The 144,179-nt window shown below is 39.7% G+C and overlaps 7 protein-coding genes and 2 long non-coding RNA genes across 14 annotated transcripts in view; 4 read left to right on the top strand and 5 right to left on the bottom strand.

Annotated features, from left to right (window-relative positions):
- caprin1a (cell cycle associated protein 1a) overlaps positions 1-9,651 on the bottom strand; it is a 13,893-nt gene extending 4,242 nt beyond the window's left edge. The window contains exons 1-14 of one of the 2 annotated variants that reach the window (XM_028573104.1): positions 9,324-9,651; positions 7,372-7,506; positions 6,675-6,737; positions 6,329-6,415; positions 5,673-5,914; positions 5,401-5,483; positions 5,116-5,277; positions 4,973-5,025; positions 4,755-4,838; positions 4,478-4,639; positions 2,237-2,345; positions 2,034-2,095; positions 1,622-1,747; positions 1,150-1,309 (exon numbers count right to left, since the gene is read on the bottom strand). In XM_028573104.1, the coding sequence (XP_028428905.1) occupies positions 1,150-1,309; positions 1,622-1,747; positions 2,034-2,095; positions 2,237-2,345; positions 4,478-4,639; positions 4,755-4,838; positions 4,973-5,025; positions 5,116-5,277; positions 5,401-5,483; positions 5,673-5,914; positions 6,329-6,415; positions 6,675-6,737; positions 7,372-7,506 (1,528 nt within the window). In that variant the 5' untranslated portion in view covers positions 9,324-9,651. Of the gene's footprint in view, positions 1-1,149; positions 1,310-1,621; positions 1,748-2,033; positions 2,096-2,236; positions 2,346-4,477; positions 4,640-4,754; positions 4,839-4,972; positions 5,026-5,115; positions 5,278-5,400; positions 5,484-5,672; positions 5,915-6,328; positions 6,416-6,674; positions 6,738-7,371; positions 7,507-9,174; positions 9,256-9,323 lie in introns of those variants that run through there. The other variant, XM_028573114.1, reaches the window with a different exon arrangement.
- Positions 9,652-25,686: 16,035 nt separating this feature from the next.
- On the bottom strand, positions 25,687-26,396 carry LOC114559714 (uncharacterized). The gene is made up of 3 exons (XR_003693137.1): positions 26,323-26,396; positions 25,819-25,885; positions 25,687-25,727 (listed from the first exon to the last, which is right to left on the bottom strand). It is a non-coding gene; the product is annotated as an uncharacterized LOC114559714 (long non-coding RNA).
- A 15,499-nt stretch (positions 26,397-41,895) lies between these two features.
- On the top strand, positions 41,896-60,241 carry alx4a (ALX homeobox 4a). Its single transcript, XM_028584611.1, has 4 exons — positions 41,896-42,247; positions 54,006-54,325; positions 58,329-58,457; positions 59,504-60,241. Exons 1-4 carry the CDS (start codon positions 41,896-41,898, stop codon positions 59,822-59,824), a joined length of 1,122 nt encoding a protein of 373 aa, XP_028440412.1. The 3' UTR covers positions 59,825-60,241.
- Positions 60,242-65,293: 5,052 nt separating this feature from the next.
- ext2 (exostosin glycosyltransferase 2) lies at positions 65,294-86,533 on the bottom strand. Its single transcript, XM_028574261.1, has 15 exons — positions 86,325-86,533; positions 85,756-86,094; positions 85,409-85,632; positions 84,896-84,985; positions 82,607-82,723; positions 81,543-81,738; positions 80,851-80,990; positions 80,669-80,762; positions 74,523-74,654; positions 70,700-70,889; positions 68,371-68,537; positions 67,615-67,758; positions 67,015-67,143; positions 66,269-66,351; positions 65,294-65,859 (listed from the first exon to the last, which is right to left on the bottom strand). Exons 2-15 carry the CDS (start codon positions 86,068-86,070, stop codon positions 65,721-65,723), a joined length of 2,160 nt encoding a protein of 719 aa, XP_028430062.1. The 5' UTR covers positions 86,071-86,094; positions 86,325-86,533; the 3' UTR covers positions 65,294-65,720.
- A 1,457-nt stretch (positions 86,534-87,990) lies between these two features.
- Positions 87,991-119,549, bottom strand: dagla (diacylglycerol lipase, alpha). 3 transcript variants are annotated; one of them, XM_028590847.1, is made up of 21 exons: positions 118,701-119,549; positions 107,566-107,667; positions 107,251-107,462; positions 107,053-107,154; positions 106,834-106,972; positions 106,573-106,660; positions 105,301-105,435; positions 105,121-105,198; positions 104,488-104,612; positions 104,016-104,166; positions 102,647-102,730; positions 101,737-101,814; positions 101,354-101,434; positions 100,970-101,112; positions 99,164-99,232; positions 98,999-99,071; positions 98,304-98,512; positions 96,459-96,585; positions 92,404-92,570; positions 92,122-92,139; positions 87,991-91,647 (listed from the first exon to the last, which is right to left on the bottom strand). In XM_028590847.1, exons 2-21 carry the CDS (start codon positions 107,658-107,660, stop codon positions 90,543-90,545), a joined length of 3,279 nt encoding a protein of 1,092 aa, XP_028446648.1. In that variant the 5' UTR covers positions 107,661-107,667; positions 118,701-119,549; the 3' UTR covers positions 87,991-90,542. The 3 variants fall into 3 exon arrangements, with proteins under 3 accessions (XP_028446648.1, XP_028446731.1, XP_028446824.1); XM_028590930.1 differs by lacking the exon at positions 118,701-119,549 and adding an exon at positions 107,797-107,867; XM_028591023.1 differs by lacking the exon at positions 92,122-92,139.
- On the top strand, positions 118,461-124,507 carry LOC114564008 (uncharacterized). 2 transcript variants are annotated; one of them, XR_003693717.1, is made up of 3 exons: positions 118,461-118,656; positions 121,386-121,505; positions 122,212-124,507. It is a non-coding gene; the product is annotated as an uncharacterized LOC114564008 (long non-coding RNA). The 2 variants fall into 2 exon arrangements; XR_003693718.1 differs by having other exon boundaries at positions 118,463-118,656; positions 121,428-121,505.
- Positions 124,508-125,312: 805 nt separating this feature from the next.
- Positions 125,313-126,780, top strand: polr2l (RNA polymerase II, I and III subunit L). Its single transcript, XM_028577254.1, has 3 exons — positions 125,313-125,464; positions 125,975-126,079; positions 126,491-126,780. The coding sequence occupies exons 2-3, from the start codon at positions 125,985-125,987 to the stop codon at positions 126,597-126,599; spliced, it is 204 nt and encodes a 67-aa protein (XP_028433055.1). The 5' UTR covers positions 125,313-125,464; positions 125,975-125,984; the 3' UTR covers positions 126,600-126,780.
- A 260-nt stretch (positions 126,781-127,040) lies between these two features.
- Positions 127,041-132,106, bottom strand: LOC114555104 (cleavage and polyadenylation specificity factor subunit 7). The gene is made up of 9 exons (XM_028577225.1): positions 131,493-132,106; positions 130,814-131,002; positions 130,588-130,691; positions 130,276-130,421; positions 129,833-130,175; positions 129,221-129,324; positions 128,333-128,477; positions 127,993-128,222; positions 127,041-127,355 (listed from the first exon to the last, which is right to left on the bottom strand). The coding sequence occupies exons 1-8, from the start codon at positions 131,574-131,576 to the stop codon at positions 127,997-127,999; spliced, it is 1,341 nt and encodes a 446-aa protein (XP_028433026.1). The 5' UTR covers positions 131,577-132,106; the 3' UTR covers positions 127,041-127,355; positions 127,993-127,996.
- Positions 132,107-132,200: 94 nt separating this feature from the next.
- Positions 132,201-136,519, top strand: sdhaf2 (succinate dehydrogenase complex assembly factor 2). Of its 2 annotated transcripts, XR_003692534.1 has the most exons (5): positions 132,201-132,361; positions 133,595-133,818; positions 134,491-134,600; positions 135,758-135,944; positions 136,080-136,519. XR_003692534.1 is itself a non-coding variant. In XM_028577238.1 (4 exons), exons 1-4 carry the CDS (start codon positions 132,335-132,337, stop codon positions 135,886-135,888), a joined length of 492 nt encoding a protein of 163 aa, XP_028433039.1. In that variant the 5' UTR covers positions 132,201-132,334; the 3' UTR covers positions 135,889-136,519. The 2 variants fall into 2 exon arrangements, 1 of the variants encoding a protein (XP_028433039.1); XM_028577238.1 differs by having other exon boundaries at positions 135,758-136,519.
- Positions 136,520-144,179: the final 7,660 nt, after the last annotated feature.

Below are 144,179 nucleotides of genomic sequence, written 5' to 3'. Positions count from 1 at the left end.
CAGAAACAAAACAGGAGATTTTTACAAGTCTATGATGCACTGTAGGGTGGTTAGTTATGCAGTTTAAAATAACTTTATCCAACTATAAAAAGATGAAGCTGTATGCCCCACGGCATGCTGATCAACTCCTATTTCAACTTTGTCACCGAAGGGATATCACCTGAAAATCCCAACAATATTTTTTACCTTGTGCACACAAAATATTTCATTGTACACACAAGATATTGTCTATTAACATAACATCTTGATCGTACAAGATAAATTATCTTTATTGGTTAACGGGGCTCTATACAAATCCATAAAAGAAACAACTTTGAAATGTGTGCAAATTGTTCCTCTTAACGGAGCTTGAAGACCTAAAAAAAAAAAAACTTAGGTTTCCTGATAACTGTACGGGATTCTCACCCTCAGACAAGTCTGATCGCCGATTAGTGGTCTCGCTTTGCCAGACCTTCCCTCCACAGCATTCCGGGCTGGGAAAAAAAAACGTGCTCTGGTTTATTGGCATTTCTTTAAACCAATCACAATCGTCATGGGCGGTGCTAAGCACCGGGAAGAGCTCCGGTGGCGCTGCAAAATAGCCTCGGAAAGGAACTTGTTTTGGTGGTAGTGTATGTTCAAAAGTTGTTTTAGTCTTGCAAAATAAAAACTGGACAGATAGTCTAGCTAGCTCTCTGGATTTACCCTGCAGAGATCTGAGGAGTAGTTAACCTAACCATAACAAAGCGACCAGTTTAAATTTCCAACACAAAGAAAGCAGAAGGTACCAGACATCCGGCCAAAAAGAGTGGAATCTAGCAGAATTTCCGTTGGCACCGGAGCAATCCCGGAAGTGGAACGTAGTGGATATAGACTACATGATTGGCCAACGCAGCGTATCATGGGGTTGCGTTTCTCCAGAAGTTGAGTCGGTCTTAACTTTTCGTCGCAGGCCCGCTGCGTTTTTTGGAGTGTCCCCCCTGCGGCAACCCCCGCCGCAGCCTTAACGCACTAACCCCATTCAAAATAAATTGAAAGACCTGCGTTTTTTGCCTGACCGGCGGGTGGCCGACACAGACTGTCTGAACGCGGCCTAATACTTACATATACTGGCAGGTGATGCCAAAGAAGGTCAGAGAGATATGCAACCAGCCAAAGTTATACCCTCACCTGGCTGTAATGTCTCCTGTGGAATGTCAGGCTGCTCTACAGTACACTCCGACTGGCTGCTAAAGCCCTGTCCGTAGCCACCAGGGAACTGGCTGAGCTGCTTCAGAGGATCTGCTTGGCCATCAGTGGCTGGAGGTACAGGCGCATTCAGATTAAATACCTGAAGGGGGAGAAACCATTTCGGTGTCACAATTACAATTTCCATAGAAAATCTGGGGAGCACGATTAGCTGTAGGTGTGGAACATGAGGGGACATGTGAAATTGTTGTTTAGAGGGTGGACAAATAATCAACCAGTTTTTTTTACTGCTACTAATATGCCATGTTAAATAAATATTTGATTTACTTTGCTAACCCTTAACTTGTACAAACAAGTACGGAACCGTACTGGACAGTGTCCAACAGAACGTATTAAATAAGTCCAAACATTTTCACCGTTATATGGTTTACTTAGACCCAGATAGAAAGCGTACCGCTTGCACTGACTGGAAGGGCGCAGCGTTGACATTGATGCCTCCAGTATGGGTGGGTTTGGAGACAGGTGGGAAAGCAGAGGACAAGGAACACGGGGCTGGGGACTGCTCAGACGACATCAAGGCCTGGGGGAATTCAGAAGGCAAGGAAACAATGATTGCGGAGAGGTCAGAGGGAGTGATAGGGATCTTAGATTTTTCACCTTAAATCTACCTTATTATGATATTCAAAATATCTTTATACGTAATTCATAGTAATTAAAATCATGACATGTCAGAGAGAATAAAATTTAATCCACATTGCAGCGCTTTTAAAAATATGGCCAAGATAATACAAGAAATAACCTGTACTACCACTCTTTCAGGCAAAATCAAAACAACCACTTCCTGTTGGTGCTTCCACTCTACTTACTTGTGAGGATTCCTGTGGTCCAGGCACTGCACTTGTTTGAGAATGTCTGGACTCTGTGTGGGCTGTTTGGAAGAAAATAAAACATGGGGTATTACGCTTTTAGAATTATACGTATATCCACATCCCAAAACCGCAACGAGACCCTACTACTAGAATATGCGAGATAATCTCGTCAGAGTAAGGGTACCTTTACTGGTACTCACTTGAAGGGCCGCCCAGCTGCTGTAGGTCAACAGTCTGCACGGGCTTCATCGGCTGGGCGGACACGATAGCTGGGTCCAGAGCCTGGCCATCAAACTCCAACATGGAGTCCTAGGCAAACCAAACCAGAGTAAATGTATATTGGGCCATCGATCAGATGTAGGGGCAGTGCAGGAACAAAGTGAATTTGGACACTACCCTTAAACTCATGTGACATATTAAAGGCAGTGAAATGATTCAAGAGTCAATGCTAAGGATACTTCCTAAAATATACTTTTATTTTGTTGGAATTTGCTTTACCTTATTTTATTCTTATCTGGTCCCATTTAATATCTTTTACCAAAAATTTTCCATTTCATTTTATTACTGTTGGTTTTTAAGTTTGTTGCTGTGTGTGAGACATAATTTAGTTTTTGAATAGTGCCCTACACTTTACTCAAGTGTGTTACAACAAGACACTGGGTCCACACTTGTTCTACAGAGTCCTTTCTTTACCGGACTGCTTGACGGTAACCTCCATGTGAAAGGAGACAAAGCTTTCACTAGGGTTGGGTACCGTTCACATTTTTACCACTGGTACCTGAAATGTATTTGTATTGAACCAAAATGGTACAGGCATCACAGTTCCGTGCATGAATTTACACGGAGAATACACAGTATAAAAATAAATGAAACTTGCGTGCAAATTAATTAATGTAATGCAGAACTACTGTTAGGTACGCGGGTTCTTTAAGGACACCTAATCTGTAGCCCCGCCTTAGCTCTGAAGCTCTGATTGGCGCGCCGCCTATGTAGCCGAGCTCCGCCTATGTATACAGTTTTAGTGAGTCAGAGATAGCAGCACTAAGGACGAGTATGGAGAGTGGTGGTGACCCACAAGAGTTACAAAAGGACCCGCCGGCCTCTTTAAGATCTCACGTTTGGGAAAACTTTGGTTTTTTGGTCAGTTCCAGTAGTACAGGCGAGAGAGTGGTGGATAAGACTGCTGTTGTAGATTAGTGTTACGTTTCCAGCGTTGCGGCTCCAAACCGTAACGTTAGTTGGGAAAGACGCCTTGTTTCTTCAGGCTAACTACATTAGCGTTAGCCGGGCAGGGAGCAGCTTTCTGCGTTGAAAAATGGCCGGGAGACGTCGTGATAACATTAATCAGGTCTATGCAGAGAAACAGAGATGCTGTGTATTTTCAGTTTTATAGCCGATTGTCTTATTGTTTACAAGTTACAGATGGAGTCTGGAGATGATGTGGGGTACTTATTGTTTACATCTTACTTCACACACTTCAGGCTGTTGCAGCTAGCTCAGGGGGAGAGACTGTATGACACTAGGTGGTACAGCCTGAGACATGCACAAAAAATACCGAATTCGTATGGAACCATGATGTCTGAACCGAACCGTGACTTCTGTGTACCGTTCCACCCTATCAGTTACCTTTTTTCAGTACTTTCGCTCTGTAATAACAAAGAAAATAATTTCAGTTGTAAAAATAACCACAGCCACTTTCGGCTAGCCATTATATTATATTACAGCAAACGCTGTCCGCATGGAGTTTTGAAAAGCGTAACGACACATGCAACCGCTTTATCGGCATTGCTGTGACCCACTGTAACTTAAACAAACTGCAGAGGCGACGTAGCTTTGCTCCGTCCGCAGCTCCGCGTGTGTGTTGGAGCCCTGTTCTCTGTCAACATGCAGGAAGGACCGATATGCTCGCGCTTACAGGTACCAAAATTTGGCACCGTTGGATTTAACGTGAATCGGTCCTCGGCAGTACTGACGTAATTCGGTCGGTACCCAAAAAAGTACAGATTCTGTACCCAACCCTAGCTTTCTTTACATTAAGCAATAAGGTAGGTCTCAATTTATGCATAACACACTGAAAGGCCTTGACACACCAAGGCGACCGTCGGCCGTTGGTCCAAGAGGGGCCATTGCCCTAGTTTGTGCAGCGTGTCCTGCACTGCTGCCACGCGTCGGCCATTTTTGGCTGATTAAATCTGTGTCGGCCGCAGTCGGCTTGGAAACGGTAGTGAGGAATGCAAACAAACGACTGAGAGCACACACATAAGGCTTCTTCCATTTTTCATCTCATCTGATCAATCCAAAACACATAAGAGCTGTCAAAACTGGCCAAAAATGACATTTTAAACGTTCCTTCTATTTAACACACACACAAACTATTTTTGCACATTATGTTAGTGTCCATCTCTGAGCTGGACACTACAGTATATGCTGGACCTTTTTACCTGCATGAAGTTGTACGTCCCTTGCATTTGGGCCATGAGGTCTTGCACCACCTGCTTCCTGACCACTGGGTCGGCGGGCGGAGGGGGAGTGCCATTGTTCACAGTTACGGTTGGTTCTGTAGCCAGCTGGACAGGGGGCTGGTGCTGGAGGGAATTCACCATCTGTTCACCACACAGACACATGTGACAGGCACATTGGAGTACACGCAAACACAAGCTCTTGAGAAATCTGCATAGTAGCATTAAGAACTGTGGTGATGCAGTGGTGTAGTATTACCTGAGCCTCCACTGTCCACTCCTCCACTTGGTCTTTGTCTGTACTGCTGTACGTAGTTTCTGGAATGAACTGTCTGTTTACAAACTATAAAACAAGAAATAAAAAAATTTAAAGTAAGAAAATGTAATACACCAAAAAAGAAAAAACCACTATCAAATGCAAAGTTGTGATATGTGGGATCTGTTATGCATTATTTATGCAAAGGTTAGAAATCTCACCTCTGTGGTTTCCACTGGAATTGGCTCTGTGTATTTTTCAGTAGCTGTTCCTTCTGGAGAAAAAAGCAAATGTGAAGACCGTGTTCTTACTGAGTAAAAGAGACAGATGTACATCACCTATCTGCTAAAGTGTTGTTAGTTACCAGGTTCTGATGGCTGCTTCCCAGCCTTAGACTCAGCCACCACAGTCTGCTCCTCCTGTTCCTGTTCCTCTTCCTCTTCGCACATCCCATTCTGATGAGTTTGTGCTCTGTCAAAGTAACCACTCAGCAGCACTTTGTCCAGAGAGTCCTTCAGTGACTTGTCTGGAACAAAGACAAGAGTGACAAGTTAAAACAAAAAGCATGGCTTAATGGTAAATGTATATATGAATACCCAAATTAATTGTGTTTATGTGGTGAGGGATCGAGCGCCATGAAAATACTTACATGTTGTCCCTGCCACGGCCTTGTCTCGGCCATCAAGCAGTTCCCACAAGTGTACCGAGGCCTCTTCATATTGGTCAGTCAACCTGCAAGATAAACAGGGTAAATATACAATTTGGGAGTATGCTATTGGCCCGCTGTTTCAATATACTTAATAGCTGAGCAAGTTAAACAAATGCACCCATTCACACGTAACCATAATTTAGACAACATATTTAAGCAGTGATAATTATACTGTGACCACTGCACACTTAAATATTAGTGGCACCTCATACCTGACATCATAGTTCCTATCAGGTCCCACCAGTTTGTATAACTCATCAAGGGATGTGAGGTCAGCGTCAGTGAGCAAAGTGGAACCAGTTGCATCAGGCCGTTTAAGGTCCTGCCTGACACTCTCATCGCCCAACTGGTCCAGTAAAAACTGGAGCTCCAAAACTGTCTTCAGCCGCCGTTGTTCCATCTCCTCCCGCTGCAGCTGTTCCCGTCTAGCAGTCTTCTTCACTGCCTTTTGAATCTGAAGACACACAGACATGTTTTGGTGCATTTGGTTTCAAAAACAAATCATGACCTCATCAAGTTTCACCCTGTACATTATTGCACTTGGCAACCACTCTCCTGTTCTCTCAACGACCTCCAATAGTTCAAGCTTTTTCTAATCTGTATTCAGTAAATGGTGGGTTGTTATGATATGCAGCCTCAAGTCTTATCCCTGGAGTATTACAACAGGTCATGGTAACCGTGAGGTTTGTAAGCAAGATCTTGATATAGAATTTGCTTTTAAAAAGAATGGTGACTGAGAAAGAATACAGGGTTCCCTGATTTTGCAAGCACAAAATGTTACTCAAGAGCCATATCACAGCGAGCCAACCTTTAAAATAAATGATAACCGATAAGCAAGTTATGAGAACAATCTTAACTCAGGACTCACCTCTTGACCCAATGCCATGAAGCTTTTTTGTAGTTCTCGAGCAAAGTCAAGGTTGTTGGTGATCTCCTGGTACTTTGTCAAGGCATCCTTCAGGTACATCATGGAAAGAAAATTGAGATTTGTGTATCAATTTAAAAATGGATTTCCCTTTAATAGAACAGGATACAGTAACAGATATAAAGTTTTCCAGAATGTTGATAACACTGATGGGATTTTAATTTTTTAAAGTATCTGTTATTATGTGTCATTTTATTATTATGTAGATGTAAAAGATTTCATTGGGATTACATTGGAGCAGACTGCAATAAAACAAAGCTGTATACAAACTAATATGGTCTTATCTTACCAGCTGATCCTGATTCAGTTGTTCTCCCTTACTCTTCCTTGCCTGACAGTCATCAAGTTTGGACTGTAAGAATTTTGAGAAACATGAAACAGAGATGACAACAGCAATTGCTCTCACACAGTTGGGCGAGAGAGCCTTAATTATCAATGTTTTTTTAAGTAATGGTGTATCTAATAGTCTGTGTATCTAGTAGTCTGAATAGATTTTACACAAGTTATAGCAGTATGGACAAACTAGGCCCAAGACCTAAGATTGTAACCAAGACATACAGATAATTGGCTGCTGCTGGAGGCAAACTCTCAGAATCTCAAAAAAATAAATATTTAGTAGAATGTTTAGGTGAAATGAAAGAAGTTTTCTGACCAAGCTGCTATGTTTTTCCAGCATAAAAAACAGGGACAGACTCAGTTGCTGTTCACTGACAGGTAGTTAACAATTGTTAGCGTTCACAAACCCTTACTTAGTACTTAGTAAACCCACTGACATACAGTGCCTACTCTAACCTTTCTCAACTTACAGTAGTCATCTTCATCGGTGTTCTCCCAAATGAGTAAAATGTATAAGTATGTCATAAAAAAGCCTGTGGACATTGACTACAACCCATTTACAAAACCTAAACACAAATATCGCACACTGCTTTGAATTAAACAAGAGAAAATAATTCAACACATTTTCTATTCTACTGAACTAGAAATACCTTTTTCTTCTCCATATTGCGAACCTTCTTGTCAATCACAGCAAGAACCTGTTTCATGGCCTCAGAATTACTTCCATTTCCCAGGTCTGGAATAGCAGACTGGACAGCATTGTTGCCAACCATTGCTGAAGGCATCTATGGAGAGAGCATTTATTAAAACACATTCAAATATTTTACATTTTCTGTCCTGAGCGTAGGCAGAGACTATATCGATTTAGAGGTCCATCTTTTGTAAGAAGTGCACATGGCATGGACTGCTCTATTCTAAACCCCTAATGACAAGGCAGACAAATTAGGGTTTTTGTCAAGCTGTATAGACACCTGATACTTTTTAACAACCGGCATCTTTAATTTGGATATGTATTACTAATACATGTACAGACATGTCTAAGTTATTACGTTAACATGTATTACTTTATAAGCCATTTGCTGTGCCAATACAATGTAGCAATAAGATCATCTGATTTTTAGATGTACAGATTTCTACTGGAGCTATGTCTGTCTGTCTGTCTGTCAGTCTCTGTTAAGAGTATGATTAATGTGTTGATTTTAGTTCTTCTTTTAAGCATATTTATTAAAAGTTGGAACAAAACTAAGCCAATACATTTCAAATGTTTCAAAAATGTGATATATTGATTCAGACATCTTACCTTTGCAATAAACCTCCAAATATCCTATGAATTTTTCTACCCTATATGTGCCCTTATGTACTGTAGTACTGCATGAAAAATGCAAAGAGAGGCACTAAGACAAATCTGTGTGTGTGGGGGGGGATGCTTGGCATACAATTCAATTATGTGTATTACATTGAGACAGAAATAAAAAGCATGCGAGTGCTACAAGGTGTGTGTGTGTGTGTGTGTGTGTGTGTGTGTGTGTGTATCCGTGTGTGTGTGTGTATCCGTGTGTGAGAGGCTCAGGAAACATTTACTAATAAAGCCTTCTATACTGCAGAAACATTCTATTTCCAGTTTTTGTAAACATTGTCATTAAATCGCATTTACTCTATTGTCCCAAACGACAGCCACCAGACAATGCGCAGACTCATATGAAGGAATCTGATACCGAGGTTTCCCAGGAGGACCCAGGATGATGTTGCTCATTTTAAGTACCGTTAATGTTAGTCTGTTTCGAACAGTGCTGGCATTGCTTAGATTAACTCATTGCATTTCATTTCGTCTAGGGTTTACATCAGGATACTGTAGCCAGATTCAAACTCATAACACTGGGCAAGGGAGTGTGATACCGATGTGATCGAGCAAGTCAAACCTCTTTGATTTGGGCAAAGGAACGAATAAAACAGATTATGGTTAACGTTAACTTACCCTGCTAAGGAATAACATCTCGTCAGTTGCTAAGTAACTTAGTTAATGGTTAACGTTAGTTGGGATCAGATACTTGTAAAGACCCTGAACTAAATTAGAAATTTGACAGAGGAAGTTAGTACAAGTTAAAATGTCGGCCTATTTAAAGTTAAAATCCATAGCTAACGTTAGCTTTCTTTCAGACACCGGCTAACCTTATTTACAGATGCTAACAATAACGTTACGTAGCTAACTAACGCAATGTTGTTAACGTTGTTAAATCCTAGCCTTTCACTTAGCTTACGTTTACGTTACATCAAATCAAATCAATTTAATAAGCATTCACTGGTCATAATCTCTCCCTGTCCCATTGTTAGCTGAGAAGCTATAGCGTGGCCGTTTATAAAACCCGAGGAAACCAGGTGTCAGTTAAAACTAAATCAATAAAAACAGTTGACGTTATTCTAGGTTCATTCAAAAGAAATGTCGTCGAAATAACATTTTTAACTGTGCAGAATAAAGACCTTCTCGGGACGCTGCGACTAACGTTAACGTTACTCGTTTTGTACAGGCGTCTCGACTAAAGACGATTTATTAAACAAATAAAGGTTTAACAGCCATTTCCTGGTGATGACATGAATCCCATACCTTTATACTCTTTGTCTTCAAAGAGATTTCCTTTGTCGGATTTAACGTTGGTTGTAAAAGAGTAGTATCTTTTAATTTCAGTCGTATTTTTCTAGTAGGATGCTCGGGCTCACACTAGCCGCTGCTGAGCTAGCTAACGAGGCGAGTATTTCTTTCCCAGGATGACGAAGGCATATCCCGCCCTACTCTGGCTTACTCTGACTCTGATTGGCATACCCAGGCATTAATACCCTAACCCTAACAAATCCCACTCCTGTTGCCTAAACCTACCCAACCAGAGCAGGTAACGAGTATTAGCCAATCAGAGAAAAAGTAGGGCGGGTCATGCCTTACCCATGCCTTCGCCATCCTTGGAAAAATGATTGGATTCGCATTCGCTCAGGATTCGCTAACGTTAGCGGCTACAAGGACCCCTCTGCTAACCTTAAGATTGCCTGACAGTAAAATATATATATATAAATGGATAGAGTAGTCAATCATCCTACTGTTAGACCCTTATATAATGTCTACGGTTAGACCTGATGGTGCGGCACTTGGTGTGGCTGCATTCCTCCACCTCCATAACCCTCTTTACATTTTCTTTATATTACTACCTTCTCTGTCAAAAGTGATTCCACTTTATTAATGAAAAAGTGTGTCCATTATGTCATGCACTTTTTGTTTTGAATGCTTGCTTTCATCTCAAAACAGACAAATATGTATGAGACCAAAATGTATGTGGAAAAACAGAATTTTAGAAAAACGTTAGAAATACGTTCATGATGAAGTGCCACCTCCCCAACAAAAAGCCAATTCATATTTATAAAGAATGATTTATTTAAAATTGTATTTAGTCAGTTAACTGTTCAGTTAGGCTATATTTTCTGCAAACCTTTTTCCGTTGTAAAGCAGTCACCACACTGGTTCACACATTCTGGTGGGGAAGTAATCAATAGGCTACTTTATTATTTTCTTTTCTTTTTGCAGTGAATTATATTCACTCTAAATAACCCTACTGGAATCAGCCTATACAATACCCATTATGTGTTAGTTTTTAAAAATGAATGAATGTAAATTTTCAGAAAAAATATTTCAGCCCTGATTGTGAGTGGGTTCACACACAGTTTCCCTTTGCAATGTGTTGGAAGGCTGTCATTGTTGAACTTTTAATTTCCCAAACATCACTGAATTATTTGAATATCAATGGCATCATGGAAATACCTTGGGTTAAAAGAAAAGAAGGTCCTCTAGTCCATCACATGATCTCTCCTTCAGCAGAACTTGATGAGATAACTTAATGAAGGTGATGGAGGACACTGATGTTCAGACTGAATAAAAAGCCTAGTGATAGCAAAGCATGAACAGAAGATGGCGCAGGTGTCCAATATATTTGAAGAGCATCAGCATCAGGCTGAAAAACCATCTCTTAACCAAGTCTTGTTGCTGCTTTCTTAGATGGTCCTTGTGTGTTCACTATTGGTGTTGTTGCAATTTTAAATTGGTTTCTTTTGTTTTTTTCTGTAATTTTGGGTACAGAGGGTACAATGAATCAGCAATGCAGTGATTTGCATATCAACACATGGTTGCTTATTCACTAGTAATATTACTGACACACTAGTAATAACTGCTGAAATGAAAGAACTTTAAGCAGCAAGGTTGTACCACATAAAAAATACTACCAAGCCAAAACACAATCCGGTACACATGTGTACTAACAGTGGTGATGATTTATTACTCATGTCTTAAAATCAACAGATAGCATAAACAACTTTTTTTTAATTTTACAAATTAAAAATGTTGTGCAATTACACACGTTGCATTTAGACATTTTTAGGCAGAATTGAGTTGATATATTTTAATTTGTTTTTCTCATTATGGCTGTATAATAAAGGATTCAGAAACATAATTTATATTTTGAAAGTTCGGATCTCTCACACTTTGCATCATATGGTAAAATAACAGCATATGAGAGCATCAGTATATATCAAACCTTCAGAGTTTCAGACACCTCCTTTACGATCCCTGTGTCTCTCTCTCTGTTCAATGATGGGTATGTCTATAACAAGTGAGATGGGGGCGTTTGGATATCTAGCTCCTTTCTCTGATGTGGGCAGCTGAGTAATGGCCGTACATCCTTCAGTGCTCCTCTCCTGCAGCACATCTGACTGGATTAAATATGTGCAGAGGATTTATTGGCTGAAAAACCACAAGAGCCCCACAAACACTTTGGCCCCAGACCACTTGTAGTGCAAGGCAAGCACAGGAATTCATCTGCAACCCTTCTGGCTTCCCCTTTCTCTATTTCTACCCTCCATTCCAAACTACGTATCTTTACCATGACCTTTTCTCACACTCTCATCTATCTTAACCATACCATTATTCCAAAACAATTTTTTATTTTATGACAAGTCACAAAAAACACAGAGGTGAAATCAGGATCTTGGGTGTTTACAGACTTTTCGAGGGGGATGAGGAGCTTTTTCCATTCACTGCCTCTCTTAAATTAGTTGGGCAGCATTAATAATTCATGGCCCACATGTGTTACAGACAGATTACAAGCATCTCCACTTAAGTACCATCATTATCATTATTACAGCTGGAGAATTTTATTCACCATCTTGCAATTTGCGATTCATGGGATTGAGGTTTGATTTTTGATTGTGGTTCAAGAGTAGATTGTTTACAATGCAGTCTTGATGATGATTAGCATCTCTAGTCCTTCACATTTTAAAACCAAATGCACAGTTTTCTCCCTGCAGCGCATTCACAAGACCATACCAGTGATGCCTTTGGTGATGTGGATATTTTTCAAAGACGCTGAATTACTTATGACTTTTTATGCCACAGAGAGTTATTGTGAAAATGCTATCCATTCATGACCACATATTTTTCTAAGGTAAGGGCACAGTGGCTACAAGTGGCCTCAAGCTCCGTAAGGCTGGGGACACATGTTTTGTTTGTTTTGTGCATAGATTTAAAAGCTGTATCTCAAAAGGTGTCATAGCAGCAGAGGAGCAGGGTGATCCTGCTGTTAATGACCACAAACATCCGTCAAGATACACCTCCATCCATGTCTGGCACTTGGCCTGCCTCCGGATGGCTTCTCAGTTTTGTAGATGTACTCTTTGTCATTTATCTTTTTCATTGTCAGAGTATCTTCCATAAGTCCATGAGCCCCAAGGAACACACAGCTGTCAATCAACCAAATCTAATTCAATTATGTATAAAACAAATGTATTTACTGAAGACCCACTCACACATTATACATTTATGTGTGTACACAGTGAGTAGATGGTCATTGTTTATTGTCCATAGCTGGTTTCATTTGCCACCTAATCAAAGCCACACATGTACACATTCTCCAACAATGTTATAAGTAACTGAGGATGCATGTTCAAATATCTCCTCAACCACATTCAACACTCTTTGTGGGAGCAAGAGCACGCCGCTTTTCAACATATTTCTGATGCAAATCAGTCTTTGTCAAGTGTCAAAGACTGTGGTAACAAAGTATGTGTGCACAACATCAATTACAGACTGAGTTGTCATTCTTTTTCTGTTACTGTTTTTTTTGTCCTGAATTTGTGTTCCCACATAACATATCCGCTGAACAAACTCTCATTCAATCTAAATCTCCACTCAAAAGACATTTGAGGCCTCAAAGTATGACCATTATAATATTGAAATATCACTAATGTACAAAAAGAAGTTCAGATTTGTTTTGTTGTTATTAGATGGTCAGATTCCTCACTGTGAGGAATGATGTAAATAAAAAGGTGGAGAAAACTCTGACCTTTGACTTCCTGATCTGCGTTGCGTGACAAGTGTTGGCTCCTGAAGCACAAACATTAGTAAGGCAAGGCAGGCAAGGTACTGTTTCAGCACTAACCTGGTCTGCTAAGTGCCAGAAATCCAACACACAAACTGATCTTATCTGACAGCGTGAAACCAGAGCAGACCTGGCACTTCTGTCCTACAGAGCCTGGCCCAGAGGGCATCATGGGATGAAACACCAACAGAGGTTCGTAGACCTTGGACCACCTCTGAAACTAGGTTTGGAATAACATCTGTCAGCCATAGACATAGTTAGGGCAGCTCTCTGGTCCTAGCTACCTTTCTGGGAGTAAACTATTACTACAAATGTAATTCTGCATGCCATACTTTGTCTATACAATTACAAGGAATATTTTCAAGCGCAAGCATGTTAATGTTTGCAGAAGAGGAGGGAACAACAATAAATTGATAGTTCAACACAAATTGATAAATAAAAATATAAATTGAATTAAATAAAATTGCAAGTAGGTCCATTTCAATCAGATCAGATTAAAGGGGTGTATTAGAACTACATATGTATATTAAGAATAACACAGGGGCTGTAACACAAAGTCAAAATAGGCAGATGCTAGATTTGAGGAGATCCTCACCAGTGATGACAGGAGATGAGTTGAGCTTAAATACATAGTGGTGCACTACTTTGAAATGTTCTGTGGTTTTTGTTAAAACTCAATCTGTTTTGCTATAAAGTGGATGGAATGCGTCATGTTTACTCTGCGTTTAGATTCAAATCAATTTGAATGAAAATCTAAACCTAAACTTGGTGCCAAATAACATCTACTATTGCTCTTTGTATTTCAAAGTTATGGAAGAGTTTTGGACTTCCACTGTTACCTCGGGTGAAATATATCCCTGCTGAAAAACCAAAACAAAAGCGATGTGGAGATAATTTTACAGCATGGTTCATCCAAGCAAGTCAAACTAGAAACATACTTGGATGTAGCCTGACCGTGAAGATGTTATCAACCACCAACTGTGAATGGCCACAAAAATGTCTGACCTACTTGAATATTAGCTAAAATTAAACAGTTTATGTTGTAGAGACAGTAGAAAGTCTTAAGTTATTCCTTTCAAGAATACAACAATAACTTTAAGGGCAGGAAAAGTGGCAGAAGCTTAAACCTACTGTCTATATAAATGAAAGAGCAGTCAGACAAGAAGGACCTGTACAGAAATAGCCCACGTAACTTGACATGAGAAATGTAATACACATTCATCATATGCCATGTTTAAACAAACAAGGGTAGACCTGGACAATGACAAATGCATTACTTTTTTAAATGAGTGTGCATCGAGCACTGATATATGCATGATTGTTTCCTATAAGCTCTCATGCAACATCAGGACACACAGGCCGTTGACATCTGGTTTACATCCTCGACAAAAGTCTCTGTCGTGACTCCCCCCCGTATCCCAGAATTCCCTGTGCTTTTGGTGAGACGTTTGCACAGAAAGAGAGAGTATCTGGACCCTGTCAGCATTTCCCTAAAGACCTCAATTGTACAGACTGACTTAATTAGATCAGCTTTGATTGCTATTTCAAATGAAGGGAATAACATGAAGCTGTGTGTTTGTCATTCCCACCTCTCACTGTCGTAGTACTTTTGGAGTGCTGTGTGCAATTCTGTCATGTCTGGAGCTGGTGAGTTAGTGGGCGCTGTGACGGCGATGAAGGACCAACGTGGCAGGTGCTCTGCAGATTATCTGGGGTCAGACTCTGGATTGAGCCTGAAGAGCTTTTAAGGAAAGGCAGGCTTTTGACATTATGCACCAGGCATCTGTCAGATTTATACAGAGCAACCAGCACCTTTATACTCCACCACAGACACAAACACACCCAGACACTGGCACGCAAAGAGTGAAGTCCATTTAAGAAGAGTACCAGAAGCACAACAAGTACACCACATCCTTTAGTCCATTCAGTCATCCAGAGTTCCACAACAGGTCTCCATTTGCGTTATATGTGCGTGCGAAGAGGAGGTCATGTGTTTTTGCCACGTTGGTATGACAGTATATAGGCATATACTTTACGTTATGCTATGTTTTGCTGTCTGTGTTTACATGTGTTTAATCTGTCTCATTTGCCTTGGTAAAATTGCATGTCAAGAAAAAAGGCAGACTTTCAGTGATCTCATTGAAACATTTGAAACCACAGAACTACCATTATTTAATCACTGAATGTCATTTTAATGTTCAAGTGTTTACAGCATGGGTTTGAGTTAAGATCAGGGTGGACAACGGCCTTATTGTGAAAATATATTAGTACTTATTGTGTGATGTGATGCAACAGTCTTTTTTTCTAATTAGGAATTATGTTTAGTTGCGGATGGTATTTCATGTAAAAAAAAGTATTAGTGCTGATACAGTTTAACTGTGTACTTTAAATTACCGTGGCATTCTTACTCACTCATTTCACCAATTTAAACTAAATAGCGTATCATTGATTCATTGTTTTTTTAAGAAATAAACATGGATCATCATGACCTGCAGATCTTTGCTCATTTTGCCCTAAATATTGTACCTCCTCTTTGTAAAGAAATATATGATTGTTAATTTATATGTATAAAACGAACATCATTTTAGAAAATCATTTCTTATAGTTAGAATAATTTTTGAAGAAAAAATAAAACACCGCATATTTCTTTCTTTGTAATAGGTAGATAGAAAATTTAGAACATCATTTTAAAATGTCAAAATTGTGCTGCCTGATGGTAGGTCAAGTAGAGATTGTAAAGATATACACTTCAGGGAAACAGTAAAAGAGAGAGAGAAAGAGAGAGAGAGAGAGAGAGAGAGAGAGAGAGAAAGAGAGAGAAAGAGAGAGAGAGTGTGTATGTATGTATGTATGTGTGTGTGTGTGTGTGTGTGTGTGTGTGTGTGTGTGTGTGTGTGTGTGTCTGTGTGTGTGTGAGACTGACATCTGAGGCGCAACAGTTCTTTATGTAGTTAAAGCTGCAGATCAAGTGGTATTGGTGGTGGTGTGACTATGCATTCATTGTGAAGCAGCTTTTGTTACATCAGGTAAAGAATAAACAGGCCATAGAAAATTGAGCTTGGCTACTTTCCCACTGTCAACCATTAAATTAAGTCGGTTTATTAAATCTGAGGCAAAAAAAAAAAAAAAGATAACAGGGCAGAACTTACAAAGGGCAGCTCAATCCCTTTGACACAAATACTCTTGCAGTTATGTACCAACATGTGTAAGCAGTGACTGTGTTGAATTTGGATTGAGTTGAACTGTGGTATGAAATTAATTGAAGCTAACAAGACTTTCCAAGCTTGTTTTAATTAAGCAAATTACCAAAAACTCTAAAATTATACTCAGTCTGGTGAGTGATACAAAATAAAATCTTATTTTTCTAAAACTTTAATTTTTGCAGTCCACCTGCTGTCCCTTAATACTGTGATGTTCTGTCAGGAAAGCTGCTACTTTCTGGCTTGCTGTTGGTTGCGTCACTAACAAGTCTAATCAGCACATAGTGCTGCAGTAGCCTCCATATGTGCTAACCGTGTGTATCTTGGTCAAACATGACATCTGTTTGGCTTGTCTTGCTTTGACTTATGTCAAGCTGTGGCTAATCCCTCCTGTCGCTCTGTGTCTGCATGGTGAAGAGGAGACTGCAGGGATGCTTTGTGCTCAAGCTGAGGTCTTTGATGTCCTGTGCCCCCTGTCCTTAAAACAATTATTTGTTTTTGTTTTTTGTTGCTTGATTTTAGTCTTCTTATTTTAAGTAGAATTCCGGCCGATTTTTACCTGAATCTTGATTGCTAGATGTCTCAGAGTACTGTCGATAGGAAAAAAATGAGCAAAATCGGTCCCAACAAACTGGAGATGCTGCAGCCCAGAGCTCCCAGTTAGCTAAAATGCCAGTTGTGGGGGCATGTTCTAAAGAGTGCCTTTGTGCCTCTTAACAGACACAAAATGCAATTAAAATTTCTGTGCAACATGAACAGGGCCCTTATGTGACAACAAGATGCGCCACAGGTATCATTTGGACCATTTCCATGTAATTACATAGTCACTGATATGGTCATAACTACAGTGCTCAATTATCTATTTTTGAGGGGGAAATAAAATACAAGTTTTCATCACGAAGGCATGACCTCCGTGATCGACTCTTCTGGGCTTTCGGTGAAGCGTCCGATGGAAAAAGAGGTAGGTGACAGTACAAACTTTGAATTTAAACGGTTTCTTCACAATGTCTGAGTTGAAAACGGATCTTGTTGTCACATAAGGACCCTGTTTATGTTGCACAGAAATTTTAATTGCATTTTGTGTCTGTTAAGAGGCACAAAGGCACTCTTTAGAACATGGCCCCACAACTGGCATTTTAGCTAACTGGGAGCTCTGGCCATTAGCTGCAGCAACTCCAGTTTTCTAGCACCAATTTTGGTCGTTTTTTTCCCTATCGACAGTACTCGGAGACGTTAACGATCAAGATTCAGGTAAAAAATCGGCTGGAATTCTCCTTTAAACTGTCACTCTGCTAGTGTTCTTGGCTTGCCTCAATCAAAAAGAACCAATTTGCATAACATAACACAACCTCCATCATGCCCATTTAGTTCATATCATTAAACATTTTTGGGGGTCGGGGGGTACATGTCTGCGTTCCTTGGGATAGGAACAGAGCTGTGGTTCTGGTTTTAAACACAATGTAACTGCCACAGGAAGAACAGAGAGGGCTTCAGAGAATGCAGACTCTCCTGTCAGTGAAATAAGGCCAAGCAGTGCAGATCGCCAGCAGGGCTTGTTCCCTCCTGTCAGTGAAGAGAGAAGACCATGAACAGTATAAATACAGCACTTCCTCCTCCTCCTCCTCATGGTTTTCATTCTGAGCAGCATTCTCTTTCCACTCTGTGCATCTCCTCCCAGATTTTACACAGACAAAAACACACACAGAAATATACCCATACTCCCAATTAGGCAGGACAGTGTGTCCACTTATAGACAACCTCTTTAAAATGACAAGAAACACAGTCCAATCACTCATTGACATGGTTAAACAAGCAATAATATGTCATGACATAATTTTGCTACAGTGTACTTCAGCACAAAAGCATGCAGGACAAAATAATTACAGTGACCTTACAGATGCAATCAAGAGTTCAGTGTCCTCCAGCACTTCTCTTCTCTTTGTTCCGCAGGACCATCTTAAGCGCTTGTGTTTTCTGCTTGTACTACTAAACAAACAAAGACAAGCAGAGCTGGAACAATGATTAGAGAAATCAACAAATCCTCGACAGGACATGAGCACATGGGCCTCTAGGCCAGATCAGGTTCTTTGGAAAGGGAGAGTCAATGAGGTCAAAGGACGAAGGGTGAATGTGAGCGGGAGTGGGGGGACCAGAGGTGTGAACTCTGAGCCGACAGAGAACCCTCTCTCAATTTAGTTTGCCATATCCGTCATGGGAACATCACTTCTATTTTCTTTTCATTACAGGACCAATCTCTTCACAATCCTTCCAAACAACAGTGGAATAACAGCTTATTTGTTCTGTGTGGCCTTGGTGGAGGGTGGAGTGATTGTAGTCTGCATGGTGATCCGCAGTGCTCGTTGAAGGTGGAAACAATCTTTTCAGTCATTGTAAAATAAAATGTTCAGATTTAACTTGTTTATTTGCAACATGCACATTATGCTGTAAATAACCAAGTAAAAACTATATAAGAGTTAAATAACTATAGACAAAAATGCAATGGAGAAGAAAAATTTAAAATAAACAAGCAGCAATGCCGACATTATTTTCCGCACAGCTTCAAAACTCCCAAAGAACAAAATAGGTCATTTGTGTCCAGTTTGAAAACATGAGCAGATGTTTCCCTGTCTCGGTTTATTTGGCCAGACAGGTGAGTGATGCATAATGCCATAGCTTGGCACGCCCGTGCATGGCTCAGCTCCGTCTCTGCCTAATTGTCCTTCCCACACGTAGCCTGGTTCCGATCAGATCTGACACAGGGTGCGCAGCAGAAACACAGAATCGCTCTGTGTATGTTTGAAACACTTTAGGGTCTGTTTAGAGTTTCCCCAAGGACTAGTTTAAGATGTGTTTAACTGTACAGATGGTGGGGTGGGTACTAGCATATCAAAAGAAGATAAAGACGGCAGGATATCGGTTACAAGACAATTGGCGCCACTAGAGGAGTCTGTGAAGTTGTCAAGGTAACATTAATTTGGCAAATGTGATGACAGGCTTTATTACTGTATCTAAATTGCATCGGACCGAATAAGTTGTCAAATTCTTTTGTCGATGAAAATCCTCTGGAAATTTGTCCAACCTCCAAAACTCTCCAAGGATAAAGATCCACTGAAGTAAAGTAAAGGGGACAGCTAGTCAAATCTGTATAGATATATCTCCTTGTAATCAAAAGCTAGATTCCTCCAGCTGGTGTGGTCTGAGAAAGACAATAAACAGTGTTAGAGGGAAAAAGAACAATGGTTAAGTATGGCTATGCGCTAAAATCTTCTTCAAGAGCTCCGTTTGCTGAAATGTGTATGTTACATCTCTGCTAGGAGTCCTTGAAATACTTTGCTGCCACAATAGAATGTGTGAAAAAGGAGAACATGAAGCGCTCATTTTGAAAATCACGTTAACACCAGAGTGGAACTGGAAAATGTCTGTTTTGAAAAATAAATCCAGGATTTATCTTATGAGCGAATCAAAGGGATGTTTTGAACATTATGTTGGCAATTATTTTCTGCAGACTGTGGTGCTATCCAGCTATTCAGCATGTTTTTTTTTCAAACATCCAGACACTCTGTAGCCCCTTTTTTGTCTGGGCTTAGCTTTTAATGTAACTGCAATCAACCACAACAAGATTTTTGAGGCCCAGCGTTCATCCCTCAGAAATCCCACCAAACGTGAGTAGTATTGGAATTCCGGAGCACCATGCCAACCGTGAAGCCTCCCTGCCTCTCACGAGCACTGCATGGAGGGGCAATTTTCCTCCGGCTGAACTTCCCAAAGCTGCCTCACCTGGAACCAATCTGTAACACAATCGAAGGGTCCTGACTTGAAAGCCCATTTCTTCCCTTTGATAGTCTCTTCTTGGTAGCCTGCACGGCGCTGGAAACAGGCTTTTTGTAATCTGCAAATACAAAAGAGCCAGGGATTGAGATGAGTATCCACCCATCAAAGTGTATTATGCAAATAATCGAAAAACAAAGCTCAGATACTCTTAGTTTTTTTCTGTATTTTTTTCTGGGATGAGGGGGAAGTTGGGCTGGCATTTGGAAATTGTAAGTGTTGTTTTCATCCACCCTTTTCCTCTGGATCATGCTTTGTCATATTTTCCTTTTCCTTTTCATATAACAACTTTTGAGATAATAAGACACAGTGTGGACGTTGGGATTTGTAATGTGGGGGTGGTTCTGTGCTTTTAGGGTTGCCATGGGTGCATAGACTACAACTATAACATCTGATTGATTTCATTTTGTAAAAAAAATAAATTGTTTATCCCTACCTTCATCCACCCATCACTCTGCCATCTGTGCAGTCTGACTGGCAAGTGCGCTTAGGGCACTTCTTTTTTCTGTTTTGTGGCGGTTGGCAACCAGCGTTAAAGGAACACGCCGACTTATTGGGACTTTAGCTTATTCACTATATCCCCCAGAGATAGATAAGTCCATACACACCATTTTCATCTCTGTGCATGTCGTAACTGTCTGGCGCACCCACCGCTAGCCTAGTTTAGCACAGATCCTGGAGGTAACCGGTTCCAACTAGCCTACTGCGCCCAATAAGTGACACGCCAACATTTTCCTATTTACATGTTGTAATTTGTATAGTCACAGCGTGTACAAATAACAAGGTCACATGAGACACAGCCATCTTCTAACCGTATACAAACTGGGAACTATATTCTCAGAAGGCGAAGCACTGCAACTTGGGCGGAGTGATTAGCGCAACAATTGAAAAGCACCGTTGTTACTCTCTGCTCCTCACCACGGGGCTTCTCGTGTGTTGTGAGCAAATCACTCCGCCCAAGTAGCAGAAGTAGCAGTGCTTGTCATTGCTAACCTTTAAGCGTCAGGAGCTGAAATCTATCAACAGCTTTTCCACCAATGGTAGCTCTAAAATTGACTCCACCGGTGCCCTCACAGCTCTTCCAATAGGCAAGGAGAGCAATTAAATTTTAATAGCTGTTCATTTAGGGCTCCTGGGAAATTCTGTCTTGAGTCAACATGCCAAACCTTATTCCCTTCCTTCACTTCTTCTTCTGTAAGCTAAAGCTCCCACAAGCAAAGCTGTATCATAGGCCTCGCTTATGTAGTACTGTAGGTAGTGTAGTGTCCTGAAATCGAAGAAAACACTTAAGAAAACAGAAAAGATCTTCATCAAATGCAAACTACTCTTTTATACAATATGCAAAGTAGATGCACCAGAATCCACTTATTTCCAAAAGAACATAAAAAAGAACAAAAAGTTATTTTTGTGCACAATCCTTTGAATAGGTTATTTACTTGCTCATACATGTGATTTCAATTGACGTGATTAGCTGCAATTGAATCAGCAGCAGAAGAGCAGAGTGTGTGGATGTAAAGCATGAAATGAAAAGGACATTTGTTCAGTGAGCCCTCCATCTTAACAGTCACTGTCCCTCACACAGTCAGTAAGTCACAAGCTGATTTCGACACTCGGCCAACAGTCTGCCCTTTGCTGCTTTGCCCAGAGTCCAACCAAACACTCCTTTGTTCATTCTACATAATCAACTTATCATGTCTTCCCTTCATGTTCTTCATTCTCACATACAAAGCTTTTTTCATTCAGTTCGTCAGTCATTTTGTTTCATGTCCAAAGGATAGACTTACAAAATATTTAGGACATTAGCTTGAACCTTGAACTATCTCTCTGTGTGTCAATTTAGGTTTAATTTGACATGTTAAGGAGACAATTCTGTCAAAAAATAGAGGAATAACAAAGTCAGCATTCAGCACTGTTTCCTATTCCAACAGCTGGCACATTAAGAGTAACGCAGGACTTTGAACACCATATGCTGCTTCCACACATTCTTCTTTACAGTCATTGTTGTAAAAGCACAAACTTCTTATCCCCTACTTTGTTATTTTTTATGTTGTTCGTAATCCCTCACAGTGATAACAAGTTTTGACTTCAGTGTCTTGGCTACATAAAGTGACACAACTTCATGAGTGTCATAAAGTCAAGCTTGATGATAAAACTGTTTCATTTTAAGATTCTGCTAGAGCATATAATCTCCATTACTCACTACTGTGTGTGTTTGATTTTTCCCTCGTTTATCTTCTCCTTCCTCTGCCCTCTCAGACTGGTCCCCTCTGTCTTTCAGGCAGCGGATGTCATATTATACTAAAACAAATTGATTTGTCTTGCTTTTTCCTACGACTCCAATTTCATCAGATCAATTCAGATCAGTTGTTCAGTCTTATTTTCTGTATTTCCAAATGCATGACTGTTTATATGTATTGGGTGATGCATATGAAGGTTGATTTTTTGGGGGGGGAAATCAGTAAGAAAACAATCCACATAAACATACTGTAAAAACTGAAAGGTCTCAGGTGGTAGACAGACCGCTTTAATGAACCTGGTGAAAAAGTAAGACAGTGGATCTCAGTGTTTGTGTGAACAGACTCCGGTCAGAATGATCCAAGGTTCTGCTCTCTACTTGTAAGATCAGACTCCTTGATGTTTGACTTGCACGACCCCAGCCTCAGAAAACAACACATGCAGCTTTAATTGGAATCACTTGGTCACCCTGAAGCAGGATGAACAGGGTTTTGTTGCCAGCATGGCAGCTCCCAGAACCTGACATATGTATCTCCGCTGAGGTGGCTGCACAACAGAAACCATACAAATGTAACACGCTTACAAAAGTCCTAACCTGTGCTGCTACTAGTACTTCTACTGCAAATAATAATAGAAGTACTAATAAAGGTTACAGCAAAATTTACAGTATAAATGTTGATTCTGTTTGTATTGATGTACTACTAATACTAATTTGTATCACATTAATATAATACTTTCCGTTTCATCTACAGCGTCAAAGTAATATTTAAAGTAGTTGCCCTAATTTGGCCTCTGATCTGAAATGTGTTACTGATTTATAAGAGACCTTTTTAGAGTAACAGGAGGAAGACAAAAACAATGAAGAAAACAGTATGACTTATATTGTTGTAGATTAATTAGAATACCAATTAAGCAATGTTTTTCATGAGTCATAGTATCACGAAGGCCAGGACAAGCAATGTAAGACTTCTACAAAAGAACACAATGACACGATTTCCATGACATAACTCCACAGAGGCATGTTTTTAATTTACAAACACTTGTTGCTAATTACCAAGTGGACTTTCATTTTGAAATGTTTCTCTACTGAACTGTTGCATAGTCACAGAAGTAGCACATGCAACAGTATTTTTTAAACACAATTTTAAATTTTTTATCAATATTGGATGTTGCACATATTTAATTACACATTACTAACTTATTACAAAAATAATAAATGTCAGTTGTGTGATTAATTAGGTAGGCTACAGAGACAGAGCACTGCATTAGTCTGTTTGTTGAGACTGCAGAGCATTTACACACGGTGAACACAATAAAATGTTCAAATCCCCTTTTAGAAAGATGCTGTGGAAGATAATAAGCTACACAATGCTCCTGTAATCTCACCTTCTGTGTGAATATTTCATTTCGTTTAACACACAACGATGATACGAAAATGTGTTATTGACAAATACAATCAACTTTATTAATTACTTATTTGTTGTTGCTGCTTATAAGTAGTCCGTACTGATCAACACCTATTGCTCAAGCAAGACTGTTGGGGTCATTAAGAGGCATGTGTAAAATACAACTGCACAGAGCCACCTGTGCAATCTAATGCAACCCAATTCAACAGCACTGGAATAAATCATGCCTTTATGAAGATTATAATCCTCAATTTTGTTGACACTGAGGTGTTGATTTAACTTATTCTCTCCCACTAATGCATGCACATGTAGGATGTAGATAATAAACTGGTAGTGTACCACTGTGTTCACAATGAACAAACAAAGCCAAACTTGGAACTCTCTTTCAAATCACTAGGCATTTCCTTTCTTTATCTTTAATTTCTTTTCCTGATAGTTTCATGTGCCATATAACACAATCACAAATACAGTAATATGGTGCAGAAGAAAGCCAATGAAGATGCACAGGCTGTGATGTATAAAAAGTCTGTTTTTGACATCTTTCTTATGGGAATAAATTAACATCAGCAAAGGCCTTAGGACTGAATTTTATGAACACAGAAGCCATTCATTCTTGTGTGATTCCTTAAATTTCCTTAAGTGAATAAATGACCATCTGAAGAAAGGGGCATCTGCGTCTGTGCGAATAACAAATTAAATAAAGAACATGACTCTGATTAAGATCCTGTTTGAAAGGTCTTTTTTTTTCTCGCAGCGTCCAGGACATTCCAGGATATTAGACCAGTGAGTGAGCTCTCTGTTTTCTCTTGGTGCTGACCTTTGCTTAAAGGGTCACTAGTGTTTCAGTGCTGGTCATCGATGCTGTTTCACGGCTCAATGTCTCAGTAGCTCAGCAATGCATGATCACCAATCCTTGTTATAGTCTCTTGTTATAGACAGTTATGGATCAGCCAATAGGGCCCAAGATTAACGTCAAAACCTGGAAACATGAACACAAGCATTTAATAAATATTAGCTTCTTAAGTTTAGTTTGATATTTGCCCTGTTTCTAAGTAATTAGGTTACTGGAAATTATTGCTACATTATGATGTAGCCTATGTATTCATTGTTTGGTTGTTCATTCTTGTGACAGAGCAGATACTCTCTTATTTGTGTTGGACAATGACAAAAAGTTTGTACAACTTAAAAACTTGAGTGTCCACACACACACACACACACACACACACACACACACACACACAATAGATGAAATATCTTTGAACACATGCATGCTAAAACATACCAAACCTATCACACACTTGAATATTTTTTTTTGTTAATTAGTGATCAACAACAAAGGTCGAGCACACAAAAAACATAAATCTAAAGAATGTAGTGCTGCAGTGCCTTCTATCCAAGGGCGTAAATCTGATCTAACAGTAGGGGGGGACAATAAACATAAAATTTCTGAAGAGCAATTTTTGAAGGGGACACAAATAATACAGCCACAATTATACTCGTAGAAGACATGCGAACACAGAGGAAAGCCTTAATACTATCATTAATGTAGCATGGAGACTGTACCATTAAACTTCTTTTCAGTGTTTCTCGTGATTCAATAAAAAAGCTGACTAAATTGACCGAAATATTCTTCTTTAAAATCATGTATTTATTTTTAAGTTGTTTATAATAAAGCCACAAAAATACCTTAAAACATAATGACTTATTTTGAAAAAGTGTCCCCTTATAAAAGAAATACAATACTTTTGTACACTTGTTAAATTAGCTGATCATAATGTAAATTAGTGAGCCACTGGTAAAGCTCATCTGCTAACCCTGACAGCCACACACCTCCAAAAATATGAACTAAGCTCAACACACTTACCTGAGACTCTCCACCTGACTGTGCCTGGTCTCCCTGTTCCTCAGTTCTTTCTGTCTCCTTTGCCTGTGACATAGTGACGTTAGTATTTCCATAAGCACCCATTCTTATAAAGATGTTACCAAATTGTCTTGATATGAGGACTTATTGTACTTACTCAGCGTTTTGGTGTAGGCTACTGAAAAAGGATCTTATGTCTGTTATTCTTTTCTCTGTCATTTTATCTAGACAACAACAGCACAAATCTTAAGCTAACGTCAGATGTGTGAATATGAGTTAGGTTCATAGATTCACCACGCGGTCATATAATTCTAAAATGATCTTGCGTCCTCCACATAAATATTAGGTTATGTCTGGGACAGAGGATATATACTTAACTGATCAGCCACTTAATTTCATATTGAGCAAAAAAAAACTGTAGATCTCCAAAATTAACCCTAATATAAGTTCACACACATAGGCTTATCGCCGTGGTAACGTTAGTTGTAGTGGGTACATTTCTATCCAACAAACTAGGTAACTTTACACTATATTACACTAACATAGCGAACTTTTTTGTCATGACTAATTCATTAATTACTCAGCATCATTTCTATATGAGAAAAGAAAAACTTAATCTGATGTTTAATGTGAATAAGACAGCTTTGAACCGTCTACTTACTACATTCCTGTCACTACCGATGTGACTGTCACCGTGAATGTAGTGCAGATCCTAAAGCATGCAGTGGACCAAACCACTCTGAGCCAAGGGAGGGGGGACTCAAAATGTTTCTAAACTTAAAAAGCACTTTTTGGGGTTTGTATTGTTTTACTGCTTACACAGATATTTAAGTGTACATCATTATGTTATTTACAATACTCAGCATTGTTTTAATGATATTTCTAGGGGGGGACAACCCTTAGATATGGGGGGGGGGGGTCGTGACCTTGCTTCTATCAAATGATTGCTTTCTCTTTAACATCATAGAAGGTGAAGATAAAACATTTTTATGAGACAGCATTAGCTCCTTGACTCAAACTATTGAATACTGAGATATAAGCCTCAACCACTTGCTGCCATAGAGTAATATATCTTTGGGTATATGTTCTTCTATGGTTTATCAGACTAATTATTCCCACAATGAACAATGGCATTTCAATCAGGAGAGACTTCATTTAAGAGTGAAATAAGTTTACTGCTGTGAACATGGTGCATGATAGGTTGACATGTTAGAGTCTTTGGTGATAAGACTCCATCGCATGTTAAATTATAATGGGTAGAGAGGCCATGGAAATATAGGATACACCCTTACAGCCTTTTGTGAGAGTCTGAGGAACAACAGCAAATGTATCATGTGAAGGACATTTCAGGAAATAGACTAACTGTAGTGTTATATGAAGTTTTAAGAGTGTATTCATCCACTCATATAGAGATTATTTCATAGATAAGGAGGGTTGATGACAATGGCGGACTGGCCACTACTTAAATTTAAAAAAATATTTTTGTCTGGCCCATTAACTGGCCCATAAAAGTGGTAGGCCTAGATCAGTGGCCCATTGTTTTTTCAATTGACACTGGGCTGGCTGGCCTAAAACACTCTAGTCAAAAATATCACATAGACACACACGGCCCATGAAATACGTAGCTCAGCAGCCCATTGGTTGTTTTCTTAATTGACACTGGACTGGCCCAATCATATCTTTAAACAGCACCCTCTTTGGGATTTCTGCCTGCATGCAGTTTCAGTGTGCATCTGCCAGGCTAGAATAGTGATAGAGATCATGGAGAAGAAACGCAAAGGAGGTGCAGAGAAGCTGCGTGAGAAAATGAAACAGGCCCTTCAGGCAGAAGCTGCCAGATGTGTCAAATTGACAGACACAGAGGCAGTAGCAGGACCTTCATCAGCTCCTGTGGCTGATAATAGTGGTGGTGTTGTCGGCGGAAGTGGCATGCACAGTGAGGAGGACTCTCAGGAGGAGAGGGACAGAGATTGTTGCAAGCAGCTCATAACGACCCATATTTACGTTTGCTGTTAGACGGCGACCGCTCATGGCCGTAGTAATTATCACTGATGCAAACGAGGAAGTGAGGTGACAAAGTATGAGAGTCCCAAACAAACACAGACCAGGATTAATGTGCCATGTAAAACCAGAAATCAACTGTCACTTTTTGAAATTAACCGATTTTGATGGACCTGTCAAGTGACGTACATGAGGTAGTTACCTCCTCATTTTAGTAGTTTCACATGACTTGTTTTAAGCCAATTCCTGATGATTTTATAACCCTTACTAAGTATGTTTGTTGCCTAAACCTAACTAGTTCCGTTTCACAATGTTAACTAACGGTCACAGGATTAAAACAGCCACCGCGGTCATGTGTTACAGTCACATGTTTAAAACGGCCACTGTGTGGCAGTAAATAGAACAGCTATATATATCGTTTTGGCAAGCATTGAAAATCAAACTATTTTGTCATAAAATCTGATATAATTGATATAGGTGTATTTTTTGTATGATTTGGAATAATGTTCTCTTATGGCAGACTACTTTTTTCAATAAGTTAGCTCCTCAAATCTTTTTGAAAAGAAAAATTCAAGAAGAAAACTCAGTGAGGCTATTTCTTGACATCTGTGCACATGTTCAGCAGCAGCCCTGCCCTCTGACCTCTTCACTAAGCATCCCACATGCAGCCGTGGCCCTCTTCTCTGGAGTCTTGGTGATGTCCGGCGGCCCGAGTTCATAGGTCATAGCGATGACAGCAAGCACCTTGCTGCGAGACTCCTATCTGCCCACCAAAATAAACACAGGAGGTTTCTGCTCCAGCCCTCCCACAACACCCCCTGTCCAGCTCTGACTGAGTCTCAGAGATTAAACGCTAAGGATGCAGAGGATCCTGCCTTCTCAAATAAAAATACTGTCAGGGTCAAAGGTTGAGCTTGGAGATCACAGTCAACTTTTATCCCAGCGACATTGTTCCAGAGAATGTGGCTTTACTCTGGTGGAGGGAGAGTCTGGCCTGTTTTTCTTTGCCTTTTTGAGGAGCTTTTCTCCACCGTCTGTTTGTCTTTCTCTTTTCTCTGCTCTCACATAAACAGCCAGTGAAAGAGTTAAATATGCACATCAAGGCAAATAAAAACACAACAGTCATCTGTCTTAGAAAACACATCAAAAACAACATGTCAGATGTCCCCTTTTGAAAATGTTTTCATTCAACAAAATGTCATTTCACTGTATTTTACAATTAAAGCCATTAGATAACCATCTATGCCAGAAAGCTAGAAACACAGTTGTGCCATGAAATAAACAACAAATACCCTCTATTAAACTGGCATGAAGTCAACAATCAATCACAATTGATCTAGCAAAAGATACAGTAATAGAAGTAAAAAAAAAATAGTGAGAGCAGCCCAGGCTGCTCAGCCCTATTTTTTAATTGTGGCTAATTTATTTTACGAGTATTTCCATTTGGCAGTCATGTACAAGAGAGAAATAGGAAGATTGCAGGAACACTGCAAAAACACTTTGCTCCCATCCCTGCATTCCATACTCCTTACATACTACTGCATATTGTGAATCGCAAAAAGGTAGCAATCCTGTCTCATACAAAATATGTATGATTTTAAAATATGATTTTCTTTGCAAAATACATTTTGGAGAAAACATTAGTGCTACTCAGATTACATTCACTGGCAATATTCAATCCATGATGTTTGACATATGTATGCTGAAACAAAGTCATAGGGGTGAGGTTGGGATGGATGGTTGGACATACTGTATAAAGCCCAGCCCACTTGGACACTAAGACCAATGTTTGAGCCCCGCATTGTTGTGTTTGTAGTGTATAAACATTTGGTTAGGTAAAGATTGTGGTGTTCAATAGATACTGGAAAAGGTCAACATGTCAGACTAACACGTATGAGTTGCATAAAGAACCATAAAAATGGTAATCAAGCTTTAGTGACCAGACAGTGTTATTGTAGGAAAACAAATAAAATACGACCAAAACCAGTGCTAAAAGTGTCATTTTTGCAATAGAGGACTATGATATCATACTATTATTGAGGATAAGTATAATTATTTGCTAATGCATTAGTCATAAATATGCCATATACAGTAAGCTGATCTAGTATAACACACAGCCCACAATTGTGAGTTTGTCTACTTTGTGCTGTTGAGTGCCAAGAAATCACTCAGTACAACTTTAAATGGGATATTGAGGGTTTTGTTGCATAACAAGATAACAGAAAAATATGGAAATCGTGGTTAATCTTAATCCAAATATGCTGTTTCAAATGACTAGACTTTTATAAACCAGTAAGGGTTTATGATATAATAATAATAATAATTTGCCATTGAAACGAATCAGTTGGAAAACCTCACAAAACTAGGCCAGAATATATTTTTTATATATCTACATACAGTACAGGCCAAAAGTTTGAACACACCTTCTCATTCAATGTGTTTCTTTATTTTCATGACTATTTACATTGTAGATTCTCACTGAAAGCATCGAAACTATGAATGAACACATATGGAATTATGTACTTAACAAAAAAGTGTGAAATAACTGAAAACATGTCTTATATTTTAGATTCTTCAAAGTAGCCACCCTTTGCTTTTTTTGATAACTCTGTAAACCCTTGGTGTTCTCTCAATGAGCTTCATGACGTAGTCACTTCACTTCACAGGTGTGCTTTGTCAGGGTTAATTAGTGAAATTTTTTCCCTTATTAATAAAAAAGCAAAGGGTGCCTACTTTGAAGAATCTAAAATATAAGACTAAAATGTTTTCAGTTATTTCACACGTTTTTGTTAAGTACATAATTCCATATGTGTTCATTCATAGTTTTGATGCCTTTAGTGAGAATCTACAATGTAAATAGTCATGAAAATAAAAAGGAAACGCATTGAATGAGAAAGTGTGTCCAAACTTTTGGCCTGTACTGTATATCTATATCTATATATATGTTTTCATTTTTTGAGCTTCATGGTGAGGTACGGAAATTTTAGAAACAAGGTTGAGGTTAATATGAGGCAGGAGATCTTCACTTTGCGACCTTGGAAATATTGGCTGTCAATGAAAGTCAATCACATCTTTAAAGAATGAATATGTTTAACTCCCTTCAGCGGCTTTCCAAACCTTAACATGGTGTACTGCAAGAGACTCTGGGTTTAACATTGCTTGTAGACTTTGAAAAGTTTTTGTAAGTACGCATTTGAAAAAATGAAAAAAGACTCACAGTATGTGAAACAATAAACTGCATAATGAAAGGAGGCCAATGGAACTTAAAAAAGCTGACAGCATCAACCAACACTTCAGCATCTGGACAGGGAGGTAGGGAGGGAGGGAGATAACAAATTGCTGGACATTTGTGTAATTTATTCAGAATACAGTGCCCTTTAGATTGCAGCCTGCAACCTATTTGCACAGCATTATCTCTCAGAAGTGGTTGGAGTCGGGTGAGGTGCCAGTGAAGCGTTTCTAAAGTATCTTCATACTGGTACACATTAGTTTCACATGTCTGTACTGCTTGTTTTTTACTTACCATACAGTGGAACTTAAAAATGTCTATTAATATTGTTGTATTGGCAGCACTTTGGCTTATTTGACACTGGAAAGTATTAAGAGTATATTTTTTATTTATGTATCCCGCAAACAGAGAAAAGATTTGCCTGAAAACAAATAATATATAATATGCTTCTAAATTATTCCACAAATTCAAGTTGTCCTGGACTTGAAAATACACACAGTAGCACATTTTGAAACTCTGCCATTACATTTGTGGCTGTCAACTGCGCAATCACCATGTTCAAGAGTCATCATCCTCTGAGGAGCCCTGCGGACACATTTGTGGCCGTGGTTTCTGGATATCGTAAAGCCAAGTGAAGACCTCCCTAAAAGCTTTCTGCCCAGTAGAGCCAGTACGGTTGCTCTTGGGAACCAAATTATAGGTAGGGGCACACACTAGGAGACATGAGAGGTTACCAAACATGCCAAGCATTACCGATTTAAATACCAGTGGGTTGTTGATAAATAGCCAAGAATTTAAATAATTGGCAACAGCCTTTTTTTGCCTCAAACATTCTTGGTAACTTTTAGTTATGCATATTTTCAGAGACAGCAGCACACAAACAACTGTGTGTGCTGCAGTGTGAAGGCTGGTCCCCTTGTTGTTACCTAAACTGGGAAGGCAGCTATAGCTCAGGTGGAAGTTTCAATCACAGCTCCTTCTGACCTAATGTCTGTGACAGTGTACTTAAACAAGATACCGAACCCCGAAATTGCTCCTATTGAGGAGGGGTAAAGTTCATGTTGCCTTAGACAAAAGCATCTGCTGAATGTAATGTGAGCCCGATGTGAAAGATGGGTACGTATTTCATTTAGTTTTAGTCAAGTGAGAATCCATGCTTCTTTTCTAGAAAATATATACCTTAATTAATTCACTTAGATTTTCTTCATCATGTGCTCATTTTCTCAAGCTGCAATTCAGATTAAAATGCCTGCCCTCTCAAATTGATGATCAAATTGACAAGATACAAATTTACGGTTTGATTATCAACATGAAACACTTTAAAATCAATCAGCACAGTAAGGTCATGGTTAAATCTGAACAATTAGCAGCTCATATGCAGCTAAACACTTCATAGCAGGCGTCTATGTGTTTCTCACACTCAGAGCTTAAATGCATGGGGATCAGTAATTACATTTTTCCTATTATCTACTCCTCACATCCACAAATGAATCCATTGCCCATACTATATACTAAATACTATATATTCTTTGCAAATTCTGCACTCAACCCATTCAGGCTCTTTTTTTCTTAGGCAACAGTTATTTTGTATGTCTATATTTGTTTTTCTGTATTTATTGTTTATTTCATATTGTTGTTTAATATGTTTGCTTGTTTGTTTATGTATGCACCTTTAACCAAGGCAAATTTCACATATGTGTACTTATTGTGGCAATAAAACCTTTTCTGATTCTGATTCTGATTGCAAAGAACACAGCAACAGTGCGGGATGGCATACAGTGGACACACACACTCTCCCTGTGGGAACACCATGCCTGTTGAATGAAACTCAGTTTGATCAGTAATATCTACCAGAGGTTATTTGATCTGGATTCTCTTCAGAAATACATGAACACACACGCACGCACGCACGCACGCACACACACACATACGCATGCACACACGCACGCACACACACACACACACACACACACACACACACACACACACACACACACACACACACACACACACACACAGACACACGCACACACACACACACCTCCCTATGCTGCGTTGCTGTGTGTGCTGCCACATGGGTGTGCTCTGAATTTGATGAAACAGGATAATTCTCTCAACTGATCATATCAGTAAAGGAGGAATCCCAAGATCAACACCAGATTCTGGAGGCAGTCACATATGGAAAACATTTTTCCAGATCCTAATAAACTTTCATCTGTGAGTTTTGTGTATGCAGAGGGTCTGGATGGGCTGGCAACATCTCCAGGCCTCCTGCAAGTTCTGCAGAGCTAAGTTGTCTTAAAAGAGGTAGATGGAAAAAAATTACCCTGAACCGAATCCACAATGTACTGCGTATATTGTACATATAAATACTTACATGCATAGTACAATATGTACTGTGCACCCAAAGGCATGCCAAACACAGATGACAGAGAAAAGAGACTGCATAAAAAAATACAACTAAAATGATGATTTTATAACTGGAATAGCAACATCACATTTGTTTTATATTACATGTATATTTATTGAACCATGAAAGCACATTTGGAAATCAAATTCTGTGCTTATGAACCAGAAACACTGAGGTTCACTTGCAGTTTACCTGTTCTATCTTTGAACCTGCCAGACATGAGGTGCCAGATGTTTAAAGCTCCTTCACAGGAAGTCAAGCAGATGTTTCACTGGCACTGTGTGAAGTGGAGGTGCAGACTGACTCTGACTGTGTACACCAAGATTACACTCCAACCTAAAATCGAAGTCAAACTGAGAACAGAGGATTTTTCTATCTTAACCTCCTCTGGCCTTTTTATTAAATTCAAGATAAGTGTAACCACTGGGTGCTTTTGGTTTACCCTTATTCTTCTAATGATCGGAAAATTTGCTGACGCAGTTTGGTCCCCCACTCCTGTGAAACCAATTTTTCACATAAAAGTCTGCTGCAGAGCTTCAAACAGACAGAGACTCACCTCATCCTCGGTCAGATTGGCCATAGATGTGTAAACGTGCAGGTGTGTTCTTACCACTGTTCACTGCATGTACAAAAAGAGAGAGGGGAAGCTGTTTCACACATTTAGCAAACTCAGCAGAAGGCTGACCCTATCACACAAACTGACTTGCACATGAACAAAGCAACTGTAAAGTCAGTATGTTTTGTGTCATGCAGTCAGGACTACAGAAAGACGATACAATTGCAAAACAAATCAGTGTACCACTGTGAAGGAAGGACAAACCAGACCACCAACACACACACACAAACACACACACACACACACACACACACACACACACACACACACACACACACACACACACACATACACACACACACACAAGCATTTACCACACAGCACTATTGATCTCAAAATTAAAAATGTTTATGATCAATTTACTGTTACTAATAACAGTGTCCAGGAAAATGAAAAGACACGACTTGGTCTTTGTGCTTACTTCAATGTGATTTCAATATAACATATTAGTTAGTGCAAATGTATTTTGGCTTGTTGAGTTTTTATGTAAAACCGTACAATGTGTAAGACCATAAAGTACACAAGACATACAGGATAGGTGACCTTTAATCCTAACCACTACCAGAAAATTACGGTTCAGTTCTTCAACTTTTTTACTGCAGAACTTTTTATTTCTCTTACAGCAGCTTGTTACCAATGAAAGAGCAAATACACAAAGAAGGTGACTGAAATGTGACATTTCGGTTTGTAAGCAGTTATTTGAATCTTTATTTTATCATTTCTTAAATGGTAATTTAGATTTGGCTACATCAACCACCAAATGATGACGTTGTGGCTGTTGCAAATACACAAAAAAACCATTTCATTGCTAAAGCCTCTGAAAAAAAGATTTGAATATAATCTTAAATCTGAGGTCTCTTCTCCTTTACATTGTTGCACCAGGATTATTTCGATGTTTTACCATAAATCATACAGAAAAAAAATCACATTCATATATTGGTGTTTCATGGTGTGAATCAGACAACATTTATTGTGATCTATTGTTTACTGATGTTCGAATAAGAGCATTAACAGCATTCATACATCTGTGTAGAATTTTGTTTCACTCATTCATCAATACACAGTGTGTTATCATCACTGTTTTGTGCCAAAATCCACAGCAAGCACTCATACAGAAGCCCAGTTCAGATTTAAACTGAATGATACAATACCGCCATGTACTATTGCAGAAATATGCTGACAAAACTTTAGTTTCCCGTAAAGTGTAACTTGGCAATAAAAAAATAACTGCAAGCATTGCCAGTCTCAGCTTCCATACCCAGCGGTACATTCATTGAACTCATCATTTCAAATCAAAAGATTTCCTATCAGATGTTTTGATTTGCTCTGAAAATGTAATCTAGACATTTTACATTTCTTTTTACAATTGCTAACACACTAAAATGACATGTATAGCACAATTATTTAAACTGACACACAGAGAGCAAAATCTCTTCTCAAGTCACCGAAAGTCTAAACACATTTTCTGCTTTACACACATTTTGCAATTCAAAATGGCACTTTTTAAATGCACTGAACAAGGTTCTCTGCATAAGATACAACAATCCGACATAAAGTCACATGTTTGCCATTTCAAAACACCACATTCAAAATGATACTACATGAGCTAATTGGCCAACATACTGTACGTGCCACCTGGACAAACACCTCAGTTGTTACCACTTCAATCAGGAAGTAAGCACTATGAAAAGACCACAGGTGAGAACCTTTTTTTTTTTTTTTTTTTTTGTGTGTCTTAGGTAGAGAATTGTGTTTAATGTTTTGAAAAAAGTGTTTAATGCAATTGAAAACTGAGTGAAAGGCTGAGAAATAGCTTATGGTTTTGGAGATTTTGTGTGTAGTTTTGCACTTTGAGTGAGAGGTTTAAAAAATCGTGTGACATGAAAAGATTTTGTGTGTAAGCAGTTGGAAAAAACTAAGTATTTTTGATAAAACAAGCCTAGTTTGCAAAATTGTGTTGGAAAAAACTGTAAGTCAACTTGAAATGAACAAAACTTCTGTATGTACACTAAAATATTATATATTTATTATTAGATTCCACTAAATTCCTGCATGATGTTTTACAGTGTAGATGTCTTTGAACCCTATTTACATATATCTGAGAGTAAAAATACATTCACCATGCATCGGCACTATTGATAAACTGACCACAATATGCTTGTGAATGTTTCTTTTTGTTCAAATTTACAACATAAGGAAGTCTTAGGAAGCATATTGAGCTCAGAAGCTCGAGTGAAGATAATTACCTCTTCTGAAGAGTCCATCATGTTTTTTTAATCCTCCGTGTCCTCCTTGGCTACTAGCAACTGCGTGGGGGAGGGGTGAGGGCTGTGCGCAATCACGTAAGACTTGTATCATGTGGACGAGCCAACAGTTTTGTTGTTATTACTTAGAATTCCTCATGGGGGTGGCAGAAACTACGCACTATAGCTTTACGTTTAGCCACCAAAACAACTAGTTAAGATAAGAAAAATAAGTTTGTGGTTTGGGGTAAAACACCAGTCCTCTTAAGTAGTGCTCTCGGAACAGGAACACCCGTCACCTGGGTAAAAGTCTTGCGTTTCCTCCTTAACTTCTTCACGGTCTTACAGTAAACAGCGGCACTCAATGTGGGGTATACAGTAATAAATCCGTGGATACGAATTACACTGCATTACTTTGAGAGATGAGAACAGCTTGAACAATGACACTGCAGGCCAAAGTATAGTAAGACATAAAAGTTTTTTTTAAGTGTAAGTCTTCTTCTTAGTTTGCCATGTGTAATCACGTGATTCACTGCAAAACAACATATAAAATCTTTCCAAATATTTGGACCATTGAAAATACATGAACTGGGTTAAGTCAAGTAATCATCAAAAAGTCCACACTGAACACATTGTAGTAGGGTATGACAGGAGGGTAATCTATGATTCAGTCAGATACACTGCAGATATTTGCATGTCACGAAGATGAAACACTTGAGCAGAGCTTAACTCATTCTTTACACTGTAAAAGACAGAGAATGTGAGCAAGACTAATAGCAGATGTTTTGCCTGCGGGCAGGGCCACCCGTCATTATGCCAGGTACTCGGCTCAAAACATCTCTTGATGCTAATTTGGCCAGTGCCACTGAAATGATATACCAATCATGTGTTCTCCAAAGGTCTGCTGCCACATGTGATGTGTTCGAAATGGCCCAGACTGTTTTGTTTTCAGAAATGCTCAACAAATCTCTGCTGTGCGCACACACACACACACACACACACACACACACACACACACACACACACACACACACACACACAGCATGTGATCCCCAGTATGTTGAGAAAGTCTATGTTTTTCGTACACTGAGATGCCCAAACAGGCTCTGCAAAGATGGAATGTCTCTTTTATGTGAAATTAAATAAGATCAGCTAGTGGGCCTCTCTCCTTCCTGTTCCGCTTTCCGTTTTATGTTCATTTCCATTCCCGAACAAAGCCGCCTCTCCACGGTGTATTAATGCCCATCAAAGGCCTCAATCAAGTTGCTTTGCCACAGGCTAAAGCCAAACTGGAGGGGCTAAAGTTTAATGTTGTCAGTTGCAGCGAGGATGTGGGCTCATGTCTCTTCCGCGTCCTTGTGTTTTCTTTTAACCCCCACATTCGCAAATATCTTAAAAGTCCGATGAGTGGAACAAGGCATCTGAAAACAGCACACACTGAAGGGCCATTTCAAGGTCACGGACGGGGACAACAGTCTTACTCATTGTGCCACTAGAACAATGTCTTTATGTGGGCCAATTTCACTGAGAGGGGAATATTTAAAACATAATTACACAGGGCTTCCTAAAAAATTTGTCATGGCTGTGAGTCAATAGACTCTTAGTTTAGAAGTATCCGGCAATGAGAAATATTTAGGAAGAAGCTGTCGACTGTCTGCTGACATATTGTGAATATTGTGCCTTGTATCAGTCTTGATTAAACGTCACTTAACTTATTAACCCTATCTATTGTGTGTTCTAATAGTAGTACATGCACAGTGTATGTAAATAACAACATGGATGGATTTTACAGTAGATTGTCATTTTATTTTCTCATACCTTTCCCTTATTAACTGTTAAACTTCAGCTCTGAATTGTTAGCAATAGTAAGAAATAAATAAAAAATACTAAAGATGCATAAGTAAAGAATAAGTCAGTCCTCATCCCAAGCAGTTAGTTTTTCTTCTGCCAATAATATATATTTGTATTTTATAGTACAATGCAATAAGATAAAATAATAGATTTTATGTGATCCTTATAAACTAAACAATTCAGACCATTTGACTGAAATTCTACAGTCAAATCAAATGTATGATTTTATTTGACTCGTGATCACTATAATAAGTGAATTAAAAAAAAGTAACTTCTGTCATCAATAGCCACATCTTTCTAAAGGAATTTTGTTTCTTGAAGTAAAATATGATTCCAGTGGGGGTTTTTTCCCTTTGAATGCACTTGTTGTGAGAATGTGTGTGTGTATGTGTGTGTGTGTGTGTGTGTGTGTGTTTTAATCCTCCCTTATTCACTGCAGGTGGGCCTACTGTTAAGGGAAAGGTTTCACTCTCTGTGCCAGAAAAGAGACACGTACTGTCAATCATTTTTCAATAGTACAATCCCTTACGCTCTCACTCTGACCATCCCAAGCTGTGAGACTGTGCACAGTTCTTATAATAAAGTAATTACAGTTAGTAAAACTTGGGACACTTCCCCCTGTGAAATAAAATAAGATCAGATCATGCTTGTGACCAAAGCATGAACCACACTCTAAACATGCCAACCGAAATAAACACTTTATTCCATTTTTATTTACAGTGGTCGCAGACTTCCTGGAGCTAGAGAGGAAAACAGATTAAAAAATATTCAGGCCCATATAGCATTTCAGAGTCCTGCTGGTTTCCATTGTGCTTCACGTTGAATACAAGCTTTTTATCAAATGATTAATAAATGACCTTTCAGTTCTGGTGCCTGGTGGTAAACAAAAAGTCCTTAAATGTGTAGAACCACACCAGAAAAATGCTGAGTAGAGTAACTCTCTCACTGACTATGCAAATCTGTGTAAAAGCTGTAACATTCTAACGTTACAAAGTCCTTACCTAACATCAGCTTGCTGCTAAGAATAGCACAGACAGAAGTACACTGTTCCAGCAGGTTGAACATTCGGCTAAGTAATCATCAAGTCTGGTTTGCTGCCATGAATCATGCTGCTGACATATGAGAGAGAGTTAAAAGTAATTAGATATTTATTTGACTGTATTAGATGAAACATAAAATGTTGTAGTCATTTTATCTTTCCCCCCTTGAGACAGTCAGTCTACAGCTGAGTGTGCGCCAGCTTTTCAGAGCCTGAATGTGCTCATACGTGTGGACACCTTTCGGCCTGATGGGCTTCATTTGAAATCCAATCATATAAATGGAGCAGATTTCTAGTCCTCTTTCTCTCGCTTGCTTTCTTTATTTCCCTCACACATGTGCTCCTACAGTATGTGTGTGTGTGTGCATGTGTCCACCATGTGTGGTGTGACTGTATGAATATGTTTGTTGCAGTATGTGCAAACTTCTATAGCTGTGAGTCGCTTTCTCTGCTGGTTGTTTCTAAGCTTGTGTCAGTGTGCACACAGAAGAGTAACAAACATTTAGGTCGCACCTGCACACCTTCAGCAGAAGATGGACCAAACTGTGTGCTGTTTAGCTCTTTTTTTGTCAATTCAATTATTCTTTTTGTCTTTTAAAGTAAAATGTCCATGTTTACTGAAAATGCATTCAGTTATCTTAGGTTCCCTGTATTAGATCTCAATGAACATTTGATAGATTACTGTGTGAGCATGACATTTTCTCTTTCAAATACATTTATTAAACAGAGGATTATAAATATTGGCAGCCTAAATCATGGAGAATTTATTCCAAAGCAAATAAAGTGTGGTACAATTTTGATCCCACTATTTCAGCTTGTGCATGGGTTTACATTTCATGATACCGCAGATTACAGGGAAACCCCTTTAGTAATTGTCAAATGTATGGTCTAACACAAGCATATCTTATAGAAATATCAAAAATATAATTGGACTTAAGGGAAACGCATTATTAGGAAATTATTCACCTGAAACTAATATAGCTTTGAGGGACAGATAAACACAAATAAACAGGAGTGTGTTTCATTGTGTGAATAATGGTATGGCATCCTTAATAGGCCTTGTCTTGTGCTGAATGTCTTCCTTAATTTTACTGACATGACACTGCTTTCAGAAACAAACAAAAAACACAATACAATACAATACAATACAATACAATTGCACTGTATTGAACTCTATTGAACATAAATTATGTTAATTTCTTTTTTTTTTAGCACCATTTATCATAGGGCCATACATAGGGCCTACAGAACAAATTCCACAATGCGTGCCAGGTAATGTGAAGTGGTGCATAGAACAGATGAACACAAATTGAACAAGAACAACCCCCCCAACCCCCACTCTCTGCCGTCTCGAGGAAAACAAAAGAAACAAACAGAAATCACAAAATAAATTGTTTTTTAAGAGTATTTATTATTTTAAGGACTTATTTAAAAGGAATGACAAATAATTCATTGTGATGGATCAGGTAGAAAAACTCCTACAGGATATTTTTACAGAGTGCAATATGGTGGTGGGGGATTCAGCGAAGGATTAAATACAGAAAGTGGGATTTTCGTACACGTGGAAATTGTAAAAACAAAAGCAGGCAGGCAATACATTTGACGTCAAATTTAAAGTAGCCTAATTTGCAGTGACTGCAACATAAACAATACAAAGATACTATCCAAAGGGCCTACAGCTACTAGCCAGTTATTAACCAGGCTACGCGGAGTGACCTGCTGTCAGGACATTACGTTGATTTTTCGTTACAGGGAGCTTAACTTTTCCAGTCTGACACGACTTACTGGCCTTTCTTCAGTGGCTGCACACATGAAAACAGGATTTCCAAATCACTGCCTAAAGACAATGGACGCAGTAAAATAATATCTATCATTTCATCTCACAAAGATTGTATAAGCAAATGTAACTTTAATATTTATCGAAGTCTCAAAGAATTTAAATTAGGTGATCTGTGGAATATAATAAGCCTGGACGCCAATAAACATACTCTTGTTGTAACATTATTACTAATAGCCTATCATGTGAGTCCACCTTTATTTGGGTTTATCATACATGATAATATGTTACCCTTAAAGTCATTGGTTCTTCAATTTTAAATCTGTTTAGCTCTAAATGTTTTCATACAAATATGGCTGAAATAAATTATGAGGATGCAAGTGACAAGTGATAAATAGGACATTAAAAAGCTCTTCTACACTAAATCGCAGTCGCATTCAGAAGCCACAGAGTTGGCTGAAGGAACACAATCGGCTGAGTATGGATGATTTGCCCTTGATGAACCATTGCGAATGAAGCGTGAAATTGTGCCCTCTCCGCCCCAGTGCCATCACTCATAGGCTATATTCATATCCAAATTACATTAATGTCATGTGTTAAGCCCCCCGCCCCTATTTTGCAATTTTTTTTTCTTTTTTTCAGCTAATAAACGACCTAACTCGCTCATGTCATCAGTATAATCACTTGGGAGAGGTCTTGAAGCCAGGAGATCTGGGTCCCATCCTCTGAGGAAAGACGGGTTTGTGTAACTCTGCTCAGACCTGAGGGGGAGTTTGGGGTGTTTGGTCAACGACAGTGGTTCCTGGAAAAGATCTGAATCGTTTTATAACCAAACCCAGCTGCGGTCTGGTGTGCGCTGCAGTATCTGCGTGCGTGTGTGTGTGTGTGTGTGTGTGTGTGTGTGTGTGTGTTTGTGTTTGTGTGTGTTCATCTGTATGAGGTAGAGTAAGAGGAGGGGGTGTCTGCGCTTCCCTTTCCAAAGAGAGAGAGAGAGAGAGAGAGAGAGAGAGAGAGAGAGAGAGAGAGAGAGAAGTTTGGTCTTTTTCTGCCCTTCATTGTTTTTTAGGCATGAACGCCGAGACCTGCATTTCACACAGCGATATGACATCCATGGATTCATATTATAGCCCCTCTGCAGCGCAAGTTAGGGATCACCAGACGGACCACTTTAGGACATTCCCAGCCGCTGACACCAAATACAGCCCCACTGCCTTCCTGCCCAACAAAGGTCAGGCTTACGGAGAAAAGTCCCGGAGCCCCTTCCAGCAGGAGTGCCAGTCATTGGATGCCGCCGCAGCTGGGCAAGGCACTTTCAGCAAATACCACCTCTTCATGCAGAGGTCTTTTTGCAAAACACCCACCGAGGAGGGCAAACTGCACCAGGAGAGCGGACACAACGGAGCGCTCATCCCATGTTATGGTGAGTGGGAAAAAAACCAAACATATTTTAGGATGACTAAGTTACAGGCGTCCACTTGGCAAGGTGATGCGTCCCAAGACAAAACACGAGCCCAGCATTACATTTGTAAAGCGGTTTTCATCATGAAGGCGAGGATTTGTCACGAAAATATGCAGCAGGCATGTTTTACAACAGCTAAAGTCACTTAAATCATGTAATGTCTTCAGTGTTTTTTTCCCTGCAGTTGTGTGTCTGATAGTTACCTATAGGCTACCTGTGCAGATCATTTTAATGTCACCAGCAGCGTCATCGCTCGTTAATCTACATTTGTTCCCACAAAACTCACAGATACTGCGTGAAGTTGTTTGGAAGTTTTGATCGCAATTAATGGCACATGATGCGTAAACTGGCCATCATGGCTGTGACTGAGCGAGAGAGTCGTGCCGTGTTTGATCCTAAATTGTCTCTTTACTGTTTAACTGATACAGTCACACATACATTGGCTGCTACTTTGACGGGTTTGGGGCTTTTAAAAAATCCTCTGTTTGGTTTTCTTCTTCGTGTCTATAAGATGGGAGACCTAGGCTATTTCGTGCGTAAACTGCATCTTTCCAGCAGCAGCTCACAGCACAGCTCTCGACTCGTAACGACAAGGCCCAGCAGTTATGTGCGTAACACAGTTAAGAAGAGGCATAATCTTCCCGACTATCAAATTGTCCCTTTGACCATCAAAATTAAATTAGGGCGCATTTAATGCGATAATCTGCATTACAATCCTTAATAGTGGAGCTGAGTCGGACAATTGAATTAACAGATTTTCAGATGGCACAAATAGTGAGCTCCAAACTGGTAATATTTTCATTGCATTGCTCTGCCTGATTGGCTCCAATTAGATGTAATTGCGTGGGGACGCTACTGTAATTGGTGAATGATGAGGGTGTAAATAAAACTTTGACCCTCGTTAGGCTGGCGGCCACTATGAAACCGAATAAATTCGTGTTTTTTGCATCACAAAAAAACCTTTTCCCCCTAATCAGACACACACACACACACACACACACACACACACATACACACACATGATAAACTATAATTAAAAAAAGTGCAACATCGAGATGTGTTATCTAAAAAGAGGCGTCAAATGCTTTTGGTAAATTAAAACGTAGACAAACTGAATTAAACTGGTTTGTCCTCAACTACATCCCTGCCTGCTCACAAGGAATAAACACACACACACACACACAAATGAAGACTAATATTTGATATCACGACAGTAAAAGTGGACGGTATTTGAACTTGAACAGAATAAAGCGACAGAAATCAGGAGACAAACAAACAAAAAGCTCAAGCCGCTGTGTGTAAATGCTAAAGAGGAACAAGCATCATCATGTCTATGGTTTATTTTGGAGAAAAAGATCAAACACTGACCTTTTTTATTGAATTCTGCAAAAAAAAGCATGTATGCAGCTATAGGTCAAATTTAGTTTTACGCTGTGTTGAAAACAGACGGTCTTTAGTTTTAGTTTTGAGGTTATGTCATTAGAAACATGATGGTCTTGAATAGCCTGAGGACTCTCTCTCTCTCTCTCTCTCTCTCTCTCTCTCTCTCTCTCTCTCTCTCTCTCTCTCTCTCTCTCTCTCTCTCTCTCTCTCTCTCTCTTTCTCTCTTTGGATATAAGGTGTATAAAATGTGTTCTGGATCATCTGAAAATAATCCATTGAACAGTATTGTTGTAAACGAGTAAAGCAAATATCGTCAAAACAATTATTTTGCTAAAGTGGCCTGTGTATGGAAGTTCAAAACCCCATTTTATAACTAGATAAAAACGGTAGATGTAAAAACAGCGAGCGGTGATTACAATAATAATAATAATAATAATAATAATAATAATAATAATAATAATAATAATAATAATAATAATAATAATAATAATAATAATAATAATAATAATAATAATAATAATAATGGACGGCCGACATCTTTTACTTGTCGCTTTTACGCATGAAGCCATCACTGCTTTTTCTTTGATTTACTCGAGCTGCCTGTCCATCTGTATTACACTGAAATGGTTAGTGGAAGTAGTTTAAGGATGTTTTGACAGTTTCTGGAAATCAGCCTGCAGAAAAAAGCCTTTATAGCTCCAAAATGTCAAGAACGGAGATCAGTCTTTTCAAAAGCTCAGCCTTTTTTTTATAATGGCTGTTAAGTTTGTGTTACCTATTAACCTTGACATAGATCCGGTAAATCGAGACGAAATAAAAATGTTATAAGACGTTGTAAATAAACCGCAGTTATTGCGAGTAAACGGCTATTTTAGTCCAAACCATGAAGAAAGACAGCAAGCAAAGGAATTATATTTTTTTAAATATAAAAAACAAACAATCTACTTTTGATTTCTAGTATTTTTAGGTTTTATTTTTAATTATTATTTTACACTCAACCTGGAGATGGCCTATTAGATCGTGTTTGCAGCAGATGCGAATGATGCGATGAGTTCATTTCATTTCCTTTATCGACTTTTTAAAAAAAATTTAATTTTGTGTTAGTTTTTTCCCATGACGGGTTGGACTTTGAGAGTGAAATATATATATATATATATATATATATATATCAGCACAGATTGTCAGGTTCTCTCGCAAACCAGACACCCTTTTCTTTTAACAATACGGAGACTTAAATAAATATAATGACCGGATTTACAGCAAAGGAAGCAGGAAAAAACATCCGGGCGCTTATAGAAAAGAAGAGCTCTGGCATTATTGCGAGTCAGATGTCTAACTTCTCTGTTTGCCTTTATTTCCCATGCTCACGGTGACTCGGCCCTCAGAGATTAACCTAATTTAATTCCTCAGACTTGAAACAGGACAGTTTTTATATTTGTAGAATATATGTTTTTACCACATTATCATATGCATACCTTTTAACATGTGAATTATCTATTATGAGAGAGTCTTTATGATCGAAATTTGTTCCCATTGGTGTCTGTTTTCCTTGTGAATATCAGACAGAAAATTATAGTTAACACATCTTTTTACTGACTTCTATAACACTAACTGGACATAAATTGAAAGCAGCAGTAAAATATGCTGAACTTACCAGCAGAGGATGAGAAAAATGATAAATGATTCCTGATGTGTTTATTGGAAAAATGCTGGTCTATTTTACTCCCTGAGTCATTGCTTTAATCAAACCTGTATTTTACACAAAGGCATGCAGAGGTAATTTCAAGTTGTCAGAGAATGACTTTGTTGTTATTATTTGTGGCTTGATAAATTCAGTCAAAGGTGATGTGACCTGTCTAATAAACATTTACATACATTAGGGTCACTACCAACACAGTTACGTTGTTTCTACTCAACACATTGCCTATCATGTTGTTACATGAAATCAACAAAGCTGCTCTTGACAGCATCATGAAACTAAAAGAAAATGTGTGAGAAGTGGCAGACACTAGTGTGATTTAAAAAAGACTGTTTGTAAGCTTCCTTACAACAACAGTAGAGGTACACGATATCAAAATTACAAAATAAAAAATTTGTGTTTTGACCCTATCATTTTAAAAGTAAAAGTAGGCATTATGCAGAGTATTAGGCCTACTGCATACATATATATACATACATATATATTGGCATTAGCAGCATTTTAATGTTAATATAATAATGGGTAGTTCATAGCACCTCAACATATTTTCTGAGATAATCATATCTTTTGCATGTAAAATCTTAATCTGCAAAGTCATTAGTAAATACAGCAGTCAAATAAATGCCGAAAAGTAAAAAATACAATATTTCTCTCTTTAACAGGGGGTCCGGGACCCCTAGGGGGTCCTCAGAGTCAATGCAGGGGGCCTCCAAATTATTGTTAAAAAATTAAAAAGTCTTAACATGAATCCAAAATATTATTAGCAAATACAGTATAAATCCCAACTGCTAACTGGCCTATAGGTAAGGTAGTCACTAAGGTAGCCATCCACAGATAGTGTTCATCCTAAGGATTCACTGTGACTCATGTATGTATTAAAACATGATTTAAAAAACCATGCTAACAATTATTAAGCTATTTGAATAGGTTAGTATTCTATGCAATAAAAAGGTATGTGTAAAGGCTTTAGGCCTCCCTACACGTTATTGTTGGCCCAGTTTATTTTATACAATATATGTAGTAGGGGGTCCCTGCTCTGTCTTCTCTCTCCGTTTAGGGGTCATTGGCTTAAAACACGTTGAAGACCCCTGCTCTAAAATGTAGATTCAAGTGCAATGGAAATACTTAAGTTAAAGACATAACTTAAGTATACTGGCCACCAAGCAATGTACATTTTACTATAGCAATATATAAATTGTCAAACTGGACTTGTTGATTGAAAAAATAGGGCCCTGAGGACAGGTCAGTTCATAGTCTTAAAGCAGTCACCTACACGTCTTTGTGATCCTCCAGAGGCAACACACTTCCTCTTTTGATGTGTCCGTGTCTTCCCTCAGTGTCTGAGGGCGCTGACCTTTAGCTCGGCTTTCCTGCCCTCGTCTGTTTGGAGAGCAGGACGATTTCCCCTGAATGCACACAGCAGAGAAAATCCATTCAAAACCCCCTATTTAAAACTCTCTGGTGTCAAAGTTGTGCACATCACAACATTTGGAGTCCAGTTTAACATAGTAAACATTTAACCACACCAATGAGACAAAGGATGTTGCTTTGTTGTTGCATGGGTGTTGAATTGTAGGCCTAATTATGGTAGAATCGTGCCATTTATCACTATTTTGTCTTTTACAGCCAATGATTATGCAGGGTAACGACATCTTTGCACCAATAACACACTGCTGGTGTAATTTGAAGACATTAAAGGCTGCAGTTTATTCCGGCTTAAACCATAATTATTTTTTTTTTTTGAGGCAAACTGCTGCCCTGCAAGTGTAAACATTTCACGACAGTTATCTCCAGTAGGACCAACATTCAGGTGTGATTGCAACAGCTTGTGAGATTTTGTCACTATGGTCTCGTGCCTTTTTGTTCCCTCACCATCTTTAACCCAGCACGAACCATTCCAGCCTCTCGTAATGGCCGTCTGCGTAGATTGGTTTGAGCAGGGAGTAATGGGAACCAGCCACGCAACCCAGACAACTGAGGCACACTTCAGCAAGTCAATGACATGAGTGGAGGTGACAAGGACTCAGGATCATTTTACCATTTAGCTTAAAGTTTGGCAGGGCAATTTACATTAGGCTCAGTTTGCATGGCCGAGCAAGAGCAGCAGGGCAAAAAGGCTCATGCAGTCCAGGACTTCCTTTGGTCTCTTTGTCACCGCTTCATGTAAAATGAACAGTGATACACAACCAACTGTGGAGGACTGCATCACATCAGAGATTCTGTTCTTTTTTTTAACCTGTTGTGTGTGTTCGTTATAGTAAGGTGACTTTTTTTTTTTTTTTCTTTACTGTGCTCACTTGCCTTTAAAATTCTATATTATATAGGCTGAATAATTTTTTGTATGTTCTCAACAGTAATTGCCGACCTTTTTGAGGTCATATCTTATAGGTTTTTCAAGGTAAAAACTTGTATAGTCTTACTGCCTAATGTCGTTTTTTTGAGGGGGGAAAAAGGCTTTAATATTAAAGGTAACTCTTAGGTTTTTTTTTTTAAAGTTAAATATTAACTGGCTTGACCACATAAATCAGGATTTCAACTATAACATTTGGATTTAAGGTTTTTCATCAGCAGCAGCTATTTTTGCTTTCTTACTTTTATTATTTTGTAGAATATTTATGTGATACTGACAGCACCTGCTGTTTTTAATATGCAGTTTAATTGCACTGGTAGGCCTATGAAATATACTTTTTTTTTTTTACTTTTTTTGTCTGTCTCAATATAACTTTACAAATCTACTGTATTTCCATGGTTGACAGATAGTCCTTAAACAAATGATCATTCAATATGATTTTGTTGGTGACTGAACAGTTGTACTTCTGCCATTACATACGGTAACTATAATTTCTTATCCATACCTATGAACCTAACACAGTGAGTTGTGATTCCAGTATTGTTGCAGGGCACATTGTTAGGATTGATGTCTTTTGGGGTTTTTGGAAGTTGAATCCTTGGTATAGGAAAAAGTGAGCGTGCAAGTTGTTAAGTGAGTTTCCCAGCAAAGTATTTTTTCATTTTATGTGCGTGCACACAAAAATGTACTCTAGTGAGTTTTTGCCACTCAGATGGAATGTTCTCTTTCGATCAGACAACAAAAACATAGGATGAAGGAAATTCTGCTTTGCTCCAAAGTCTGAGAGAAATATTTGAAAGGGTGGGAGACACAGAGGGGGAGAGAGCGAGGAAGACAAAGAGTGCATAAGAGGTGATTTATCAGTCTTAGACTTTATGGATGTTTTTTTTCACAGTTTGTAAATTTTGCACAGCCTGCTGAGATGGAACACCACTCTACTCAGTCAGCAGAGTTGAATTTCAAAATGATAGCTACCTATGACAGAAGAAAACCTTTTGTGAAAAAAAAAAAAGTTATTTGCTGATGCTTGAGGTTCTGTCTGTGAGTCACATCGACTGTTTCCAAATCACAGCAGTAGGGTCTGAGGCCGTGTGTGTGTGTGTGTGTGTGTGTGTGTGTGTGTGTGTGTGTGTGTGTGTGTTTGTGTGTGTGTGTGTGTGTGTATTGACAAAAAATGTTTTGATGAATGCACCTGACACCACACCAAGCAAGTATAGTGCTAAGCTATTCATAGTCGTGTTATTTGTACTTCCAAAAGAGACAAGGTTGGATTTCAACAACAGAGTCACAGAAATTTTGACTGCATCTTCAGCAATTTTAAGATCCTTTACCTAAAGAGGCTATAGTAGCTATTTTATACTAACAATGTCCATTCATCCATCCATCGTTATCCGCTTATGCGGGGTCGGGTCGCGTGGGCAGCAGCTCCAGCAGGGGACCCCAAACTTCCCTTTCCCAAGCCACATTAGTTGTGCAGCCCACAACATTACTGATTTGGTTTACTCTCCCCAGGGGAGTAGCACAACTTTTTGGACCCTGTATTCTCTATGGGCCCCTCCCCGCATCATGGCTATTCTTTCTAAGTATATTTGTGGGCCCTGTACACTCAGTCCCTGCCCATGCTTTCACTGCTCTCATAATGTTGCTTTCTACCTGCTCATCACCAAACCGCAGACAGACACAAAAGTATTCTCAGCAAATGTACTTAAAGTATCAAAACTAAGAGCACTATTTACCATAGGCAACAGAATGGGCCCTGTCAGTGTTATAACATTATACATTATTCTATTGGATTATTTCTAAAGATACATTGTGTAAGCAGCATTTTAATGTTGTAGCAGATTATAATGAAACTACAGTTAACTAATTTGTATAGGCTAATTTAATCTAAACAAAAGAATCTGTCTTAATTAACTAATCATATGTTTACAATTTTTTTTTTTTTAATTAATTTTACATACAGTCTAGCATCTACAGCTGTCAGATAAACGTAGAGAAGTAAAAAAAGTACAATATTTCTATCTGGAATGTTGTGGAGTAAAGAAATAAAGTAGCTTAAAATTCAAACAATCAAGAACAAGTAGAAGTACCTTAAAATTGTGCAGTACAGTACTTGAGTTAATGTACTTAGTTAAATTCCACCACTGATCTTCAGTTGGCTTGTCATTTGTGATGAGTCTCTTCATGTAGTCATAAAATAACTTGATAGATTTGATGTATTTTTGCCTTGGCTTGATTGTCCAGCATAAGGCGTCAGTGTCTCAGCCAGCCTCTGTCTTTGCAGCCAAGCAAGACTTAAGAGTTATCCACTGTTCAAATCTTCATGTTAAATCCCAATAAATATGTTAAGTCAGTAAAACAAACCCCAGAAACACGTACAAATAAATACTTTGCTCACACATTTCCTTTCCTCTGTTCTCTGCACTTAGTTAGATAAACTGCACTTTCTCTTCCCTTGTCCATCTCTTTTCTCTCTGCCGTTTACATTTCCCTCTGTTTCAAGCATTTCTTTCTTCAGTTTAAACAACATGTTGTTAATCTCTCCCAGTCGCCGTGTGGTGTGTAATTTATAGGGTTTCCTCTTAACACCGCGAGCTGACCTCAGTCATCCCAGTCAATAAAGAGGCAGTGAAGGTGCCCTGTCGCTTTACAGCCAGTTAAATTACACTTTGATGTTGCCCCCTCGTTTTCAACTGTGAATAATAGCTTTCTGACCCACAAGAACATCATTTTGGCACTGATGTCCACACCGGAAGTGCCACACAATGTTAAAAAGTTTTGAATCAATACTTAGTTTTAATGTGATATCAATTCCAACAGTGACATACTATGTTGTGTTACAAGCCAACCGTGGTGTGTGTGCATGTGGAAATTTAGACTTGTATACAAACTCCTGTGTTGTTCTGTAGCCAGGTGGAAAAATTCACATGAGCTAAATTACCGCTCAGCTTGTTCTGAAGCACTTTCTATGTATTTCATTTCTGCACAACTTTCTGTGCCCACCACACAGAGCTGCAGACTCTGCTATCTTCACTGCGACACAGTAATTGGAACAGATGCTGCCCGTTGGATCCACTGGAGTGAAAATAGAACATTCTGTGGTTGCAGCTCCAAACATTTTACATGGCATATTCATCTAAAAAGAAAAAGAAAAAGCCATTTTGGTTGGTCTGCTGTATTATTGTTAAGACATAATATGTGTTAAAGACATGCAGAAGTGCAGGTGTAAGCTGTCTTTTGTGTAATGGAAGAAAAAGCCAGTTGTACTCATGAACATTGAGATAGAGGTTTTGATGCATTGTATGTTTTTCATAGTCACTCCTTTCACAGAAATTATATCCTGACAGGCATTGTTTGCAATAAGACTTTCCTATGTTCTTCATACATATGGTGTTCCCTGCAGGAGGGCCCACTGCCGTTCACCTTGGGCACTGTTGGAGAACCTCAAAGCTACAGCAGATCGTATGGATAACAAGCAGGAGATTGTCACAATATCCCGCTCCTGCCAAAAACCCATCAGTGACATGCGATATAAACAATGGCCTTTGATCAGCGAGAGGCCTCATGATCTCAAACAGCCTGACAGCTCTTGCCTTGTGGGGAATGTGGGTGCCAGCCACAGAAATATGATGAAATAACTAGAGAGTATTTATGCTGGGATAAAACACATTTGCTCCCCTTAAAGCCTAACAGGATGTGTGTTAGTCATGGACAGCGAGGCAATGTTGCGGGCGTTAGAACCTCAGCGACCAAAACAGGGCTCCTCAGCCTATTTGGCAATAGGCTTCTGCATGCTCAGCTCACCTCAGCGAGGCTTCAGCTGGAGTGAAGTAAAACATAGGCAGTGTGCCATTACTAGGCAAAGCCAAAATGTTTTTGTAGCATTGCAAATCAAAAACTATCAAGTACTGGAGACTGGCATCAATTGCTTTCTAAAATTTGTAGTCTACTTCTTTATCTATTTATTGTACAGTGTTGCCTTGGAAAAGAAAAGAGGGTTTAAAAATATATATATATATAGATTGTAAGTGTACAATCTATATATATATATACACACACACACACACACACACACACACACACACACACACACACACACACACACACACACACACACACACACACACACACACTGTTACATTGTGCAAAACAAAAGTGGGCCCTACATACCTGAATAAAATAAAATGTCAGTACAGCAAAATACTGGGTCTCTGCATGCACACCTTAAAAGGGTCAAAAGGGCAAAGCTCCCCAAAAGTTTATCCACAAACAAATATACACCTAAAAGTATGTACAGAGAAGATAGATGGATGTTTGGTACATGCAAACCACGAATCAAACCATCCACAAATAAAACAATGTATTTGTAGTTTTAATCCTTATCTAATCCGACAACCTTTTGACCTTTTCAAACATCCTTGTGTCTACATCTTGGTACTATAGGACTATAGGATAAATGATGAATTATAATTCATCATTTATCCTATTAAGACTTGCACCATTGACAAAAGACGCACTTGAAAAATAACCTAATAACTTTTGTGCATGTGTCTTTGAGAAAGCTTGGAGGGAGTGTCTATGACAAGATATCCATTCACCTCACCTTGCAGCACATTGCCCAACATGGTTGTATGTATTTGTGTGTGTGTGTGCGTGTGTGTGTGTGTGTGTGTGTGTGTGTGTGTGTGTGTGTGTGTGTGTGTGTGTGTGTGTATATGTGGTCTTCTGTGCTGACTGAGTGCTAATAATTGCACTCACAGCTCACATGAACGCACACACCTCCTGGTTCTAACCTGACAAATGTTTGGATGGGCAGATGAGCAGAGACGTCCTCGATCCTGAAAATAGCTTCACCCCAGATGGTATCAAAGGAGCAGAAATGTGCAGAGCTGTAAGTCGCCACTAGACTGAGCCAGAGAGAAAGAGAAAGGGCTCACAGGCCTCATTAAGCAGCCCAAAACAAAACATTTTCAGCCATTACATCCTCCTCGATGTGGATGTGTATTAGTCCAGTGATGTGTGTATAAACTGGATAGTTCAGCAGCAGGGCGAAAAGAGCCGCCAGCTTCAACAAGAACACTGGCAGAGACACAACTGTGGAAATTTATGATCAGAGAGCTGCCTGAGGTTTTACACTTAAAGCTGCAGTCGTGAAGAAAGCAAGTGTGTGTGTGAACGAGAGAGAAAAAGAGAGCACAAAGATGGGGCTTTCTCTTTTATTGCATGGCTAGAAATTACTCCCCGGCAAATTAATTGCAGTCAGACAGTCTTGCTTTCAGGTGTGTGTGTGAGTGTGTGTGTGTGTGTGTGTTTGTGTGTGTGTGTGTGTGTGTGTGCGCGTGCGTGCTTGCGTGCTTGCGTGCATGCGTGCGTGTCTTTGAGCAGAGGGTGTGGGTGGTTGGGGATGGTACGCAGTAAAAAAGCTGAAACTTTCTGTCTCAAACTTCAGTCAGTTCAGTCTCAAAGTTTGGAACAGGGTGTCTCTTCCCCAGCACATCACAGAATGATCTACGAACTACAACTGGATCCCGTAAGCAGCCAGTGATCCAGGCCATCCATTACACAGGCAGATATAGACAAACAAATAAATCAATACCGCGCGCCAACAGATTTCACAACTGTCACAGAATTTCCTCACAAAGAGCGAGAAATTCCTTTGTTCCACCCTCAGACCCCATGAATTACTACGGCGATCCCACAAATAAATCACGAGTTATAAATACTATATACTGCCAGAGACATGTGACTGAATATTACACTTGAGTAGGAAAGAGGCTCAATAAAAAGTGTTTAAAATATATCTAATTTGTGAGAAAAAGGTGAAAAGACCACAATGTAAATATAATATTCCAATAGCAGTCACAAAAGCAGCTGTATTTTCGAGATGTGCTAAAACACAAGTTTTTTAGTGACAAAATGTTACATTATGGATTGAAAGTATTGCAAAAAGCCAGTTTCAATATTGTGAGTGAAGCATCAAAACGAAGCAGTCGAGGATCTTTGAAGTCTCAATATTAACAGCTTTCCTTGCATACTTTATTGTTTTATTCATCTGAAGAATCTGCACACATGGCTCAGATCAGTTGACTCTGCATTGCAGCCTAAATCTTGAAGGATAGCAGCAGAACATAACATGTTCATCTTTATTTTCACGTTCATCTTCAGTTAAAGGGTAACACATTCACAAACATGTGTTTTGACTTTATTCTTTCAATCCTAATAAAATCATAAAAAATAAAAAAAAACACAACTCTTTTAACAGTTCTCATCTCGTCCTGTCTCTGCAGTTAAAGACAGTTCAGGTCTGACAGATTCTGACTTGGCCCAGGACACCGACCCACCCAGCATGGATACCAGCTACCTGTCTGTGAAGGATCAGGGTGTGAAGGCAGCCTCTGATAGACCACCAGGCACAGACTTGTCAAGCCCTCTGGACAAGGGTGATGGCGGCGAAAGCAACAAGGGCAAAAAAAGGCGCAACCGCACAACCTTTACAAGCTACCAGCTGGAAGAGCTGGAGAAGGTTTTCCAGAAGACACACTATCCCGATGTTTACGCCCGGGAGCAGCTGGCACTGAGGACTGACCTGACTGAAGCCCGTGTGCAGGTAATACAAGCACTCAACAACTGTGTTTTGGGGAATCTCATATGCAGCTATATAGGTAAAAAAATTACGTTCACAAGAACATGCCTGTCTTTCTATCAATAAGAGATATTAGTCACAGCAGAACAGAGGATGTTTTAACAACACAACCTCATGAATCCTTCAACATCTGCAGCTCTGCAGAGATAACGTCACTCACAGAACAACACAAGAGCTTTATCTGGTAATGTGGGAGTCGAGGGGAGAGAGAGTGGGGGAGTGGGAGCTAACAGAGGCCAGGGGGCCCATGGGGCTGAGGTTGGAGCTGCCTGGGCCTCATTTGTGCAGTTAAGGAGAGCAGACTTTCATCAGCATACGAGGAGATTTGTTTGACTGTGCTGTGTGTCGATGGGATCGCCTGAGTGGCCATTTTCTTTGTACCTCAGCTGTTTTGGTTTCTTGAATTTGCGAAGTTCAGTTCTACTAGTATTAGTCGAGCCTGACGTGCACAGCACCTCCCTGACTGAAAGCCTTCTAGTGACCTTCTGTCCTGATTTACATACAATCCTGTCGTGACTGCTGTAATGCATTCCAACACTGTTGAACGGAGAAAGAGACCTCCACCATTTATGTTCATGTGTGTGGTGTATGCGTGTGTTTATGTGTGCATGTACGTGTGCACCACCATGGACTTCCAAATCCCCTGAATTTTCTGTGTTTGTCTTTCATTAACATCCTGTTCAGACAGGAATGTGTCCCCGCTGTGGTGCTCAGGGTAGGTGTGAAACCCTTCCCATGAGCTTTGAGCAACTTAGTGATGGATATTTCAAGTCATATCTGAATTTCGAGCAATTTTTAGAAATATGACACATTCCAGTCTATGCTCAAACTAATGCAAAGATGTGGCCGGGTTGGTTCAGTGGTAGCGCACATATATTTAGAGGTTTATGCCTCGACACAGAGATCCAGGGTTCGACTCCAACCTGTGACGATTTCCTGCATGTCTTCCCCCTCTCTCTCCCCTTTCTCACCTGTCCTGTCCATTAAAGGTGGAAAAGCCCAAAAAAATAAATAATAAAGATACAATATTTTGGCTACATTTTTGTCGTGTGCCAGTGCCATACATGGGATGAAATAAGAGATAGATCGATTGAAAGCAATCTTTTACATGATTAGCTGGAACAGTGACCCGAAAAGCTTTGCAGTGAAACACAGGAAGTCTGTGCAGCCGGAGGGTTATAACTCAACCCTGAGGCTCTGAAGGTATGCCGCTCTGCTCTGCTGCTCATACTATCACAGACCTGCCTGCTTCAGATGGATGCAGCTTTACAGCCCTCGGCTCTCCCAGCGGCCCTCTTAAACACTCAAGTTAAAAAAAGATAAAAGACACGAGTTGCCTAGTCAGTCAAAGACCAGGGCTCTGTACTCTATTCAAGTCATTCACACGCAAAAGGACTCACAGCTCATGAATTCTGGGTCTGGAGTGAAAGAAATGTTCAGAAAAAAACTTTACTGCTCCTGAAAAGTTGATTTTTTTTTTTTTTAAAGAAGTTTGGCAGTAATAATTCTCAATTCTCATTGTCTGATGGTGCTCACGCAAAAAAATCAAGGGACGTTCAGTTGAAAAACATTAGGGTCTGGACTTGTTTGCTTTTTCAGTCTCTGGGTTTCAAAGGGAGAAAGTAAGTTCAGATCAGAGTCATATGCACTACAGATACATGGGAAGGTCAGGGGTCAAGGGTTGGGGTTTCAACAACATCACATTTCTCAGATTTGCCATTCTGTTAGCCCAGAGAGCCCAGAGAGCTCAGAGAGCCGAGATAGCATCTGACATGTGGAGTTCACCGGGCAAACACAGGTGTCCATATGAGTTTATAGATCCAAAGAGTTAACGGAAGATGAAACGGCAGGAATCAAAACCAATTAGGAAGGAGATGATGGTTTCTTCAAATAGGGGGTTAGTCCAACACATAAGCTAGGAGTCAATAAGAAGAAGAGTGAGGAATCATGACAAAGACCATTTAAAAAAAAAAACTGAATAAAATGCTTTGATATACTACTATTCTACTTTATGTTAGGCTTCCAAAAACCATTTGTCAGATTTAGGAATTAAATTAGTTGATTAATTGATCAATCAACGAACAGGATAGCAATCAGCTACTATTTTGATAATCAATTAATCATCTAAGTCATTTTACAAGCAAGAATGCCAAATAGTCCCTCAGCTTCTTAATTGTGAGGATTTGCTGCTTTTATCTGTGATACTAAACAGAACATTTTACCATTTTAAACTGTTAGTTGAACAAAACAAGAAATATTAAGACGTAACTTGAGCTTTTGGAAATTCTCATGGCCATGGGTTGGTACAATTAATCAATTAATCAAAAAAATAATCGTCAATTGAATCAGTAATTGAAACAATTGTTAGTTTCAGCCCTAGTCAGATTGCAGTTCAAATTTAAATTGCACCATATATATCTGCTTGTATCACTCCACTTGTGTCCTGCACTTACCTTTAACTGACATGGGAAATAAGAAATTATGTGGTAGAGGATTCCGGGGAAAATAGAACAAACTTTTCAAACATTTAATGAACAGCAACACTGGTCAGAGGTGTTTCCATGATATTATTAGTGCTTTGGGGGTGTTGGAAAACCGAAGCCAGGCTCAGCCTTGGATTTCTTTTTACTTTGGTATGGAAGCTGACATGAGTGACAGCAGAGGCGGGTTATCAATCCTCTGAGCCGGTCTCTCACTTCAAAGTGTTTTCAGCCCCATACAGCTCTCCTGCTGGGGCCAGTTTGGCATTTCTCTGCTCTTTCTCTCTGGGGCTGTAACATAAATAAAGCCTCATTGAAAGTCCACTAGCTACTTAAGCTGTCATGGTCTTTACCAATTACTGTCACAACGCAGTGTGTGCAACACAAAAATATGTTCTCCCTGTATAATAGCCAACAGACTCGGCCTAATGCAGACAGTGAGCAGATGAGATCTGTTAGTAACACATTTTATTGTATAATAATCATGGAGCAACATTTATTTAGAGCATTTATTCCTGAGTGACAGTGAAGAGGAAGATGAATTTGTAAAGGAGAGAAAGATTCTGTCCTCTCTGTGCTTCTTTAATTTACGAGGAGACAGCATCTCTAAGCCAGGAGCTCTCGACCTCAGGAAATTAAAAAGGAAAATGCAAACAAATCCCAGTTCTAATCTCATCTCATTTTTCAAGTTACCATATTGCCTCCTTAGATTTAAGAGCAAAGAGTGAATACGTGAAATAAGAAAAAGCATATCAGGGATAAGTCAAATATCTGTGCGATAATCAGTCCAGTTAGGGAGTAACAATCTGACAGAAGCATTGTATAACAATCCTTTACATTTTGACATTTGAAGAAAAACATGTCAGGTTTAAAGCCCATCAGAGAATATTTAGATCACTTCCACACACTCTGATGGTAATTCAAACTCAATAACGCTTTCAATAAACAAGTGTCAGATTTACTGTAGATGTCAAAGATGATTATAGGAAACATTAGTCATGAGAAAAAGCACCGCTATGTCAGACAACAAATAGGCAAAGGTGAGAGGGACGAGATCTGTTTACATTTTGTTTTAAAGTACCTCAGTGAAGTGAAGGCTGCAGCACACTGTTTACAAAGGCTATTACCCCCCTTTTTTCCTTTACAATCCCCAGTTTCTTTACTCCTTCAGCTCAGCCTACACAGACTTAAGCTTGAGGTGCTGCAGATATCATGTTGCATATTTAGCCTTTCAGTTCTGCGTGGGATCATTTTAAAGGGAAACTTAGATTTGTATCTATAGAAAAGTATTTCTTTCAGATTTGGGGGAAACTTTCTGTTAAAGAGTGTAAGGCACTACACTCCTTCTTCCCTTTTTTTAAACCTCAACTTGACCAAAGACCAAGGCTGGATGCTTAGATGAAAGTAAAGATCCCTTGTTCTCTTAGACAAAAAACCCGCTAACGATCCTGCCAGTTTTATGACATTCAGACATTTTCTTTCTGCAGGTGTGGTTTCAGAACCGAAGAGCAAAATGGAGGAAACGGGAGCGTTTTGGTCAGATGCAGCAGGTCAGAACACATTTCTCAACAGCTTACGAGCTGCCTCTTCTGACGCGTCCTGAGAACTACGCACAGGTACAGAATGAGTACTTCAATGTAGGTTTGACATAGTTTAGCCCATTAAGTCGAAATCATAAATTTGGAGACAAAGTCTTCTACAGTTTTTACATTTTTACTTTGATTTCTGTCTTCCCAATTTCAGTCATTTCTACTTGCAGACTGGAAACTTGCTTACTTAAGTTCATGACACAACATTTTAATAGCCTTGAGTTATGTGTAGTAAAGCACACTATAAGATATAAAACAAAAATTATGACATTTTGGGAAATCAACTTTCTGGCTGAGAGTTACTTGAGAAGATCAATGTGTGCACTCTAAATAGCAATAGTCAGCAGGCAGTTAGCTTAGCATAAAGACCGAAAACAGGGGGAAACAGCTAGCCTGGTTCTGTCCAAAAGTAACAAAATCTGCCTATGATTACCTCTAAAGCTCACTAATTAACAAGTTATACCTTGTAAAAAGTGTAAAAAAGACTATTTGTGTTTTTTCTGAAGTTACGCGCTGAAACTATTTTTCAGCCGTGCACAACAAGTTCCTGGAGTCTTTGCTGGTTGCCTGACAACTGTCATTTAACTCTCACGAAGAAACCGAATAACCGTATATCCCAAAAGTCGAACCTGTCCTTAATATTTCTTGTTTTCTTATTGTTTGCCTTTCGTGTTGGATTTTCCAACAACTTATATAACTATCACTAATATGCAAATACTTTACGCCAGCTGTTTTTGAATGCACCAATAAGGAAGGTTTTTGTTTCTGCTCATAACCGTTACTAATATATAAACGTTAAATTAAATTATAACGTTAATAATGTAACTAGGACAAAAACATTAAGGTGAGTAAATGCTCACTGGCATGGATTGTCCATCTAAAGCAAGACTCCACTCGTATTTTCCTTCCTACAGAAACCAAATAGAGGCAGGAAATCAATAAAAAAATATGGGTTATTGCCTATAGTAATATAGATTATACATAAATTGTAGTTAATGGGCTAAACACTCAGTGGAATTGATGCCACAGTTCTGTCACTCTTTAACAATGTTCATTTCTTATCAATATTTCAGATTCAGAACCCCTCTTGGATCGGTGGCAGCAGCGCAGCATCTCCTGTGCCGGGCTGCGTTGTGCCCTGCGATACTGTGACCCCCTGTATGACACCTCACCCCCACTCTGCCAGCGGGATGTCTGATTTTCTGGGAATGCCGAGTCCCGGAGGTCATGTGGGACAGGCTCACATGGGCAGCCTGTTTGGAGGGCCTCATGGTATGGCTACAGGCATCAACACGTACGATCTAAACATGGACCCTGATCGCAAGTCCTCCAGTATCGCCGCTTTGCGCATGAAAGCCAAAGAGCACAGTGCAGCCATATCTTGGGCCACATGATGTGCTGATACCTGCAGGATGGGGGACCTTGTCGACCCCTGAGATGTCTACCCAAACCCAGCATGGGGTGAGGGGGCACTATAATCGAAAACTCTAAAAGGCAACAGTGACTACCTTCATAAATGTTGCAATAAAATAATTATTCAAATACAAGGATGGGCGAAGATTACTGCAAGAGAGAACAAGATTTGGCAAGATAAGTGGCGTGGCACTGCCATGTTTCTCAACCCCTCTGGTGGAAAAAAGCAACCACAGTGTGTGGAAAGCCTGGTGGGAGGGGATGCTGTACTGTATAACAGGAGTTGTATTGTAGTTCAGATGATGATGGCTAAGGAAAATAATTTCACATAAATCCATGCACTTATTTGCTAAAATACAGGAAATTGTGTTTGTACAGTGCTCTCTTTTCAGGTGCTGTTTTATTCTTACCTTATTATTTAAATTGTGAGTGCTATTGTTTTGTTTTTTTTCTTCCTCCAGTCATTTAGTTACTGGTTTTGTTTTGAAAAATAGTTCAGCAAGCATCCTTAAAAAAACTGAAATTATAATTTCGCTGTTTTATGAAATGTTCACATTATTCTAAGGCAATCTTTATCAGCATTAGCACATGCAGAAGTGTGTAACTTCAGTCACACTGTATGATAGTGCTACAGAAAACTTTCTATATCCAGCATATCTGTCACATTATGAAGCTTCTCAGATTCAATGCAAACATTTCAGTTATTAAAACAATGTGGAAGTGGCTCCAGCCTTGAGCATTTAAAAGTCAAAAAGATGAAATTTGGTTTGTTTTAGTGTGGTCAGGGTGAGAGATCCACCTGCCGCACTGACTCAGCCTGCTGATGGCCAGAGAAAGGAAGGGATGGAGGAGGAAGTGGTGTGTGGGAGAATGAGAGGGGCACAGCAGGCCTGCTGCTCTCAGGGCTGAAGAGCCTGGGAGCGCCAGCCTCCAAACAGAGCCAGCTCTGTTTTCAGGAGTTCTAAGTGGACATGACTGCCCTTGCATTTCCAGTCTCAGGAGTTTCAGAGAGAGAAGTGCCTACTAGTCAGTCATTCTGCCAGAAATAACACCGAAACCAGCAGCAGCCACCTTTAAACCAGAGGAGGCTGAGGGAGATTACACAGAGTGTGTTGACACTTTTTAACACTAAAAGTCCAACAGGTAATGATCATGAAGCAGTTCTGGCATAAGCATTATTGTATTTCTTCTCTTTTTTGTCTTTATTTCTGTCAAATCAAAACAAAGGAAGCCATCGACCAGATTAGTGCAGTTGCCTCGATCGTCTTCAGTAAGATTTTGACTACAGTCAGTTGGATGTTGCACCTTGGACGACTCAGCACAGGCTTGAGTATTAAAAATCCGCTTCATCCCCCATCTTAAGACACCCTAAAGTCATATTTTATCACACAAAAAACATGCTTCTGTTCATCACATATACATCTAACATTTCTCTAAATAATGTTGGGTGACGATATTCAATTTTAGCGAGTGAGGCAACAGAAAGAGGCAAGAGGATTTCTATGGAAATTAGCTGAGGTAGAAGCAAAGCCTCCTCATCAACCAGGCACAGTGGGCAACTGACCCAAGGCCCCAAACTCTCAGATTCACTGTCAATTGCTTTTTTGGTAATTTGATTACTTGCTAATTTGTTTGTGATTTTGCATCGCCAACGTGCAATAACAACAGGGTCCCACATTATTATTTACTGTAATCTTGTGGCCTTATCTTGTAAAGGAGCCGTGTATCAAAATCTAGTTCTAAAATTTTGATTATTTTTTTAATTTATATTATTTTAAAAGTGGTGTATAATGCTAAATAATAAAGAGGTGTTTAATCAAATAACTGTACAACAATCTAATTGGCATACAGAAACCCTGTGACCAGGTAGTCTGTGAAGGTTCTTTGTCATTCAGGTCACAGTTATCCAAGGATGGGTTAAAACCAAGAGCAACTGGACTTTGGAGGTCCTTCGAAGACGTTTCGCCTCTTATGAGAGACGAAACATTTTTGAAGCACCTTTAACAAAGTCCAGTTGCTATTGATTTTAACCCTTCCTTGGATAACTGGGATCAGGTAGTGTTCCAGTATAGGTGTACTGGTTGGCTGCTCTTAAGTGGGGTGTTTGCACTGTCCTTTAGGAGAACTTGGAGGCAACATGGGCCCGACAGATATAGTTAACCTCAAACAGGTTTATCTGGCCATGGTAGATGTGTAAAAAATGTGTAGAGTAGCAGAAGAATCAATGAGAGTCATTGTGTCAGGTAGTGTCCCAAAGTGTCAGTATGGAAAATGCAAGTGTGAAGTTTGAGCCCAACCTCATTAGTTTTTTTTGGCATGATATGTGAGCAGGACCTGTTTTAGTAAAACCACTGTGTCAGGATAAAGCACCGTAGAAAATCGTGTTCCCTGTCTCCACTCTGGTTACAGCCTTTACTCCCTGTTTACTTCTATCTCGGCTTGGAACAATATGTCTTTGTTTGTTTGTGTCTGTCTGTGGAAAGAAAAGAGGAGGGGGCCAGCCAGAGAGGAGCCCCATATCTAGGAGCCTAAATCATATCCATATCATTCAAATAATAAAATCATAAACCTTGCTTTTCCCCTGGCCTCATCCAGTGACAGAAATAGCAGATGAGGTTATGCTCCTTTGTTAGAAAGGCCTGATTTAAGCAAAACAAAGGGTTTCAAGCAAACCTGATACCTTGTAGTCACCTTCAGGCCAAGCAACCATAGCTAATTCTCTAAACTGAACCACATTCAACGTCCATCTGGGCAGGTAAAAGAAGTGGGGTGCAGGCTATAATCTGTCAGCATAACAGCTCACCCAAGAATCCCAGAAATGACATGCAGTACTACTCTCCAACCCAGAGCCAAGGTATATGCATAATCCTGACTATAGCGTACATATCTCGGAGAGGGTGTCCTTGCAAATGTGGACATAGGGCCCCCTTTGCTCTAGCTGTGGGGTTGGACGGAGGGCGAGCCGCGAGGGCGTCTGCTGTGTTCCGGTGTTCTGGGAAAAGGACAGTGCACACAGCTGCGCTCAGGGGGTAAATGCAAAACAAACATGCCTCACACATGCTTCCCCCTCAGCTGTCATGGCTCTGCTTTCAAAGATTCTCCCCCCTCCTTAATACACACATACACACTGCTCTGTGCCTCTCCCTTTGCTCACTTCCACCATGTCCACTGGCTCAAAGCTGCAGCCCCTCTTTCGCAGGGTCCGAGGCACAGCCGCACGTCCAAGCCGGGAAGGCTTTTTAATTAACACTGAGCCATGTGGAGGCTGTGGACTGCAGTATTGTGTGTCAGGATAGACAGGGCCGTCTGTCTTCTGGTTGGTTTAATGTAGACCGTTTCTCTGCACAGTGCGCACAGACATACTGGCATTCAGTAGCTCAGGTTTACACAATACATACTCACTGGTTTCCCTCTTCTGTGTATTTAAGCTGCATTATTCTTGGACTGAAACATCTCCAGTGATGTCATCCTCTACTAGGAGCCACAGACACTCTTGATCTACTTCTAATTACATAAGGACTGTTAATGCGAGATTACATTAAAAGCCTCTCCCTCCTGTATGCTGCATAACTACATCCCTGAGTGATGAAATCATCCAATTTTCTCATTTTCTAATACTACTGAAGTCAGGCAATCAGTATAGGAGTAAATATATGATAACTATGTGTGCCGTTGTGTGCATGCAAAATGGATTGGAATGAGGTGTTGTAAACTCTTGGAAACGTTACTTAATTAGATGTTATGTTTTATTTTGTGAGAATGTTTATTGAATATTTGAGTGTATCACTTTTTTTCATTTGGTGTTAAAATTGTATTTCCAGAGTTGTTTGAACATTACTTTCCTCTTGATATGTAATTCTTAAGAGTTTCAAAGTTGTTGTTTTTCTCCAAGTTTTTGTGGCTTTAAGCTGTCTTTTGAAATGAGTGTATGAATTTACTCATGCTTGTGTTCTTTTTTGTGAGTGATTAAAGTACAATAAGTTATTGCACTTCTATTCAGAATCAGTATGTCATTCCATTTGTTATAAAAAGTACTGCATGCTTGACAAGGTAAAAAACAACAAAGACAGTATATACAGGGTAGACAGTAATGCTGGTTCCCTCTAGCTGTTACCCCGACAGTACAGAAAAATATCAAGATAACCATTTTCCTCTTAGTAATAAAAATCACTCAAGTCACTCAGTTCACAGAAAAGGCTTTCAAGTCATCAGCTAAAGATACTGGTTGGCCACAACTTGTGAATAAGTTGCCTGCTGTTGTTAAAAAACCAATGAATATGCAGTGTCTTATTGCATTGCACCACTTTGCCAAAATATTGTGTCATCATTTAGTCACATACTGAAATCCCCATGCATTTCAGTCTGTTTGAAGGGACACGAGTGCTGAAATGAGATCGCACAACCCGCAAGAGTATCACAGTAATTGAAGTTGACAAAAATATGAACTGCGCCCTTGTGAACTGCTGACATTGAACAGTGTGGATTAGGCAGCGTATATTAACAACAGGTGACGGGCTGCAGAGAACAGTGGATCGTCCGTGTCTCTCTCTCACACACACACACACACACACACACACACACACACACACACACACACACACACACACACACACACACACACACACACACACACACACACACACACACACACACACACACACACACACACACACACACACACACACACACACACACACACACACACACACACACACACACACACACACACACACACACACACACACACAACTGTGAGAGATATTAGCGTGGTCTTTACTTATGTTTTACAAACTCATATATGCCACATAATCTCAGTCAAAAAATTTAAAACAATTTCACTGACCTCATGAAAAGTAAATTAAACCACCACAAGGCAATGTTAACATATTAAATACTGCACTGCTCCCAATGTTATAGCCTAAATACTGGAGCTGGGACAACGAGTGATGAAAAGGACAAAAATATAAAACACACACATATTAGGAAAAAAAAAAACACAGCTTTGCATGAACAGTTTATACACACCGGTTTTTGAAAGTGTGGATTTGGAGATTGTCCAAATAATTACTCCTTTGCTTATGCAGTGTTCATACACATAACTCCGCTCATAAAATAACTAAGTGTCATGAAAGGCTTGCTCAAGCAGTAAAAAAATCAGCTCAGTATCAATCTTTTAAAATCAGCAGTTACTCGCTCTAAATATTAGATTTATGGTACCAGCTTTGTCTAATCTGATAAAAACAGAACGTATGTGAAACCTTTACTGTACATCATCTGTTGTTGTATGCTGTGTGTTATCACATTCAGTTAACCATTAGATAAAGCCTACAAAGATATGTCATTGAATTGTTTACTACAGTATATATAATGTAAATTAAACATTACTTTAATACAGTAGAGCTAAAAGAATCAGGTCAATGTCCTCATTTGAGATAAAGAAAAAATCCTAGTTGGCATCATAAATTATGACTATTATACAGCACTGCTGCAAAATACAAATATATACACTGTATACGCTGTTTCCAGAGCAGCTGGAGCTCACAGTTTCCAGCTCCACAAACAGTAACAGTGAGGTACCACAAGCCCCCAATCCATCAAAACACGAGACTCAGCGTGACCCTCCAATAGCAGTTCATGCAACATTAGTGTTATCATTCATATTTGACAATATCTTTCACTTTAAGCCAAATAAACAAATCATTCTAAAACACACTCATCACCATCACCAGAGTCTTCAAGATATTAACGTAATGTCCAGTACAATTCACTTGAACTGAGCGGTGACAGAAGCATGTACTACTTTAGTCTGAATATTGACGTCTTTTATGTTTTAAGTGTTGAGGCTGTAACGGGATCCAAACATCTGTTACAGGCTGGTCAGAGGCTGCCGATGTTGGGGAAGCTCTTGAGCTTCTCTGGAAAGTCGTCTTTATAAAGCACCGGGTCTGCACGGTGTTCCACCACCTTCAGAGGCATTGTACCAAAAACTGATGCAAACTTGTTGATGCACTCAGATCTGGGGACAAAAACACAACTTATTTGTTTGTTTATTTTGGCACAGCTCACAGAATTTGACTGTGTACAAAATATGTCTGACTTTAAATAAATGATTGCATCTGATGTAAAGACTTTAAGGAGTATATTTTTTAACTGTATTTCACTGATGAAGAGAAGGAGAAAACGTAGATACGCTGCTGGTGATTGTGCACCGGAGTCCAACAACAAACGTTTAAACTACAGTACTGTATGTGTAACGTGGTAGGTGTAACGCATGCACGCAAAAATGCTTTAGTTACAGACAAAAACAGAGGAACAAGAGATTTTGTGCACACACAAACACACACAAAACAGTAAAAAAATCAAATAAATAAACAAGATTCTACTGTGCTCATTTAATCTAAGATTTCCAAAACAAAGTGACGTACCTTTCCACCATGTGTGTCTGATCCAGGGACAGTCCATCAATGGCAGTACACTCAGGGCACTTGAACTTCTTCCTGGGGGTCACCTAAACAGAAGCAAAACAAAGTCACACCAACAATGTCAGCTCACTTTAACTGTTTGTTAAACCTGCACCGCCCAGACAGATGCTAATAAACTTTGCAGTCTGATTAAATAAGTCTGTGACTTTTTCTATTTATTTTTTCATCAGTGGAGTTGGAGAGATCTATGATGTATGGCTTTCCTCTGTGTAACCTCCATCACATCTGCACCCCTGACACATGCCTGCACCCAACGCTCTGAACCTGTGAATGTATGTGTGTAGAAGAAAGCGAGACAGAGAGAGGGAGACAGAATGGGTTGGTTACAGAGGGTGGGTGTTTTCTGAAGGAATCTGATGGAGATATGGTGGGAGGTGGGAGCGCGGGTAGGGAGTAGGGAAGTGTGCCGCTTGTGATTTGATGGCAGGGTGTGCGTGAGCCCCGGTTAGCTTATGAAAACATACTCAGACGGGGAGTGCCAGTGGAGTGACACCAAGATAAGGGAGGTTAACGCTGGGCTTTAGTTCGGGCCCCTGCACCTGGGCACAGTGAGTGTGATGGGGAGGGGGAGAGGCGGTAAAGGCAAAGGGTGAGAGCTGATCAAACCCAGAGATGCTGGTCCGCCGGTCAGGCTTCAGCCTCCCCCTGCCAGCTTAAAGCACCCAGACCAGTGAGAGCTATGAACATACCTTTATGGGGGCTTTGCCCGTGATGTTAGCCACCAGGAAGTTCATGGCAATATCTTCACAGTTCATGTGAGCGTCCACCCAGTTCTTGATGTCTCCTGGCATCTTGTATGTGTACAAATAGTTGAAGTACTGGAAACGGATTCACAACAACAAATGATTACTAGGTGTCATATAGATATACTGCAGACTCATTATGTACAATGCACTTTTTTGACATAGTGACCCATAGTGTAGGAGGAACTACTGCACTAGAATTTGCTTTGAACTTATGGGAGTGTGTGAGCTTTTAAGTACAAGTGAGATAACCTCACTCTACCTATGACACTGCTCGTCTATCACTGTCATCTTCTTGCCTGATATCCTACACATACACAAGACACAGGTCTACGGGACATTTTAAAATCCTTTCTGCAAATTTCATTCTTTATTTGATTTCCACATATAACGAACAATTTCCTTTTTAAAATTGGTTCACTGTGCATCATTACTAAGCAAAATTCCTAACATCCATGAGTAGCTCAAAGGGAAATGTGTGTCAAAGAGGCAGAGGTAGAGCTCAAGCAACCAAAACTACTTAATTTCAGGCTTTTCCCAGGTCACCTTGTGGTAGAAAGCGGCTCCAGTTAGGACCATGGAAACCTCGTTGGTCCACTCCGACTCGTACTTCCACTTCCCCATTTCATGGTCCCAGAGGTGCAGCCGGCCTGGGTAGCCCACCAGCCTGTCTGGGAACTCCCTCCATACCTGCAGCAGGACAGGAAACAGATTGTCAAACGTTTTCAAGTGAATTGGACTAAGGGGGGGAACTGATGGCTTACTCTAAAACACACATTATTAGGGGTGTTCTAAAGAGTGTTTAAGAATTAAAAATGTAGTCTTATGTTTCAAAATATCTCTGAACATTTTTGTCTGAGCCAAAAATTGAAATATTTTCAGAAGTAGCTTTATGATTGGCTGAATATCTCAGGGTTGACACCAGCAGCCAGTCTGATCATCTGCTCAGACAGACAGCTCCTCTATCCTGCCTGTAATTCCATGTAATTATCCTTAAACTGAGCACAATTTTATTAAATGGCTTCTAAATGGATTCAGGTGAGTGTGCCGGGCTGAGTGGGGCCCAGCAGGTATGTGGGCATGGAAAGCATCAGCTTTAGACCTGTCATCATTCTTCACACATCAAACACATTCAGCAGGCAGTCAAATCCCAAACTAGCTGAGAATGAGACTGTAATCTCCCTGAATGACTTTAAACTCTGGGATCAACTTGAAATGGTTCCCTGCTATACGTGCCGTCAGAGGAAATATGGTAAAGTACGGTCAAGTTTTTTATTTTTTAAACAGGGATCTTTTTTTCACCTCGTAACCAAACTGCAGTTCATCAGATGTCAGCATGATGATGTCATCATCAATCGCTAGCACAGCTTCTGTCTCAATCTCGTCGTAGGGGAAGAAGCGGTTACTCAGCTTGTTCTCTTTGGTTCGCACGACTTTGAGAGGAACACCGATCTTTGGCCATAGAGACTCTGCCAGGAGTGAAAAACACAATAATAGTAACAACATTTCTAGTTTTATACACAAAGATACAGAGCTGAAACTATTTAGTCAATTAATTGGTTGATAGAAAATTAATTGGCCAAACTTAGCTGGTTCAAGTTTCTCGAATGCCAAGATTTGCTGGTTATTAAGGATGTTAATGATTAACCGTTTAACCGTTAACCGACAATAACAATTTTGACCGATACTATCAGTTAAAAACAATATTATTAAAACAAAAATGTTAAAGTTATTAAAACACCTTTTCTGCATTGTAAAAAATAAGAACAATAGGCTATACAAGCAATTTCTAGTGGTAACTTTGCACTAGCAAGTTAACTACTGACACATAGCACTATATCAACGAGGATTGGTGGGTTAACCACTGTGGACTTGTGTGGTCGTGCAAGCTGTTCGAGGACAGTGGTTGCATGTGTCCACGACAACGGAAGGGACATCGTGGCTGCGCGACAGGTACAAGTCCACAGCGGTCCACGGAACATGGAAAGTATATGTCTCCCGGACGTGTGAAGTGCATTGCCTGCTTGTCAGTTAACGGTTAATGATCGAATGTTAACGAGGGTTGTCCATCGGTCAGAAAAAAAACTCTAAGCAGCATCCCTACTGGTTATATTTGTCTCATATGACAGTACGTTGACTATCTGTTGGTTGGACAAAATAAGTTATTTGATGATGCCACTTCTGGGCAACTGTGATAGGCCTTTTTCACTGCAGCCCTACAAATATACATATATACAGTATGTGACTATAATACATATTTAAAAGTTGAACAAAGTTATAAATATGGCCACTGTCAGGGTCTGAAGATGGATGTGTAATTATGATGTCATTTACCACTGACAGAGATATTTGAAGTCGGTGCTGCCAGTGGAAATCGGTGCTCTGGGAGTTTAACTTCACTCACTGACTCATATCGCTACGCTAACCTCAAGCACGAGCAAATCTGACCACAGTAAGATTCTTCATGAGGCAGATCAACAAAGTGTTTTTTCAGGGAAGCAATTCAAAGATCTTGGGCAGTGTCCATGGCACGGACTATGGCACAGACAGATCACACAGAATGTGTCCCCTCATTAATGGGCCTGGCAGCCTATAAGAAGAGCTCCAGGTCCTCCTAACCACGTCTGAGGTCTCCTGTCAAAAAGCTATTGTCAGGAAAACTGCTATGTTAAACACCCAGAGTTTCGTCTTTCACTCTGTCCATGTTGCTGTCATCCTTTCTTTGATTTCTTAAGTTGGAAAGTGACAGTAGGAGTGAGGAAATTATAGGCTATTATTTGAATTTTAAAACTTTAGCCCTACCTTGGAATCGGTCAAAATGCAGATACTGTCAATCCCTCTGTGACTTCCTAAACTGTATTCAAACTAAAGGTCATATTCTGAACATGCCTGCTTTCTGCATTTGTTGTAGCTGTGTGGCAGTCAATTAATTAAAAAAAGAACATATCAGATACAAACACTGCAAGCAGGTCAAGACTATTTGATAAACATAATGTCATTTAAGTCTGTTATAAAACATGAGTCAAACAGAAAAATAATAATGCTAGATTCTGTAAAACAAACATTGATTTACTTTATCAGCATATTCTTTAAAAAACACAGAAGGAAGCAAAAAACATGCGCCTGTAAACACATCAGATCAAAATCGAATCAAATTTGCCTTCATATTAGACTGAGCCCCATGAGTCTGACCCGTCAATGGCCCCTTGTTAATTCTAATGGGTCACAAAGCTCCAGCCAGGCGCCGCTGATGCCTCTAATGAAAAAGCAACTCATGGCCACAAGGGAGCACTTCAAAGTCGTCTCATTACTTCATTACATTAGCCAACTCTTACAGCAGCAGGACAGATTTAATTCCTGGTCCAGAACGGCCTTGATCCGAGTTAAACAGTAAGTGGGGTAAGGTGCGATTAACTTTTGTATACTTAATTGCCATATTAAGGCAAATAATTAGAGCATAAGTTGCAATAAATAGCAACTATAAGAGCTTATTATGACACATCTATGATGGACTACAACCGATGATGAATAGTGATGAAAGACAGAAACCTAAACTGAGTGTATATACAACTATATCTTTTGGAAAGCTTCAAGAGCTTTCTAAATTTGGGTGAGAATCAGTTACACTCACCCTCAGGAGGACTCTTGTTCTGGTTATTCCACACCACCAGCAGCTTAGCCAAGCTAGGCACCTTGGAGATTTCTGTGATGACGCGGAAAAGACTCTCAACCCGATCGTAGGTCAGCACCACTGCAGTGAAACCAGGTGCCCTTGGCGGGATAAGTGGCAAGAACAGAGGGCTGTTCACACTGGACCACTTCTACACCAGATAGGAAACAAAGAAAAATACAGGCTGTTTAGACCACATCTTTTTTCATCCTCCCAAAGCTACTGTAGAGCAAGACTTGTGTCTTCTGCGTTAACCACGTCTGCCATGTTTTCCATGATTTAATACACTATAATAGTGCTTCACTGCTTCACACAGTGAGATCACCTGCAGTAATTTCCAGATTGTGGTTTTATTATGGAGCATCATCAATCATCATCCAATAATGTGTCTCAGGGGCCAACAGAGGCAGAGCACAGGCCAAAAGCTTCCAGTCAGAGTGCTAAGTAAACCCTACAGTACAGAATGACAAGAAAGACTAGGAAGGAGTTTGTAAACCAGACAGGTGAATCTATTCTGGGATGTAGGAGAAATAGGGTGGAACGGAGAGGAGGAAGGGGGGAAATGGGCAACAGCAAGTAGTGACCGTCTATCGTCAATGTGGAACTTGGCTTTTCTTTCATTGTTCCCCTTTAAAATCGGCTTGTAAACCCAGGGAGTCCTATTGACTCAAGCTTAGATCAAGTGATACTGTTAGAAGGAAGCCACAGAAGAGTGTGTGTATGTGTCTACTAAGTGTACTAAATACAAAACTTTAAAAATTACAGTCATACAGACAGGCGACCTCTAGCTCACCCAGTACAGTGTGCGCCCCATGTAGGCTTAGTCATTGGCAGTGGCCAAACCAGGTTTGAATCCAACCCACGGCCCTTTGCTGCATGTTGTCCCCTCTCTCTCTCCCTTTTCCTGTCTTCAAGCTATACTATCAATTAAAAGCCCCAAAAAAATCATCTTAAAAAAATAAATACAAATTACAGTCCTTTGGATAACAGACACCAAACCAGAGACGACTAGTGTTAGTCTGTGGGCAAACTAACTTTTTTGTTTACAAAAGGTTGTTCTCTCAAGTGAAATAAAAAGGCAAATCATTCATTTACACGCATGTGCTACTCTAACACTAGCAAATACACTATAGGAGCACCAGGGTCTCTTGATAAACTTCATCAAAGGCTCCAAAAGTTTTCCACTGGTTACAGTGACAATCCATCTGAGAAGGGCAAAGAGACCATATCTAACACAGTAAATCTGTGGGCTTCTTGAAGTACATAGAAACCCTGTTTCTCTTCAGGGCCAAGCAGGCCACACAGTGATTATGTGGCTCCTTCCACAGCATCAACACAATTCTGTCAATGGAGCTACAGCCACTGACTTTTACACAACAACAGTCACTCCTCCACTAATAAAAAACTTTACTGGCAAGTGGAAACTTCCTTGTGGTCATTCTCACATTGTCAAACAAGCAGAGGGGGACATAATTAAACTAACACATATATGCAGCACAGATGCATTTAAACAGAATAAAAGAGGTAAGAGACCACTTACTTAAGTAATTTGTCAAACAGAATAATTTAGATGAAAAGAAAGCCGCAGCTCATTATGTCACCAATAGATCTGAAGGAGTGAGGTGTTTTTTTTATACTTTATATACACACTAAAAAATAAGAATTTTATTTGGCTATTTGAACTACTTGAGTGGTTCTTCATTAATTTAGGGGTACGTAGATTAAGAGCACCATACAATGAAGAATTACCAAGCATTCAAAATGTCTTTATCGGTCTGTCCTATTTGTTTATCTGTGGCCGTAACAGTCCCATGAAACACATATTACACATTTTTACAGCCAACTTAAACAGCACATTATTATACAGTATTACTAATGTAAACAGATACAAAGGACACAGTAGATTAATTGACATTTTTGAATTGAATAACGATGCAAACGTTGCAACACCATTTTGGCTCTACTTCAGCCAACTGGATTTCAAAAGACTCTGAGGTTAATGTGCTGACTTTAAGTTTCAAAGGTATTTACATATTTACAAGTATTCACATCCATAAAGTAGGAATCATGGGCCTTTTTTTACCTTTGGGGGATTGTGTCTAATATCTTTTAAAGTACATGGTTAATCAGATGTGAATGGAAACATCAAAATGAAGTTGAAAGTTAACACTTCAATCTCCTAGCATTTCTTTCAAATCGAATGTGCAGGAGAACAGAGTCAAAACAAAAATGCCCAAACACTTACAGACTGTAATGTACCTTCTAAACAAGATAGTGATCGAATAAGACTTTCATATGCCCAGGTGCCAATCCTCGTACAATATTTTAAACGTAAACTCTGAGATGCCTCAATTCTTGTAATGTAGAAACCTTACAAGTTTGCCCACTACCTACACCAAAACAAAAAGCAGCTTGTCCCTTATTCTAAAACCCCCCTCCAAAGCCACCAGCAATCCAGGGAAATGTGCTTTCAATTACCAGCCTAAAGACTACAGGAGGAGAGGGGGGTATGTCTGCCTGAATTATTTAGTGCTCTGTAGAAGTTCTTCTCACCATCCATTCACTGAATCTATCAAGAAAACACTTAATCTCCCATCTTAGGCAGGAATGGCCAAAGGTCCGTACCCTGACACAATTAACCTCCTCTCGGTCTGAACAAACCTTGAGACCTGGGTGATACCAATAAGTGGGCAATGTCAAGTGTAACTGCTAATTAACAAGCTACCTGCTCAGAGGAAAACAGTCAACCATGGTCAGCTTGACTGTAAGCCTATTAGTCCTGAATGACTGTACAGATTTGAGCAACACTGAAATGACAAAAATCAGAAAACACCCCTCTCTCGAGCTGCTTGTTGACACCAACGCATCCTGATTGTGACCGCCACCTCCCTAATCTTAGCATTTCAGGGAATCTACTTATTTGGATACTTGTAGACATTTGACAGATGCAAAGACACTATTATGCATCCACACTAATGCTCACATGCACATGCCTCTACCCCACAGGCTGAGGATGGAGGAGATCAGACCGGGCTGATTAACAACTCCTGAGAGATGGTCGCCTAGCCAAGCTGTCTGCAGCCACAACCTCCCACAACCACAGGGATGCTAAACACACACACACACACACACACACACACACACACACACACACACACACCATTCTTCACATCCAGCGTACTCTCTACAAACACACTGACTCAGACATGATGGAACTTGTTTTTCACCACAACGGAGGCATCCTCCTAGAGCAGTAGTGCTGACACAAACTGGCTGCCTCAGGACTAGCTGGGTGTATACCAAACTGTGAAGCGCAGCATGTGTGGCGCTTGAGAAAACTGAAGGCATCTACTGTCACTCTGCCACAGAGGCTTCGATTTACAAGGCACAGGAGAGGGGGAAGCTCGTGAGGCACTATGAGCGACTGTATGGTCAAAGCTCCATTCTGGATGGGTTTCATTCAGATAGAAAGAATCTAGGAATACAACAGAGAGCCTCAGCACAGCAGAGCACACAGACTGTACAGATTATACCAGTATAGCTCTATGTTGGAAGAGATATAGCTAAACATCAGATACTTCTGAAAAACAACAATGGCACAATCATTCACTAAAGTGACAAAATTGCAACAAGAGCACACAGAAAATAAAGACTTTTAGTTTAAATTAACATACCAGACCAGAGAGGGGTGTATGCCAGTGTCAAAGTCATATAGAGGCAGAAAACTAAATGTAACAAATACTTGCAAAACACACATCAACATCAAGTCTGCACAGTTACATACCACCACAGGTGGATTGTTCCACTGCTCGTAAGTTCGTGCAGCATATGGGTAGATGCGGTCATTGATGATCTGGAGCGTTGTCAAGCCAATAGCCTTCATGGAGCTGAAGTAGGCCTCCCAGAACCAGCGTGCCTATGGACAAATGTAACAGACTTCTTAAAATATACCCATAAAAACAAAAATGGGAGAAAAAAAAATAGCAATCACAAAACAAGCTTTGAGGATCAATATTGCACCACTCATTAACGAACTGCATATGAACCAAGCACGCTCTTTCTATTCAACTTTCCTAGATATTCACATTACAGATATAGACAATACAGAATTGGATATTTGCATTGATTGATTGAAAGAAGAAAAAAAAAACATGTAATAAAAACATTACACTTCTGTCATTATCAAAACATGCTGCATACAGGTGTAAGAAACCCCTGTTTTTGTTTCTAGAATTAGACACCAATAACAGAAATGTCAATCAAAAAGTAACAAAAGAATTTATGTGGACAATATCTGACTTAACTTGAATAAGACAGTATTTCAGAAAGTGGTTGGCTTATTGTTACTGCTTTTAAAACAGTTTAAGTATTTTTATTCTCATTTTATGCTGTGGAGCATAGCCAATACATGACAAAAGATAACACCAATGTGAAGTCATAGCTGTAAAATCCAGATCATACCCCCACCCCCACCCCCCGTCTAAGTCTTTAAAGACAATTTTGCAGCAGTCTCCAACCTCTTGACCTTCAGCAACTCTTCTTCTGAAGCTCTTTAAAAACTCTTTTGACTGTGCCTGTTTTGCTTCAACAGATCTATGATGTGAAAAGCAGACTTTAATGATAACTAAACTCTTAACCCATATCTTAATGTTATCACATTGGCTGTTGGAATACCAAACTCCAACCGCCCTCATTCACGGTTCACTTCACACACAGTGTTTTTCAGCCAAGACTGCAAAGATGAAAATGAATACTTGTAAATTGAATTTGTTTATTCAAGGTGCTCCAAGCGATGTCGATGATTTGAGGCTAAAACATTTTTGCTGTCACATACAGCAAACATCTCCTCACTATCCACAAGCTGCCTGTCCCCTGAACACACTGTAAAAAAATGCAGTCTCTGTAGACAGCCCAGGTTCCACAAACACCAAAACAAAACAAACTGCGCCAACCTGCACCATGAAACATAACAGTCTTCCAGCGTTCCAGCCAATAACCGACAAGAAGGATGTGGGGGTGGGGGTTGGGGGGGATAGTGCGCGGAAGCACGGAAGGGAGGGAGAGGGGACGGGATGGGGAGGAGGGAGGGGCGAGCTAGCCTCGTTTTGTTTGAAAATACTTTGAACGTCAACAAGAAGTGCAGTCACCCAACATCGCTTAGAGCAGTGGTTCCCAACCTGGGGTCCGGGCACCCCCAGGGGGGGCGGCAAAGATCACAGTGGGGGCGCAAGTCTCTATCTGGTTTGAGGTAAAACAAAATTATTTGCACATGTTAAACAAATTATGATAATACACTAGAATATATAATTTATACAAAATTCTGTATGAAAACAATATATTTTGTTGTATCCTCGTTTTTCATCACTATTTTATGAATGAAATATGGAGGAGAAACATAACAGTGCTGATAACTCCTCTGTATCAACAAAGAAAGTAAGGATCTATCTTGAGAGTTACCTCAACTTCGGTTTCGGGGGGGGGGCTCAGCTTTTCTTAGACATGAGTAGGGGGGGCGCCAAGGAAAAAAGGTTGGGAACTACTGGCTTAGAGCACCTTTCAGATAGCTTGTTTTTAAAGAGACATCAATGAAAATTCTATAGGGTTCAATAACTTTTTCACTTTGTATACCATAAAACATTACATTTAAAGTGAATTGATCAATCGACAGTAGTGCTACGGACCATGACGTGCAACGTGTCTAGCCTCCTGCAGGCTCCTATTCTAGTTAGAAACTTCAAGGGACAGTTAAGAGGCGAGAAGACCCTATAGAAGTTTCCTGCCAGGAGCCTACGTGTTACACTGACTCCACCAGCTCCACAATGACCCACAGTTCTGGAGTAGGATGTGAATATTTGAGTATTTGTGTGCAAAGCACTAGGCTATATTTCTTTCTCCTCCAGTGTATATTATTGGCTAATGTGTGCCACAAACAAAGACAATCCTTAGTGTCATTATGCCTTATGTAACCATTGCCTAATTCACCCATGTCTGAGTAAATGCACTGACTAGAGATGTACAACAACACAAACACAGCATTTATTTTTATATTGGGGGTCAGGAGAATCCAAAAACTTTCTAATCTCGGGGGAATCCCAACAGCCCATAAATCAACCAGTGATGAAAGTTTCTTTGCTGACCGGAGGGAGGCAGAAAGCAAACTGTGCTGGCTCAAGGGACCATACCTCCACCCTCCACCCTCTCCCAGCGCCTGCAGGAATTTTTATGAGAATGGAAGAAGAGACAGCGTTGCAAGACGGGAAGAGAAAGCCTTTACTCCATCTTCCATTTGCAGCATCTAGCCTAAAGTCTACACTTTGTTACCATGTGTTCTACTGATGAATAAAGATGTGTAGCAATAAATATGGCAACTGTAAAAAGAGACGGGCAACACATCTCCACTTCCTCCCACTCCAAAATATCCCGAATACGGGTGCCGCCTTGTAATTCAGGAGCCAGCCAGAGTCAGTGTCGAAGTGAGAGTCAATGACAGCTATCAATCATGACGTTTCACCCCGTTTTTATAGCGTCAAATATCTAATAAAAACCAAACTTATCAGAAAAATTACGACATGAACAAACATCAGCGTGATCAGACCTACCTAAAAAGAGACTAACCATCTTTGGGAAAAAAATTATTTGAGGTGTATTTTCATTTTTGGTCTATACGTTTGGTCTATGTCCCATCCGCTAAAATGGAGGGGGTGGGATTTATGACCTATATTGCAGCCAGCCACCGGTGGGCGATAGAGATATTTTGGCTTCTCATCTTCTCATTTCCTTCTAGTTTAGAGAGTTCCCCAGCAGCTCCCACTCCTTTGTTGTTTAAAATCATTCCAAATAAATGGTCAAAGACATGATCAAAAACAGTTTATGTTACAGTACTCCGCATCACTTTTTTTTTTTTTCCTCAAAGGAAGTTGTCAAGTGCCTGACAGATGATTCAACCTATAGACCAGAATTGGCAGCCAGTGAGCTGTGGCCAGAACCAGGCAATCATTAGTGTTATTGACATAATCAAAACCAGCAGTGAACCAGAGTCCGTTTCAAACATGTGAACTGCTCAGTGGGAATACTGTTATGCTGAAGATTTATCAGCACTTTACTTTTAACTGTGATCAAAACATTTCTACACACACATACAACTTGTTAATAATAATAATCTGGTCTTTCCCAGGGATAAATCAGTCCTTATTAGAAGGGCTAAAAAACAAACCAGCAGGACTTTGGGATGAGAGGACCACGACTGAAGACCACTGCTTTAGCAGCTGGTTTTATTGTGGAATTACAGTCTTGGGGCTAGTTAGCCCCATGGTTTTCCTGGATTACAGACTACCCCACTGACACTAGTTTGTGTGGCCATAAATATTCTGTAGTGCAACACAGAGGCACACCATGGGACTGTTTACGCTTTAGATTTCATATTCAACTTTAAGCAGTGAAGATTCTGATAACTCCTGCATTTGTGAAGGTAAGAAAAGAGAATAGGAATCTGGTGGATGACCTTCGTTGATAGTTCAAGGATATCAAATCTGCAACTCTTGATTAAAAAGATTAAGGGGCTGTTATTACATTTTTGACTGACAAAAAAGTCACTGACACCTGTCATCATCCTGGCTGGCTGTTCAGTTCTGTCTGAGGGGATGCATGTAAAAAGTAAAAAGACTGAACTGAAGAAAAGCAGATGGCATATAAGGGAGAAGAGAGGAGAGTAGACCGACATTATAAATCAGCTGCAGCCAGTGTACTGTGCATGGTGGAGTGCTGGACTGGGAGGCTACAAAAAAAAGCTGGGAAGACAGGTAGGATCAACAGACTGAAAGAAAAAGCTGATCTCAACACCAAGGCAGTACAGGAAAGTAGTAGGTTGAACTCCCTCCTCCCATCTTATTTATCCTATTATAAAATAATTGATTTGACTGTTTTAATAATCTAATAAAAAGGTCTGTAGTGTATGCGTCCTATTTTGAGAGTATGACCCAAACCAGGCTCATGGAAGTCAGTACACAAACATGGGCTCAGTAGTCTCACTTGAGCAATGTTAACATCTCACAGCTGTTTAGTACGTGGCCTTTTAAAATGTGACCTAAATGGATGCTATTACATCACCTCAAATTTGAAAATGAGTTCAGCTGACTGCTGACAGGAGCTCAATAGTAGTCTATCACAATTTGACTTGGTGTCTAATAAGACATGCTGAAGGGTGAACTGAAACTGCACGTATTACCTAGATGTCACCCTGCTATTTTCAAGAAAATAACTATGAATATTTGTGTGAAATAAAAACACACATGACCTGCCAGAAAGGCAATTGATGAATAACAATGAATACTAATTTGAGGGCAGTCATATTTTCTACCCAAAGCTTTAGTTTATCAGCTTTGCTCAATCAACCTTTTAGTCTTGGCTTTAGATTCTTAAAAGGGAACTATAATTTAGGTTGACAAAACCTTAACTATACTAAAGAAGTAAAATATAAGTTGTTCATTATTTGGCATTTCATTTGAGGTAAGTATGCATTGTGTATTCCTGTTTTTGTTGGGAGGTTTACATTGGTAAGCACAAAAGTCAGACCACATGGGGATATAGACAGACACACTATGAAAGCAAGGACTGCTGAGCCCTCTGCTGGCAAAACTAATTAAACACAGTTCAACCACATCAAAGAATAAATCAATGTTTTAGCTTTCTAGAATATCTGCATTAAAAAAGCAGGCTCTTGGCACACATAAAAATGTTTTTTAACAAAGAGAGAGTATCTGCAGGTAAGAATACAACAGACACTTAATGGTCCCTTACAAGAAGCCATATATTCTGGTTGAAATGGACTGTACAAATGTGACAAATCCATTTAGATTACATTTCCATTGAGTATTACATGTCTGACCCTGCAGTGTGCTTTGGTTTCTTAAGAATGAGACCAACTTCAATATGAAGTATTACCAGACAGGTAGGATGCAGGCAACTAAACACTGTTTAGAGAACATTTTGATCCCCAGTATGTTCCCACAAACTTCAACAATTGTTTACTGTAGGTAAAAAGAAAAACTGACATAAGAATTGTTTTTCAATAATCATTGATGTGACCAACAGGACATCACACTCTGATGCTTTTAGTGTAGGTTTAGAGTGTGACCTGTGACCAACAAGAAAGAAATCCTATATCGTGGTTTACAATTAGTTTCACTAAATTCATAGTAAATTACTTCTGTAGAGAAATGTCTCAGGAAAGAATCAACTTGCAACCAATTCAATCCATCTGTAGACCATCAGAGCAGGCAGAGGAGTACTGTGACCAATGGCTAACAATATCAGATCTATGCTACAAAGTTAGCTTTGAGCTATACACAGCAGAAAACTCCCACCCAACCTCCCCATCTCATGAGCAAGTCATGTTTTTGAGCTTGTCTGGTGTAATCCAACCCCAAGCCCGTCTCTGAGCCCTCTGCCTAAAATGTCTGTTTGGCCATTATAATTAGTAAATGGACTAGAGTTGATACAAGGGAATGAGGAGCAGCTGAACTGCTGCACTTCTCTAAAAGCTGCTTTCACTTTTGTTTATTGTGGCTCAATGCAGATATCAAATGGAATAAGAGAGTGAGCTGTCTTCTGTGCATTTCACTCAAGCTAAAATCAACAACAGTTGAGTCTTCTGAAAGCCTTTTAAAAATCTAGGCTGAGCAAAGGAGGAAATTCAAACTTACAAAAAGTAAGGCTGGTATCCAAATTTCTGTCTTTCGCAAATCACATCAAATTTGTTTCGGCTTTCATAGACTGGGTTGGTTGGAAAAGGTACAAGCACATCTCACACATGACAGCACTACTGACCACCATGTCAATCTAATCAATCTTCTCAAACTGTAACTAAATACAAGGCACTTTAAATACATTTTTCTGAGAGATGTTTTCTCTTCAGTACATTGTGGCTGTTACCTGTCTTTGCATCTCTTCAACTTGTCTGTGAGGAATACTCTTTAGGATGGTATACATCTCTGATAGCTTCTCCTCTGGAATAACCACTGATGCCCTGTGCAGAAACAGAAACATTAAATTAGTGAACCGAAAATGACCAAACCATTAAATTGTTTTTCAACTTTTCTGTGACTTAGGCTGACCTTTTCCAATCAAGTACTTCAGAGAAAGGCAGTATGTAGGAGTCAGCGAGGATAACAGGGACACAGCCAGCCTGCAGCACATCACTGAGGGCAGCCTGACCCAAACGGGCCCCTCGCAAAACCACACAGAATGAAGACTCCTGTAGAGACACAGCGGGAGCAAACTGTTAAGGTGACATGTGGTTTTGCATTATTCAAACAAACTAAAACCACACCCAGTTTTACCGCTAGAAGTTTCTTCTAGAATCAAAGAACATTTTAGGAACTTTAACTGCATTTTGACCAAAAGGAAGCGCTTATTGAAGGCCCAGGGACTAGGCTACCAGAAATTGCAGTACTCATGGTTGCTGAGTGGTAAAACATAAGGCTCAAACACTGACTGCTCAAACATATATATCGAGCATTCTTTCTGCCTATAACAAGCACTGGTTGTTGGTGGGTTGTTGGTGGTATCAATGTTAGGACTGAGGATGGGAATTTCTTGTGAATTTTTTTATTATTATTATTATTATTATTATTATTATTATTATTATTATGTGAAGTTAAGTTATGTGAAGAATTATTTTTCAAATACGAGTTATTTTTGTTGATAAATTCAGTAAAGTAGTGCATTTAACAAAAATAGTGCAACCTAATACTTGATACAATTCATCTTTAAAATAAATGGTTTTTAATGCAGTTGTGCTTCCTACCTGCAGGATCTGTGGGTAGTCATACACCTGCCCCTTGTAGCAGCGTTTACGTGCAGAGGCAACACCCTGAGAGAGGTTGCTACACTTGTCCAGGAGGAGCAGAGCTTCTCCATTTTCTTCCTTCAGGCGCTCCAGTTCAGCACGGTACTCTCGGTGGATAGCAGTTTGAGAGGACAGAATAAAGTAGCGCCGTGGCCTGGGTGAATGGAGACAGGCGATATGCAACTGGTTATCCAGTCATACTTTACAGCGTTGACTATAAATAACTTCATAAACAAGACTAGACTAGAAGTCCATTTTAAATATCATACCATTATGTTCCCTTGGAGCACTTTCTGTAGCAGGGTTTCTGCAGGTTTTACCAAGTCAAATTTAAGACATTTTAAGACCTTTTTAACACCATTATGAATGAAATTTAAGACCTTTATCACTACATTTAAAAAAAACGTCAGATGTCAGAGTCTGGAAACAATTCCCTGATTTCCTCATTCGCATTATGGGACTGGTGTCTAGTCACTGTGTGGAGGACCCAGAGCACCTCCGCTCTTAGTGTTGAGTTGCTTTTTTGCATAAGAAGCAGTAGGCTTCAAATACATAGTTAGCAACTGGCTTTAACCAAGCCCTAAATTCCGTTTTTTCAAGCCCAGTATCACGTTATCTTGCACTTTCCTATAGCTGATAAACAAAATCTGTTTATTCGTCTGTGGTACAATCCAAAAGAGACTTGCACAAATAACACAAAAGCTGATTGGCTGCAATATAAGTTGCTTGTTGGCCTCGTTTGTAGTCGTAATACAGCAAATTATAGTTCTAAAGCGCTGCGGGAGCATTTTAATGAGCATTAGAGGTAGCGTTACATGGATGTAGGAAAATTAAGACCGGTTTAAAATTATTTAAGACCTAGAACACAATACTTCAGCGAATTTAAGACTTTTTAAGGCCAAACGGGAAACCCTGTGTAGAGAAGTTGGATAACATGGATAGTTTAAGTAAAGTGATTGTAATTTGGTCATGATGGGCTACTCAAACAAGATAATCAGAGTTCATTTGTAAGATGTGCTTACCCTGGCTGTCTCTCAGGCAGCTCAACATCCGCAGAGAGGGGGCTGTAAACTGGGATGCTGACATCATAACCTTGTCTGTAGGTCCATGTAGAGAAACCACCTCCAGCCAGCAGCGCTCTGAAACAGTGGACCTGGATTGTAAAAATGCTTCAGCACACTGGGAATTTCAACCCTGGTTAATAGATCCCATGTAGTCCACTAGGTGATGAAATGTACTTTGGATTCTGTTCTATTCTCAGGCAAGGTGAATATAAAGTGGAAACACACCGTCAGTCACACACACACACACGGTTCTGATGAGGCTCCATGCCAAATGGACTCCAGCTGGATGAGCCGAGGAAATTCCTTACAGCTAAAGATAGTGTTCATTGTCTCAAGGCTGCGTGTTCATAAAACCAACCTCTTTCATCCTCAACCATCACTCTAGCCTGCCTACAGGACATCTTGAGACATAAAGGCTCTTCGCTGGTAGATACAACAAGACTTAAAGGTTCAATATGTAATACTGACAGCTAGTGTTTAAAATAGTTACTGCAGTACAAATTCAAAATACTGCCCCCTCCTCCCCAGACTCGAAGTTCACGGAGGTTGCCAGGCTGAGACCGGAGCATCCACAACAATTCTTGCTTGACGCTTGTCTAACATAGCCAGACATTACTCCACAGCACAGCGGAGTAGCTAACGTTAGATGCTGGCTATATTGTCATAAAAGCCCATGCTCACGTGGAGCTCCGTACCCAACTGACAGACACACTTTTTCGGCTTAGAATTACTATAGGAACCGCTAAAAACACAACAACCTCGCCGTCCTCTCCACCCGACGGACAGACACACAGGTTAATTCTAAGCCAAGGAAGGCTTAGAATTACGGTAGGAACCGGTGAAAATAACACAACCTTACCTTGCCGTGCTCTCCACCCGACTGAACACACTTCATTGGCTTAGAATTACGGCAACAATCGCTAAACACATTGCAAACTCACGGTCCTCTCTTCCCGATTTACAGCATCCCTCTCTTGGGTTAAAATAACTCACCGTTATCGGCTACACCCCCCTAACATGCTACATGTTGTAAACAGCCATGGGCTGCTTGCCTGGTCCTCCGGTAACGTTAGCAGTTAGCAGGGTTAGCATGGCGGCGTTAGCCAGGACCAGTCGGGATCACTTTACTGGCTGTGTCTCAATTGTTCTTGCAAGTAACCAACTCGGGTACTCTAGCTATATAATTCAAATGTGAGAACACGAATGTTGAAATGACATAAAATGCCCGTCCCATGTAGCCGTGATAAATTAGCCTGAAGCTAATGCTTAGCTACCTGCTCAGAAGGAAATTAGACAACTCAGCGTCCTTTTGGGTTCTAAGCTGTATCCATCTTTCAAATACATTTCCAATATTTACCCGGGGATTTTACATCTCTGGTCACGTAACTGTTAAAAACATGGCGTTTTTTTTTGGTCAGGTAGAATCCATCTCCGTTGATCCTGTTCGTTTGTCCGCTGCTTTAATGGTTGTATTAATTATTACGTTACAGCTGTAGCGCGCTGGGTTTATGTGTTTACAGGTATATCTGGCAACCCGAACAGGCTGTCAGACTGGGCAGTTGATAACAACACACAGGCCAAAACACAAACAGAAAATCTGTCACGGAACGGAAATTTCAAAAGGAGAAAATACTGGCATTAGCATTTTGCCAGAAAAGATAGTATTTCAATTTAGCACTTTTCATTAATATCTGATGATGCATTTGGGTCATTTTTGGATTTATTACAGTAAATATATTACATATTGGACCTTTAAAATATCTCCTCATGGCCTCTTGAAAATATATAATCTTTTGTAAATATCTTTCATCTTCATCAAATGATCATTGTTAACACTTTGTGAATGACTGCGTTACGGCAAATACTACTTAAAGTTGAATAATCCATTGTAGCATGAAAATAAATCTTATGTATCCAGTAAAACATAATATACATAAACAAGAAATGATTTATACTTTTGATTTGTACCTACAAGTGAGAAGCTGACAGGAATCCTGAAAACATGAAACTTTGCTAAATGTTTCTCTCCTATCTGGTGTTGTGATTGAAATGTGTAGTTTTAGATCATTTTTAAGATTAAGATGTCTGAATTGAATGTATTAGTAAATCAGCGTATTACACTTTTTTGGCTAATGAAATTCATGCACCAACCCTATCCTTTGGTGTATTTGTTCTACATATTTCCATTCAAATTTAATGAACCCATTCTTAAATATTAAGATGGCTTTTTTAATATATGGTAGCTACCTGTCTCTGGGCACATCCAAGGCAGTATTGTAGTCTGGAGGACCTCCAGGTAACATGTTGAAAAGTAGGTGATTCATCCCTTTGTCCCATCTACCAAAACATACACAAGATTAGTGCTGGAACGATAAAATGAATCAACAGATTATTTAAACAGAAAATTGAATAATAGTAGTTTTCTGAGCTGATCAATTAACGTTCTAAGTAATTATTAAATAAAAATACCAGTCACTTTTATCACATGAAAAATGACTTGCTTTTTTCCATTTCATACCACTTATTGTTTATTAAAAAACTTCTCTTTTTTATGTTGGCCAGATAAGCAAAATTTGGAGACATAATTTCGGCTCTTTGTTACACTTGAGCTTTGATAACAACATATGAGAGAGCAATTTGAGAAATGGTTTCATAAAGAGGAATTATTCTAAAAGCAATTGAAAGTGACAAACTCTAATACATGGTTAGAACGGATTGGGACAATGATTTGTTTTCCATGACTCTAGTGTAAACATTTACCTGGGTAGCATTGTCAGAGCCTGGGCAGTCTCTCTGATACGCAAGGAGTTCTGGTTCAGCACATCAATAGATGGAATAAAAAGACAAGCCCTGGTGACATCGTCAGTGTAAAAGTCACTGTCAGATATGGCACTGAGCAGGTCATTGTATTCTCGGGACAGTCCAGTGCTGCTGATAGGAACCCCCAATTCATCCACAAACTTCTGCAGAGGGTAGATGTACACCTACAAACGCAACCATTTCCACAATGGGTCATAATTTCAACAAGGAACACAGCAAAATATTGAAAGGATACACTCAGTTTGTGTAAACTCAGTGGTGCGAGGGTTGTTTTGAGAGGCAGTTACCTTGATTCTGTTTTTAGGATTGTAGCCACATCTGTACACGTCAAAACAGGTGTGCATGCGACAGCTGAGGTCCCCCCTCTCAGGAATGGGACTGGAGACAGGCAGGCGGACCAGAGGTGCGTCATGAACACTGCGTTTATCAAGGGTCCAGTCAGCTGCGGACTCAATGGAGTGGGGCCAGAACTGAAACATCCCGGTGGCAATGAGTCCAAGCAGCACCACAGAAAAGAGGGTTATGTAGTATATGCGGTGCTTGGTTTTCATCCGCGGGATGAGAGCAGGGCCCCGCGAGCTGTATTTCCCAGAGGCATACATGGCTGACACCTCTCCGACCGGCCACTGTAAAGACACGCTTCTGATTAATGACAGCTACAATGAATTAACGTACATTCAATGTACCCTAGTAAAACAAAACAAACCGCTGCAAACGTAGTAGTTAGCTAGCAAGCTAAAGCAGCTTTGTAAACATTCATGCTAAGTCGGCTCATCAACTTCAGCTGACATTATTAAACGGTATAAAACGATCGAAAAAATGATAATTCAAACGTTATAGGTTTATGTTTACATACCGAGACGTTAAACGGAACAGGGTTCGACGGTTCGGTGTTAATTCATGACAACTGTTAGAAAACAGGCTACACTTGTAAAACAGTGTTAATGCTAACCTAGCATCAAGCTAACGATAGGGCTACAGGAAGGAAAATTGTTGTCCTAGAATGGAAGGAAGGCATGACCCGCCCTACGCTCCCTCTGATTGGCTAGTACTCGTTACTTGCTCTGGTTGGGTTGGTTAGGTTTAGGCAAGAGGAATAGGATTGGTTATGGTTAGGGTAAGAATGTCAGGGTTAGACAGTGATTTTCGGAAGTCGTTCTTCTTCGCTTCTACCATCTACTTCAGTGACTCAGGCGGTAGCTACTTTGCTTCTCTCTGGTGGGAGTGGAGGTATAGTGACACATTTTACCAATAGTACAATTATTGCCAATTTTAAGCAAATGAGGTATGTAACAATTATTCAATGGCATTTGGATACCAGAGTCGATCTTTGAGCCTGTCAGAACTGAACTTTACAACTGCTACACAACATAGGCCTACCATTCACACTTTAGAGCATATTAGGAATGTAGTAAAACTTAGGCTGTATAAAATAACTCTTGTATCTATTCAGACCAACAAAGAAATAGTTTTCAAAAAAGTAATTGCTCTAAAATATTTACCCCTGCTCAAGGCAAGTCTTTACATTTTTTTTCAAGTGCAAAATAACTTACCTGCAGTAAAACCTTGTACAGCAGTATACATTAGTGTATTTTATACCCAATATTCTATGCTGCAAGTCAGTCATAACATCATTATAATTTAAGTAGGTATATTGTTTAATTAAAAACAGAGATTTGACAGATTTTTTTCAATATTATAACGTTTACAGCTATCTTTTGCATTTGTGTTTTATACAGTGTCGTAGAGTGTACAGCCTATCCATTTTTTCTGTCTGGTTTTGTTTGTTGTTTTACGTAGGTGTTGCATTTAAATTGTGCTTATTGTAACTACTCTACATGCTTCAATTGCAAATTGAATTTATCTTGATTTCACAAACAGCCAAGCGTTGGTCACAGAGTAGTTAAAAACATCACTGATCTATAAATTATTAAATACAAATAAACACTACAATAAAATGGCCAGTGACTGGCCAGACTGTTATTGGTATATATTTGCTTATGCTGTACATTTTACTAGCACTAAAGGTTTAGTAATTCTACTTTGCAAGACAGGTCATAAGCATCATTGGTGTTATTCAGTGTGTCATTTGACTCATGACACCTCCATGAGGCTCAGCAGATCAGACCTACAGCACACTCATAATACACTGCACCTACACTTGGGCTTAAATATAGGTCCAAACAACTCATGCCATCTTTACTCAAAAAATCTGTACTCAGCAGTCGTAAAGCTGATGACACATTCTTTACATCAAATTTAAAACAAACTTTTTTCAGGATGGGTTCATTTGGTAAAAGTACGGTCCTTTGTGTATCAATTGTACTTTACATCAAAAGTGAGTAGTTTAAAACGAGTAATTATTTGCCTAATTGTGCCTACAACATGCATTTTCTTTTACAAGAAACTCAATAGAACCTTGATTACACACATACATGAATAAGACACATACACTCGTATTTATATACTCAAGCTAAACTGTATCTTAACCATACGTAGCAGTAAGGAAAACAAGCAGACAGAGAAAACCTGAGACAAACTAGAATTTGTGGCTTTAAATTGACATCATCAAAACTCTGACAACAGTATATCAGTAGTACATGCTGAATGAGATATGACAGACTTTCCCAGTTATTTCCATGGTTTGTAGTTTATTCCATTACAGACAGGGCAGTGAGGGGGAGGGATTTAATACATTCTCATTGTGGGGCAGGAAAGGAGGGGAAGCAAACCAGGTAAACATGGACAAGACATAGTTGAATTATTCTTTCAATATAGACCAATTTGCATATCTGCCAATAGTTTGAATAAATAACTTTCAGATGAACTATTTTTTTCTATATGTCAAAACTGATATCTTTTAATATAGTCATTATCTCCTTATTGTTATATAGTTGTTTTTTACATGACTCTATTGGTATTCATCTTTTTTTTTAGGCATCTGCATAAATAATTACACATAGAACATGGTGCTGTACACATCATGGTGGAAAGTATTATAGTGCTTTCTTTCAGTGTTTCTGTGTATGAACAGCTGCAAGCAAAGCTACGGACCATATGAAATTGCTGGCCCAACCTTAGTGTATCTTCTGAGAGTCTACTGGGACTGGCAGCATGATTTGAGTAGTGTCAGACTGTAAACTAGCTGGAACTGTCAGCTGTGAGTAATCACAGCAAATCTAAATCCAAATAGAGGGACTGTGCAGACCACTATAGTAACTCCAGGCTTGACGGTGGCAATGCACCAAAGGTCACTGTGAGCAGGATGTCACTTTGTAGCATGTCTCACCACTATGAAACATTTGTAAAAAGAGCATATGTCAAATACTTTTCCACTCGGACAGAAAAAAAGCTGAAATATATAACTCTTACATTTGGGAAAGTTCCCCACACTGTCCCAAAAAACTGAGATAAAAACCACTGACATCAAACCAATCTGTTGCAAGAGCAATAATGATAATAATACCATCAAATATAGCAATAAAAGTGATAACATTAACGGTAATAAATAATGCAAATTGTGAGCCACCTGTTACATCCAGAGTGATATGGAAGATTGTATGCCACGTACATTATTCAGAATTGCCATACGTGAATTTCAAGCCCATTTATTTATTCAGTCCAACCTCAAGGATGTTTGAGATGAACCGCATTAAAGGGAAGCAAACACCTTGATGTCCAAAATGACTGAGAGCACCTTGAGAACAAGAGAGATGATATCCTGGGGACACTTTTAGAATACACAGTTTGGTCCTGTCTGGTGACCCGGGCATTTTAAAAGCCTCTATGAGGTTTGCGTTTATATATATTATCATGCCTGAACAGGTTTAGAGCTTATTTACTGGGACTTAATGATAAGACTTGTTCTATACCATCCATGCTACTCTGAAATGCATAAAGCATGCAGACCCTGACCTGGACACATTGCTAAGAGATCTCCAAAGAGTAAGGTACAGTAGCTATGAGACTAGGACAACTATTACCAAGTGCATTATTATATCAAACCCAAGGTACGGAGTTTTCCCATTGAAAGCCATGGCAGTGTTTTAAGGTCAGGGTGGCATCTTTTCTGTGGTGTTGCTGTGTAACAGTCTACATGGGAACCAACAGAATGGGAAGGAAATAATGAACTTAGCTTGTGTTTAAGTAAAGCAATATCCATTTACATATACAAAACTACATCTCATAAATACATTTGGCATACAATGTATTACATTTTTTGGCAAAGGGGGTTAATTGAGCAATATGATGTGTGCAAGAGTATCCAAATGTCAATCTAAGTGGATTATTGACAATGTCTCTTTAAAATTAAATAAATAAAAAAACTTCATGCACTATAAAGAGTAACCAAAAGACTCAAAAACATCCATAGGCGTCTGTAATAACTTTGTCACAATCACTAAAATCTTTTAAGACACATGAATTCTCACCAATGTAACACACTTACTCTCTTTCTCAAAGTCAATCCTTTATAGACCTGAGGAACATTTCATAATGTCTTCTCACTTCTATTGAGTGATGAATATGTCCATCTTCACATTCCTGATTTGAAAAAATAAAATGAAACAAAAGCTGGATAAGATTTCCAGAGCTGCTGAGTGGTGCAGGAAGTTGTACAGTACATCAACCCAGATGATGTGCCTATGCTAACCTCTTCTACAGTGTTAGTTTTTGAATCCCTGCTCAGTTAAGTATTCTCCCTTTGATTTTGTTAAGTCAGGGATTTGATGTAATGCTGATGCGTCTCTACGTGGGTGAGACAACATTGTTTTGGAATGGTATTTTGAAGCTACAGTTAATTATATTCACCTAAAAGCAGTACAGCCCCCTGGCATGCAGAGAGAGGTATCTTTTTTATCTTAGTCATTGCAATAGTGTGAAAATGCTATAAACAGCATTCACCGGGGGCACCTGAAGAATGGAAATAGTTTGTGAGTTGGTCAGTCAATTTCTGTCATTGGATCTCTGATGAGTGGCTGCATTCCATCGCATGCATGTACTGTGATATGTTTTAAATTTTGGATGACTGCACCTCTCAATTTAGAGCAAAGGACATTAGAGTCTTGGGAGCACACTACACCATAGATGACAGTGTGTTCTCTTCAGGACAGTGGCAAGGGCTAGATGTTCGTAGGGAGTTCATGGCTGGCAGGGCGCCCTCGGCGGGGGAAAGGTCGTTGAGCTCCTCAGACGACGAAAGAGGGAAGGAGGGTGACAAAGAGATGCCCGAAGAGGGGTCAGCAGATCCAGCAAAAGTGCGTGGGGGCTTGGGGACAAGGTTAGGCTCCAGTGTTGCTCTGGCCAGAAGTTGTTTGTCATCCAACAGCTGTCCATCTCCGAGACACTCACCCTGCCCGAAGGAGCCCCGGCCTGACTCTGACTCCCCGTCAGACAGCTCCAGAGGCGGTGAGCTGCTGCCGTCCAGTCTGAATAGAGAGTCTAAGTACTGGGCGAACTCCAGCACTGCCTGGCTGGGGTTTCCATTGGATAGTTGGGGTGGAGAAGTAAAAGCTGCTGGTCTGGTCTCTGCACTTAACTGTTTCTCTGCTGTCTCCAGCTCCCAATCTTCATTTTCTCTATCCATTGGTCTTGAACCAATTTGTGGGCTGAGGGGAGTGTTAGGAGTGCTCCCTGGGCTGTAGACACCGGGCATCTGTTGGTGATCCCCATCAGGAAGCATTTTTCGGTTGACGTTAGGCTCTGGCTTAAACGGCTGAGCCAAGGCGCTCTGGTTTAGCAGAGCTGGGGAATGGTGTCCACTGTAGCGAGGTGTGGCTGGAGACAGCCGCATGGGGTAATCCGGGGTGGATCTGGATTCCAGTGGGGTAAAGAAGGGCCCAACCTCACCCAGGTGCTCTGGCGTTTCCTGGCAGAGGCAGTCAGCAGCCAGTAGTTCAGTGCGAGAGCTGAGAGACGGGTTCTCCTCGGGGATCGGGGCATCCAAAGGGAAAGGGAGACAACTCAGCATTGGTGAACCTCTTAGCGCAGCTGAGGAGCGTCGGGAATCCAGACTATAGAGGGATTCGGCGTCTGAGAGACTCTCCATGACAGCCAGAGGTGCTTTGCGGTCCCTCAGCTCCACTGCCAGGCGCTCCCGTGCTCCACGCAGCACTACAGGCACTGGGGGAGGAGGGCACTCAGAGAAACCATCCAGAGATATTTCAGACTGGGCACACGAACTAGAGGAGAGGAGAAGAAGGGGTTGGAGAGTAGTGACAGGGAAAGGAGGGGACAGGGGATCCAAAACACAAGACAGATTTGAAAAATGGGTCTAAACAACTTACAAAGGGTTAAAAAAGGGGAAAACGGGAAGGTGTTAGTATTTAAACCATATCTAGATTCTACAGACTAGGTGGACACCAGCAAACATTACATAGATGGAAGGAAGAACAAAGAAACATAGTGACTGGAAGGCCAGGAGTGTATCGTAGTGCTCTTGTATTAACATCTAATACAAGAGAGATAACATCATAATTCAACCATCACTACCAGGAGTTCACACTGACTTTGGACAGGGGCTAAGCCAGAGGGGGTGAGGTTGGAATTGAATACTACCATACGTTGCAACTGCTCTGTGGTCAGACAGCGTGCGTGCATGCGTGCATGAGAAGGGAGCACATTATGCAAAATTATTATTAACATGCATTGCTTACCGTGACAATGGTTTTAGACTTTTTTATATAACCAAACGAACAGACAGAAACAATGATTTTGAGAAAACAATAAAATAGCAGTTAGTAGCAGTTGTATTATTTAGTATTGGCCAGAAAGTTAAATTAAAATGAGACATGTCCCCATGATTATCCCTACAGCTTAGGAAGAGGTTTGCTCCATTATATATTAAGTTGGAGGAATATACAGAGGATCAAACAAACTGTTTTATATATATATTTTTAAGGCTCCAACACACCCACAGTGGTGCATGGTGTACTAACCGAACACTACTGTTCCTGCGGTGGTGGGTTGTAGGCGTTGGCTGCTGAGAAGTTGTTGATGTATCCACGAACATGTTCTCTGGGTTCAAGTCCACTTCTGTGGGGCTCACCATGATCTTGGCTGCTGACAGCAAAGCGGTTTTCCCTTTGTTGTAGTTTTCCAGCACCTGTCACAAGCACAAAGGTGTAGACAGACACGTGACTTGACAGATAATGGTAAGATGAGAGCAAGGAGGATAAACAACATTACAGAGCAAACTAATATTTCCAATATTTCTTCTATGCGGTTCTTTAAAAAACTGGAATCTGAATTTACGGACACTTGACCGAAATAGGTTTTACTGGCCATTAATAGGTTTGGCACACACACACACACACACACACACACACACACACACACACACACACACACACACACACACACACACACACACACACACACACACACACACACACACACACACACACACACACACACACACACACACACACACACACACACACACACACACACACACACACACACACTTTGTATGATTAGAATAGTTTTCAATGACATTATCCAAGAAACCACTACATCTTTATTTAACTGCAGATATGATTACATCTACGGTGTTAGAGAAGCAGTGTATTTCAGATAAATGTAAGTGCAATCTAATGGCGAGCTTACACCTACTCGAACTGACATTCAACACCCACAATGGAGTCATGATGCCTGAGCTAGAACTACGCAAGACCTACATTACGATAAAGGATAGTAAATCATTAGACAAGTGTAAATGCAACTTCAAAAACATGCAAGACAAACCCTGTCTCACAAAATCTTATTGTGTTGTTTTAATAGCTAAAAATTGTGAACAAACACTGATGGCAAATCACATCAACACACAACTACATGTATTTGGTTAACTTTAATGAGTTAAAACACTTAGTGGAACAACAATGAATACAATTCATGCGACAATCAATGTAACATAAAATGGCATGAATGTAAACATGACTGAAATTCATTCAGGAACACAGGCTCAGTAAGTTAAAGATGGCATTAAAACAAACATGTTTATAGTGTTTGGGTTATGCAGAGGATTATGGGATCCCACATGAAAACATAAGGATGTTACATGGGTGAGCGTGACTGATGATACATGAGGACAAGATTGCTGTAAGTGATAAACTACAGCAAATATTTGGCACTAACAATATCAAACTTATCACTTGTAGGCACAATCACTTGACCAAAAACAAAAAACAAAGCCCAGTACCCAGAGAGAGACAGAAAGAGAGAGATCATGTATACTTAATTTTGCATTATGCAAAACTAATGCAATAATGTCCTGCAGCCATATTCTTATAATTTATAAAAGCACATTTAGACAAAGCATTATGAAATGCACAAAGAGCGTAAAAATATAATTCCAGTTTTCAGAGTCCTGTTAATAAAAGCCCTACACTGAACCAAGGCAGTAATAAGAGGACATTAGAATGACTAAGTGAGCAGCAATTTTACAGCAGAGCAGAGTACTACGCAGTGTTTACACATTTGTTCCCCCTTACTCCATCTGCTGCTGATGAGTAATTGACAATTCCTTGAAGGGATTATGATTGAGGAAAGGCTAAATGTGTGCTTTCAAAATGGCAAAAAGGGGAAAGAAAAGAAGAGCTGCGGCTTCTGAAAAACCCAGCCAAGAAGGAAGAAAGAGCAGTTAATGTGGAAAAAATTAGGTTACCATGGAAACTTTGTGAATACAAAGAAAATGTGTTAGCTTGAGGAAAGGGGTTAGCAAGTTCATGCCAAAGTACTTGACCAAATGTACCGTAGCTGTGAGGGGAATGGAAAAGAATGAAGGGTTGATATGAGGAAAGCTAGATGATGAATCTCATTAACAACATAAAGAGTGCACGTGGGATTAATCTTGCAGTGTTGTAAAAGGCTATTTTTGACTCTCCACGTTTTTTTACGTGGAGAGTGCAAAGGACTGACACCAAATCCTGAGTTTTAACCGGCAACACGTTTCTCCTATTAAACCTCAGGCACATTACAACAGATAATCTTAGTCTGGCCATTTAGTCACAATATTAATAGTAACATTGACAGTTTTTAAGTACTTCACGATAAACCATTCCTTTAACAGACACAACTAGATTGATAAATGTGTTGTGCAAATAGGCTAATGAAGGCCAAGTCTAATACTGAGTGTCATAAAGTCTATACAAGAGTATCAGAAGCACACTTCATGTTTTTGCAGAGAGCTATGTGAAATTACTATCTTGATGGGAGAATTTTCTTTCGGAGCACAGTTAGACTCATCAGACAGGATTTCAGAAACAGGAGCAGCAACAACATCTACACAATGGTAAGTGTTGGGTGGGTCTGATTGGGTTTGTGCTGGAATGCATGAATCATTTTCAACTGAGAGTGCTTCCGATTGAGAGTTGGATGGACGGTTAGAAAGTGAGGGGATAGACACCAAGCACGGTTCTGAGGCAGAAGTACATTCTGACAGAGGAGGAGGGAGAACAGACTCAGCATCTGAAAAAGAGGAAGAAGCAACAACAATCAGAGTGACAGAGACAGCCTCAGTCTCTGTGAGGGAAGCAAGGCAAGACGGGTCTTTGTGGGCGGGAGAGGACGGATGAGAGGGAAGAGGACTAGAGCTTAATTCTGTTTGCGAGGTTATGAACACAGTGGTATTGCAGGTGGGTTGATTGACTTCTAGTTCCTCTGCTTCCAAGTTTTCCTGCTCAGACAGGGGACAAAATGGTTCCAGTACCTGCAGAAACACCAGAGGTATCAAACTACAAACTAGGCACAGCAGAGGTAAACACCCACACACCCACACACACACACACACACCCACACCACACACACACACACACACACACACACACACACACACACACACACACACACACACAGACACAGACACAGACACAGACACAGGGCTGAGCCACAAAAACAAAACCAAGTAAAATCTCCTTTTACACCGAAAGAAACATACATGCAATTTCAGCCACAACAAAGTGCAATCCCCACAGTGGATCCGTCACATGCAAACATACCCATAAATACCCTGTTATCAAAACAGATGTTCAATTGCCGTGAAGATTACACTAATTAAGACCACCATAGAGAACACCATAAAACAGGGAGTGAGCAGTTCCCATGCTTTCAAACTGGAAGAAAACAAAAAGGTGCGCCAAGTTAAAGGTTTATGATGGGACACATACATAAATTGACCATACAGACAGATTCAATCTTCCAAAACCCTCAAAAAGATTTTTTTACTTAACACTTAAGGGGCATACCACTGAAAAGAGGATTACTGGAAACCTGAAGTTTTTGTATTTGACTTTTTTCTTTCATTGCTGCAATGTTCCATCATGAGATGGATTTAAAGGCCTGAGAGATGATAAATGCATCACCCATCTTTAAATGAGTTTTCTTATGTTAATTTGCCATGCATAAATGGCAGAAAGCTTCTATCACGATCACTTCTATTTCTGATAATAATTGGAACTCTCTGTAGAAAAACATAAACATAACTGTATGACATTTATAAGGGCATGTGGCTAAATAACCACTGGATGTTGTAGTTTCTATTTTCAGGGTGAAGTTTTTAACCAAGCATACAAAGTGGATCCATATTCAATTTCTAAAATTAAAGTCCATATTTGACTTTCTATGACTCCAAATGGATGGAGTGGTACATTTTCAGGTTTCTCATCACTGCTCTATTAGCCTGAGGACACATAATGAAACACATCAGCAATTATATTGTGAAATCTGTAACTTTGTATTAAAGAAGGGATTTAACAAAGATATTATATTACAGCTGAAATATAACCAAAACTCAGTTGCTGGTCTCTAGCTTTAGTTAAAGTGGAAAGCAAAGTGGTATCCCCTTTATGAACAATTGTTAAGAGACAATTCACACATACTCATCATCCACCAATTCAACTATCCAGTGTTGGAAATCAGGAACAACCAACTCCAACTCCACCACCCCATTCCACCCCCGCCGAAGCCATTGGCATGCACAAAGATTACAACAGACCTTGTTAAGGCCCTCCATCACCATGTGGGGCATGTGCTCATTAAGCATGGCGGGTGATATGATAACCTCATCGAAGGCCTTGTTGTCCCCCCACAGAGCTGAGTAGGTTGGCTCCTCCTGGCCACAGCTACAGGGAAAGGGATGAAAACACAAAGTGAACACAAAAGTTGATTAAGCAACAGCCTGCCTCACTATCCAATGTGGGAGAAGCGTAAAGAATCCAGGCTATGACACCACTAAGTGGACTGACTTTTTTTGTGACAGACTTTAGAAGCGCGCTCATTTTAGAAACCAGAACAGACTCGCAAGTCGGGTCAAAAAGCTCACTAGCTGAACATGGCAAACTATAAAATGACTCAAAGTACAGTAAGTAGAGAAGAAAAGGAGAGAAAAGGACAAAGTATCCAGTAGCTGCATTGCAGTGTTCTTTTTAATTCCATTATCAAACATAATAGACGCACATCAGGATGACATCTTGTTGTCATTGTTAGGATAACCTGGCCAAACCACTTCTGCCTCATGGTTTTGCAGCAGCTTGCAGAAGGTGGTTAAAAGATTCCAAGGTTACTTGCTTCTGTGTAATGGCCAGACACACTCACTAGCATTGCAGTAACACAATACAATACATAACCCATAGCTATTAACCTATGTGTGTTAATTGTATAGCCCACTTGTTCTTGATAGGCTGGAAACAATAGACAGCATTGATGGTTAGCTTAGCACGCATATAACCATAACAATAGTAAATCAAAGGCATCATGCTAGCTACCTTCATATGTTAAGCTAAAGGCCAATGGTTTGGGCTACTACTTAGCTTACTGCAGGGCTATTGAGGCCACACCCACTGCACAAATCATTTCTAGAATCCAACATTCTACAGCAGATTGAATAACTCAAAGTATTCACTTGCATGCCTATCTGCTTATTGTTGTTCGATGAAATAATCTATTAAAGTTCTGACGATGTATTCACAAAATGTTTATATTTATGTTTGTCTGAATTACCCAACATTTCCAGTTAATTATTGTAAATTCCCATTAATTCCCATAATTTCCATTAATTCCCATGAAAGTTTCCAACTTGGAATGTTTCCAAAATTCCCCAGCTTAACTTTCCATGGAAAGTTTCTGGAAATTTACCGGAAAATGTCCGCCCCTTTGTAACCCTAGATAACAAACTATTCTCTTTTCCAGATGTTTAACCACAGTTGTTACCATCTCACATTAACAGATAGCTTTATATATAGAATGACATCCATCGGTTATTCATAAGATCAATGAAATGTATTCTGGCCTATAACAACCCAGCTAATGCAGGATGTTTGATTCCAGTGTCTAACACACTCAGTTTCAATTTCATTATCTGTAAATATTATTGATAAAAGATTTATATTTCCCCTTAAAATATATTCCCACACAGTGCATAATTAGAAACACCATGTATGAAGACACATGTATAAGAAAAAGGAAGATTATAAAATAAATATAATATATAATATGATATTATATTATATTAAAAAAAGTAGGAAAGCGCTGCGTGAAACACTGTAAGCCCACACTGTCCACAGTAAGCAATGTATACATTTTCCTTCTGAGCTGCCAGTTCTTTTATTTTACAGGTGTGAAACAAATACAAGATTTGCTTTAAGTGAACTGTGTCCACGCACCAGTTATACAACCACTTTCCCATTTGTGCTGTGGAATCGTGTGGTGGAAAATGTATGTAAAGACGAGCTTTAAGGGCCAATACCACTCAACTGATGACTGATCTCACTTCTGGAATCTTACACAGGTACAGTAAAATCAATTGCTATAATCTACAGATAAATCAAATCAATTTTCTCACCATGTCTCTGGGGGATGGTTGTGCACCACGTGGATGATCTTGCCAGGAGGGTAGAGGGGGGTGGAGGCTGAAAGGGCAATGCTGAGGTCACTGGGGTGGAGCCACAGGCGACTGCTGGGGGGCGCTGCTGGCTGAGACTGAGGATCCTCATCCTCCACTGGAAGCTCTGATTTCGGAATGCATTTGGTGCCTCCCGCAATAATCCTCCACTGTTGCAAAAAAAAAAAAAAATGCTGTTCGGTTATGTAACATAACATCAGAATCTAAATATATATTCTATATATTGTATGTGTTTCTGCAGCAGCCAGGGGTTAACCCAATGATGCTTTAATAATTACAGCGTAGATACTGTGACTGCAGTGTTGTAAGGGGTTGTGTGGAAGCCTGCAGGTTTATTTTAATCAGCCACTGCAAAAACTGGAAAATACAGCAGATGTGTGGTGCTACTGGAAAAGAAGAAATGCAAATAACTATGTAATCATTCACTAGCGTTTGTACAGTAGAGATGTCTTTTTTGTCAATAACCCATAAAGCATTCCCCCTACCCCCAATTACTGGGAGGCAGCACTGGGATGCTCTTGGCAAGACCAGCCTACTGCATCAGTTTCTTACATCTTTCTTTTTGATAATTTAGTACAGCGGGTCTACAAGTCTATCTGACTGTCATCTTCTACTGTGTCAAGCGATTTAGTCACCTTTGGCTTGTTACTTTTCTGCAAGACTTCCAGAAGGTGGCGTCGGAAACCCTCCAGTTGTGACAGGCCAAGCCTATGAGAGCACAGCAGCATATACGTCTAATGTGGTAATACTGCAGCAAAGTGAAGTTAGCCACAAAATAATGGATATAGTAGAAGAGATACCTCGGTACAAGGTCTTTTCCTAATACCACAGATGTGACAAACTCTTTGGAGTACTCCATGGCATCCTCACTGGGTGGATAAAAGAAAGAAACAGTTACATTATGTCAACAGAAGAGTTAAGGGTGTGACCTCTTTACACACATTTCCAACTCACACTTCAATGAAACATTTGTTTTAATGCAAAGTTATTGTAATAATGCAATATGATGGACTGTACACAATTCTACATCAAGCATTCAGGGAATACATTTATCTGACCACAAATGTACTCTGGTGGATGCAATACTGGAAATGATGGACAGAAAATTATCAAGAGAAGATTATTAATAACAAAATTCAGGAACCACAAAAAAAGAAAAACTGCAGCAGCAGAAGTGGACACTCCCTTCCCATTTCCTTATGTGTCACACCATAAAAAAGTGCAAACAGCAAATTAATTTCCACATTTGATTTGCATGTGGATAGATGACCAAACAAGGGCATCAAATGTGATCACACAGACTTTAAAAGGACATGATCAATTGTGCGTGGAAACGGGTTCTTGAATGGGGCAACCAAGAAGCGTGTATAATGAATGAACACAAGAAAATCTATCAAATATCTGGTGACTTTGAAAGCCACAGCATGAGTCACATCATTTTCATACTCATTCAGTGATCCCTTGTGTACTGTATGTAAGCATCTGAATTTGATATGTTTTATTCAATCTTTTCCTATATTTTGTCACCTGTCTTTTCCTCTGATCAAAGTCTGACAAGTTACCATAGCAAACACAGTAAACACTGCAGCCAGCTGTATGGCAGGGTGTTAAGACAGTGCTCAGGTGTAGACAGACAAAATGCCAATGGACTCTAAACCACTGGGCCAAAAATAAACATGAATAAAGACAAATAAATAGCAAAGCATAGTCTGTAGGTACATGTCCGAAACACTTGTTTTTGGTCTCTTGTACTTTACTACACCCTGGTTTTTCTTTGTGACACAAAAGGAGATACATTTCAGACTAATGAAACAAATTAATATATTTTGGCCCTGTGCTCCCAACCTGGGCACATGGCAGGTCGGTCACTGTTTGGCTTTATTATAAAAAGGATGTACACATATTTGTATAACCATTATAGCATTACAATTCAGTTACTATCAAATCATTTTGGGATGACTTCTAGCTTCTAATCCATTTATTCCACCTTTTAATGAGGTCATCGTATAAAGAAAAAACACTTTCTATAACTAAACTACATTGGGGTGCACTACACAACAAACAATACAATACACAACCCGGTTTGATGGAACCTTTGTTGCAGGTCATACCTCCCTCTCATCCCTTGTTTCCCGTCTGCCCCTGTATTGTCAAATAAAGGCAACAACTACACCACATTGCTTACACTGTCATGTTTAGTCTCTAGTGCAAACACAGGAGGGGCCATTTCTGATGAATTGAAAGTTTACAGCTCTGTTGAGCAAACATATTTATATTAAGTGCAGTATCATTAGGTGTGAAGGTTTAGCAGTGATGTGTACTGAACAAAGCTACAGACCCAGAACTTCAGTATACAGTGGTGACCGGGGTATATAACCTGTGACAGAAGTCTGGTATCAAAACGGTCAAACATGGGTTGAACATGTGCTTGCGCTGATTAAGGACGCCCTGGTAGCTCACCTGGTTGAGCGTGCTCGCCACATGTACAAAGGCTCAGTCTTTTAATAACTTCCTTAATAATGTACTCAAACAGAATAACTGATCTTCCCTTGTACAGTCTTTTGTACATCCTATAAAACACAAACACACACACACGATTGACTCACCTAAAAAGGCCACCAGGGGGAGAGTAAGAGTAGCAGTGAAGTGTGGGGTACTGAGGTCTCAGCAGGAAGGAGAGGATAGCAGCAGTGCCTGCACCGAGAGAATGCCCAACTATGACCAGCCCATAGTGCATTGTGCCCTTGTTCTGTGAGAGACAGTCAGAGTAGTTACGCTCACAACAGCACACTTTTGTTGGCACAGTGAAGATAATCACTTAAACATATTGTCTCTACTGCTATTCACATAATTCTTTGTATAGAGTAGGGTTAGTGTTAGTGTTGCACAGCTCGCATAGTCTTGAATCAAGTACTACAGTGGTGTTAACACAAATTCAGAGTGCAAATTAAAGAAGAGCCATTCGTTATAATGTATATTGAGTCGTGTACCAAGTCTCTTCCAAAGGCTTGTGACAAGATCATTTCCTGCTCCAGTTTCTTCTTAATGTATTCTGCTGAGTAAACCATCCCCTGAGAGTAGAAAGAAAGATAAGGGGATTTAGTGGAGGGCAGGATGGCGAGAGAGACAGAAATATGGACAGGAAGTCTGCATCATTAATCTCTCACTCTCTCTCTCTCTCTTATTAAAATATCCACAGCAATTATTCTACTATTAACAACTGAAATGATCTTTGGTGTCTGGGATTATGTTAGCCTACTTGTTGAAAGTGGGCAATTGAGAACAGAGAAGTGTTAGAAGGAAAAATCTCATAGGAGACTGTACAGACGAGTATACTTAATGTATTGTAGGTGAGGGTTTTTGAAAAAGTAACCTTGTGGCCAAGCCAGGTCCCGTGCTGCTCCTCTAGAGGCAAACGTTCAGAATCCCCCGTCAGATCAGTCAAGGCGTCCTGATACACACAAGACAAATTAAAACAATCTACAAAAGACAGCATAAAGCAGAGAACACAGGTGGATGAAGTGAAAAACGGGGAATTTAGACAGAGAAAGCGAAACATCCTACTAATTCAAGTGCACAGGAGTGAAAAATGCCATTCATAATCTCTTGCCACTTGGATTATTATTAGTAATACTGTATTAACTGTACCTGGAGAGCTGTAGCAAGAGCTATAAAACCATGAAAGAATGGTATAAGCTCATTTAGACTCCATATGTCATTCTTATTTAAAGGTTTTTTTTCCACCAAGCAAGGTTTTTCTTGGCTCAACAAGGCTGCAGTGGTACCTCACGGGTGAAGAACCACAGCTTTTGAAAAGCTCTTTCTTATCTTAATAATGTGTGTCAGCAGTTTGACATTTGCCCTGAGAGCAATGAGAGCTCAACACTTATTTAGATTTATATATTCAAAAACCATGCAAATGCTTCTTTATACTTTGTACTCTATTTGTAACGTCCTACACTGCATGTGCAGTACCTACATGTTTCGACTTGTTGGGAGCAAAGCATCAGAGATGAGCAGTTATTTTCCTTAAAACACAAAAAAACAAAAAACAGTAGGACACTGAGTTCTAAAAGTAGTCACGTTTCTGCTCTATGTGAGAAAGGTGTAGGTCAGAGTTTTAGAACACTGCATTACACTATGAGAACTCCACCTGCTCTGGAGGTGTTGGTGTCGTGAGGTACTGAAGGGAACAGGGTGCACTAATGTTTAGAGGGAGTTTAAGATATATCAAGAGGAGTAATGCTGTTTTGTAAAAACAAGAGGAGAAAGCGAAAATTCACCTTTGGTGATAGGGTTCCTCTGATACTGATGACAACCTTTTTTTTCGCATGATCCACTGCCACAAAAAACGGAGTCTCATAAACCTATAAGGAAGATGCAAAGCAGACAGTAAACGGTGGTGAGTAAGAGAGGGGAACATGGGACAGGCAGAGTGAGAAGGAGGAGACAAATACTTGTTAGTTTCAACTTCTATCCCAGCAAATGGAGCACTTCCTAAGACTTTGTCGTCAAACCTTTCTCCACTTGGCACCACACAGTCATAAAAGTCACTCCATGAGAGAAATTTATAGATGGAAACTCGCTAACCTCACCAAGAAGTGTTCTACTTTAGAAATCATCACCATGTGGCTCAAGTGTGAAGTGCTGTGGAAATTCCACATAAAAAGAAAGTCAGCTAATTAAATAGCCGATGAAGAAACTATTTCAACAACTATTTATTTTTATTTCATTGGGAATATGAGTGCCCATTTGGATGGGAAAGTAATAGGAGTTTTGCATGACTGAAGTGAAATTATTTTGACTTTTAAAACTACACCAAAACAGTGGCCTTAGACTGTGTTCCTGTAAGTTAGAAAACAAATTTTCATATTTTATCATTATTATTTGACAACCTTCTTTTTATAGGTGTGACCATGCAGCCAATCAGTTCAAACAGCCAATTTTACTCCCTAACTTATTGTCTTAACACAGCGATGCAGGCAACGACGATGATGTACTGATACAGCCACCACACAGGTCCCCAACAGTACCCACTCAACAGACAGTAAAATCAAAAAGTGAATGAAAACTGTTCACATCATCTCAACAGGAACGTGACAAGTGAACTGTAAAGTACTCAGTACAACAGGAACATGACAATGTACCAAAAGCCAGCAAGAGAGCATCATATGTTGAGAACAGAAATGCAACCCCGAGGCCACCAACGTGGACACTCTTTGAATGCACCTTAATAGTTTGTCCATGATGATCACAAACTGCCTTGGCAGAGTCCAACACCTACTGAGAACCCACTTGAATTACTGCCAAAGATGAGGACACAGCATCTCGGCTCCCCATATCTCAGCAACTAAACTGATGAGTAAAGTGTTGTCAAAACATTTGCAAATGATGGCTGAAACTACAAAATAAAGCCACTAAATGATCAGACTGGCTCCTAGTTTGTGGATGTTGAGCACTGCACAGCAGCCCTGTGCTAAGTGATGTTTGTTTGACAAGATTTCCGTCCGGGCTGCAAGCATAGTATGCAGGGCTCTGGGGCTCCTGGCACTGTTCCTCAGACTTCTCCACACAACCCGTCCTTTGTCTATTTTAGGAAGTAAAGCCCAAACACCTCTGACAGCTCGTTAAGACAGTTGCCGCATTACTCACAGCATCATGGCAGGAAGTGTAGACAATCTGAACCTGCTTGAGGTCCCTGTCCAGGAAGTGTCTCCGTATGGCCAAAACATTACAGCCGCAACAATTGTCCTCCTCCACTGTCACAGACTGAGACAACCGAGAGCCAGACACTGAGGTACAGCTGGGGTGAGAGTGGAAGATAAGAAGAAAACAGATGAACACATAAATACAAAACACCGATAAATGGCTATTTCGTTTTGTAAAACAGTATGTTGGACAAAAACAAGAGAAAAGAGGAAACGGGTAAGGTTGCAGAGATATAATCTAGTATCCCAGTGCAGGCGATGTGGTAAGAGAATGTGATTAATTCGACACTGCTTGTGTCCGTGAGTGAGTCTAACTAGAGTGGCATTGCCTCAGTGGGTTACCACTGGGAGAGGCGCAAGTGGCACAGAAGCCAAATAGATCAAAATTGTGCGGGTGTATATGTTTAAGTACTTACGGGCAGGAGCTGGCGAGGCGGCACAGCCCACAGGCAGGCTTCCTCATTAGGTACATGGGCCAACCGTATGCAGCCAGGGCAAAGAGCATGTAATAACAGACATCCTTGTACATGTTCATCTCGGCCTGGGAAAGGAAGAGGCAGACAAACGGACACACACGCACAAGTCAGAACAGCTGAGGAATAAGAGTATTATAACACATTCAGAAAATCCTGATATTCAAATATTCATTTTCGATTAACACATGCAGTGAAAACACACAAACACACACACACACACACACACACACACACACTTTTGTTTGTAGGAGACACTGGGACCTCTCCGTCTCTTCTCATTTTTATATCTACGTTTTTCTTAATCATTTTTATGATGTCCTTTTCAGGACAGCTACAAGGGAGCCCTGTCCTTGTGTATTTACATGACTTTAAGCAAATACAATCCACTCAATAAGGTAAATGAGGTACACGACAACCTTTAAGAAAGAGTTAAACTGTTTGTTGTATTTTTATGATCCAGTATTTTATTGTTTACTTGAATTCTTAATGTTTTAACTTTCTCAAGAGTCCACTGTTTATATGTCATCAACACAAACTTCACTTTGTTAATTTATCACAGAGATAGAAACTCACCGAGTTCTTAAGGTCCAGGTATCTAGTATTACGAGTGACAGGCATTCCAGATAAGAAGGCTAAAATGTCATTGTTTGCCTTAGGAAGAGAAAACAGAATAAAAACGCTATTTTCATTACAGCACATGCCTATGCAAGCACAAAACTACAGACATTAATATAATTTTATAGATAGTGATACCTGGTCCAGGATAGCAGATCTCTTAGACCTCTGCCTCTGGCGGAGAAGTACCAGGCCAGCAATAATATCACTAGGCACAATGTCCAGGTCTCTGAAGAACTCTGCAAAAAGGCTGGCCACTTCTGAATACGCATCCTGGACAGGAGAGCAGCAGATATCAGGACACATTGGCGAAACACAGAAACTTAAACACGATTGAACTACAGCAGGTTTCATTTCATCATGCAACCTTCAAACTGTCTGACCCTCTGCTTGTTGTGCTCTGCTTCAGTAAATGATAGTTCATGTCAATGTTCCTTGTTGATTACTGTAATTCACACTTGGACATAACCAAGTCTGTATTCATGTATGTTATTGTAGGAAGATATGGTATATCTATATATTTAATGATTTTTGGAACGCTTCAAAAGGACACTAAGCTAAGGGTTTGTCATGTCGAGTGAATTTGTACCAAGATTTGTACCTCACTGAGGACAGCATGTCTTAGTATTTCTCAAGTACTAGTTTTAATTTAGTCAGTGGAAAAAATACTTTGGACTGTTGCCATGGTCCCGCCCGATGCCCTGCTACGCCCTGCTACGCGCTGCACTGTTACTACTATTATTTTTAGTCACAGTTCTATTATGTTTACTGATTTAATTGCCACTGTTCATCACACCAACTGATATAATTATTATGAATCACATTTCTCTATATCTGTATCAGTGTCTCTGTGTCCCAGCCGGCAGCGGCAGATGGTCGCCCACCAAGAGTCAGGGTCTGTCCGAGGTTTTTGCCAGTAAAAAGTAAGTTTTTCTTTGCCACTGTCGGCACCAAATGCTTGCTCTTGGGGAGGAATTGTTGGGTCTCTTTAAATCATAGTGTGGTCAAAACATATTCTATCTGTAAAGTGTCCTGAGATAACTCCTGTTATGATTTGACACTGTAAATAAAATTGAATTGAATTAAAAGGCAATCTTTCATGGATTATATTCTGCATTCCAGTCTAGTAAATGGCAGTTACTAGAACTAATGTGACTGCAGTTATGCAGACTGACTTTTTTGCAGACAGCTTGTAAACTGATTTAGCCTGAAATTAAATAATCTTATATTCATATTTTGTATGAAATGCTTAATGTTGCTGGTAAGTAGATGAGCAGTGAGTTCCTTTGTGTCACAGACTCGACTTATCCTGTCAGGGCTTATTTTAATGACTGGCTTACTGGACGTTATGCCTGACACATTTCTGGTTTCATTCTTGTCGGTATTACTTAAATGTGTGTTGTGACTCACTGATTGGGTATCCTGGGCTCTTGTGCAGCACATGAAGAACTTAAGTCTCCTGCTCCAGCTGCTGGCTTGGCCTTCCTCTAGCCGGTGTCTAATAGAGAGAAAAAGGAAAGGAGTACTGTCAAGACTGAATTTGTTGTTGTTAAAAAAAAAAAGAAAACAGGTAAAATGTGTATGCCTGGATGCTGCGCTTTGGTTGAGTTTGGTGTCAAGACAAAATGAGAGACAAAGAGAGAAATAGAGAAGTTAAGTGCCTGTTAATACCTGAGAGTGTACGTAGTGAGGTTGCGCTGACGCCGACGGGTGGCTTTCAGTTTGACAAAAGTCCGACCCGTAGGATCAAAGGTGCACATGAGGGTAATGCAAACGCTGAATATCACTAGCCAGTTGCACGCAACGATTCCTGCAGAGAATATAAAAATATCATTCATATTCAAGCATAACAAATCCTTTTGAACTTCCTTTATATCCTTATTCACTGACCCAAAGCCAGGTTTTTGGCAGTGACATCAGAGCATGGCTGGTAATACTGGAGAAGCCAAGCAATTCCCACCACAGCATATACTAGCTCGACCAGCAAAATAGCTGGAGAGAGAGAGAGAACAAAATAATGATCAATATCTGCCCAATCAATATAAATCATTTTCAGGAAAAAAACACAAACAGCGTGTCTTGTCTTACCGAGCCGTATGTAGATGACATACTGCACAGCTTCCCTGGGCTGTGTGTACAGAATGCTGCCTCTCATGCTCAACCACATGATGGCGCTCTCACAGATAAGGCAGCTGACCAGGATGCCCAGGTACCCTCGGCCATGGTCCACCAGCGTTACAGAACAGGACTGTTCTGAGCCATAGGGGACGCCGAACAGAACCACAGACAGAACCACCAACCTGAGAATGAAAGCCAACGGTAAGGAATATACTGTACATCTTCTTGCCGAGATACGCTGATATATTAATAATGCAATGCAGAGAAAGCAATACAGTGACTCACCAGATGCAGTGCAATAAAAAGAGGAAGAGGGCGGGCAGCACCAGGTCATCACTGCCAACTGACCAGCGCCGCCGAAACATCACCATGCCAGGCATCACTGCCCTGTGGGAAGACCAAGGGGAGAGATACAACTTCAGGGACAATGGACATCATTTGCAACATTTTTTTTTGTCTCAATTCTCCACAGGTAGTTTTTAAAAGGTTTACATATACTGTACATCATAATCTTACGTGATTAGCTTCAAATAACAACAAAAAAGGATCAACAAACAGAGTACATTTATACTGGCATAGATGTCTCAACAGGTCTTGCTCAAAGCTTGTACTTTCTGTTCCTTAAACTGCAGGGATTGTAACAGAAATAGACTTGCACAGAGGAGAGAGTGAAAGATAATGGGATGTGGAGAAGATGAGATTTATAGTGTGTGAAGGGATGCAGAGAAAATGCACCACTTAAAGAAAAAAGAAAGACAACAAGCTTTGATATATGATGGTACCACACTGGTTTTGGACACGTGAAAAAGCTTCTTTTACGTCACTCTGTCCATTCTCAGAAAAGCATTGAGAGTTTATTCAAGTTGCCTCTGGGCTAAACTGAAATGAACTGTAAAAGGAATGGTAGGGAGAAAATAGTTGGGAGAGAAGGAGCCACTGAGAGGCTGATGCAGGCCTTTTGGTGTCGATACAGGCTGATACAGCCTTTATCGTGCGCTGCTCCTGCATATTTGCTGAAAGCTAAAGAACAGCTTTTTCAGTTCCGTCAAAAAAAAAGTACACCATCCATCATGCCAAAACTGTTGACTATAAAAGATAAAGCAGCACAACTTAAGTTCAAGATTTCTTGCTGGTTACTATCCAGCACTCCTCTGCTTTTTCATATTGTTTCAGAACATTTTTTCACATTCTTTAGTTATTGAGAAACTAGCAGCCCCCCTCTTTGTTTTCCCCTTAAATACCACAGTCATCACAGTTGTTAAAGTCCCACTTCTCACATCGTGCCTGTATGAAATAGCACACAAGGTAGGGACAGTTGCATCATTCCCTAGTCCTAAATGTAGGATTTTACAAGACCTTCCTTTTAAATACAAAGGTGCAGTGATCTGCATTTCCACAATGGGTGTAACTGTAAACTGAGGCAAATTGGTGGGAAAATGAGGAAAAAGCAGGAGTTGCAAGATCTGGGTTGCTTACTTAAATGGGTCAGAAAGAGACAGTGATGTGCATTCATTGAACTCCGATTGGACCAAGATAGTTACTGGCTACTACTGGCACAACAACTGAATGTGGAAACACTTTTTTTTCTTGACATTATGGGTCTTGTTTTGCACCGGTCTATTGAAATTAGACTGGAATGTATAGTAATGTTTTTTATTCCTTGTGGATGTCAGGCAGTGTCAAGATGTACATGCTTGTCATTTCATTCCTAGATTTAAAATGAGTATGGAAAGTGACATGCTATTTTATACGGTGACAGTTCAAGCTGCCAGTAAAAATCCAGCTAAGCAACTCTAGAAGAAAAAGCTGTCTGTCTGCAGAACAATAACTTGGTTATAATAACACACCAAGAAACGTATTTCATGGAGTGGGCACAAATATTACAGGGCAATTTATGCCCAGTACAACCAACTCTTTCAATGTTTTAGTGACACAAAAATTCTTAGCCTGAGCTGTGTTGGCAGGTGATTGCAACTGGCTAACTGCAGCAAAAGCAGAAGGGTCAATCCAAGAGCAGTGAAGGGACAGTATTAAGGCTTTCCTTCAAATCAAAGCACTACAGCAGGTGCTTTCACTGATTAACACACCTTTAACCAAAGGATGACACTAGGAAATCAGCTGGAAGAAAAACCTGTTCACGCTCAGGAAAGCAGCAGCAAATGATTGAATCCCTCGATATAAACCTTGGGTACCTGCTGTGATTATTCGAAAAAAGCCAAAGCATCAGAAGAGACTTGAGGAATTTACATTAGGCGTGGCACAACTGTTGACTTGCAGATTCCAGTTCTTAATTTCAGCCTATTTGGCTCCTCAGCTTCGAGGTAATGCAAGAGAGTGAAAAAAACAAGGGCATGTGAATGGGTTCATGTGACTGAAGTCACCTCACAGCTACTTGTAAAACTGGGTTGGAGTAACATTAAAGAGGACAGTGGGAGGATGGAGGGGAAAAAAGAGGGGACAAGATATAAGGGAGCATCTGAACTCCCCCACAATCTCATTTAGGCCAAAACAATCAGGCCGGGGAAATCAAGCAGATCTCCTAAACGCAGAAGGCGCACTCTAGATCTCCAGGGATACTGTTATCAGCACACTCCTCCAGGCCTGTGGTTAAGATATGTCTTAAATTCCCAGCAGAGACCTCAACATTGGAAAAAACATTATGACATAATTATAAATTAAATGGGATTAGAGAGTAACATTGTGACCTTGCACTGTAAAGTGTTTGTTCTACTCCGTCAAGTTATTATAAGTGGTTCCAGTTTCTTCCATCTGTCCATGCACCCATCCGTTTTCTAAATTATTATTTTGAAGTCTATTACTATGAAATCAGATATCCTTAATGTGGAATGATCTGTCCAATAACGTTATTGTTTGATTCTTGTTTTTGGATTAACAGTCAAATCTATAGAATGTAAAAAAATCATTAAAATGCCCTTCACCATAACCCAAAGCCTGAGGTGATGGCTGTAAATAGTTTTGGCCGGCCAAAAGTCCAAAGACATGTTCTCTACATTGACATGAAACAGAAAAAAAGCTGGAAATTCTCACTTTTAAGAATATTAAGCCACAGAATGTTTTGCTTGATAAACAAAAAGATACATTTCTATTGTTTTGATTAATCGATTAATAATGTCAGCAGTTATAACCCATGAAGGACTTTGTAAACTGCTTCCAGACAAACACTGTTATTATTGCCCTTATCATCATCAGCTAACGGTCACAATCGTCTTGTTTGGTAAATGTCTCACAAATAATTTTCAACACCATGAGCAGGCAGGACTATGTTGCATTTATTCAATCTGTATCCATCCACGGTGAGGCAGCCAGCAACTGTAACCACAGATTCTGTAAGTCAATATTTCCGATTGATCACTCCCAAGGTCCTGAGGAGATCAATGCGCTAAAAACAACTCCGAAAATTTTACCTTTAACGATCGCCATATCCATGTCCAGCTGCAAATGACTTGGATAAGTATAGCTGTGACCAGTTCTCGAGATAAGACTTAAATCCTCCCCGAAATCAACCTTCCCTTTCATGAATTAAAAAGCACACTACGCCCAATGATCTAAGTATAGGTAATCTATCAAGCTACACAGTGACATACACAAATTCCAGCCTATTACTCTCGCAATCAGTTCTGTGTACAACTAATCAGCACTGACCTCTGGCGAGATCTGCTCTGCTAGCCTCATTTCATGGAGGAAGACTCTGGTCATCAGTACATGTCTCAACCCCACATCCTCACCAGTTGCCTCCTTCAGGGCTCTCCTATCCATCACCCCGGGGATGTCAGCCTATTAGTGGTGCTGTTAAGCTTCTACTGTAGACATTAGCAGAGGCACTTAGACCATTTTCACCACAGTGAAATGCTAACAGATCATTACACTTTATATTCAACTTTAGTCCCTTTACAGGGAGTTTAAACTGTGGTGCACTGACAGAATTGCATGTTTACGTATGATTTTATAGTGAACTTTACTTCCTTAACCAATTTGTAATTTGTGAGGAAACTAGAAAGGAATAGATATTTTATTTCTTTAAAATATTTACCATCAGAAAACTGCATATCTTCAGAAAATAAAAGACACACAGTGTGATATAAGTAAATTGTTTAGAGTGTGAAATACCATATTCCTTTGACAATGATGGCTCCATAAAATAGACCAATACACACAAATGCTGCCCAATCAAATTGCCCAAAAAAGGATTACAACATAATTTATTATGTGCAATAATTAATTATCTTTCAAATACACAAAAATGTTACAATGTTAAGGCCGCCTCACTGGACACACTTGGACTGACGTACAACATACCGATTGTTTTAAAACCTGCACACAGCAAGAAGACACTTTTTGACAGCTGACCTATTTTACTTATCAATAGCTCAAGCCATCAATCAAGATTTTATTTTATTGTGATAATACTCTTGCAAATCCAAACAGTGTGACAAGTAGCTGGCCAAAAAGAGAAGAAAAAGACTTGACACTATCAGAACTCGTCAACAATTGGGATCCTATCCCGCACATTCAAGCATACAGCAAAGTTTAAATATAGACTACTGGGTGTCATATTTTCACTTTACAAGGCCTAGTCTACATACAGTACATGCCATGGTTCTGAATACCTTGCACTGTAAATTGGCTTTTAGCATTCTGTGGATTCATAGATGTTTAAATAAGCAAGGCATGGCTCCTCTCCCTTTGTTTCATGCAACCCTGTCTTACATGTAAATACTTAGCCTAACACTTAAACTCTGACATAATTTGGATTTATGTTATTATATTCCCACTAAATGGACATGTGCACTCACTAGTGTAAAAGCAATCATTTTTAGCAGTTGTGAGTGGGACCCGTCATATCATAGTGCAGAACAACGCTGACACTGATCAGTGAGAAACTGTCATATCGGCATGACCATTTTTATTTTTTTTATTTTGAAAGCATATTGATGCACTCAGCTAAGTCTTCATTACCTGCGTGAGTATTTATTTGGTAACACTTTACTTGAAGGTATCAACATAATCGTGACATGACACGGTCATAACTATGACATGACACTGTCATGAACGTCTCATAAACAAGTCAAACATTTATGACTTCTGTCATTAAGTGTCATTCGGTTTTCGTCATGACAAGTTGACATTGTTTGGGTTGTCTTGATTATGACAAGTTGACATTAATCAAGGTGACATTACCAGAAGTTGTCTTGGCCATGACAAGTTGACATCAAATTAGTTGTCATGACAAATACATCTTCTGGTAATGTCATCCTGGTTAATGTCAAGTTGTCATTACAAAGACATCCCAAACAAATTTAATGTCAACTTGTCATGACCAAGACAACTTCTGGTAATGTCACTTTGATTAATGTCAACTTCTCATAATCAAAACAACCCAAACAATGTCAACTTGTCACTTGACACTTAATGACAAAAGTCATAAATGTTTATGACTTGTTTATAATGTTTGACACGTTCATGACATTGTCATGTCATAGTTATGACAGTGTCATGTCATGATTATGTCGATACCTTCAAGTAAAGTGAAGTCGTCGCTATTCAATACACCAACATCACAATTTCTATATTACTGTGGATATTGATTCAACGAATATGCTTTGCTCATATAATATAAATGATACCCTCCATGATTTACTTGGAGATGATGCAGTCAGAATAAAAGCAAGCACAGAGCCAATCCCTTCTTAATGTTGAGGGAATAGTAAAGAAACATTTTTGTTACTGAGGTTGACATTTTAAACAAGTTTGTATTTTTAAACCTCCTAAAGCAATAAATACATTCAGTTCCAGTCCCCTGAAGCTGAAGCTGGCCCCCGCACATACACACCCTGCTGTTTTTTTTTAACCTGAGATCAAAAGAGCATCTAAAATGTCTAAAACCTGACCTTTAGGGCAACTCTACTACACAGACAACTCCAGGCTGAGTTGCAGTTCCTGACTCTGCTATGATAGTGCTTTCTGCATTCGGCATGAGTCATGCAAACTCTTGACTCTCATCCTGAGCTAGTGACTCCGTCTCAATCCAAATGACATGTGTTTTGTGAAAAGACTGACATATTCCTGCATGTGAGCAATGCTTTTGTGCTCCCCGCTGCGTGCTACTGTGTGCCAGGCCCAGGCCCTTACCCACGTGATGCAACAACAATGATGTAACAACAATGACAGGGCTCCCCGTCTGTCATTATGGCTTTGTCTGTGACATGGACACGAAACAAACGAGGCACAGGCATGCAGCACAGCATTAGTAATGTTTTACTGAGAATGTTTGCTTTCGAATTGTCTGATGCATCTCCTACGCATGATAGTAAAATCCACAATAATCTTATTTTTAACTTACACAAGGCTTTTTACCACTAAATGTTATTACAATCTAGCTATTCTGGTATGTCTTCATTTGGTTTGTACACATACATATTCACCTTTGCTAATAAAGAGGTAAAAACTCATGGTCTCACGGGATTACACAGAACACGATCAATATATCAAATCATTCCTGGGGTAGATACAGATGCTGGACCTGAATCTAAAAGCCGCACAAACCGCAAACTCAACCCCCATCTGAACTCAACATTAGTTGTATAATCCTTGTTTTAAAGACTGCAGGCTGCTCGGGTATTACTAGCAGCAGGTGTTTCCTACTCTTCCATCTCAGTCACGTCTGCTGCAGCAACAGCAGCAGCATCATCAAGCCAAGCTGTGGCACACAGCTTGTTCGTTGCAGCCTCTTTATTTTCTATCACATTCTCTCCCTGAGAAACCTCTCCATCTTTACTTTAGCCAAGCTCAACACACACACACACACACACACACACACACACACACACACTTGTCATTTCTTCATCCTCAACTTGACTTCTGTTTTGGGGAGAGCATCACTTGCAGCAGCTTTGTGTTTATTTTCCGATTTGAACAGATACATGATGGCATGCTGCCAACAAACGTGTTTTTTCACAGATATACACATTTAGTTTGACACTAAAAAGCATGCCTGGTTGAAATAGGGCAGTTGCCCCAGTGTAGCAGTGTGCTGTGTATACTGCATCACTTGATTTCACAAACATTTAACATTGTTCCCCTTTTGTGTTGTCAAGTGGGTGATACTACATTCTAAAACTGTTTTTGTGGATGTCCATCCAAAGTTGGAATGCTCTGATGCCATGTCTTGTCAAATCATGCATTTCCTATGGTATGCTTCAACAGACACAAATTATATCCATCTTAAGCCAACAGATATAAAACACTTATGCACATGCGTCAATAGTGGTGCGATTATTTACTTGTTCATGGTGATGCATCCACCACTCTTCACACACACACTGTAGCCTAACTCTAAATGTCAGCATACTCACACTGGAAGAAAATCTATGTAAGCTAAGGTGTGTCCAACAAGACGCAGGTGAACAGACTCCAGCTTTCACTTCAGCACCTGAATACATCCTGGATGCATCCAGCATTCACTGCAGCACATTTAGTTTCTCAAGCAAGTATGGATATCCTGTGCTGATCCATTGGATGTGAATACTCACGCTGCACTTTTATTTGGTGAATGTAAAATAGATGGGAGAATGTAAGTTTTACGTTTATGCTGTCTGTACACACGTGTAAGGATGTGGCTTCGGTGACAAAGTTGACAGACCATATGCAGACGTGGGAGTCTTGTGTGTTATTTGTAAAAGTTTATACAACTATTGCACAATCAGTTGGTGAACTATTATTAAAGAGAAGCTCTGTGGGCACACATTCAGGCATTCAGTGACTCCCCTGTCCTACAGGTAGCTTGTTATGGCGTCAGAATCAATAGAAATCAGCAAGAAAGGAACAATATTTGCTCAGGGGGACGGTGAAGGCAGACTGAAGAGGAGTTGGACACAATCCTGGACAGACAGGCTACTGAGAATGTCTACAGAAAATGCTGTGGTTATGCCCGGTTGGCAGGACTGCAGCACAGTCCCAAAGCTCTCCCGTCTCCTCTGCTCTCTGTCATACATCCATCTGCTCCAGTCTCTCTCTTTTTCTGCCTGGGTCAGTGTTACACTCTGCTCAGATCAAGATTCTCTTCAGTATTTGTCACATCCCTGGCTCTGCTCCTGCTGTCTCTTCCTATTCTGTTACACAACAGCAGCATTCTGTCCATCCTAAAGAATCTCACCCATCTCCTATCTCCATCTCACCCTCTGTCTTCCCATCCTCATGCTCTCTCCTTCTTCTCCTTCTACCCACACACTCATTCAGTATTCATATTTTGGAGGACATTTATGAGCATGAAACCGAGCGTGTGCATCTGCACCATTTTCGGTGCAGAGAAAGCCTACATTTTCTTCTCGAGCCTTCCCCTGTCCCCCTCCTCTTCCTTATCTAGCTAATCCAGATTCTGGTTTTGGTTTCATGATGCTCATCTTTTTTTTAGACTAAAAGCCATGTGCCACTCACTCCTACTCTCCCTCTGCCTCTTTCTCCATCTTTTTCTCCCACTGCCACCCACTCAATCCCTTTCACCTCTTCCCACTCCATTTACTCTTCTTTCAGTTGATGTGATAGTATGTAGACTGCGGCTACATGTGTGTGTTTGTGTATACATAAATGTTTTTTTTTTTGTGTTGGGGTGGTAACATATGTGCTCTGCCAACCTGTGTGTGTGTGTGGCATGCTGCCACAAACCATGTACCAATCTGTTTATCATTATATCTGGTCAAATACTGAAAATAACTGCAGCAGTTTTGTCCATGTAATACACTCCTACAGTCATTAGGTTTTCAGCAGTGTGCTGAATGTATTATCGTACTACTTTAATTTAGCGTTTTTCACACCTTTTTATTTTTCACACAGCTGTCTTACTAATGGCTTTGCTGCAGAATCACATGATTTCAGTTCTGCAGCTTATAGATTTTGCAATATGTCCAGGAGGGGACACACACAAACACACATGTGGTGTGCAAAACCACTCGCCAGATGATCAAAACTGCCTCCCGCGTTATTATCACAGTGTGATGCCCTTTTACATATGGCTTTAGACCACATGTCCCATGATGCACTGGTAAAAAAATTAAGGGGTATGCTACTACATCTCCACAAGACATAAAGAAGACCTGACATTAGTGACAGAAGTTTATTAGCAACTGCAAACTTGAACATGTTAATTATCTCTCATGAATTTACATTTTCAAGCTCCATGTCTGACAACTGAATACACAGAGGTTACTGGAACCCAGATTTTTAGAACAGTCCATTTAAAATAAATAATTTGTAATTAACATGTTTTACACGATATGGTATTACAGACAAGTTTAAAAAAAAATACTTACATAAAAATACAAAAAAATAAAAAAGGTGCCTTTTGTGCCGACATGTATTCTATACACAGACAACAAAATTAACTTTGATTTCAAGGGCCCGTAGCATTATACATTCAATACAAGATTATCTAATTTTGTCTGCGTTCATTATCTCAGACAAGGATTTAAATGTATGCCTGAAGTGTCAAAGTTTCACTCAAATCACTCCTCATTTTAGCCTTTATGTGTAATTATATTAGTATAAATTATATTAATGGAAGGGAGTTTTCCTGAAATGAGTCAGTACAAGTGTCTTGTCTTGGTGTTTTTCTGTTAAAAAATAAGAATTTCTTTGCTTATCTCACAAACACCTCAGCTATGTCAGCTATGCAGCGAACATGACAGTACAGATGGGCTGTTGAGATAATACAGGCTGACAACCTTTAATACAAACTTTGCTCATCATTACCGCAGCAGAAAAAAACTACCTTAAAAAATGTTTGGTTGTTGTTGTTTTGTGTAGCATAAGGGTCTACAACTCACATGGCATGTGTTGTAGAATGACAATAAACCTTTACCTTGTAAACATTGTGTCACCCAAACACCAGCATTAAGCCCTGCTCAATCAAATAATCTAAAATAATTAGTCAATATTAGAGCAGAGAAGCAGGTTTTCTAGCACAAGGAGATGTCACACATTGTGTGTGTGTGTGTGTGTGTGTGTGTGTGTGTGTGTGTACTTTGGAAAAACAAAGACAACATACTGCATCTGCCAGGACTCCTTGGAGGCAAAGGTTTCCACCAGGGTTATAGCCCACAGGGATGCCAGTAAACCAAGTGCATACACCGGTGTTGATGCAGCCTTAAGTAGATGGGCTTGGGGTAATTTTTTATTTAAATCTGATTAAATATGTATTGTTAAAGCTTGTCTATACTGAATAGGCTTAAGGTAAGAGGCAGGACGCAGTGCAGAAATCAGTATAAAATAAAGATGCAAATAGTACAAGAGTCCAGTACTCTTCTGTGTGCAATAAACACTGCTCATAACAAACGTATCTGGTGCCTTAGCATAAAACAGAAGACTACAACAGGTCTTTACTTTATGTGTAATGACCAACATTTCCCCCTTTTTCCTCATTCTTAGTCGCTGAACTTATCGTTTGTTTAACTCAAAAATTGTAGTCTATTACTCTCTAATACTTGATTATCTTATTTTTTTTCAAAGCCCTTAGGGGGTGTCCCTTATCCTTGTTGGGCTGTTTGACACTCCCTAACAGACACCTCTGGTCAATTGCTGAAATATTGCTTAATGGCTGCATTTTTTGCACTTTGAGTGGCATGAACATATGACAATAGAGAAAAACAATAGACACAACTGGAAGTCGTGAGAAAAGGAAGGCTGTGAATTATCAGTGAAATATTCTCAGTGTGAGTGATAAAACAGGTGTGACATTCCCCTTACTGACGCTGTGCCAGGCCCTTTTCTTAAAAAGGAAACCTGTCACCTACTGCCCAACCAAAAGCATGTATAGTGTGGATATTTTAGGCTTTAAATCTGGTTAGTCAATTCTCATAATGAAAAGACAAGTGCATTGGTCATAGCGCCCTAAATAAAGAATCAGGAAATAAGGGATAGGTCTGTCATTTAACTTTAGGCTACTTCAGTTGAATACTTTGGAGTCCTGGCAGTTTACACCATCTCGGTTAAGAAACTGTCACATCAAGCTGAGCTGATCTTGTACTTATGATGGCATGTGTCATTAAAATGACTGTCAAACAACGCAAAAATCAAAATAACGAAACTACAGTTAGCTGCAGCAGCCCTAGGTGTTTATATGTGCAACAGCATCAAAATGTGGCATTCCAACAAGTCTATCAGCAGCAGCAGCGGCGGCGGTGTGGTCTAATCTCATTTATTCAGGACAGCTGCTTAAAGTGGCATCCTGCGGGCCTAGCTAATGTAGATGTGGCCTAAGAAATGGGTCTCCCACCAGCACTAAACAAGGATTACTAAACCGGGTCACACGGTCCGTGCCACGGCGGGCTGGCTGTCCTGACTCCTGCATATGGCTAAAGGCAGGTAACCAGTCAGATTGTCAGTCAGTCCTTCATCCTGCTGCTCACCTGTATTTTGACGATGCCTTGCCAAGACCCACTGCATCGGTTCCGCTCGCTCTCCCATATCCTTCCGACTGCCGAGCCGCGTCAGCCCCGCTCTCCCCGACACCGGCTCAGGTTTGGGGGGGATGAATTCACAAACGTCTCACCGATAGAATTATAATAACCGTATAAAACGTAATTACAACGGGAGGATAAATGGATCCAGAGAAATCAAAGAGCTGGAGCTTCCTCGGTTATGGCAAACCTGACACACATGCCACCAAAGTGCGTTATTAATTACACGATCCTTTTTCAAACCGCTGGACACTGACGGCTTCTTGGTTCTCCGCTTAATTGCAACACGTCGTCGGCTGTGGCAGTTCACGGAGTGTGGGTCGTTTTCACGTCCCTCCATTGGAGCTCGGCATGATGATTTCTATCTACAGAAGGGACGAGTGCCTCGGGATTGACAAACAAGATGAGCCCTTCGATTCTCCCGTTTTAGCCAGTAGCTTGTGTGTGCCATCAGCCGGACAACTCCCGAACCCCAGCACGGATAGCAGCTAAACGGAGGCAGCATTTCCACAGAATCTGGCCCATCCCCTCGGATATTTCTCCCAGTGAAAAAGTAGCTACGTAACGTTACGAATCCAGTACCCCCCTTCCGTGTTTGACTGCGCAAATCCCGTACAACGTTCTCTTTACGCACACCTGACTCGTTTTAGTAAATGGCAGACACTTTGGAGATTATGCCATGGGTGTATTGGATTATGCGGAGAAAGGGCGCCACCGGTGGTTTCTGAATATCAACGAAGCTGCAACTGAATCAAAGAGGGCAGTGTTTCCCGAGAGGATGCCGCTCCCCTTTGGGAAGCCACCCAGGGGATTTGACACGCTTTTGTTTGGTCAGTTAGTTGTTAGATTGTGGGAACAGTCTATTTATTTTAACGCTATTTGTTAAAAATATCATTAGGCTACCTTAAAGGCAAAAATATCAAAGTAATTGGATTGGGCCGGGTTTTCCACAGCGCATGCGCAGTTTAGAATTTACCCACATCACAGTTTCTATCTCTATGGTTACCACAGGGATGGAACAGCGGAAAAGAAAAGCTTGATTTGTGAGTTTTTTTTTTTTTTACAGTCTGCTTGTGAAGTAAATAATGCCTATTTTAGGCAAAACCTATACAAACTATTAATAAACTAAACTAGGCCCTACTAAACTATCAAAAACAGGATTTGATCTGGACCGTAAGCATATTGGGCCCTCCCACAATTTGACGTTTTCTTTCTAGTTCTCGCCTATTTTGCGACACATCACATCAAACATCATCGATGTTTCATATATCCTAGCCTATACATTTTCGGTGAGAAGATATTAATTGACACAAAAAGGGGAGAGGGACTTGTTTGATTTTCGAGTATGAATTGTTTTTGATAAGTTTGGATTTACTGACCATAGTGACCAATGAAGGTTCCTTGTATCTGTCTTACGCCAACCAGTAGGCTACGGATGTGACCGACAACTCCATATTTTGCCGATTACTATCTTGACATACGTAGCCTACAATCTTTTTTGATTTTGACGTGTACTGGGCGTGGATCAGCGTCACGTCATTCAATCTATAGCCTACATAAAAGTAGGTGTAGCCTATACTGTCATCTGTACAAAATGCAGGCGAACAAGCGAAAGCTATGTAAAAAATCTAAAAATAGATCAAATGAATGAGGGAAAACCTCATCAGAACACTCCCTCGTCCTGCCTATGTGTGTCAATTGCAACATTCACTCCGCATATTTGCAATGTAACATTACTCATATTATAAAGCACATTTGTGTAGGGGCAAATGTGATGCAGGATGATTTCCCTTCATAGAGAAGAAAGCAACATGACATAAGTGAGTGTTGACTTTCGGTCAAATTGACCCGTTTTCAATTTTTGTTTTAGATCAGAAATGATGGGACGTAGAAATAATAGCTGAAAATGTGTAGAAGAAAAATTTAAAACGTTGGAAAAAACAAACTGAAAAAAAGGCGTCAAAAACGTAAGAAAATGTAGGGACTATATGTAAAAAGAAGAATCAAAATCAGGTTTTTGACAGCCTTTCACATACAAGGAATTTGCCTCATTACAGTCACAATAAACATGAGAAAAGAATAGCCTACTGCAAGTCAAGTATTATAAATATAATTGAAATTTAAAAATAATAAATATATAAATGTCCGTTTTTAATAAATAAAAAAGCTGTACAGTGTTTAAAAGGCAGATGATGTAATGTGCAAAACACTGACTGTCAACAATGTAGACATAAACCACCTCAAACACACCCAAAGGTGAAAGTCAGCACTTTAACCTCAGTAATGTTTTAATCTGAAATCAAATGTGCTTGTATAGAGCCAAAACAATTAAAATGTAATTTTCCAAATACCTTCTACTACTGCATTGTCCCTCAAAAATTAACACACTTAATTTGACAAGGTAACGTGTTATATGTCATGATTGTAGAGATAATCAAACACTAAATTTGCCATAATGAAGAAAACCTTATTATACCCATACAAACTCACCGGGATTAAGAATATGCTTCATTAAAAAGGCTCTAAAACTCAGGATGTAATCAAAGAATAGACCTCCCCTATTTTTGAGGACTAGATGGTACATCCCAGTCTCTCCTCCTCTCCCTCTCTCATTCTCCTCCCTTTTGCTTTCAGTGTCCTCTATCTTTCTGCTTTCTCTCATTTTCCTATATTAAGGACATTCTCACTTCCAGAGACTGCTGCAGTTCCTCTTCCACCTGGTATTCTTGTAATCTCTACAGAGCTGTTGGAGAGGTAGGTAATGCCCATATTTCCTCTCATCACATCACTGCAGGATTAAATAAGAGCCATTTTTGTAAAAACGTGTCCAGCCTAAATTCTGTAAAGTGCGAGCTGCTATGATGCGTTCATTCAATTTCGGCAGTGTTTATTCCTCTTTTCCCCCTCATTTGCAATTTCACTGATTTCCTCGCAGTCATCATGGTCCTTATTTCTTTCTTCCATCTTGTATTATAGCACACATGACTCATGCAGAGAGAGAACAGAGAGCAAGACAGAGGAAGAGGTTAAATCTACACCTTACTGCATCTGGATTCGGCTTTTGTTGTGGTCAAAGAAATAGTTTCAGTCCTCTACTCTAAATAAGCTCTGCAGCTGCAGTTCCCTCTTCCTCCATTGGAAAAACGGCTAGATTTTCCCATGAAAAAGCTTTACACAGGAAGCTGCTGTAACATTGTATTTTCAGTGGAAGATTATGTCACAGCTGCCGAGACCAAAATAAACTATTCCCTGTCCTCTGAGCATCAGTGTGTTCCCAGCAATGTCATCTTTTTCCAAGGTCACTTTTAAGGCCCCACCACGACTGCTTCATCAGTGTACACACATTTTAAGGGCTCTTTCGTATGTCAGTGTCTCTACATTCAGCAGAGCAGATAACATGATGTCTGAGCCTAATTTAGAAGGATAATCTGGCTGTGTCTGTTTGCTGTGTTTCCTCTAGTGAAGCAGCACAGAGCTGACCATTTAAAGACTCCTCCTGACCAGACCACACCTCTGTCGCTGAGTCCATGGAAGCCAAGGCCAAGTCTGGGGCTCCAGCACCCAAGGCGGCATCTAAAGCAGAGAAGAAGGAGCCGGCCGCCCCACGCAAGGCTGAACCTGCCCCTGCAGCCCCTGCAGCCCCTGCAGCCCCTGCAGCCCCTGCAGCCCCTGAGCCCGAGCAACCTCCTCCCCAGGATGGGGCAGCAGAAGCTGAAGCAGCAGGTGAAGAGGCTGCGGCCTCCGGCACAGACTCTCTGGAACACCTGAAACCCTTTTTCATTGGTGGTGCTGTTATTGCTGTAGGAGCCATCTTTCTGGGAGTATTGCTACTGGCGAGGAGAAATTAAAACCAAATCATTATCTCATATTAAAGTATGTATTGGTGATGAGTTAGTTGTTACTGAGTGGTTCACAGACTATTATAGTAGTGATGGGGGATGGGGCCACTGTGCATCTTTTTTGTTGGCCTGCTTTCACTTGTAGTGAATCAACCCATTCACGTTTTGATAAAGGCTGTATATGGAGCGTAATTACACAATATATGCATGAAGTTGCTTCAATACTGCATCAGAACTGTAATAATCAATTTCTTTAAAAACAAAAACTCACACTGTAGTATTGAGCTAAAAAGGTTAAACTCTACTTAAGGTATCTTATTCAACTGCTTTATCCTGTTTAATCCACTTTGCACAAATATTGACATAAACTTGCAATACTTGTACATTCTTGCTCCAAAAATAAGCTTGGTTCACTTTGCTAAAAGATAATGTATTCATAATGTTGAAACTTACAGATAGCAATACATGGCTATCAGAATTGTTCAGGTTCTATTTTACATTTTAAATAATTAAATTGAAAGAGAAACAGATGGAAATATGCACTGTGATGTATTGCACATATGTTGACAAAATCAATGCCTAAATTAAGGGATTTGGTTTTGAGACACTGTATCCCTGCATATCCAAAAAATGTCAAATAGAGAATGGCAAAGTACAATTTTAATAAATCAACTTTTTCAGAGACAGGAAATATAAGCATGCAGTGGTTGTAGGGAATGGGATGTTGGGAATTGTAGGAGATAAAACATGTACAGTATAATAGTATAATAGTGAAGTTACCTCTTGCTGTAGAATAAGAACGTCTCATTTTACTGTCAACAAATCAATAACCTTTCATGTCTCACACAACATCCACAGTTGTGCTGGTTAAATCTTTTAACATCCTACAGTAGATACTTAGCTATAGCATGCTGAACAGCCATTAGTGTTACATTATCAGGTTGAAAGCCTGCTACCAAAACATGAGTTGTTTATGTCTTCATTGTGCTCCCCTTATGTGGCTTCAAGAAAAAATTTAAATCCTCATTCCTAACTACGTACAACTTAATTGTAATGACAGCAGCCAGTTGCTAATACAATGAAAGTTGGGCTGTAGATGAACTACTGTTACTACATACTACTACTACTACTACTACTACTACTGTATAGTTTACTCAAAGAAAAAGAAAAAAGTCAAGCATTCACAGCAGCAAACACTCACTGTACACAATTGTGTCCACTCGTATGTAAAGCTCATGGGGATGTCCCTGTTGTATAATTAGATTGCAGAAAGACAGTTCTGATACACACCATTATTTGATTTTAGTTGTAAGGGTAGGCTACCTATAAATTTTACAACACATTACTGGCCAAAAAAAATTGTATAGACATACCTCGTTCACCACAGTCAACACCCCCAAACGATGGTATGTCAACACCAAAACAAACTTCACCTTACATTGTACAAAACAGTGTACCAAAAAAAAGAAATCCTATTTTCATAATTTCAACAGCGTATAAATGCAATAATTCAGATAGGACTCTTCATTTAGCACATGTGCTGTAGCAAGTTAAATTACAATAATGATCATGTAATAATATTGTTGGTAATGATGTTGATGGCAATGAGGGTGATGTTACAGATGATAGCGATGAAGGCAATGATGATGTTTTTCATGGTGACTGTAATGATAACGATGATTAGGATATATTTTTTTATATATTTCTAATGTATTTTCCTTATGCACACTCCCTTCTGCCCCCAAACTCCTAAATGTAAAAAAGAAAGAGGTCGTCATCCAACCTTTATTAAAGACAGTGAACCAGCCCAAGTGAGTATTTATTTGCAAATATTCTGAATTAGGGATCATATATTTGCAGACAGAGCTTCAGTAATATGAATTCATTAAAGGTGAAATTGTCTTTCACTTAAACTGATCATTCAATTGAGTTTGTGGGATTTATTTTACTGTCACGACAATATAATTAGGATATACTTGCATGCTGGAGCCCCCTTTTTTAAGTCTTAACTTATAAATTCTGCCCTACTAAATCTCCATTTTATTTTTTGTGTTCTGTATATGTTAAATTAGTAAAATTATTAATCATACATTTTATTTGTATAAAGCTTTAAATATGTTAATTCTTTCAAACTCATGAACACTGAAACAACTTATTTGAGTACTTGTTCAGGGTGAACTACTGAATTAAGTTATCTTTGAAAACATGTATGGTTCAATTGTAAAATATTTTGCACCAGCAGTCAGTACATATTTAATCATTTTAATTTGAGGGATACTTGCTAAAATATTTATGTTTAGGGCAATTTTTTATTCTAAATTATCAATAGACTGGCTTAGAAAAGCCATTATCGGTCTGCTCTTCTGCACCCTTAAAGATGTTTCTTGGCTAATTAAACCTGTACTCACTAGAGATTTTGCTGGGGACACCAAAACAATGCAAAAAAAAAAAAAAAATCATAAAGATATAGGCTGTGACTTGCAGGTGCACAGGACTCACAAGATAGTCAGGGAGATGTCAATAAAGCATGAATAGTCTGTACAGTACACTCTTTCAGTCCTGAGGTCTACTCAGCCAAAATTAGTGAAAACAAAACAGAATGGTTTGTTTTGGGCCATTCTACACATTTACAGTGTGGCAGTTGTTGGCAAATAACTTGACACGCGTTTGTGCCGAATTTTAATATAATATGGTCCAAGTGTATTATCAGTCAGCCTTTGAGGAGGTTATGCTTTAATTTTGAAGGACCTGGGCCGGAAGTGTTACTGCGGCTGGACTGAGAGAACACGGGAAGCTAACGTTATCACTTTATCGCACCTAGTTTCTCTCAGATTAACATAACATTTCAGATTAAGGTGAACTACATTCGTGACGGTGAGTAAATAAAAATTGACATTTTTTAAGACATTGTTTTGACTGGTACATAATTGACATTACGTAAACTCATGGCAACTTGTTATTGGCGGCTAACGTCTGCTAACGTTAACAGTTTACTGTTGTGCTAATCGCGTGGCTGCAGTCTATAGTTTATGTTCGCTCACATGTAGTTAACAGTTACAGTAACTACTGAAGCTTAAGACTTATTTTTGCGTTAATCTTTTAAACGAAAATACGGCCATTAAAGCTAGCCACGTTTTGTAACGTTAGCGGGCATTTTAGCAAAACATTGAAGTTAGCTAGCTAACGTTATCCGGTACAAGTTAGTTAGCTACAGCTCAACTTCCCAGGAGGAGGAAACAATAATCTTACTAAACTTCACAGACAGTCTTAACAAATACTTGATGTTCACCACAATGGTACCGTTACCTGTATAAGAATAAATATTTTCATTACAGTTTTCATTCGGGTATGAATGTTAACAGAATGATGTGCCTTTGTCTCCAGGTGTCTTACAATGATCATCCCTGTCCGGTGCTTCACGTGTGGGAAGATCGTGGGTAACAAGTGGGAGGCATATCTCGGCCTACTTCAAGCAGAGTACACTGAGGGGTGAGATAAGTTACCTGCTGTCTTCGGTCATGCACTAGCTACGTCTCCACACAGATTTTGCAAGTAGTAACTTAAGTGGTTCGTGGCGTGAATACAGTTCAAGTCAAAACCCAAACAATTCACATGCAACTTGCATATGATCATGTTCGCCAAAATAATTTTCTAGAAGCTGTCAAGTAGAAGTGCAACACATCAAAAACCTTTTAGCCTATTCAGCTGTTACAGGGTTGTTTTCATTGTTTCAAGTTGTCTACATTCAGACGTATGATGCATTAAATAGCATTTGCCTTAGGGCATTTATGCTCATATCCTGACTACTGTCTGCAGTAATGTCCATGCATTTTACTTATTCATTCAGTGATCTGTATGCCATGCATTAGGACTAACATTACCTCCTCTCTCCCACTTAAGTGATGCCCTTGATGCCCTGGGCCTGAAGAGATACTGTTGTCGGAGGATGCTCCTTTCTCACGTGGATCTTATTGAGAAATTGTTGAATTATGCTCCACTGGAGAAGTGATTAGCCACCTTCAAGAACTGCACGGACCTCGTGGGGCTGTGGCATGGAACCATTCAATTTCCATGCCACAGCTCTGTTATTATACTGATGTGACAACAAATGCCGACTACAGTGAAGACATTTGGAACATTCATTTGTGATTCAATGTTTTTTTTTTTTTAAATAAAGCTGTTAAATGACATTGTTTCCGGTATTACTGGCTTATGTAGTTACTATAATCTTTCTAGTGGAAATATAAGGTTAAAGAGTTATCACGCTTGTGCTGTGCCAGTGTGCTGTGCATTAAAGCAAAGCAGCCTTAGAGAAGATTATTGCTAATAATTTTCCTTAATGAAATATAGGTAATTATTACAGCTTTGTGTTCCTCAGGGATCAAATGTGATAGAACCTACTACTTTTCCTATTGAGGAAATAAAAACACTGGAATTATATTTTCAGGGAATGTGTTTTTAATCTTTAGATTTAATACAAAAGAAAGTGATAAATGTTACACTGTTTTTTTTTTTTTATAAGTTATTAAGAGATGTTCCTGTGCATGCAAGCATTGGAATCTGATGTCCAAGCAACAAATCTACAACCACATTTTTTCAACAGGTAAAAGTCCCAGTATTTGCAGACAACTGGTGAAGAACAGAAAAGTACACTTTAGACTTTTGGAGATAAATCTTCAGTCTCACCTTAGATTCCACCAGATTTGTATACAACTTGGTGCAGAAACAAAGTCTGCCTGGCTTCATGCTTCAGCACGCCATCAGTCTGGGGGGGAGGAGCATACTTTTTAAAGCCACATTTACACAAATCAAATATGGACTGTTAAGTGCCAACAGCTTAATATACAAGAGCCGTTGAGAGGATGTGTTTTAATTGTCCTTACAACTACAGTACTAATTAGTGGCATTTTGTACTAGCATTTTATGCCAATTCCTGTGATTCATAAAATGCTATACACCTTTGTATTGGGTGAAACGCTTTCTTACATATATCACTCTTCAGATCAAGTTCTGCATATGCTCCTTATCACTGTACATTGCATACAGTATGTATGCAGTATAGACTGTAAAATTGTGATGGTGATGTATTAACAGTCTAGTGGTGACATAATGGGTTGCAGACTTTACAGTTCATTGCACAGTAAGAACTTTGTACCAAAACTAACTACTTCACTGACATCCACTTCATGAACTAATTTGTCAAAAAGGTTGAAAGGTGTTGAAATAGGACCCTAAACCAAAGGCTTGTAGTTCTTTTAACATAAACCTAGTAATCTGCACTCTTAAGCCATATAAATAAATATAGGGAGAAATACAGGGCATTTTATTGAAATGTATCATGTGCCCATGCCAAATAATGAAATGGTCTAATAGAAACATGAATTAATTAGCGGGAAGCTTACCAAGTTAGCGGTATCGGTCTCTATGATCTCTGTGATCTCTGTGCCTTTCCCGTTCCCGTGAGCGTTCTTTGTCCCTCTCACCACTCCGGGAATGTTCTCTTTGTCTTCGAGACATTCCCGCACCTTCCCAACCAAAAGGATCTTCTCTTTCACGTTCCCTGTCACGCTCTCGCTCTCTGTCACGACCCCTGTCCCGGCATCTTTCTTCGTCTCCAGAACGACTGCTACTCCTGCAGAGAAATGTGTATTTTTGTGACCGTAGTTCCATCCTCAGCTTTAGTTTCTGTATGGACAAAGAGATGCATCATTTCTGAGTGTCCTGAAGCATAATTACACAAACCTGTAGCCGTAGTTGCCCTGAATAGAGACTAGACAGTCTTTGAGTGAAGTAACCAGGGCTTGGCAGCGTTCATCTCCATACACTCTGGACTGCTTAATGATGGCAATGGCTGTTAACAGAGTCTCCATGGCCACCCGCAAGTCCCCTGCATTAGTAATTGGAGAAATGAAATATTAGACACAGTTGCTTCAAAGCTCTTAGGATAAGGGTTATTTAAACTTTATTTTTTTTTTTTTTTTTTTAAATGGATGACATTTACCCCCCCACATGCAGTAAAGTTAGGCAAAATGTTCAAGCACTCGCATCCATTTGGGCTTAAGCTATACAAAGACTGGGAATCGATATCAGCAAAGGTGAAAAATATTTCTAACATTTACAATGCCTGCAAAACAAACATCCAGGAAAGGTTAAAATGACTTCAGTCAGTATTTGGACTCCATCTTTGCCACATTTTGTTGTTATAGTTGTCTTGTGATTATTCTTGGCAATAATCTATCATTACACCTTATAAGAGGACACAAAAATTAAAATTTCTACATATAGAATCATTGCTAATTCCAACAGAAATTCTTAATTTACAAATGTTGCCAAACCTGTTCTAGTCACATTCAAAATGTTTTTAGGATTTAGAAAGCTACACATTATACTATATATTTATACAGATACCATTTTTAATTTTTTGTCAATTTTATATTATCACTAACTTAACAACATAACAAAAATTAGGGTGGCAATTGAAAATTCAATCGAAAAGGGCTGAGGAACAGCTTTTGATTTAGATTCTTTTCTCTACGTCTGTCAGTCATAGGGACTAGTCCTTCGTCCACATGGTTTATTAGGTTCTGTGTTCTTTCTTTTACTTCACTGAATCTGATCAGCTGTACTTACCAGCTGTTGCTCCAGACACAGCCTTGCTGATGGCACTGCTAGCAACAGCTTTATTTCTGTTCATTAGCTCCTCAAAGTCTCGATCTGTACTTTGAGGGGTGTGTCTGAAAAATACAGATTGTTGACATCATTTTTTTTTAACCATCACCACAAGTTACTACTAAAAACATAACTCTTGCCATAAAAGTTATTTTCTTAATTGCTATTACAAAGATGCTGAATCTCAATTTGTTGTATTATCCTTAACCCTTGTGTTGTCTTCCCGTCAACCTTTTCAGTTTGTTTTTGCTTTTTCCAACCTTTTAAATTGTTAAATTTTTCTTCTACACATTTTCAGCGCTTCTTTCTACGTCCCATATTATCTGATATAAAACAAAAATTGAAAACGGGTCAATGTGACCCAAAGTCAACACAGGGTTAATATGTTTTACATGGTTTATTATCTGCACCTTTTCTATTTTTTTTTTCATTCCCCTCTGTATCCTGGTCTTTTTGCTGCTTTGAAGATTCACTTTCTACAACAATGTTATCATCTTATCTTATTGTGAAACAAAACACATTACTGTTTATGGTTTGCAATAGTTATAAATATAAAACGGTGTGTGTTCTCACTTTTGTTGGCTGTAAGCTTTGCTGCTGTGCCCGTCTTGTGCAGGGGTGAAGAATGCTGGATTTACGTGCAGACTGGGAGGTGGTTGGATGGGAACATGTACTGGATGAGGAGGGAATAAATGGTGTGGCATGGGCGGGGGGATGTTTGGCGGCATATGTGGGAAGGGAGGAGGGGGATGATTAGGGTAAGGGGTGGGTAATGATGGAAACCTGTTTGCAAGTGGATGTGATGGGAAAAGTGGAGGTATAGGGGGAGGGCTGGGCTCCTGTGATAATAATGAGGGAATCTTATCCAAAGTATCTGAGTCCTTAGGATCTTTGGAATTCAGACGCAGGGGTATACCTACAGAGAACACATCGTTTTTGTGAAAGATGACAGTAATATTTGACATTTTGCAATGTAATGTAAATTCAATAGCATTATAAGATTGTGGTGCTCTTACGTTTATTTGCCAAGTCCTCAAACAAATTGAGATTCTGGCGAGTGGCAAAACGGCAGTCTATCCTTTCCCCATTGAGCTGACATTGAGGTATTTTCTCCAACATTACTTTTAATGATTCTTCTGAGGTTACCACCACTTCGGCAAAGCTGTGTTACACAGAAGAAACAACACATGTATGACTACCAGCACTAAGTAACAGATATCCAAATCTCTAATCCAAACACATGCTTTCTTTCTTATAATAAAAAAAAATCTATTTACATTAAATGCTTTTTTTTTTTTTAAATAAAGACTTGATCTGCAACCACTTACCCTCTTGACTGGCCATTAACTTTGTTCTCAGCAAATTTGATCTCTTTAATGTCCCTCACACCCAACGTTTGAGCCATGCATGTAATGTCCTTATCAGATGTCCACTGGAGGTAGAAGCAGGTTTGGGAAAAGAGAGTGAAAAATTATTGGAGGGTAGATTTAGAGTTAACTAGGATCTTGATTGTCATAGGGGAATATGTTTCTCTGTTCTGAAGGTGTTACTTACCCAGGGGAAATTTCCAATATATAAAGACAGTCTCCTCAGTGAGTTTCCTTCTTTTTGGCTTTTCACTGTTGATTTAGCTTCCTTGTTAGATGGTGGAACCACATGTGTCTTAACTTTATTGTCCTGATCAACTGAGCCAGTCAGAACAGCATCAAAAAGTTCATTTGCTTCAGCAATTCTGTCCAAATCCTGTGTGGAATAGAAGAAGAAAAAAACAAAGTCATCTTATATGCAATCATCCTGTGCATCTCAATGTACAGAGCATAAATTAACCATACACAGCCGGAGGAAAATACAAAGCCTAGGGCTTGTCAGCAGCTGCAGGAATATAGATATCCTACTTGATTGAGTGCATTTTCTACAGTAGGGAATACTACACACAATACAGAAGCACATCTTCAAATGAAGATGGCGACTTTTCTAAGAAAATTGTACCTGAGGCAATACATGCCCGAATAAGAAAACTCGGACTAGGTTTATTTTGAATCCAACTATAGGACCCCATACCAAAATAATGAATCTCGGACGGTAAACGTTTGAAATCGGTTAACGCAGGTAACGTTATCAAATGAAACTATGCATTTAAACTCCACCAAAGCAAGTGCCGACAGCCTTTCTTCAACACTCCTGTGCTGCTTTCAATGATACATGTGTTGGGAAACGTAAACATCAGACTCACGTCGTCGTTTTGATTCAGATCACCGTAAAGATCTACGAGGTCCTTCGAGGTACTGGGTCCAGCTGCAGGTCCTGCAGCAGCCATCCCGTGGGCCTACGGTGATTCAGTTGGATGGCACTGCAGCCAGTTGGGTTGTTTGTTTTGTTTTCAGTGTAGTTCGCACACTTGATCAGTGCATACCGACGACAGGTGCACTATCAATATTCAGGCGTTTTTGTTGACGTTACGCCTTGCATTTAACGCTAGCTAACGAGTCCGCACAATATGATACTCTACCGTTAGCTAAATCAAAATATGACGATAAACCGAGAATACGAGAAGCGGACATAAGTCAAGAAATTATATTTAAATGAACACTTTCAAAATACATGCACGGTCTTGTATGAGTTAACATACAAATATTTATATATAGTAACGTTACTATGAGCTCGCTCTCTGATCAGCTAACGTAATGCTAATGATGCTAACGTTAGTACTTTAGTACGTGAACATTTCAGTGCGTCAGGAATATTCTACCGGTTAACAACAACAAACAACATTTGGTTCCTAGAGTCAAGGCTCTTTAAATTCTGATTATATTAATTATACAAGAACTAAATTACTGAAAATACACACAATAAGTGACAACTATTACATATACCATGTTGGGGCCAATTGTGTTTTCCTGTGACGGTACATTACTGTTACCTTAGCAATATGGCGTCATGTGTGAGCTGTGTCCGGTCCCTCCTCGTTAGTTCCCCGTGTGCTGCTGTGACGTTACCTTGCTTGTGTAATTCTTCTTCACGGCGGAGAAGCAGTTCACCAAGAAGTCTCTCAACGTTACGAGAAAGAGGGTGAAAATGCTCTCTTCTGTTGTTGCGAAAAGAGTGAGTTATCTTGTATATGTTAATACATTTATTTGTACATTTATTGGAGTTTCAATGCTAACGTTGTTGAGTCCAGTCTTTTGGTGTTGTGACGTTAGTTAAAGCGTGTCCTGCTGGGGGACAGTTGTACAACCTAGCTAGCTAGTAGTATAACCATAACAGCTGTACAATACAACAGGGCAGCTTTGGATATTATGTCATTCCCCTCTACTTCGCTCTCTCAAGTGTGTTGATTTTAAACTTCAGATTGTTATTTGAATATATGAATCACATTGATTAAGCATTAACAGAAAAAATAAGTAAAAAGTCATAGTTTGATTTGATACTTGTGAATCATTGCATGGTGTTACATTGATACATTGTAAATGCATGCTTCATTTCTCAATACTTCTTTATTCCACTGTGTTTTGCACAGTCAGCCAATACATCCAAGCCACAAACAATTTCTTAGTGTTAAAAGGAAAACACTCTTCAACGCAGCGAAAAACAGTGCAAAGTTGTAAAAGTCTGATGGCAGAGAGGACTGAAAAACACCACAGAGACACACACCGATGCATATCCATACACTTATGAAAGGATATATGAGTTGTATTTCCTTGGAAAGAGAAGGAGTGGGAAATTATACCAACATATATTGAGTGGATTGCTGGATAAATAAACGTATAGATACATATTGGTATACGTGCAGTTTAGTGTCCCAAATTCCCCATACAATGTCCTTAATTAATTATGAACCTGCTAAACCACCTGTGCTACCCTAACTCTAACCTTAACATGTCTCAAATAAGACCCTCATCATTTGGGACACTCAGTTTTTGGAAAATAATTTGTAACACTAAACTGCATGTAAGCCTACATATAAATAAATAAATAAATAAATAAATAAATAAAAGAATAAACCTAAATTGATACATAGGCTACGAAGTGTTTGGTCTCAGTGTGACTCACATTTTGCATTCTCAGACAGTATAATGACCATCATGTCACAATAAACATAAAAGACAAGTAAATATGTTAATAACAGAAGATAACAAAAACAAAACACAGTCTCTCAAATCTTTAATTAATTATAAGCCTCCAGTTTATAGATTATTTGCATTGATATGTCAGCTCAACAACAGTACTGCATTTTCAGAAGATTTTGAACAGATTACACAGTGAATATTTGACCCATTACATGTATTTGATGATGTACTAATATTTGTTCAAACGTGTGTGTTTGATGCCTGTCAGCTGGTGGCAGGTATGTGCCAGGCAGCATGGAGACCAGCAGTCACGGGGCTGGTACCATGTCGTGGTTACCGTGGAGATTCGCCAGATGACACCAGGGGAGACCTGATCGAGATGCCTCTGCCCCCTTGGGAGGAAAGGCCCGGTGAGCCCGCTGACATCAAGAAGAAACGCCTGCTGTATGAGAGTCGCAAGAGGGGAATGTTGGAGAACTGCATTTTGCTCAGGTTCTCAAACTGTACTGTCTTCATCTAACCATCTTTTTTTGGGGTCTTTTCCCTTTATTTCAAAGTGGATATATATGAAAGGGGGAGAGAGATGGGGGATGACACGCAGCAAAGGGCAGCAGGTCGGATTCGAACCCTGCTCCGCTGCAGGACTCAGCCAATATTGGGCGAAGGCTCTTCTTTTACCTCACACACACTTTAGAGCAGTGGTACAGTACAGGTGTTTTAAGTTTCTTTTCATAGTTTACATTTTGCCTGCTTTCTAATTAAGGTTCACAATGATCACAATGATAAAACATCCTACAGGTCAGTGTGAGCAGTGTCAGGAGGCAGGGACGGTAAAAGCTATACTTATACCATGAAGGAAGTATGCAGTACAAAGACGAAATTAGGGTTAGAGATCAGTGTAAAAAGTATTTAAGAGTATAGAGGTATTAGGGATGGAAGGAGATGGCTGTTAAGGTTTTTGGGAGCCACCGGACTAATTAAACAAATCTAGAACAATGAGACATTGACAAGGACTAAAACCAGAAGGAGGCAGTAATGCAACGTGAAGGAACCCAAAGAAGTTCCCCGTGTGCAGTCCATTCACCAGCCGCTTAGGTAATTACTGGTAACTATGACTTTCCATTTACAGAAAAGACTCAAATGAATTCTCCATTTCTCTTGCAGCCTTTTTGCAAAGCGATACCTGAACACAATGAGTGAGAAGCAGCTGCTGCAGTACGACAGACTGATTAATGAACCAAGCAATGACTGGGACATCTACTACTGGGCAACAGGTGAGAGAATAGCTTGTCGCTTCTCCTCACACATTACATTAGACATAATACATTCAGATCATTAGTTAGAGAGCTAGCAACAGATAGAAAGAAAGAAATTTGGTTGAAAAATAAAGATTTTCAGTGCAAAACACTTTAATATTTAATGACAATAAAACATTTCAGATTTGCAATATTAATATTCCAACAAATATTTGCTTTCAATTGGTGTTTTGTTTTGTGTCAACAGCGACAAAGAAATCCAACTTTCCTCTTTTAAATTCAGTCTGCAACACAACAAAATGTGGCAGACTCCAGTGGGTATAATAATTACAAGAAGCTTTGCTTTTTTTAACTTGCAGTCATCTATGGCTGGTGATGCTGAAATAATTAAATCACTGCTCTGCCTACAAATTAACTTCAATTCTGTTCCTTTTGGCTCGGACTTCATCCTGGGAGCTCATTTACTGTCCCAGTTTAACTTGCCACTCTCTTCATCTAATTTTCTCTAATTTGATTCAATTATGTGTCTGTTTTGTTGTGCAGAACAGCTGAAAAAACAGATCAGTGTGAGAAAAGCATCAACATGTCCAATTGGCAGCAGCCCTCTGGAAAACCAAACACAAACTGTTGCAGGCAGGCTGACTTTACTGAAACAACATCTGCATGAATAGCTACAGTATATACTGTATATACTGCTCAAATTATTAACCTATCATCTGTAAATCAATAAACAAAGAATTTCTGACACGACCAATGAGAAGCTTTGAATGAGCCCTCTACGAGGCATGACATTTACCAGGTGAGATCTAAACCCAGGAATCTAATGGCTCCTGCAGCGACGCTGTTGTTGGCTGTGGGAAGGATCACAATTGCATTTTCTCATTACTACAATATGCAAGAAAAACAAACATCCAGGTGCATTTTCTTCCACACCCTTTTATCATTTCTTCAAGATCATGTTGAATCCGCCGACGTCAGCCTTTCAGTTTTATGTTCTCAGCTTGGCCTAAAATAGACCATGGTGATGTCAGAAGGGCTCCCCCTCTGTGTGCTCATTGTTCTTCAGCCATCTGTTTCATCGTTAATCTTCTTGCATAAAATAAAGAATCTGAAATCTCACTTTGCCTTTCCCTTATAATTAATAATAATTGAACCTATTCTCTTTTTGCTCACAGAAGCTCAGCCCACCCCTGACGTTTATCAAGGAGAGGTCATGGATATGCTGAAGGAGTTCACAAAGAACCGCAACCATGAACAGAGGTTAGATGCGCCCAGCTTGGAGTACCTGGAAAAGGAAAGCCAATGAGGTCCTCTTATTTCACTTGGTGAAATATCATAACCCACCAGAAAAACCCTTCAGAGGTCAGCTTGGTTTCTCCAGTTATACACTGTACATAGAATGAACAAAATATTGTGCAGTGGAAAATATTTTGAACACTATCTAGTACTACACACCTCTTAATAAATACTCTTGTCTATTTCCTCTGCTGACTCCAGTCATTATAGGGAGAAGGTAATTCGTGGAAGCTGAGGGAAGTTTGTGGATTGAGCAAACATTGATGCAACGCAATATTAGGAAGGTGTTCTGAATATTCTACATTCACTGTATTGTAAATCTCTGATTCAAGACTGTAAATTAAAAGTGCTGAATGTGTGAGATGCATACTGAATAAACCAGCATGGATAAATGTATACAAGTTGATCATCAATATCTATACTAGACAGTTAAACAGACTCACTAATTAGCATAGCTTGTTGGATTGTCATGGTTTGGTTCCGGTTCTTTTTCATTCGCATGCACCAGCGTAGCAGTGCTCTTGAGTGAAAGTACAGGACGCAAACTATTTATATTGCGAATGTGAAAGAATGCACAACGGGTAATTCTATTAATGTGAGCTTCATGGGTTATGTAATAAATGTTGATGCTGTACAGTCTACTTCCTTTCTTCCATTACTATTTTAACATACCAGACGGTTAAATAAAACACTGGAGGTGACAATGAATGGCAGTATTTGTTGCATAGTGAAGGTTGTGCTGCCTGCAGTATCAGTACATGGACACCAGATGGAGGCAGATCAGCTTATTTTACAATGACGGTCAAACTGAAGCACCTGCTGAATTTGGTATCTCTGTGGCAAATAGGTCACCTGTAAAGCACATTATGTCTCACACACCTTATCTGTCATGCCGTATGCAATATGAAAATGTCAGCCCACAACATTTGAATGCTGAGAATCTTTATGCAGAGGCTTGTAGATAATGAAAACTGAGGCGCAAGCTGCCTGAAAACCCACAAAAACAACCCTACTCCCTACTGTTACAACATCCCAACATTTAAGGATGAAGCAGACGTTAGCCTGGCAGTGTTTTTATTACAGCTTTTATGAGGCAAAGCATCAATGAAATTTTCTGTCAAGCTGTGTTTCAAATTAAAGCACATATATAGCACATATAATTTTGCTTAAAGCCATGTTAACAAGGTTATAATTCTCTCACTGGATCCGTATGTGTTCGCTGTGGGGAAAATTTCATTTCTTGCCTGGCTGTGTCATGTTGGTTCAGTGGAACATGGTACTGAGAGCAGGAGGGAAATGCCCTCTGGCCAGGAGATGTGCACAGAATTTGAAAACAGATGACAAGTCTGCTTGTGTACGCCCATAGAATCATAATGTGTGTGATCCACTGCCAAGGTGTTACACAAACAAGGAAAACGTACAGATATGAGACAAATGTATTTTTTTTTCTCATTACTTTAAAGGTAAATTATGCTGAGTCCCAGCCTTCAATTTTTATGTTCTCAGCTTGTCCTGAAATAGACCAAGGTGATGTCAGATGGGTTCCCCTCTGTGTTCTCTTTGCTCCTCCGCCATCTGTCTCACCATATACCTTAATCAGTGGTGGAAAGTACATTTACTCAGGTACTGTACTTGAGTACAATTTTCAGGTATTTCAATTTTCTGCCACTTTCTGTTTGTACTCAGAGAGAAATATTGTACTTTTTACTCTTCATGCATTTTCACTACATTTTTTTGACAGCTATAATTACTTACTTTTAAGATTAAGATTTTTCATTAAAAAAAAACACAAGATACATATAGTATAGAATACAAAGCATTGATCAAGATTAAACCACTTCTTTCCCGAAAAGGTAATATTAGCCAATATTTCACAAGAAAAGAGCAAAGATTAGGGAGAAGTCCAAAAGATATATATAAATGCAAACGTGTAACATAACATTGTTTGTTTCTTCTTTCCTCTCCCCTTAATCATCTCCCGACCCCTCAGATTTATCTTTCCTTTGAAAGATGCCTGACCCATAGGTTGGGAACCAGTGGACTAAAATACCTAATTGCATATAAAGTAGTTAAAACAAGCTCCACCTCAACCACATTGATGCATCCATTTTAACGAGCTATTTAATAATAATATCTACAATAATGTAATGTAATCTATAAGATCCATTTAGCAGAACAAGTTATTTAAAGTACACTTTGCAGCTAATGCTTCTGTACTTTCATTTAAGAAGGAATTTGAATGCAGGGCTTTTTAATGGAGTCATTTTAAATTGTTGTATTGGTACTTTTAAGAAAAAGGACTTCTTCCACCACTGTTCTTAATGCATAAAATAAACCAGGAATTTTAAAAGTCTGAATCAAATTCTGTCACCTAATTGCTTGTGTAAATGTCCTGTGCTATGACGGGTAAATCTATCTGAAGCTTACTAGGTGTCACAATTCCCTGCTTTTGAGTAAAAAAGATGCCACCTGTGGATCCCACATGCAGGGGGAGCACAAATCACGTCTTTATTGCTCTGGCGCTTGTTTAGAGTGTATATTCATTTGTTGCCCACGCACACCCACTGTGTCTATCTGTAGCCCTGTGCTCCTGTCATCCTCCATTGCTGCTTCCTGTGTCGTGACAGCTCTCTGTTTTATCCTCAGCCCCGCCGTCACCCTTCTTCTCCCCTGGAATTTCATTCCATCTCAAGTTCCTCTTTCCACCAGCTCCTCCACCTCCAGCATCCCCTGCCTTCATCTTGTTTTCCCATGTCTGCTGGAGAGTCGTGAGCAGAGGAGCGCAAAGGGAAACTGCTCCCACTGATAAGAGTTGCTACTACTGCCAGGTTTAACTTTGAGGATGGAGGTATTGGATAAGCTGGTAAATTAAACATACACCATTTCTCAACATTACACACACACGCGCACTCATAGTTTTTCTTGGATGTTATCTTGTGTTAAAGATGCAGTGAAAATGGACGTGTAGGAGGTAGAGCAGGCAATTTGCTTAATTCTAGATATCAGCACCCATTCCAAAGATCCATGTGAATTACCCTAAAAATATTAGGCCCAAGCTTTAAGAGAGGGGAAAATAGAGACCACATGTGGTTGTGTACTTCCAGTAGTGTATGTAAAACCTGTAACTTTATCAGTTGATCCATGTATTTGCAATTAAACTTCTACAAAAGAAGTTGATGATATCAACATCCCAAATTGGACTGAACTGGGATTGACAGTGAGTGAGTTAGCAGCACGTGTCTGTGTGAAATTTGTTACTTAGATGTTTACACTCAGAGATAGATTTAGCATTTGTTGGCTCTAAGTTACATTACATTACAATACATGTCATTTAGTTGACTTCCAATTAAGTGCTTTCAACCTTGAATGTGCAAACTCCAGACAACAAGTAGTAAGTGCAAGTACATTAGCTTTAAATAAGCTAAAACTACAAAGAGCCATATGAAAGTGCAGCTATAAGAATATATATATATATATAAATGTTTTTTTTATCCGAGATGCAGTCAGAAGAGAAGTGTTTTTAGCCTTCATCGGAAGATGCGTAGGCTTTCGGCCATCCAGATGTCAATAGGGAGCTCATTCCACCATTTAGGAGCCAGGACAGCAAACAGTCCAGATTTTGTTGAGTGATTAGTTGTCCCTCGCTGTGAGGGGGCAGCAAGCAGGTAGACTGATGCAGAGCAGAGTGGGTCGGTTGGTGTATAGGGTTTGACCATGTCCTAGATGTAAGCTGGGGTTGATCTGTTCATGGCACTGTTTGCAATTACTAGTATCTTAAAGCAGATGCGGGCAGCAATTGGAACCAGTGAAGAGAGCGGCGGAGCGTTGTAGAGTGAGAGAACTTGGGGAGGTTGAAGTCGAGCTGCTGCGTTCTGAATGAGCTGCAGGGGCCGGATGGCACATGCAGGCAGGCCAGCCAGGAGGGAGTTGCAGTAGTCTCGACGTGAGATGACCGAGCCAGAACCAGAACCTGAGCGCCTTCTGTGTTAGAAGGGGACGTATCTTTCTGATGTTATGCAACTATCTACACGATCGGGTAGTTGCAGCAATGTTGGCAGTGAAGGAGAGTTAGTCGTCAAGTGTCACACCCAGGTTTCTAGCAGTCTAGGTGGGGATTACCACAGAGTTGTCAATTGTTATAGTCAGGTCCTGGGTAGGAAAGCCCTTACCCAGAAGGAAAAGTACCTCAGTCTTGTCAAGGTTGAGTTTCAGATGGTGTGTGGACATCCACAGTCAGTCATGTCAGTCAGACAGGCCGAGATACGTGCTGGTACTTGCGTTTCAGACCCCGGAAAGGAGAGAATTAGTTGGGTGTCATCTGCGTAGCTGTGATAAGAAAAGCCGTGCAAGTGAATGAGAGATCCGAGAGAGTTGATGTAGAGAGAAAAGAGGAGGGGACCCAAGTTGAGTTTCATCAATCTGTGGAAAGTAAATAAGTACTTAATTCTTTACTCAATCACCGTTTTACTTTACTTGAGTATGTCTATTTTATAGTTCTACTCTACATTTCATAGGTAACACTCGGCTTTTAACTCTAGATTTACTTGACGTGTGGTTACTTTTCAGGTTAGGATTTCAAATAAAAAAAAACATTTCATAAGCTTATAAAATATCATGTATTGTTTGAAATTAAACACTGTGACATTAACAAAAAAGAAAATAGTGTATTGTTAAGACCCCATTGTTTTAGTTGCATGGTTATTAAGGAGTTACAGCTTGACCTCTTAAATTCTGTTTAGTTCTGTTTAATCTGTTTATAATGTTTAATTTATATAATTGTTTGAGGTTTCAACACAAAAAGCTTAGGGTAAAAGTCCCAAAAAATTAATAAGGATTTGTGTAGCAGAAATGTTAAATTCTTCCTTCCTATCTGAATAATCATTTCACAACCCTGCAGATTTTCTTCGTGAATTTCAGGAGGGGGCCTGACTCCTAGGTTGGGAACCACTGGACTAAAACTAAACATTTTTTAAAGTAGTTCAAACTAGCTCCTCCTCAAGCTACAACAATAAATAAATAATGCTGCTTACACATTGGCGCATCAGTATTAAGAATCTAATAATGCCATATATAAAATTATAAAATATATTTCCTCGGCCAAATATCTACAGAACAACTACTTTCTTCTTTTGATACTTGAAGTATATTTTGGCAATAATACTTGAGTATTTTAAATACTTTTAAAGTAGGATTTTGACTGCAGGACTTTTACCTGTAATGAAATAATGAATATAATGTATGGTACTTTAAGTTAAGTCAATGATCTGTGTACTTATTCCACCTTTGCCTTTGTGTAGAACAAACCACGCGGTATTAAAGGTCCTATGACATGGTGCTCTTTGGATGCTTTTATATAGGCTTTAGTGGTCCCCTAATACTGTATCTGAAGTCTCTTTCCCGAAATTCAGCTTTGGTGCAGAATTACAGCCACTAGAGCCAGTCCCACAATGAGTTTTCCTTAGTATGTGCCATTTCTGTGTCTGTAGCTATTGAGGAGGAGAGAGGGGGGGCAAGGTGGAGGGTGGGGTGTGGCCTTAACCAACTGCCACTTTACTCGTTTGAAAGCCATGATGTCTCTCTCTCATGGGTGGGCTAAATTCTCTGGGCGGCAAAGCAGAGAAAGGGGAGGTAACCTTGCTCCTTATGACCTCATAAGGAGCAAGATTCCAGATCGGCCCATCTTAGCTTTCATTTTCTCAAAGGCAGAGCAGGATACCCAGGGCTCGGTTTACACCTATCACCATTTCTAGCCACTGGGGGACCATAGGCAGGCTGGGGGAACGCATATTAATACAAAAACTCATAAAGTGAAATTTTCATGCCATGGGACCTTTAACCTTTTTGTTGTAATACCAAATATGACTAGGAGAAATAATATAAACAAGCTTCTGAATAATTCACAACCATACCAGAAGTATCTTTGTTTTATATACACATTTATATTTTTATATACACTGTACAAATTTCAAAAAAAATAAATGGTTGATATTTAACATTGTGCACCCCACAGATGTGTAACTACAAAGAGAAAAGGGACTGAAAGATGGGGCTGAGTGATACCAAGGACAGACAGATATCAACAACCCCAGTAAATACTGATGATTTTCTTTTTTCTTTTTTTCATACAGGACACTTCACAATCATTTGTACAGTATATAAATTAAAATGTTGCTGGTTAACCTCTCTTTGTATCAAGCAGTCCCCCAAGAGAATGCCCTAAATCAGAAATGTGAGCTTCTCCAGTAAAATCTATATACGTTTATGGTATTTGGCCAGTGTAGAGTGTAGACTGACAAAATCTAGCTTGATTTCTTAAAACTAAAATACATCAAACCCTGACTGTTATTCAACCAATATTCAAGTTGCATTGATAAAGTGACTTTCACTAAGCTTTTGGAATGTAAATACTGTAAATAATGCCTTGTTTCACACACAGGGCCATCAGGACAGACAGCTGACTGTGTTCCTGGTTATTTTGGGATCTTCCGATGCTCTGACCTGAGATGTAGCTAACAGTGATGCAAAGAGGTGATGATTATCTCCTGTCTCACCTTTTTTTTCCTCCCCCCCTCCCTGACACTTGGAGAGGGAGCACATATGGTGAAGAGCAAAGGCGTGGCAGGGTTTATAAGGCACACAGAACACTTTGTGCCAGAAAGCATGTGTGCACGACAGGGGTGTTTTGGGGCACGTCAGCTGTGGTGTTAAGGTGCCACCCTTCATTTTTTGGTCATGGTGAATCAGATCGGAAGGACAGATAGGACAAAATGTTGGAAGCTGCTTCCGTCTGAAATAAAAAACAATGTACGATGGTCAAAGAAAACAGGTTTTTATCCATCTGTTGTAAAGCTTGTTTGTGACATTTCCCCTTTGACCTTCACTCTCAGCTCATGTATAACAGATTTATGTAATTTAGAACCACACCCGAAGAAAATAACCCCGCTATGAAGAGAGGTTTGTTCCAGCATCATCATCAACAAGTGCAGTGATTCTTAAAGAAGTGACAACTTTTAAAAAAACATATTTTTTTTTTTTGTACATCTGGATTGTTTCATACAGAATAAAAACGGTAAACAATGTTGTTCTGTATTAAACTGGCAAAATAGAACTCAGTGCAGATATATATATACACACACAGAGGGACTCACAGGAAATACAATCACACAAACTAAAGTTCAAATATTGACACACACACACACACACACACACACACACACACACACAAAGACAAAAACGAACAATGGAATGTAAAAAGACTTTATCCCCAGATATTATTACTCTCATTTGTTTCATAAATGTCTATATGGGACATGGAGGAGGTCAGATTCAAGCGAACAACTGTAAGACTGACTTGTACTTAGTTCAACCCCCCAAAAAACAAACTAAATATCATGTCTAATATTATCCTTGGACTCATAGTGCTCTGTAAAAATGAAAAACAAAAAAGGCTTATAGTGTTCTGTAATGCCTATTCCCGGTTTAATGCACACATTTATGCAGCGGATAAACACATGTGGGTGACAGGCATAGTGCGTTTTTATTTTATTATTTATTTCACCTACCTCTGATTTCTTAACATATTACCATCTGTAATCATAACAAAGTCATTTAATACCCACGTTCATAAATTGTCAGTTTACCCAAATCACAAATTATTGCGTGTAGTTTGGCAAAAGAAATCTAAACTAAAGGTCCACTTTCTAGCTTTTCCATTTTGACTGCATCTCAGGGTCCTCCTCCTGGCTTACACAAAGTGGCGCCGCATCAAAACTAACCAGTTGTGGGGCGGTGCAGTGCGGTCCCTGCTTTCAATGATTTAATTTTTATTCAGGGTGTTTTGGCGGCATCACAGATGTCTTGGCCTTGGTGCGTATTGGTGCAAGGCCACTGTGTGCAAGTGTGTGTGGGGGGGGGGGGGTGAGCAGTCTGTTTACCACCAGGTCATCTTGGACTCAACTGCAAACTCCATCTGCTGAGGAAAACTGTGAGATGTGGTTGAAAAAGAAACATAACATGAGAGTTAGGTTTTTATGTCATGAGAACAAGAACAATTAGCCCAAGTGGTATCAAGCTACGTAGGAAGTTTCATAATCAATGTTTTTGAGGATAGATGTTGTTGTAGCAACTTTCACCGATTTCTCCCAGTCCCAATGTAAAACCATTCACTTTGTGGATTATTAGATTAACCAGAACATTGTTTCTGGAGAGACAAGCTGCTGTGGAATTTTTGAATGTAGTGAGCCCCACAATAAAAATCCTATTTATCTCCTTTGTATTTGGGGTGGCAGCAGTGATTTTAGC

Source organism: Perca flavescens, chromosome 1, assembly GCF_004354835.1.
Source record: "Perca flavescens isolate YP-PL-M2 chromosome 1, PFLA_1.0, whole genome shotgun sequence".
Taxonomy (NCBI): domain Eukaryota; kingdom Metazoa; phylum Chordata; class Actinopteri; order Perciformes; family Percidae; genus Perca; species Perca flavescens.
Note: the sequence above shows the minus strand (reverse complement) of the source record. Positions and strands in the feature narration are given on the sequence as shown.

Bases quoted from the DNA above. Each gene is read 5' to 3' on its own strand.
- alx4a (XM_028584611.1), top strand. From the start codon at position 41,896: ATGAACGCCGAGACCTGCATTTCACACAGCGATATGACATCCATGGAT. The intron at 42,248-54,005 runs GTGAGTGGGAAA...CTGTCTCTGCAG, and splicing joins AGCGCTCATCCCATGTTATG to TTAAAGACAGTTCAGGTCTG. The intron at 54,326-58,328 runs GTAATACAAGCA...TTCTTTCTGCAG, and splicing joins TGACTGAAGCCCGTGTGCAG to GTGTGGTTTCAGAACCGAAG.
- ext2 (XM_028574261.1), bottom strand. From the start codon at position 86,070: ATGTATGCCTCTGGGAAATACAGCTCGCGGGGCCCTGCTCTCATCCCG. The intron at 81,739-82,606 runs GTAAGCACATCT...CCATTCACCCAG, and splicing joins CTGCCTGAGAGACAGCCAGG to GCCACGGCGCTACTTTATTC. The intron at 80,763-80,850 runs GTCAGCCTAAGT...GTTTCTGCACAG, and splicing joins GAAGTACTTGATTGGAAAAG to GGCATCAGTGGTTATTCCAG.
- dagla (XM_028590847.1), bottom strand. From the start codon at position 107,660: ATGCCTGGCATGGTGATGTTTCGGCGGCGCTGGTCAGTTGGCAGTGAT. The intron at 105,436-106,572 runs GTGAGTCACAAC...TCTCCTGTCCAG, and splicing joins GAGCCCAGGATACCCAATCA to GATGCGTATTCAGAAGTGGC. The intron at 99,233-100,969 runs GTGAGTCAATCG...TTATCCACCCAG, and splicing joins CCCCCTGGTGGCCTTTTTAG to TGAGGATGCCATGGAGTACT.
- polr2l (XM_028577254.1), top strand. From the start codon at position 125,985: ATGATCATCCCTGTCCGGTGCTTCACGTGTGGGAAGATCGTGGGTAAC. The intron at 126,080-126,490 runs GTGAGATAAGTT...CTCCCACTTAAG, and splicing joins CAAGCAGAGTACACTGAGGG to TGATGCCCTTGATGCCCTGG.
- LOC114555104 (XM_028577225.1), bottom strand. From the start codon at position 131,576: ATGGCTGCTGCAGGACCTGCAGCTGGACCCAGTACCTCGAAGGACCTC. The intron at 130,692-130,813 runs GTAAGTAACACC...TTCTACCTCCAG, and splicing joins ATATTGGAAATTTCCCCTGG to TGGACATCTGATAAGGACAT. The intron at 128,223-128,332 runs GTTTGTGTAATT...ATTTCTCTGCAG, and splicing joins CAGGGCAACTACGGCTACAG to GAGTAGCAGTCGTTCTGGAG.
- sdhaf2 (XM_028577238.1), top strand. From the start codon at position 132,335: ATGCTCTCTTCTGTTGTTGCGAAAAGA. The intron at 132,362-133,594 runs GTGAGTTATCTT...GATGCCTGTCAG, and splicing joins CTTCTGTTGTTGCGAAAAGA to CTGGTGGCAGGTATGTGCCA. The intron at 134,601-135,757 runs GTGAGAGAATAG...TTTTGCTCACAG, and splicing joins CATCTACTACTGGGCAACAG to AAGCTCAGCCCACCCCTGAC.